The 144179-nt window shown below is 38.9% G+C and overlaps 1 protein-coding gene and 1 pseudogene across 1 annotated transcript; both read right to left on the bottom strand.

Annotated features, from left to right (window-relative positions):
• Positions 1–54983: 54983 nt before the first annotated feature.
• On the bottom strand, positions 54984–111710 carry TMEM161B (transmembrane protein 161B). The gene is made up of 12 exons (XM_075541261.1): positions 111629–111710; positions 89717–89820; positions 82002–82085; positions 79525–79622; positions 76994–77150; positions 67063–67214; positions 66483–66543; positions 65883–66023; positions 63111–63224; positions 59490–59664; positions 57286–57382; positions 54984–56169 (listed from the first exon to the last, which is right to left on the bottom strand). Exons 1-12 carry the CDS (start codon positions 111629–111631, stop codon positions 55892–55894), a joined length of 1464 nt encoding a protein of 487 aa, XP_075397376.1. The 5' UTR covers positions 111632–111710; the 3' UTR covers positions 54984–55891.
• Positions 90007–90666, bottom strand: LOC142440889 (jupiter microtubule associated homolog 1 pseudogene; annotated as a pseudogene).
• Positions 111711–144179: the final 32469 nt, after the last annotated feature.

A 144179-nucleotide genomic window follows, 5' to 3' on the forward strand; every position in this document is an offset into this window, starting at 1 on the left:
ATTAAGATAGAATCTATTCTGTGCACTGTCATTGTCAATAAAGAATAAAGAAACTGCTAATCTCCACCCTAGGCACACACATTATCCACATTCCTGTGCACATATAACCAACACACGTGCAGCTATCATGCACTTCCAAAATTCAGCTCAGAGCAATGTATGAAGAAAAATGCAATTGAAAAAAAGAATGTGATAAGAAAAGTAGGTCAAATAAAATTCTTAACATTCTAAAAACATGCAATCGAAATATGTCTTGACACTGATCAGCAAGGGGTTAATCTCATAATTTAGTATAATTAAATCTAAATACCAGAGAACCCTAAATAACAATACTTAGAATGAAGACAGCAAAAATTTAAAAGACAACATACAAAATTAAATAATGATGGGATTTGTAATAATGTAGTTTACTTTTCTGTAATTTTAAATACTTCTGATAGTTTTGCAATTTTATGCTCTAATTTTATAATTTGGTAAAATAACTCAAACAATTACTTGACACAAAGCTTATCTATAGTTTTAAAAGACATTCTTTGAAGGAATAACCTCTGATTAAAGTCAGTACCAACAGTTCTTAACAAGATACACATGGTAGGCACTCAATAAGTGCTTATATGATAGATGATTTGAGAATATTCTCAGTTAACTAGGTGACATTAGTGGAAGTATTTAAACACTAAAAAATGCTGCCAAACACATTCTCATCTTTATTTTCAAAATCCATTATTAGGAGACAACGCTCCCTGGCTCTATTACACTCTAAAATGATGTTTCACAGCTGTGTTTTTGTAGCTGTGAAATTTAGTTCTCTACTTACATCTTATCTGTTTATATTTTAGCTGTGAAATAGGATTTTGATTTTAGCTAGCTAGCAAGAAAATTTTTGTTACATTTGTTCCAAAAATTGACAAATCAGAAACAGTAGTTTCAAATACATCAATAAATACCAAGCTTTTTCTCATGTGATACTATCACCCTTCTGTCCATTTGCCATGGTCTATCTCTTGCTAATCGTGCTAGAAGCTGTGCCGCCAGAGTTTCAGATACCAAGAGTGCCACCAATGCTGGACCGGTTTCACTGGCCCTTCCAGATTAAGGCAAACTGGGAAGAAGAAATAGGTGGTCTATTTCTGAGGGATTAACCACTAAAAGCCTATGAACAGCAGTAGAACCCTACCAGATACAACAATTGAAGATGAACAGCTCAAGTCAAAGGTACTAAGAATGTGACTGGGGAACACTGTCTGCTCAAACTAGAGTCGACCTTAACGACGTGGACACAGCAAAGCCTTTAGAAGCTTCACTTGCCGACAGGGCAAGACTGAAAATTCGAAGAACAGCTCTAAGCACCCTATAGTAATGTATAAAACATGAATATCCAAAGCATAAATCTAGGAAAATAAGAAGACAGCAGAATCAAAGTGGAACACATAAAGATCAAAATCCTGGGCATTCGTGATCTGAAGTAGACAGTTTTAAGCCAGTTATATGGGTAATTATGCCAGGAATGAAAAATCCTAGAAGAATGGTGTCACATTCATTATCAATCAGAGCATTGTAAAACGTATCTTGAATTGCAATGCTTCCTTTAATAGGATAATGTCTATGGTCCTACAAGGAAGACCAGTGATGGTAGCTATTCAAATTTATACACCAATCACTAAAGCCAATAGTAAAGAAAGTGAAGAATTCACCGACTTGTTCTATCGGAAATTGTTCAAACAAGCAATCAAAATGCATTGACAGGTTACTGGAATGTGACCATCGGAAACAAATAGGAAGGAATAGCAGTTGGAAAATGTAGATTGGATACAAACAAAATGGGATCAGGTGATAAAATTTTAAGTGATCTACAACTTCTTCACTGAAAACATCCTTTTTAAAACATAAATGATAGTGCCTACATACATGGATTTTGGCAGTTTGAATACACAGAAATCAAGCAGACCCATATGTAGAAAAATGGTAAAGAAGTTCAATATCATCCATCAAAACAAGGCCAGAGGCAGCCTCTAGAGCAAACCATCAATTGCTCATGTGCAAGTTTAGGCTGTAGCTGAAGAAAAACAAAACAAGTCCATGACAACGCAAATACAACTTTGAGTATATCCCACCTGTATTTAGAGACCAGGTCAAAGCAGATTTGATGCATTGAACATTAAGGACGAAAAATAAGATGAGTTGTGTGGTTATATAAAATGCATTATACATGAATGAAGCAAAAGATCGTTAAAAAGAGTTGAAAGAAAGAAAGAAATGGCCAAAGTAGATACCAAAAGAGATTCTGAAACTTGCTTTAAACAGAGAATAATGAAGGCAAATGGAATAAATGCTGGATAAAGGAGCTAGACTGAAAATTACAAAGTGCAGTTTGAAAAGTATTATAATTAAATGTGCAAAGACTTGGAGTTAGAAAATTAAGAAAAAGAACACACTCAGGATATTTCAAACTGAAATAACAGAAGAAAAGTCAATCCCAAGTTGTAGTAGTGAAAGAGTTTATGAGCAAAATACTAAATAATGAAGGAAGCATTAAAAGAAAATAAAAGGAATGTACAGTCATTATACCAAAAAGAAATAGGCATTGTTCACCCACGTCAAGAAATACTGTATGATCAAGAACTTATGGACCTGAAGGAACAAATTCAAGCTTGATAGAACACAAATGGAAATGCTTCAAAAAGTGATGCGGCACTTTTTAGTCGATGCCAAGAGATTTGGAACACAGATATGTAACCAACAAGCTGGAAGAGATATGTGCCTACTCAAGAGCAAAGTCACCCAACAGAATGTGGCAATTCTCAAAAAATAGCATTAATTCAAAATACAAATGAAATTTTATCGAAGATCTTTCAATAGCAGTTGCGGTTGTGCGCCGACAGGACACTGCCAGAAATTCAAGCCACATTCAGAAGAGGGCAAGGATGGGGGAGAAGTCATTGCTAACATCAAATGGATCTTGGCTGAAAGCAGAGAACACCAGAAAGATCTTCGCTTGTATTTTATTGACTCTACATAAGGTGCCTTCTGGGTAGTTCCCTTTCAGGACTCTGTAAACAGGATTCTTACACAATCTAGAAAAATTAAGAGACATTCCAAGAGTATAATATTGATTATGTGTATCAAGCAGCCAGGATCTGAGCCCATCCTGATGGAACTCAGAAATAAAACACAAAAATAAGAGAGTGTATAGGGCATGTATCACAGAGGCGATCTATGACATGATCTAGAAAGCTGAGTGACGTTAGTCAGGAGGCTTGCTGGTGAACTTGCATGCCTCCTGGCACTGTCTGGGGAACTAGAGAGCTAAACCTGAGCACCTTCAGGGTGAGACTTATTGGCAGAGTGTGGGGCCTCTGCACACAAGTTGGCAGAGCGAAAGGAGCTTGGAAATGTTTTTCATAAGCAGAGCAGAGGCCTATGGGTCATTTGGCTAAGAGTCTGAGAGCCAGAGAGAGAGGTATGCCCGTGGTCATTGATGGGTAGAGCTGTTCTGACTGAAGACCTGTGTCCTGGGTTATTGCCGAGTCTGAGTTGTAACTCGTAATTTCCCTAAGGAATCTCATCATCGTATGATCTGATTTCTGTGGAACCATTCCAATAGTTCATCAAGCCCAGCGAGAAGTAGAAACCACTGTGGGAGTGGCAGTTGGCGCGAACTTCAGACCTTAAGGTTAGCAGTGCAATGCTTACCCACTAGGGCATCTGCACATCCTCAAACCCGTGGATTATGGGTTGATCCTTTCACCCGTGTGCCTCAATCTCCGCCGTCATAAAATGGAGGTACTAATAAGATGTTGTAAGGCTTGGATGGTTTAATTCATGACAAGTGCCTGGCATATAATAAGAGTCATATAAAAGGAGGAGGTGGTGGTGGTGGTGGTAGTGGTGGTGTGGAGACTTTTTGTGATCTCTCTCTCCTGGCATTTCAATCCTTTCTCTTTTGCAGTTCGATCACTCTCATGGTACACTCAGTCATCACCAACATCTCTGTGAGCCTTAAAATGTTAAGGAATTCCACAACTTTGCTTCAATGAGCTTGCACCTCTTACAATAGAAAAAAACCTGCAGTGAAAGGGGCAATACACATGTTATACAGGGAATCATTTTTCTTCTTTCGCTAAGGAAGCTTGGGTTCCATTACTAAGAACATGAGAAGTAGCCAGTGTAGTAAGATTTTTTTTAAAAAAAACTAAATATTAGAATCACAATATTAGAAGAGAATTCCAAATACACAATACTCTGGAAGCAAGAAGCCCATGTTCTAATTTAGGATCTAACATTTAGTGGTCACTTTTGCTGGGGCAGGTTGCTGACCCTGGACAGGCAGAGAGGTGTGATGGTTAAGTTGTTGGGTCTGCAACTTTACTGTTTTATTTACCTGTAGCTTTGAAGAAGTTACTTGATCTCCCCGTGGCCCAGTGATGTATCCAATCTGTAAAGTGAAGGTGACAGTGACAGGATACTCCTCACATGGCTCGTGTGTTGGCGAAAGGAATTAAATACACCAAGTGTTACTTAGGACTCGGGACTCTGCCACACACAAAGTAAGCACTCATTAAAATGTTAGCTACTTGAATATTTCTGAACCTCAGCAGTCTTCAGTATAGATTGACAGGGCCAATCTCTCTGATAAAGTTGAGGGGTACTTTCATGAACTGTTTTGTAAATCGCTGAGTAGAATATAGAGCTGTATATTGTCATTATTGGCAGGCGAATCCACCACGATTCCTTTTGACTTTCAAGGTCACAGTTTGTCAAGTCCCTTTTAAAAGCCAATCAATCACTAGACCTGTCTTCCAGGGTGTATCAGGAGGGATTAGAACCACTAAACTTTGGGCTAGTAATGAGGCCGTACTTGTGCCACATAGGAATTTTTACAAATGTATGTTACTTATTTACATGAAAAAATTAGTCCCGACAGATCACAGATTCTTCTCAGCAGTTCCTTTGTCCTTCTCAAGTCTATGTAATCCAATGTCATTTTGAGCATTTCCTAAAATTTCAGAAGTCAATGGAAACCATTAGGAATGCAATTCTAATCAATAATAATTTGGGGAAAGTTGGGTTTTTAAAAATAATCATTTGAATGGGCTCTCTTAGCTGATGAACCTATAGACACCGATGACCACATTTTTGAGATGATCTTAGAGTAAATACAGGAAATTCAATCTTTTTTAAATGCTTTCCACTTGGGATGTCTGTTGACATTTTGAAAAGCCAACCTTAAATGTACTTAGCCCGATGAGTAAAACATGAAAATTAAAAATCAGCCTCTGTTTTCTCCAAGTACCTTTTCCAAATGGCACTGAGAACTTTACACAAGTTTCAGGGGCCTCTACATGTAATTCCGAGGGGCAATGTCAGATTACTCAATAAACAAAGTAAGCATGGCCTTGCTTGTGCTTACTTACTCTTCTGCAGTGAATAATTTCGCATCTTCTTCCCCGCATGTGCTTCCAGATAGGGCTGGCATTTCTCTCTCTCCCAACTGTATGATGTCTTCCTCCAGAAACAAAGCCTCTTTTCAAATGCACATTTCCTGCAAGGGACAAAGAGGTGGTCCAACCCATTGCAAGATGTGTGCTGCAGATGAGTAAGGAAGTGCCAGGAAGCCCCTGCTTCCCTGCCTCACTGGGCAATCCACCCCTTGGGAGGGGCAATGCTATTCATCAGAGCATTGAGAAGCCCGGTCAGGTACTGCTGAATCAGCCTCGGGCTGGGACTTTGCTTGCTTGTGAATGCAGCAGGCAATCCTTGAGATGTCAGTATTCCAACGTTATGATAAGGCACTGGCTTGTGCTGCTTTACAGGAGAGAGAACCAAAGTTGAAAGTCAGTGCCTCTGATTTAGGTTATTCTTCCTAACACTCTTGAGCAGACTCTCTTTTGAAAAGCCTGTGCCTGCAGGAGAAAAGGTTTTACTGGCCTAATCCATGATCCCGGAACTGGTGGTCATTGAAAGGGGTGTCTTTTCTTTCATTTTCCTTACCGTCGGTCGTTCCATTTTCCGTGGAAGTCACAGAGTCAGTCCTGAAGCAGCACCAATGCGTTCGTGCTATAAGACAAGCTGCTGATCTTCTCTCACTGGGAGCAGTACTGCGCTGATCGTGTTCACAGGTCAGCACCTCTTAGTTCCGATGAATGTATTAGATACAATTGTAGTCGTAAGAATAAAAGTTCAAGTTATCGCATTCAAATAGAGATAAGTTTCTTGGGAAGAAATGTCCACTTTCCCAAAATCTTTAAAGTACACCAAAAACAAATAACCACAAAGCTTAGACGTGGGATAATTTACTAAAAGAAAAACGCAGAGGTCACCATGCTGTCGTCAATGGGAGAAACCCATAGTCGCAAAACCTGATGCTCATGAGGCGCTTCTTCCTCAGAGAATGTTAAAATCATAAAGAAAACACATTTATTCCTTTGCTCTTACATAAGTGAGACAATTGTGGTCCAAAAAAGGGTAGATTTTATTCCCAAGGTCTCACAAAAACCTTAACAAAGCTAAAAGGCTTCACAAAGCTAGGGCCCTTCATTTACAACCCCCAAAACGTTATTTAATAATATAAGCAAAGGAAATTCCTAGTACATCTTTATTTAACAGGAGCCCTGATGTGGAAGCGGTGACGTGCTCAATGGCTTATCAGAGGGTCGGCAGTTTGAACCCATCAGCTGCTTCACATTAGAAACACGTGGCAGACCGCTCTCACAAAGATGGAGACACCCGGAAAACTCTCGCGGACAGCCCTGTTGTCTAGGGTCACGACAAAGCAGATCAACTCAACAGCAATGGGTTTGAATTTAAGTAGGTATTTCACTAACGATTCTTTCCGTTTTCTGCCACTCATCGGTCAGTTTGCCGTCCTCTGGTGCCTTGTGTGTTGCTCTGATTCTGGAAGTTGTTCCACCAGTATTTCAAGGACCAACAGTGTTACCCTTAGTGAACAAGTATTTGAAGAGTGTCCGGACGAAGACACACTAGGAAGCATGACCTGGGGGTCTATTTCTTTAAAGCCTCTCAGGTGGAAACATTACGAATAGCTGAGGAACGTTGTCTGATGCAGGCCAGAGAAGTACTTCAGGTTGGAAGGCGCTCAGTATATGACTAGGAAGGAGGTGCAGGCCTCCTGAATGGTGGGGATGAAATCAAGCTGATGGAGCTTTCATATGCTGACTCAAAATGCCAAAAGGGGGGGGGGGGAAGAGTTTAAAAACATCCACCAAAAAATGGAAAATGGAACAGAGTATGAGTCGAAGAATATTGGAAATCACCGAAAATGAAATGAAACACAAAAACATCAATATCAAAAATATATATTAAAAATCCACATCAATATCCTAGACCTGAATGAGCTGAAGTGGACTAGTATTGGCCATTTTGAATAAAAAAATCATGTGGTCTGCTATGTGAAGAATAACTAACTGCAGGGGAGAGGCATCGATCTCGTTTGTTAAAAAGAACGTTTGCCGTCTATATGGAAATACAATGTGGTGGGTAGTAGGATAATGTCTATACACATACAAGGAAGATTAGTTACTATGATTTTTATTCAAATATATGTATCATCCACTAATGCCAAACATGAGGAAACTGAAGATTTTACCAAGTAATGCCATCTAAAATTGATCAAATATGCAACTGAGATGCACGGATTATTACTGTTGTTTGGAAGGTGAAAGTTGGAAATACCAAAGATCAGTAGTTGGAAAAAGATGGCCTTGCTAATACAAACCATGTAGGATATCTTATTGTAGAATTAAGACCAACAACTTCAGTGAAAATACTTTTTTTCAATAACATAAGTGGAAAGTATACACTTAGGGACTTCACTAGATGGAATACCCCAAAAGTAAAATTATTAAATAGACTCTGTGGTAAAAGAAGATGGAGAAGCTCAAGATCATCCGTCAGAACAAGGTCAGAGGCAACTGCAAACATAACAAAAATTGCTTTTCTTGAATGTTCAACAATCAAAAATTTTAAGCTTAACACTCAAACAGTGACTGGTTTGTCTTGTTTGTTTGTATTCAACTCTGAACCACAACCAGAAAGACTGTGAATATTTGAGCATCTGTTGACTTTTTCTCCTTACCCTCTTGCACATTATTAGTTGCATAGCTGCTCTTGACAAACGACCCTGAACTAGTCATTAGAGAGCTACAGATTTTCAAAATAAATGTATAAGCCTCCACATTATAGATGATTCATAAGCAATTGATATTTGCCTTTGGAACTTTAAGACATCTATTTATAGAGTGCTAATGTACCCACAGACTTACTGTATGGGTACAATCACTCGGTACAACTTATCTGTTGGCTTCTTGGGGTCCCGCTGAGGAAAAGAAAATCAGAGGAAACCAATTCCTCACAGGCTCCCATTGAGAGACAAACAAGTGGAAAACACGTCTGAGGGCTGACAGGATAGAAGGTATGGGATTACTTTAAATCCTTACACATAGTTAGAATTCCTTTTCTGTGGTGTTAAGTTGTCATCATATTTCAAGTATGTGGGAAGTGAGACCTTACAGAGCAGGAACTCAGTCTGCCAGTATATCTCAACCGGAATCTCACAGAGCGAAGGTTAACCTTTGAACAAGCAATTGGGAAATATTTAGAAACAAGGCAGAATTCTACATTAGGGCATGCATGCATGTTCCAAAACCACACCCATGGCCATGGAGTAGGTCTTGATTCATAGCAACCTGAGAGAACAGGGTAGAACTGGCCCCTGGTGCTTCTAAGACAGGGCCTCTTCGGGAGTTCCTCTTTCTCCCAAGGAGCAGCTGGTGGTTTTGAACTGCTGGCCTTGGGGTTTGCAGCCCATCATGTAACCACTATGCCACCAGGGTTCCTACATGAATGCTTACAGGACTAGAAATTTAGATCATCGGTCACACACTTGTAAGTTAGTTAGTTGGACAATGTTCTCCATTTGAACTCACTACAATTAAATTGGCTGAAGGGCAACATCCAAAAGATTATGAACATGTGTGCATTGTATACTTTGACTGAAGATTTTTACCTGGCTATTCTCTGTATAGTATTTAACACCGGATTACAGACTGACTGTGGAAGGATATTCCTGAGCACATTTGTGTTAGGCTGGTTTGGCTAGAGAAACAAATCTGCTGACACTCATATATGTGTAAAGGAGAGCTTTATATCAAGAAGTAATTATGTATCAAGCAAACTTCCAAGGCCAGTCCGGATCAAGTCCATAAATCCCTCTTCAGACTCACACAGCTGCATGCCATGATGCATGAGATCACAGGCCAGTGCAGGAGCTCGCGGGCCAATGGGTGGAAAGTCTTGTGGATCCAGTGATGCTGGAAGAAACACAGGTCTCAGAGTCGCCCACCAGCAGGAAGGTGAAGGCAGAGGGGGGCAGAGAGGTTCTCAGGGCTCTCCTTTTGAGAAGGCCACACCCACAAGGAGTCACCATCAGACTGTGACCTGAGTCATATGCTAAACTCTACCCCTATACTCTAATATAATTTAAGTTGACATGAAATTATATATTATATAATATATATTATATATTAGTCACAGATAAAACAGTTGCCATCTACAGAAGAGTTTAAACTAAAAGTTAAATAAACAAATAAATGTTAAACCTTTACATGATCTATATTTCTTTTTTCTTTATTCAAAGAGAGGTCATTGTTTTTTAAATATATCGATTAAACTCTACCTTATAGAAGTTAGCTTCAATGTCACTTCTTCTAAAAAGCATTCCCATATGTTGCCAGGATTCCTGATATCTCTTAATACGTTTGAAACAAAATAAATATTAATCTTATAACTGAAATCCACAATGCTTTGTTCAACTTGAAATTCCCTACACTCAGTTTGTCATAGTGTGGTAGCTTCATGTTGTGGTGATGCTAGGAGATATGCCACCGGTCTCTGAAATACATGCAGGGTTACCCGTGGTAGACAAGTGTCAGCAGAGCTTTCAGACTAAGACAGATTAGAAAGAAAAGGACTGGCAGTTTACTCCCAAAAATTAGGCAATAAAGACCTATGGATAACATCCTGTCTTTGGACAAGTGATCATGAGGGATCAATCACTGGAGGGATTCATCATTTTGGGTCAAGTAAAGAGCCAACAGGGTTAGGGTGATATTTGGTCAAATGGATTGCCACAACAGCTGGACTCGCAGTGAGTGTGTACATATTGGTAGCCATCCACCTAGTCCAGACAGTCTGACACATAGCAACTCTATGTCAAACAAAAGGAAACACTGCCTGGTCCTGCACCATCCTCATCGTCATGGCTCTGCTGGAGCCCACTGTTGCCACCACAATGTCATCCCATCTCATGAAGGTCTTCCTCTTTTTCACTGACCCTGAACTTTACAGAGAACACTTGATGTGCTCCACCAGCTAATGATTTCTGCAGATAGTGCATCCAAAGTTCAGGAGATGAAGTCTCACGGCCTTGATTCTAAGGTGCTGTTATTAGGCTGGGTACATTACAGAAACAAATCCACAGAAACTCTTATGTATAAGAGAGAGTTTTATATAAAGGGTAAGTGCGCATCAAGAAAACATCCCAACCCAGTGCTGCCCAAGCCCACAAGGCCAACATTATGTCTGACACTAATCCACAAAGTCCTTCTCCATCTCACAAAACACAATGATGCTGACTGCAGGAGGAAAGTCAAATCAGTGAGCGTGTAAGCATCTCAGCGCTGGCAGGGGTCTCTACACAGCTGCTCCAGCACCCAAGGCTGCATCAGGGTAGGCCCATGTGCTTCTCCTCAAGGATGTCTTACAGGAAGTGAGCCTTGACAGCTGAAGCAGGGAACTGGCTAAGACAGCTACATCCTAGCGGTACTATCAGAGAGAAAGAGACTTGAGAATTAGAAAAACGAGGCTCACCGAGCCATTTATCTCTCCACCCTTCAATTAACTTCACATGTTTATCGGTCAGGTTGACACAATAAACTTTAACTATCTCAGGTGCATTCTAGTTATACTTCTAATCATCCTTGTTATATGTAATACTCTTTACCAACAACATAGTTCAAAGGCATCAATTCTTCTATGGCCTTCCCTACTTTTTTTTCCAATTTTCTGATGGTACAAATGACTGAAAGCATCATAAATTAGACGAGGCACACCTGTGTTCAGAGTGACATCTTTGGATTTTAGCACTCAAGAGGTCTTTCGCAGCAAATTTGTCCAGTGCATGATGTTGTTTCAGTCTTTGACTGCTAGCCTCCAGAGGGGTGGTAGTGGACCTTGGTTTTGCAGCTGTTTCCATCTTCATGTTACTGTGTCACGTGTGTCTGCTTCCATCTCTTCTTTCTGCAAAGTGATGAGCAACTCCAGAACAAAAGTTGTCCAGAATGCCTGCTCCTCTCTCTAATTTCAAGTCCCTCTGTGAATCCCGGATGCATAATGTGCCTGGAAGGGATGCTGTACCTAATACACAATGGGCACACTATAGCAATTGATTGCGTAAAATATTATTTCTTTCAAATTTTGTGCGTTGCCATCATTTTTCTATAATGTAACTCTGGAAGGGAACGGATTTCTTTCTTACAACAAACTCTCCTAAATATTGCTCCGAGAAGCAGACATCTGGGAAACAATGACATGTGTTAATTTTCTGGCTTTCTCATTAGACATTAAAGCACTACACAAACTGATCTCCCATGACTTTGGTGCCTCAGGGTCAGAGTTGTATACATTCATAGCTGGAGCACTAACTGTAAAATTTACAGCCCAGGAAACCAGATCCCTCAAATAAAGAACAATATCATCTATTGCTAGATCTTGTTTGTCATTGAAGAATTGGGTATTTTGTTTTCATGGGTTCTCATATCTGCCCTCGGTCTGCTCACCTGTCTGGTCCAAACACTCCGGCATCGTGCAGCAGGCCTTTAATACTTGCTGCTCCACTTCCCACATTCCCCTGCACTGCTGCTCCCCCAAACCCAAACAAAACCGCCCACTGCCATCGTCTGAGCTAATTCCCACTCACGGTGCCCTATAAGAGAGTAAAACCATCTCCACAAGATTTCCAAGGTTGTAACTTTGATCGTTGTAAGGAACGCTGATGTCTCTGTCAGGTAAGTGTCTGACTGTTAGTTGCAAGGTTGGTGGTTCAAACCTACCATCCATGGTTGAAACATGGGATTATCTGCTCCTAGAAAGATTAACATCCTGGGAAATCTTATGGAGGGTCATTTTTGAGTTGGAACTATAGTAAGGGGTGATCATTACAATTCCAGGCTTGAATTTTTTTTTCTCCTTTAAGCTTGAAAAATGCGGAGTGTGTTTTCTCTATTTTGGTTTCTAACATTAAACTTCACAAATTTCCCTATAATAATTTACTTGGTCTCCTCAAGACACCTTTTGAAATGGTATATTCAGCTCATTTATTTCATTATTTTTAAAATTTTATTATTAGTTGGGATTTAATACATATCTCATATCATTTCATAGTTCAATCATGTCAGGTGGAATTGTACAATGACTACCACAATCAGTTTCCAAACATTCTTTTCCTACACGGACTCCTTGACATTGTCTCCCTTTTACTCCACCTCCACAACTGAACTCCTCCCTACCCACCCCCCAGCCCCTTATTCCATTTGCTGTCCCTGTAAGTTCATCAACCCTGAGGTTCATATACCAAAAAGGGGAAAAACATATAACACAACTTCTAGAGGGTGCCTTCCAATGACATAACACTTCTGTGGTACACCCTAATATGAACAAACACAAACCAAACAAAGCAATAAAGCCAAAATTAGAAAATGTAGGAAACCAGATCAGGTCCGCCATGCTTTCGTTCTTTCTTCCCTTTGCTTTAGTTGCTCTGTGTTCAAAAACAAGTTTCAGAGTTCTTCTGACATCTGTTTTTATCTTTTCTTTCTTTCCTGTCTTTTCAATGACTTTTTGCTTTCTTCATATTTGATGTCATCCTACAACATGCTTGGTGTTTAGTACTTAGTGTTCAATGCACGTAGTCTATGCTTAAGATTCTTGTGAAATATATTCAAGAGGATGTCATAATGTGGGCTTGTTTTAATTTTCTTCAGGTTCAACATGAACTTACATATGAGCAATTAATGATAAGGTCCCCAAGTAGGTGCCTGGTCTTGTGCTGACTGATAGTATTGTGCTTCTCCATCATCATCTCTTTCCACAGATGTAGTTGATTTTATTCCTATGTATTCCATCTACAAGGTGAACATGTTCATATAGCTGCTGATTATGTTTTGAAGAAAGGCAATTCCATTGAATAGTCACTGGTCTTTGAAACTCTATCATATGATGTCAGTGTCATTTCTATCACCGTGGTCATATTTTTAAGCTAATCGTCTTTCCTCTTTGTTCCAAGCTTCCACATTCCACTGGCCAGTAATTATCAATGCATTTTGGTTACATGCTTGATTGACTTAATACTGCAGAAGTTAGTAAACATCTTTAATTTCTTCATCTTTCATGTTAGCTGTTGCTATGTACATATAAATCATTGTTGCATTAACTGCTCTTTTGTGCGTGTTCATTGTTGCTGTTAGGTCCCATTCAACCCACGGTGACCATACATACAACGGAACAAAACACTGCCTGTTCCTGCGCCTTTCTCCCAATATCTTTGAGCCCCTCGTTGCAGCCATGTAGCCATCCATCTCATCAGAGTCCTTCCCCTTTCACTGACCCTCTAGTTTATCAAGCATGATGTCCCCCCCAAGAACTCGTCCAACCTGATGACATGTCCAAAAAGCATGATATGACATCTCACCATTCTGGCTATACTTCTTCCAACAAGATCTGTTCATTCTTCATGAAGCCCATACTATATTTGTAGCAAAGCTGTTGTAAAAGACCTCATCAAAATGTCTTAAAAGCAAACCTGTCACTATGAAGACAAGCATACGTGGCTCCCGCATGATCTTCCTTGTTGTTGCTCTTGTTGTTAGATGCCACTGGATCGGTGCTGATTCATAGTGACCCATTTGTTCAACAGAACGAAACACTGTTTGATCCTGGGCCATCGTCACAGGGTGGTTTTGTTGGTACCCATGGTTGCAGCCACTGTGTCAATCCACCTCATTGAGGGTCTTCCTCCTTTTTCGCTGTCTACTTTTCCTTGTATGAGTTTTGTACATGCACAGGTTTATTCTAAGCAAAGCATGTTGAAACATTGTGCTAGTTAAGGTTTATTGTGCCAGCCTGGCCGATAAACACATGTGGGATTCATTGAAGGGGAGTGTAATTGAAGAGCAGAGAGATAAATGGTTTGGTGAGTCTCACCCTTCTGTTTCTCTGGTCTCTTGCTCTCTGATGGTTGGACCAGTGTGCAACTTCCTTAGCCAGTTCCCTGCTTCAGCTGGCAAGGCTCACTTCCTGCGAGACATCCCTGAGGAGAAGCCACATGGACCTACCCTGATGCAGCCCTGGGTGCTGGAGCAGCCACAGAGAGCCCCCTGCCAGCACTGAAATGCTTATATCCACTGGATTCAAAGATTTTTCTACCCACTGGCCTGTGATCATCCTACATTCGGCATTATTGTGTGTGGTTTGTGAATTTGAGGAGGACTTTATAGATCGGCATCGGACCTATGGGTTAATGTCCGTCTTACGGGCTTGGAATGGACTGGGTTGAGATGCTTTCTTAATGTACACTTACCATTTATATAAAACTCCCTCTTACACACATAGGAGTTTCTGTGGATTTGCTTCTCTAGTCTACCCAGACTAACACAAACATGTTCATTGATCAGGGGATATTGTTGGACAAGTTCTCTCAGTAATATACCTGTCTTAATATACTTGTCTTTGAAGGCATCCTTTGGGTGCCTTCAAAATAAAGTCCAATTTTTAAACAGTGGCTAGTTAAATTCAAAGTGGAGGCGTAAGCTCAGAAGGTTACGGTGAGTGTTTGGGAGGATCCCAAAGGGTCAATCATGATGGATTTTTTAAAGGACACAGTACAATTGCTGGGTTTTATTTAGAAGTTTAAAAGAAAGCGGAAAACTGTGTTAGTGAGGAAACAAAAAAACAAAAAAAGTTGTGCTGGTATATGTTTTTTTTTCCATCATGACAGTGCACCTGCTAATTCTTCTAAAGTAGCCTGGCCTGTGCTAGGAGAATTGTGTTGTGAAATCCTACCATGCTCATTCGATAGCACTAATCTTGCCCTTTCAGAAACGTTTTGTTCTCAGAACTCAAAGAATATTTAAAAGGAGCATGATGTGTGTCCCTCAAAGAAGCCAAAATAGATGCTTTGATATGATGTAAATCACTGAGCACTGAATTCCTGAAGGAGGGGTTAGAAAGGCAGAAACGGCCTCTTCAGACGTGTATGAACCTAGATGGGGGATATGTGGAGAATGAGCGGCTTCACATTTCGGTATTTTTGTCTGATAATGTGTCTAGACTTTTGTAGCAATACTTTTTGACTGTCATTTAAGGATTGTCTGATTTAAAGTAGTCGGCCTTATAAGCTCACTGATACATAGGATATCAATCTTCAAGTATTACATTTCATTTTTTATTTACAAGATTCCTTGTATATTCCATGTTCTCGTTACTAATGGGTGTTTGTGGCTGTTTCTTCCAATTTTGAGTCATACTGCGTCAGCAAATGAAGGTCGCAAAAGCTTTATTCCAGCGGTTCTCAGCCTGTGGGTCGTGACTCCTTTGGGGTCACCCAATTTATAACAGTAGCAAAATTACAGTTATGAAGTAGCAATGAAAATAATTTTATGGTTGGGGGGGTAGCCACAACATGAGGAACTGTAATAAAGTTTCACGACATTAGGAAGGTTGAGAACCACCGATTTACTCCATCTGTATCATTAAGGTGGACTCTGCTTTAGGAAGAAGGACTCAAACAAAAATGGAAGGAATCCAGAGTCACTGAACCCCCCCAAAAATATTTGACATTCAACCATTTCAGGTGATAATATATGATCAAGAACCACAATAAAGGAAGAAGTCTAAACTGCAATGAAGAGATTTGAGAAAAATGAAGACCCAGAAATTGATGGACCACCGATCGAGATATTTGAACAACTGAATTCAATGCAGGAAGTGTTCCCTTCTCTACCAAGAAATTAGGAAGAGAGCTACTTGGCTAAGATGCCCATATCTGCCCTCCTTCCAAAGGAAGATGATGCGGCAAAAAGCAGAAGTTTTCCAACAGTACGATTCATATCACACCCAACTGAAATTCCGATGAAGACAATACAAAACTAGATGCAGCAGTACAATGAGGAACTGCCAGAAATTCAAACTGATTCAGACAAGAAGATGAAGCCAGGATGTCACTGCTGAAATCATCGCATGCCTCTTGGCTGAAAGCAGATGATACCAGAAAGCTGTTTACTTGTGTTTTCATGACTATGTGAAAGCATTTGACAGTGTGGGTCATAAACAATTATGAATTACATTGCAAAGAATGGAACTACAGCTCGTGTCCTTGTGGTCATGTAGAGTCTGCACATGGACCAAAAAGAGAACCGGGACAGAATATGTGGCTGAAATTCCAGGAAAGTGTGCATTTCCTTTCACTGCATCTGTTCCATCTATGCTGAGCAAGCTAGTCCAACAAGCGGAACTACAGGCAGCAGAGCACAGCAGTAAGATTGGAGGAATAATCATTAACAACCTGTGATGGGTGAATAAAGCCACCCTGCTTGCTTAAAGTGCAGATGACTGCAAACACTGAGGAGGGTCAGAGACTACAGTCATCAGCATGGATTGCACCTCAACCTAAAGAAAATCCAATTCCCCACTACTGGATGAATAAGCAACAATACGATCAACACAGAACATCTTGACGCTATCAAGGATTTCATTTTACTGAAATACACAGTCGGCATCTATGGAAGCCACCATCAAGAAATTCAGCAGGGTATTTCATTGAGCAAATCTGCTGCCAAAAATCTCTTGAAAGTGTTAGAGTGAAGGTGACCTTCTAAGGACGACCGTGCACCTGACCCAATCAGTATTTTCACCTCACCTGAACGTGAGAGCGGGACAGTGAATAAGAAACACGCGATGCCCTTGATTCTACCATGGATTGCCATTAGAATGAGCAAGTCTGTCTCGGGAGAACGACACCGAAGTTGTTCATGAGATACAAGGGTGCTGAAATGTTGCCTCATGTACTTTGCACCTTGGACAGTTAGCAGAAGAGGCTCGTCCCTGGGAAAGGATATCATGCTTGACACCCTCAGGGAGATGCACCCGTGCAGTGGCTGCAACAAGGAGCTCAAATGTGGTAACCACTGTGAGAATGGTGCACGATTGGGCAGCAGGTTTCCGAGTTAATACAGCGACGGGCCACAAGGAGTCAGAAGGTACTCATTGGCACCTGGTCGCAAAAGCCACAGGGAAGCAGATGGCAGGCACATCTTTGGACTGCCACACAATCCCTCCTCAACCTGCCCTATAACTGGGGATGCCAACTGTCAGGTAGCAGGCAAATTCTTTAGCCACTGCTCTACCAGGGCGCATTCCTCTTGCTTCAGACTACTAAGTGGGCCTAACGCAGTCTGATCGCATCTCCAATTCTTTGCGGTTTAAGTAACTGTGTAGCCTAGATAACAAGACAAATACACACTGTAGTCCTGGGTTTACAAAGCGATCTATCATCATCTTGCCTTTGGACATGACCAGAACACTGTGTTTGGGAGAGAAATTAATCTGGTACTTAGTGGGAGAAAGGCATTTCAGAACCGGTCTGTGTGCAAAACCTTCCTTCAAATCCTGCTGTGCGTCCTTTTCCATGTGGCTTACCCCTGTTCCGCAAGCGTCAAACTTGACCTTCCAAAGGATTTCAAGGGGAGCCGCTTTCTCCTTTCCCTCTGCCTGCCCCGCTTCGCGCGCAGACCTCCTTCTGGGGAACGGTGCCTGGGATCGGGTCGGGCTGGGAGAATAGCAAGCGCAGAAGCGGACCGGACTGGGAAAAGGGGGGCAGCCACCAGGGGGTTTAGAGGAGGGGGTGTATGAGAGGGGAGGGGGTGGAAAACCTGGAGCGAGGGAATAGAATATCTGCATATGTATGAGGCACCCAGCACTGCCCTCTTCTCTGGCAGCTGTTGGGGGGCGGGGGTGGAGGCGAGAGGGGGTGGGGAGAGGAGGAAATGAGGGTAGGCGGGGCGGCCGGAGCCGCCCGGAAGGCCCAGACGCGTTTGGAGCAGGGAAGAGGTGATTTGCATGGCGCCTGGTGATTGGATGTAGGCCGGGGGCTGGGCCTGAGAAGCGGCTCCTGAGTGGTGGAGCCGAGGAAATTACAGGATTCATTCGGGTAATGAGAGCCGGGGGACGGGGTCGGTGCCGTATGCAGAGGGGCCGCGAGGGGGCGCGATGCCCCAGCTTTGTTCTAGTTCAAGGCTCCCTTCTCTCCTCTCCCCACCCCCTCCGCCCACCCACCCCCGCCCCCACACACAGACAGACACGCAGAAAGTGCGGAGAAGCCCTGTGATCCAGTCAACTGGCTCTGCCCCGTCTATTAAGAAAGATGAACACTCCTTTCTCGTCCATCTCCTTCATGGGAGACCACTTTCATTTCAGATGATCACATCAATAAATATTCTTGGAGGGGAAAAGAGGCACTTCGCCCAAAGATAAGATGATGCCTATGAAGTATGTGGGTTACGGGGAAAGACAATGCGGGCAGGCAGGAGAACAGGCACACATATGTAAATACGCATGCACATAATCACCCGGAGAACAAGCGCCCTGGCGGGGCGCAGACAGAGCCCACTCCCGGGGAGAGGACACAGCACTCCGAGGGCCCGCGCGGCTGTCACCCTGCACACGCCTCCCTGGCCCGGACCCCCGACCCCCGACAGCCACACTCCCACGGAGGGCCGCGACTACCCCGAGAATCCACTCGCAATGGCAACACGATCAGGAAATAGGAGAAAGGACTTCAACCCGAGCATGCGCGCCCCTTCAAAACGAGCTCGAGCAGAATGATTCTATTTGCATAATACTAATATACGCAGGACGCTGACACGGGCAAAAAAATGGCTCCACTTGAGGCTCACACCAAAGAGCGCGTGTACACACCACACACACGCGTGCGTGCCCGCGAGCCAGACACACCCACAGCCTATGTCCTCTGCCCACCCCACGGACGCAGCAGGGGACCCCGCGGTGTTCCCGAAAACATCCATGGGTGGCAGCGGAAAGAAAACGACCCCCTCCACCCCTCTCTCCCCCAGTCCAGCCTGGGGACCGCTACGCGTGAGCCCAGGTTATCTAAACACACGCACGTACGCGCGCACACCCCCTGTCAGACCTTAGGGTTGAGGTTCAAAGAAATCATAGTTGCACAATAAGAAACTGAGGACTGGGGGGGGTACCAGCGGCCACTAGACTTTGAAACTACTTCAGCCTGCAGCTGGCTGTCCAGGGGGTTCCTGAAGCGTCACCCTAAGGAAAAGAAAGCACTTTCTGGTATCCTGTTTCCCCTTCTTTTCTCCCCCCCCTTTTCTTCTCCCCCCAACCCCCACCACCACCCCTTTTCCTTCCTATTTTAAGACCCAACAGAGGGTGAAGGGAGAATTCTTACCCCTGCCCCACTCCACCCCCCAAAAAAGAGGAGCTCTTGTTTTTGTTTTTTGAGTGCCAGTTTACTGTAAATTTCCCAGGGAGGAAGGTGCTAGGGAGCTGTCCCCTGCACAGCCTCCCTGCCAGAAGGCACCACAAAAGGCATTATTACACATTCCAAATAGCAAGGGCTGTCTATATATTTACAAATCTGTTCAAATATTTAACCTCTTAACTTACTAAATATTCTCTCTCTCTCTCTCTCTCTCTCTCTCTCTCTCTCTCTCTCTCTCTCTCTCTCTCTCTCTCTCTCTCTCTCTCCCTCCCTCCCTCCCTCCCTCCCTCCCAGACCCTCCTCTCCCTCCCTCCTTTCTTTTCCCTCTCTTCTTTACCTCTCTCCTCTTTTACCTCTTTCTAAAGGGAACAGGAGGCGCCCTTCCAGAAACCAAAAGTAGCCCAGAGTGCTGGAATTCCCTGGTTCTATTGGAACACCGATTTTATTTCTAAGTATTTCATTCCTTGCTAGCCAGAAGATCGGGCTTTAAAAAAAAATTGAGGAACTTTGAAGTTGTTCCTCAGTTTCTATACTATGTCTGAAAGGCATCCCCTAAGTCAGAGGGATTTCCCGAAGTGCTCTACACACATTGCCTACCCACACGCCCTCCACCCCCCCACCCACCCCCCCAAAGTATAGAGCATGAAGTGAGGGCCTTCACAGGAAAGCAGAGAGTTGGGGTAGTATTTCACGGCCCCAACAAGGCTAAGGGGAAGGCACACGCCTAGTGCACTGACCAATTTGGAATGCCGGCACAGAGAACTTCTTATTGCCCAAGTCTTTCTTTGTAGGGACAATGAAGTCATTTTAAGTACCACTGTCAAATGGGAAGCTATAAGGTACTGGGCCGTTCTCGCCCGCTGAAAGTTCGATGGCTCTGCCCCTGAAGCTTCCAGAAACCAGGGAAGTTGTCCTGGGGCACCCCAGGGAGAGAGATGCTAGTGGCCCTCTGCAGCCACTGCCACTGCCCAAACCCTGCAAGACACAGGGACACCCTTCAGGCACCTTTGCCTGAGCTCCACCCCGCCCCCCCTCCCAGTGGTCCTTGACCCCAGGCAGGACTTAGTTCAAAGCGACTTGGAGGGGGCTTCTCCCGCCGGTCTGGAGTCAGTACTGTTCGCTGAAAGAAAAGCCCGAAGCCTGTGGAAGCGGTCAGGAAAATAATTTCCCTTTTGATACTTTCTTCTGGCTTCAAGTAATTTTATTTGTGTGTTTATTTCCTTATGTCATCCGATGTGATTAAACAAAAAGTTTCCCTTCTGCTTGACAAAGCAGTGGTGCGTGCGTGTGCCTCTGTTCCGTGTCCATCCCCTTCCAGCACCCAGCAGCTCCCTGGGGCGTCCTACCTGAAGCAGCCAGAAAACATCTTGGAAGAACAGCCCTCATCCAGGGCGCTGGCCCTTAGCCTAGTTGGGGTTACACAGTTTTTAGGGGTTCGCAGCTGCCAGGCCCGCCTCTCCCGAGGAGCCGAAACTCGCCCGCCCGCCCGCGGGGAAGCACTGACCTGTGGTCGCTGCTCGCAATGGGTGGGGCTCAGGGCAGGGGCCCCGGGGCGCCCAGGGCCACCCACGCCTGGGGAGAAGGCGGCCAGGCACAACCGGGAGAGGGTCTAGGCTTAGGTCTTGTAAATGCCTGAAGGAGGTTTTCTGAAAACTCTCAAGAGCGCCAAATACGAAAAGGAAGTCCGGGTAACAGAGTTTGGACAGCGAGGCCCCGGGGGGGGGGGGGGGGGGGGGACCCCGGCAGGGTAGCTGACAGAGCGATCTGTAAAATGCCGTCTGGGGGTCAGGCCTGTCTTTCCGTTTCTACGGTCCGAACCCCTTAGGAAACTGCGGTCCGTTTTAGAGTTTTCTAGTTTTTCCTGATGGGCAAAGATTCTCATCGTGCGACATTATCTAAGTCTGCCAAAGAAGGAAGACTGCTTGTCATGCGTCGTTCGTCTCCTGTAATGTGTGCCACCCAATTAGAAGCAATTTAGGCAATCAAGGCCGTTATGAGCGTAGGGGGGTTAAAAATAGGTTTCCTATCGCCTCAGAACCCTAATTTGGAAGAAAATCTAAAGTGACATAGGTGTCCTTTCTTTCTGTAAAATAACGATGTAATCCGAATGCCTTCTCTCCACTCTCCGGTTTTTGCCCCGCGGTTCCTGATGGGAATCCATCCCGCAGAGATGTCTGCATCCGAAAACTCTACTTCAGAGGGACTAGTGTCCGAAAATGTCGGCCATCAGATGGGAGGCTAAGGGTGGGGCTAGCTCTGGCTTGGCCTGGCTTCTCTCCGTGGTAGCATCCCCACCCCACCCCTTAGAGTGGCTGTCCACGGAATTCCTTGGGAGAAAGGAGGGGGGGAAGAACTGGGGGGGGAGTGGGAGAGCTCAAGAGTAATGTCTAGATTTGAAGGGATCTCAGGGTTCATGGGTGTAGTGCTGGAACTGCGAGTGGCCTGTGGACCCTAAAGACATGTCATGACAGCTGCTGCTGGCACGGGTTCATTTGGGAGATGAAGGATTCAGGGATGGAGAAAAGAAGGGGAAAGGACAAATAGAAGCAGGAGCATACATCCGAATGGAATGGAAAACAAACAAAAAACTGCACAACAGAACAAAAAAGTAAACGCGCAGAAATGGCCTCTAGAGAAGGCAGAAGTTAAGTGGCCTTAGGGTGTGGGGGGCTGGAGAGGAGGCTGGCAGAGCTCTGGAGCAAGGGCGGTGGAGCCGGAGGGGCGGACACTGGCCTGAAAACCCTCTTCCCACCCAGGCTGACCCCTCTCGGCCACGCTATCCGGGAGATGTGGCTCTCGGAAGGGAACTGACAAAACCTACTCGGAAATGGACCAAAGCAAACTTCCCAAGACAGAGGAGAAAGCTCCCGCGCTTCCGGCGGAGGGATCCTTTTAATCCCCATGACCACGTGCCTTCAAATTCACTGCAAGTGAGTTGTGCTGAAGACAAACTCCTAGCACCTCTGTGCTGAAAACTCCTGGGTGAGCAGTGGGTAAAGGGGGGGAGGGGGACGGGGCGGGGGAGGGGTCTACTCGGAGCCAGGCTCTGGGCCTAGGGGGGTAGAGCAGCCCCTGGCCTGCCCTCCATCTCCTTCCAAAACCTTCTGGGACGCCAGAACAAGACTAGGAGAACAATTCTCATCAAAGAACAGCAGCTCCAGGGCACAAGCTGGGGACCGCAGTCCGGGTTTCTCTTCCAGCCAAATGCCAGCTGCCAACGAAGCAAAGGCTTCTACCCGCCAAGTAATACGTAGCAGAAGGTCTTCCTACAGAATTGTAGCAATAGTGCAGTATTTAAATTCTTCATAATAGTCCCTAATTTAGCCCCTGCCTGTTTGTATCAGATCCATGCACTAAAACCGTATTATCCTACAACAAGTGTATAGGTTTGAAATTCAAAAAGCATTTCTATTTTAAAATCATTTTCCTTTAGAAATTTCTTCTTGAATTTCAATCTTCATAAAAACTATCTGATTTTCATTTGGGGGAAAAAGAAATATACTGTGTAATTAGACACGAGTTGGACATAGTGACATTTTAAAAATATCTAGACATCATGAATATTTTTGCTAATGAGGTTGTCTGAGTGAATACATACAGATATAAAAGTTACTGAGTTTAACTCCTCCCTTGACTACATATTGCCCTAGATGTTGGGAGTAGAAATCAAGCTATGTATTGTTGACAAGTAATATAGACTTTTAAAACTTCGATTTATGTTTAAATCTGCTCATTCCATAAGGCAGTTCTAAAGTTTAGTACGTATTTGCATATGTATATACACACCTTTATGATGACTTAGCTGGTGAATGTAAGTCTTTGATGCTCAGTGGGTCTCAGCTTCCTTAATTTGAGATATTGAACTAAATAAAAGTTTAGGATATTATGAAATATTGAATTTAGTGAATTTTTCAGTTACAAAATAATATCAAAATGTATCAAGTCTGGCATAATATATATGATTATCATTAATAACATTATTGCTTTTAATTATCTACCTAGACTTGCTTGACCCATCACCCCTAAAATTCTAAAGGCTCATATACAAAGAGATTATAAAGAATTGGGTATCTTTATATGGAGACTTGGTAGGTTACAAATTGGGCTGCTAATCACCAGGTTAGAAGAAAAATGAGTCTTTCTGCTCCCATAAAGATGTATAGTCTTAGAAATCTACAGGGTAGTTCTACTCTGCCTCACAGGGCTCCTGGGAGTCAGCATTTACAAGAGGGCAGCGAATTTGAGTTCTGAGTCTTCCTCTAAATAGCTAGTGAGTGTATGTGGTGGAACATACAGTACTTACAAAACACAAGCAAACAAAAAACTGCCTTTGAGTTCATGCAAGCTTATAGGGATGCCCTGTGGGTTCCCCAGAAGATAATTTACATGAGTAGAAATCCCAGTCTTTCTCCTGCTGGTGGTTTCAAACTGCTGACCAAGCAGGTCACAGCCCTCTACACTACCAAGGCCCATACAATGAGCTTCAAAAGTGCATTTAGTCCTGAGGGAACATCAAGTTTGGGATTCTGCAAAGAGCTGGTGGGTGTTTCAATGTTCCTCAAATCAAACACCATAAGACTTTAATTTAGGCAGAAATCTGTTCCACAGGGTTCATTTCTTTCTTATCCTTTTGCACAATATAAGCCCTTCCTTCTGCACTGGTTGAAATGGTTGGTTCTCAAAGCAATTTAAGGGTACAAATTGTTAGGTGAACTTCCCCAATAGTTGTAGGAAAAAAGACTCCAGGAAATGGTGTTATCTGTAAGAATTTTAAGTCCCGAAAAAGAGCTATTGAACTTCCTGTTATTGAAGTTGATGAATTAATAATCTTTGATGATTTTATAACATTTTTGGAAATCACCTGGCTTGTCCAGCAGTTCTAAGTTCGCTAGGAAGTCATATAGGCATGCATATGCACAGGTGTCCTAAGCTCGAAAACTGCTTTCCGAATCCCAAAGAGGGTCACTATGAGTCAGTCTTGACTGGATTGGAGTGAGTTGGCTGTTGTGGTTTTTCTTTTTCAATGAGTAAATTAGGTCCCACAAAATATACTCACTAGCTATTCAGAGGAAACTCAGAATTCAAACTCACTGCCATAGAGTCACTTCTGTCTCCTAGTGATCCTGTTGGGCAGAATAGAACTACCCTCCGGGTTTCCAAGACTGTAAATCATTATAGGAGTAGAAGGCCTCATCTTTCTCCTAAGGAGCAGCTAGTGGCTTCGATAAGAATCTAGAACTATACAGAGAATATGTTCTCTGACCACTTGTGTCCCTGGGTTTTACCCCGCAGTAACAGACTTTCTTTCCTTAATGCAGCTCCTTACACCCATATTCCATCCACATTCCCTGTTCCTAAAACCCACCTGGGCCTATTATTTTTGGCTGACATTAAGCTTATTTGGTCTGAGCAATATTTTCAGTAATCATTACAATGGCTTACAACAATCAGCTCTTATTTAGTTTTTTTGGTGTTTTTTTTTCCAGTTCAGCTGCAACATGAAAATCACAAGACTTTCATTGGACATATCAGTGACTGCTCAAAGCACAAGCAGATCAACTGTTGATGCACCATCATCGGAATGAGTTTGGGTTATGTTTGCAATTGGAACATGGAATTAAGTGATTAAACTGTGCTAGCAGACATAGCACTTTTATCAAGCCCTTTTCTATCTAAGCCGGCACATGGATAGTTAAGCCTTGGCCCAGAAAGTCTCCAAGGAAAAGATGGAATTATTTAGGAAATCTTATTTGCAATTAAAGCACTGGAATTTTTTCCCATCACAGAATAAAGGCTAAATAACTGTTTTTGAAATTTCACCTTTATTCCTCTCTCTTTTTAAATTTCAATAAGCTGCTTAAGATCCTCTTGCATTCATTGACTGGATTTTTGGCTCCATTCTGCTACACTAGTCCACACCATTTAATTGTTAAATGTTAGGAGATTATAGGAGATTTAAAAGAGGCACATTCAGAATTCCAGACACCATTATTTTAATTCCTAGCACATCTAGCATTCGTACAGTACAGAAGGTCCAACACAAACGTGAGTGCCATATTTTGACAGCCTTTTTATACACGTAGTTAGAACAGTGATATGTGCCTTCACCTTATTCCTGCCAGCATACTTGGTACAGGGCCGAGAGGGTCTAATTGGTTGGGCCAATGTCCCTATATGAACTCATGGGAGATGTGGAAGCCTTTCTGGTCACCAGCATGGTTCCTATGTTGTAAGTGTGCTTACAGGAAAAATACTGAATGAGCACAATAAAAGACTAAATACATACCAAAAATCTGGAATAAGATTGCAGAATAGTCCATTATCCCAAAATTATTTTTAAAGTCTTCCAGCATAGAATGGGGCAGGGGCAAGGGTAAGAGGTAGGAGTGGGGCAGGCAACCAAACTAAATGGGGAAAATCAGTAGATTACCGTGGCAGGGACTGATCTTGATGCTCTATATGGATGCTCACATCTAATCCCCAAAAAAGTCCTCTGAGCCATGACTGTTCCACAGGTGAGCAGACCGGGAAGTAGAGAGGTGAATTTACTGTTCAGTGTCATGTGCTTGGCACGTGGTGGAGCCAAGATTGAGAGAGGCAGTTGGATTCCAAAGACAGAGCTCTGAGCCCTTAGATGGTAGCTGACATGAAACAGCTGTTAAATACTTGCCTATATAATTTATTGAAACAAGTTTAAAAACAATGGCATTCATTAAGTATTTTTAAAATTTGCAGATGCTTCAAAAAAAATCCAATGACAGAGAATGTTCTAAAATTCATTGTGGAGGTAATTTCATACCTTTAAAAAATACATTTAAAACCATTCAATATGATATGTCTATTATGCCAGTTTTGACTCACAGTCACCCTATCTATGTACAACAGAACAAAACACTTCCCATCTTTCCTCTGTCTTCACAATAGAATTTATGTTCGAGGCCATCATTGCAGCCACTGTGTCAATCTTCTTTTGATATGCCTCTGTTTCACCAAGCATAGTGTCCTTCTCTAGGGGATTCATCTCTCCAGACCACATGTCCAAAGCACTTGAGACAAACTCTGCCACCCTCATCCCTAAGCAGCATTTTTCCAAGATAGATTTTTTTGTCCATGGTACTTTCATATACATTCTTCGCCACTTTCATATACATTCTTCAGTCCATCTGTCAAGGGTCTTCCTATTTTCACTGCTTCCAATTTTACCAAGCATTCATCTCTCTTGATAATAGGTCCAAAGTATTTGTGGCAGTTACATAATCTCCTATCAACTTGAGTGAAGGGGTGGGAATCTAGCCTGTCAATCAAGCCATAGCCAACGATGCCTCTGTGTGGGTGTGGCTTTCTCCTGAGGATTCTGGGAACTCCTGTCTTCCTCCCTGGAGGAAGGACACACTCTCTCACTGCTTCACATTCTGTTGACAAGCCACGTGAAACTATGCTGATGGCAGCCAGAGCCCTGGAGAGCTGGGCCAGTACTGAGATGCTTCCACAAGACTTCTCACCCACTGTCTTCTGATCTTCCTGATTTCTACATCATTCCATGAGCTGCATGAGTCTGTAGAAGAATTTATGTATTAGTGTCAGACATATGGGAAAATATTGGACTTATGAACTTTTATTGAACTTACAGACTTGGTCTGGACTGGGCAGGGATATTTTCTCAATATACAATTACTCTTGGTTGTAAAACTCTTTCTTACACACATATGAGAGTCCCTGATTTGTTTCTCTAGTCAACCCAGACTAACACAGTCTTTAAGATAAACTCTTGCCATCCTTATTTCTAAGACGCATCTAGCAGTGCTTCTTCAAAGAGAGTTTTGTTCGTTCTTTATAGTATTTTCAATACTCTTCACTGGCACCATAATTCAAATGCATCAATTATTCATAGACATCTTTATTCATTGCCCATCTTCTAAATGCATACAAGGTGATTGAAAACACCATGGGTTGTGTCAGGTGCACGTTGGTCCTCGAAGTGACACCCTTGTTCATCGACACTCATGCTTCATATGACTTTTTTTTACAAGGTTTAGTGGCCTATACTTAACATCCTGTACAATTTTTTAATAGTTTTATTGGGACTCATACAACTCTTATCACAATCCATTTATACATCAATTGAGTAAAGCACCCTTATATATTCATTGCTTTCATCATTCTCAAAATTCATCTTCCACTTTGGATCCTGGAATCAGTTCGTTTTCCTTTTTGTCCCTTCCCCCCCCTCCCCGCTCTCCCCACCCCCTGAACTCTTAATAGTTTATAAATTATTATTTTATCTTATCTTACACTCCTCGGCGTCTCCCCTCACCCACCTTCCCATTGCCCATCCCCCCAGAGAGGAGGTTACACATAGATCCCCGAGATCCAAGATCGGTTCTCCCTTTCTACACCCCCTTCCCTCCCGGTGTTGCCACTCTCACCTCTGGTCCTGAGGAGTTCATCCATCCTAGATTCCCTATGTTTCCAGATCCATACTGCACTGCTGTGTATCCTCTGGTCTAACCAGGTCCGCAAGGTAGAATTGGGATCATGATATTGGGAGGGGAGGAAACATTCAAGAACTAGAGGAAGGTTTTGAGTTTCATTGTTGTTACACTGAACCCTGAGTGACTCATCTCCTCCCCACTACCCCTCTGCGAGGGATGCCCAGCAGTCTACAGATGGGCATTGGGTCCCCATCACACACTCCCCTCATTCATGGTGATGTGATATTCCCCCCTGCCTTTGTTGTTTGAAACCTGGTCCCCTTGGCCCTTTATGATCACACACATGTTGGTGTGCTGCTTCCATGTGGGCTTTGTTGCTTCTGGGCTATATGGCCGCTTATTTATTTTCAAGCCTTTAAGTACCCAGACTCTATATCTCTCAATAGCCAGGCACCATCAGCCTTCTTCACCACACTTGCTTATGCACACATTCGTCTTCAGCGTTTATGTGAGGAAGGCGATCACACAATGATGGTTTTTGTTCTTTGGTGTCTGCTACCTGGTCCGTTCAACACCTTGTATTCACTTAGACTGTGTGCTTCTTCTCTGTGGGTTTTGTTGCTTCTGAGCTAGATGCCTGCTTGTTTGCCTTCAAGCCTTTAAAACCCCAGATGCTATATCTTTTTGATAGCCGACATGTACAATTTAATAATTCAATCATATTAAGAAAATTTGTATAATCATCACTACAATCAATTTCAGAACATTTTCTTCTCATCCTCATTGTTGTGAGCATCCCCTCCCCCTCCAGCCTCCCCTGCCATGCTTCTATCCAGTAACTGTCTCTCGAGAGCTATCTCTTCTAGATTTCCTAAGCAAAAAAATCATACAAAACACAATCATATGAGGCAAACAAACACACACAAAAAAATTTTAATTGAAGCTTCCACGAGCATTAGCTGAGGATCCAAGCAAGATGAAATGCTTGATCTTTTCTACGTTTATCATGATGAAATCTGTTGGTTTGGGGATTTTGGTTTTCTTTGCATTGAGTCACAAACTATACTGATATCCTCAATCTCCCTCAGCATGTGCTTCAAGTCCTCCTCACTTGCAGCCAGCAAGGCTAATCATCTGTATCCAAAAGGTTGTTAATAAGCATTCCTCAAATTGACTTAGCATGGGGAGATGAGACAACCCTGCTACACACCCTTCCTGATTTTAAACCACATAGGAATCCAATGTTTAGTCCTAGTGAATGCTTGTAGGTTCACGTGGACGTTCTGCATGAGCATACTAAAGTGTTTTGCTATTTTCGATCTTTTCTATGCTCTCCATAGTTTGCTACGATCTACACAATCAAAAGCCTTTGATTGTATAGACAGCATAAAATAAACACCACATTATATTATATTGAACATAGATAACAGAATTCAATTGTATCCCAATTGATACCTTAGCCAGTATTGACTATATTTTTAGTATTGCAATGTTGTTATTCCATTAGGTTACTCTTCTCTAGCTGCTCTGACAACAACAAAAATGTTATGATGTAAGACCTAGAGTTAAAAAACCAAAAGATAAGAACACACTCAGCATTTCTTAAACTGAAAGCACTCAAGAAAGAAATTCAAGACTTGAGATGCAATGTTGAAAGATTCTATGGGGAAAATATTGAATGATGTGGGAAGCATCAAAAGAAAGAATACACAGACACTGTACCAATAAGAACAAAAAAGCATATCATTGTGAATGAGGGGGAGTGCGGAGTGGGGACCCAAAGCCCATCTGTAGGCAACTGGACATCCCCTTACAGAAGGGTCGCAGGGAGGAGATGAGCCAGTCAGGGTGCAGTGTAGCAACGATGAAATATACAACTTTCCTCTAGTGTCTAAATGTTTCCTCCCTTCACCCCACTATCATGATCCCAATTCTACCTTACAAATCTGGCTAGACCAGAAAATGTACACTGGTACAGATAGGAACTGGAAACAGGGAATCCAGGACAGATGAGCCCTTCAGGGCCAGTGCTGAGAGTGGTGAAACCAGGAGGGTCAAGGGAGGGTGGAATGGAAAGGGAGAACCAATTACAAGGATCACATAAAACCCCCTCCCAGGTGGACAAACAACAGAAAAGTGGATAAAGGGAGGCATCGGACAGTGTAAGATATGACAAAGTAATAATTTATAAATTATGAAGGGTTCATGAGGGAGGGGGGATCGGCGATGGGGGAGGGAAACATGAGGAGCTGATGCCAAGGGCTTAAGTGGAGAGCAAATGTTTTGAGAATGATGAGGGAAATGAATGTACAAATGTGATTTATGTATGGATTGTGATAAGAGTTGTATGAACCCCCAATAAAATGATTTTAAAAAAGAATGGTGACTCAACGTAATACACAAATTATAGAACAATATCATTAGTAACACTTGCAAGGAAAATTTTGTTGAAGATCATCCAACAGTTGCAGCATTACAATGAGGGAGCTGTCAGAGGTTCAGGCTGGATTCAGAAAAAGATGTGAACCACAGGATATCATTGCTGATGTCACATGGATCTTGGCTGGAAGTAGCGAATATCGGACAGATACTTGTATCTTACTGACTATGCAAAGACATTCGAACGTGTGGATTGTAACAACCTATGGATAGTCTTGAGAAGAAAGAGAATTCCAGAATACTTCATTGCACTCATGCAGAACTTGTACATAGATCAAGCAGCACTTGTGCAAACAGCACAAAGGAACAGTGCATAATTTAAAATCAGAAAAGAAGTGTCAGGGTTGTATCTTCTCACCATACTTATTCAGTCTGTCTACTGAGCAAATACTTAGAGAATCTGGCTTATATGAAGAAGAATGTGGCATCAGTGTTGAAGAAAGGCTTATTAACAACCTGTGATATGCAGGTGACACAACCTTGCTTCCCAAAAGGGAGAAAGACTTGGAACACTTACTGATGAAGATCAGGATTACAACCTTTAGTGTGGTTTGCAATACAGTGTAAGGAAAGCCCAAATCCTCACAGACAGATCGATAGGTAACTTCACTCTAATGGAGAGAAGATCGAAGCTTTCAAGGATATCACCCTCCTCTTGGATCCACAATCAATGTTCAAGGAAGCAGCAGTCGAAAGAAAGTGTTTAGAAAATAATGATGGCAACATATGTACAAATATACTTGCTATAGTTGATGTATGGATTGTTATAAGAGCCCCCAATAAAAATGATTTTTTTAAAAAAAGATCAAATGATTCATTGTATTGGGTAAATCTGCTGCACAAGACCTCTTTAAAGTCTTGAAAAGCAAGGCAGTTGACTACTAAGGTGGCCTGGCCAAGCCATTGTATTTTCAATTGCCGTCTGAGCATGTGAAAGTTGGACATTGAATAAGAAAAGACAAAGGAAACTGGTTGCATTTGAACTGTGGGGCTGGTGAAAATATTGAACGTACCACAGACTGCCAAAAGAACAAACAAATCTGCCTTGTAAAAGTACAGCCAGAATGCTCCTTAAAGGCAAGGATGACAAGACTTTGTTTAGAGTACCCGGAAAAGACCAGTCCCTGGAGAAGGCTATCGTGTTTGGGAAACTAGAGAGGCAGCAAAAGAGAGGAAGGCCTTTGGTGGATTGAACTGGTTGCAACAATGGGCGCGGATGGCACAGAACACAGAGGAGTTTTGTCCTGCTGGTCATATAGGGTTGACATGACTTGGAACCAGCTCGGTGGCACCTAACAACAAGCTGCTTTAACTAGGTACTTTGTCTATCACTCTTAATATGAAACCACACAGCTATGTTCTTTTATAGATAAGCTTGTAAGCCATTCTCCTCCACCTCAAAGTATACTCTTGGGGGTGTTAAGAACCTTTCATGTGAAATCCCAAACCAAACTCACTGCCATTGAGTCAATTCAGACTCATAGCAACCCTACCGGACAGGAGCTGCCCATGTGGGTTTCTGAGACGAACATTTTACAGGAGTAGAAAGCCTCCTCTTTCTCCCGAGGAGCTGCTGGTAGTTTCCAACTGCTGACCTTGTGGTTAGCAGCCAAAGCACACCCTGCTAGACCGCCAACGCTCCTTCTCATCTGTAAAAGGACTAGACTATGAAGAAGACTGGCAGCGAGAGTGTGGGAGCTTCCAGAAGAGAACAGACCGCCTTTAAATGTTAGTCTTCAATTTTCCTGCAAGTACCTCCAAAGCTTTCATTATTTCATAGTTTACTTTTGTATCGAAGGAAAAGCACATGGTTTTAAAACAGTGTAGAATGACTTGCATTGAAAAGCAGGAGTCTCCAAACTTTCTCCACCTCCATTGTATTCTCTCATAAAGAATGTCTTTAAATATATTTAACTGTTCCTGATTTTATTTTTTTCTGATTATTACCACTTTACTATTGGCTTTATTTTTATACACCTAGTTTTTGTTTACTAATTTTGGGACAATATCATATAATCCATATTATGGCAAAAAGACATAGTTTATTTATACCACTTTCCATAGCTTTTATATAACTACCTGTGATAGGTTTGTTGTGCCCCCATGGCCAATGAACACATTAGTTACATTAGTTGAAGGGCAGAGAGATAAATGGCTCGGTGAGACTCGCCTCTTCTCTTACTCTTTGATCATTGGACCAGTGTGCGGCTGCCTTGCTTGTTCTGTGCCTCCATTCGTAAGCTACCTGTGCTACGCCTAACCATGGACTGTGTCACTGTAATTTGAAGTTCCTTCAAAACTTGCTTCACCAAGCTACTCGAATGTACGTACATCTCTTGAGCTGAGGACTATCGGACCCTGTCATCTGGCTGAATGATGGTGACCTGCCTTGCTGTTTGCTGCCTGTGCCCGGATAGCCTGAATTGCTCTACAGAGGACAACCCGGCGGCCCTCAAGACTCAAAGGACTGATAGTGTATATTAGCTGTTTCATGGAAGTGAGTTGCACTGAGCCATTTGTACTGCTTCATAGATTAATTATTTCTTATGTTATCTATCTATCTAAATATATATATATATATATATATATAAAATTATTAGTGTGCTGGTTTTGTTTCTCTAGGGAACCCTAACACACTACTTTCCGTTTACTCATTGTTTTCCCTTTTAACTTTTAAATAATGTATTTTCACATCTATTTTTCAATTCTCCAGCTACAGAAAAATCTCTCTCGATTCGACACTTTAAACTCTCCTTCTATTTGACACCACCCAAATATTTATCCTTGTATTTTGTGTTTATCTTATCGAAATTTATGTTATTACTTTGCTTTTTGTAGCTGTTGATTGGTATAAAGTAAAAAATAACACATTTGCCAAGTCAACACTTTTAATATGTACAATTCAGTGTAATCAGTTATATAAATCATGTATAAGTATAGAATTTATCTATAAAATCATCTCACTTTTAAAATAATATGAACATTTATTTCACAGCCATAGTTCATTTCATTACATACAGCTTTTTGTCTTGCCTGGATTTTCCTTTGACTTTTCTTTTTTTAATTTTCTCTTGACTTGTGTTTGTTAACTTGATAGGTTTTGAAGATTCTCAAGAATATCAAATCTTTGAAATCTATTCTGTCTTCTGTAAATATCTCGCTCCATGAACCCATTCTTAATTGTCTAATCTCAGGAGATTGCCCTCTCGGCGGCCTGTGTAACAGGCATCCTCTCATTTCTTCCCTGGGTGGTAGTAGTGTTTCCTATATGGCTCCCGTGTTTTCATTCTTGGGTTATATCCTCCAACCTCCCTCACTTCACAAAGGTAGTCTCCTGAGGGTGAGCACATAGCAGACAGGTTCTTTTAGCTCTTTCAAGTGTAAATGTGCCCGTTTTTGTCTAAATCTGCCAATAAACTTTCAAACTTTGTTGATAATTTGGCTCCACGTAGAAGTCCAGGTTCAATGCATTTTCCTTTCAGAAATTAAAGATATTGATCTACTATATGCTGTGATTACTAATGAGAAAATTGATACAGTCTGATCCTTATTCCTATAGAAGACCAGATTTTCCTATCCTCTGGAAAATTTTAAGGTCTTTTGTTTATCTTTAGTGTTCCTCAGCTTTAAATAATGTGTCTGATAGAGTCTGTATGTGTTCATTATTTTGAGCATTCATTGGCTACTTCATACACTTCAGCTAATTCATGCTCTTCAGCTCTAAGAAAAGCCCTTGTATTATGTCTTCTTTCTATCTCGCTGAAATTCCTATTTGTTAGAATTTGGCCCCCAACATGAATTATCTTTCTTGTATTTCCTCTATAGATTTCATATTTCCATTTATTTTTAGATTTTTTATCTATATTGTCCAGCCAGCCAATTAATTATTTTAGTTTCATAATCACATTTCTTATTGCCAAAACCACTTCATTGATCTACAAGCATCCCCTTTGCATGGCATCCTGTGCTGAAATGGCATCCTGTTTTGGTTTAATGGATGCATTCTGCTGTCTGATCTCACTGGGATGTGAATTAAAACTTGTCTTTTGTTCCTGGATTCTTTCACTTTTCTGTCACTGTTTCCCCATCTGGCAGTTTCTTTGGTTATCACTGGTTTTCTTGGCCTTTCTTCTCCATTTTGTTGGCTTTCCTCAAATACGAGCCCTTCTTGGCTTCTGTTTCCAGCTACAAGAGAATGAAATGGCTAACGGTTAGCTACCTGGACATGATTGGGGTTTTGTTTAATGGCAAGCTTCAATGAATCTAATGAGATGGGAGACCTGACCAGTTTACTGAAGGGCAAGTAGATGCCTCGATTCAGAGGGATTTTCTCTGGGGCGTCATTATGCACACAAGCTTCCCCAATCACATGTGGGTCGCTTCTCTAAAGAAATACCCTCATTATAGTAACCTGGGAAGTGGGTGCCATAGCCTTGCTCTACATAGTGGGGTGAGGCCTTAGTGACTGCTTTCAGCTCTCCATATCACTATCCTTATTCAATCTGTACACTGAGCAAATAACCTGGGATGTGGATGGTACGAAGAAGAAAGAAGCATTAGTATTGGAAGAAGGACCCTTAACAACCCAGATCTGCAGAAGACACCACCTCGCTTATGGAAAGTGAAGAAGACTTAAAGCACTTACTGATTAAGATCAAATAATAAAGTCCTCAATACGGATTACAATTCATTGTAAAGAAAGCAAAAATCCTCACTGCTGAACCAATTGGTAACATCCTGATAAACAGAGAAAAAACATTGAAATTGTCAAGGATTTTATTTTGCTTGGATCCATAATCAATGTTCATGGATGGCAACAACAGTCAAGAAATCAAACAAACATAGGTGTGACTACCTATGTAAATATATTAATTCATTAAAATAGAGATGTTGGCTTATGCACATATATTTATATAGCAATACATTAAGGAAGTGGATGGGCTTTGGGCCTGTGCTCAAGCCCTGCTTCAACACAATACCACTTTGTTATAACAGCCTGGCATTCCATGATGCTCACCCTCCTGACAAAATAGCTGAAGACAAAAAGGTGCATAAGCAAACGTGGTGATAAAAGTGGATGGTGCCTGGTTATCAAAAGATATAGCATGTGGGATCTTAAAGACTTGAAGTTAAACAAGTAGGCATTTGACAGAGAAGCAACAAGCCCACAAAGAAGAAGCAGAGCACCCTGTGTGATCATGAGGTTTCAATAGGATCAGGTAAGAGGCACCAGAAGACCCAAAACAACAACAACAACAACAAAACATTATTGTTGAGAATGAGGGTGTTCAGAACAGAGACACAAAAACCATCTGTAGACAATAGGACATTCCCTCAGAGAAGGGTCACAATGAAGGGATGAATCAACGAGGGCGCAGATTACACCAATAAAACACAATATTCATTGGTTCTTTGAGGCTTTCTCACCTGCCACTATCATGATCCCAGTCCTGCCTTTCAGTTCTTGCTAGCCCAAAGCATGTACACTGGTACAGATGAGAGCTCACAGCACATGGAACCCAGGCAAGATAATGGAACTCAGAAACAGAAATGGGAGTAGCAATACCAGGAGGGTAGGGGGAGGCTGGTGGAGGAAAGGAGGAAGGGGAAACCGATTGCAATGATCTATGTATTACCCCCACCACTGCAGGGATGAACAACAGAAACGGGGGTGAAGGGGGATAGCACTCGGTGTAAGATATAAAAATAATAATTCATAATTTATCAAGGAGTCATGGGGGGTGTTGATACCAAGGGCACAAATGGAAAGTGTTTAGAAAATAATGATGGCAACATATGTACAAATATGCATAATACAATTGATGTACGGATTGTTATAAGAGCTCTAAGAGCCCCCAATAAAATGATCTTAGAAAAAAAGAAATCAAAGACATTGCATTGGGCAAAATGGCTGCTCATTGTTGGGTATCATCCCATCAGTTCCGACTCATAGAGACTGTGCGTGCAACAGAACAAAACACTGCCTGCTCTTGTGCGGTCCCCACATTGCTAGGTCAAACCCACTGTTGTAGCCCCAAGGTCGATCCATCTCATTGTGGGTCTTCCTCCTTCTTTGCTGCCCCTCCACTTTACCGAGCACGAGGTCCTTCACCAAACTGCTGCACAAGACCTCTTTCAAGTGGTAGAGAACAAAAATGTTGCTTTGAAATCCACAACATGCATGACTCAAGCTTTGGTATTTTCGCTCGCCTCTTCTGCGGGACCGTGGATGACTTAGGAAGACCAGGACAGAACGGGTGCGTTTGCATTGGTTTTTCCAAGAACTTCAACAGTACCGGACTGCCAGAAGAGTAAACACATCTCTCTCAGAGGAAGCCCAGCTAGAATGCGCCTTCGAAACAAGGATGAGAGGACTTCACCTCACACACTTTTGATGTTATCAGGAGGGACTAGTCCTTGGAAGAAGGACATCATGCTTGGAAAAGCAGAGGCCGGTACTATCACAGAAGCCCCTTGGCGCGAGGATGTGGCACGGAGGCTACAGCGATGGACTCCAGTGTAACTACTGGGAAGAGCGCGCAGGTTAGCATGTGGTTCAATTGCACATAGCCCCAGCGGGAGTCAGACCGAGTCTGCAGCGTCTAACAGCAACAACAATTAGTGGAACCCCACTTGGCAAACTACTAAAATAATAAATGTCAAAGACTGTGTCTTACTGAAGGAACCCTCGTAGTGCCTTCCAAGTTGGGCTACTGGGTGGTCATTAAGAGACAGAATTGACTCAATGGCAGTGACGGGAAGTTGTGTGTGTGTTTACGTCTTGTTTTCCAGTTTTACACTGGGAGGGGTTACTGCTATTCTAAAACATGAAAATCAATGGGCCAGTGAAATCATGCCAACGCATGGCAAAGCAGAAAGCAACAATTAAAGCTTTTACAAAGTTACAGACTCTTTCAAAAGCACCAGTGTTTAAAATTTTAGTGGTTTATTCACCTCCAAGAGCTGTACTCAGTTTGCAATGGCTAAGCCACCCGATTCGCTCATATCCCACCTTCCCCGCCCTCCTCCATGCCCATCTTAGCCCAAGCACCAAATTAGCTGTCCAGTGGTCCCATTATCGTTTAGATCAACAGATTTTTTCCTTTGGGCATGGTCCCATGAAAATAGAAGGCTGTTTGAGAGTTTGCAGACTTGCCAAAATTATAGCCACGTGTGAGGAATGGTTTGCGGCATGCTGTGCTTCAGACCACGCCTCGCCGCCTGGTAGCGATGGAGGGTACTTGGGACGGAGCGTGTACAGCAGCCACGTGTAGGCGAGCGACACCTGGGAAGATTATGAGAGCATTTGCAGACTGCGCATAGTCTAAAAGCTCTGCCAAACCATGCCACTGCTTCTCTAGTCAGTAACAAATTGAAGCACTTTATAAAATTTGTAGCTCTTCAATAATTTTGAATCACTTTAAAGTGCTCATGCTCCAAACCATAAAGTCTTTCTTAACCGCTGCAAACGTATAAAAGGCACATCATCAAAATGACAGTAATCAAGTCCTTCAATTTTAGGTGTGAAATTGTTCTGTGTTTTTTCCTTCTTGTTGTTTGTGTTCACCAAGTGGGGGAAAATGGTCATAAGGACACCTTGTTCAATCTCCATTTTTTATAGAACCAAGTAATCAGAATGCTAAAAAGTTTTCAGATAAAGAAATATTTGCTCAGTTATTTCAGACAAGCAGTCCTAAGTTGTGTGTGTGTGTGTGTGTGTGTGTGCGTGTGTGTGTGCGTGCGTGTGTGAGCTATAAGGATCATAAAAAACAACTGAAAAAGAACTCATCAAGGTGCAAAGAAGAACATTTATTGATGAAAGCCTTCGGGAATGTCCTTGAATGTCCCTGCCCCATGTTGTCATGAGAAGTAACCAGGGGCATGCATTAGACATTATAACAAATGATGAGTTTCTTTTTTGGTTAAAATATATTTCAGATGTCTTAAACCAATAGGGAGCACTGGTCATTGTCAGAATGACACTTTGCTAGTTTGCTCAGATTACGGAATCTGTTTCATCTAATGTCTTTCTAACACAGATCATATCAACCCCGTTTAAAACCTATTCATAACCAAACCAAATAACATCAAACACAAGTTTTTCATGAAAGTGCCACACCAGCCTAGCGTAAAAGGAAAACGAGCTGATTCCAAGAACCCAAGTGGAAGGCGAATTTTGAAAATGACGAGGGCAACGAATGTATAAGGGGGCTTTACTCAATTGATGTATGTATGGATTGTGATAAGAGTTGTATGAGCCCCAATAAAAAGATTAATTTTTTTGATTTATTAAATTTAAAAAAATCATCAACGACATTACATGGCATCACCAGGCTTTTTTTGTGGTATAAACTAGTCATAGACTGTGAACATATTCTTTTGTAATTTAAGATATTTTCATGGTGATGTTTACTTAATTACTTTAGTCTAAATTGTACACTGAATAATAATATATCCAAAAACAATATAGGTAGAAACGTTCACTTTCCCACTTCTGACTTCCCATTATTCCTTTTGTACACACATCTACCCCTTGACACAATTGCACGGCACTGTGGAGGGGAGGGCGGCGCTGGTATTTATTTTGTGCACAGTTCAACATCAACGGAAATGTTCCAACAAATGGATGCAGCATTCTGGCCACAAATGGCAGACAGGTACATGGCCAACCGGCTGGAAGTGATCCATATTTGAGCCTATTTTGGAAAAAGGCAATCCAATAGAATGCAGAAACTATTGAACAATTTTATTAATGTCACTTGCAAGTCAAATATTAGTGATGATACTTCAATAATGAGTAAGTGTACATATATAGAAAATGGCAAGAAATTCAAGCTAGCTTCAGAAGAGGGCACAGAATGAGGGCATTAATGTCAGATGAACGTGGCTGAAAGCAGAGGATAGCAGAAAGACATCTGCTTGTGTCTTATTAACTACACAGACACATTCAACGGTGTGGATCCCAACCAACTATGGATCACATTGTGAAGAATGGGGACTTTAGAACCATTGTGCTCACATGGAACCATTACACAGGCCTCAAGACAGTGGTTTGATAGAACTGCGGGAGGTGGGGCACGGGTCATTCTTTAAAATCAGAAAAGGAATGTGCCACAGTTGTATACTTTCATATTGTATTCAATTTGTGTGCTAAGCAAATAAACTAAGATGGGCTATATGAAAAAGAATGTGACATCAAATTGGAGGAAGATTTATTAGCAATCTGTGATGCAGATAACAAAACCTTACTTGCTAAAAGTAAAGAGGGCTTGAAGTACTTTACTAATGAAGATCGAAGAGTCCAGGCTTCTATATGGCTTACACTTCAACATAAAGAAGCCCCAAGTCCTCACAACTGGACCGATAAGCAACATAATGATAAATTAAGAAAATACATGAGTTGTCAAGGATGTTACTTGACTTACTTCCACAATCACGACTCATCGAAGCAGCAGCCAAGAAATCAACTGATGTATTACATTGCACAAGCCTGCTGCAAAACACTTCATTGACGTGTTAAAAAGTAAATATGTCACGTTGAAGACGAAGATGCAATGATTCAAATCATGGTATTTTCTTCAATCACACATACATCACATATGCATGCAAAACTTGATATTAAGTAAGGAAGACTGAAAAAGAAACATGCCTTTTAATTATGGTGTTGGTGAAGAATATTTAAAATTTTATGAACTGTCTGAAAGGGAAAAATAATCTGTCTTGGAAGAAGGTCATCCAGAATGCTCCTTAGAAGCAAGGATGGTGAGGCGTCGTACCAAGTCCTCTGGCCCTGTTGTCAGGAGAGAGACATCATGCTCGGGAAAAGTCGAGGGTCTGTGAAACAGAAGACCCTCCTGGAAAAGCACTGACACAGTCACTGCAACAATGAGCTCAGACACAGCAACAATGGTGAGGACGACACAGGCAGGCAGTGCTTCATTCTGTTATATCGAGGGTCATGAGAGGGAACTGACTCAGCGTTAACTAATGACAGCACAGAATCCTTTGTGCTGATTCAGAACGATGCCAGTAACATGCCATATTCCAGCAGGCTTACCCATGGTAGACAGATATCAGCGATAGAACAAGACAGACTGCAAAGGACCTGGCGATCTTCTTCTAAAAGCATTGACCAGTATAAGGCTCCTCTTGAAAACAAAACACTTTGGTTGTGAATTGTGTGAAGGTTTAAGGATTTCTGGTGGTGCTGTGGTTTTAGGTGGTGTGTTGCTAATCACAAAATCACCCGCCTCCTCATGGGAGAAAGATGAAGCTGTTAGCTCCCAGAAATATTTCGTCTTGAATATTGTATTAGGGGTTGCAATGGGTTGGAATTAACCACTTGTCTGTCAGTTTCTCATTCTGTGGTAGCTTGTGTGTTGCTGTGATGCTGGTATCTGTGGTGGCTTGTGTGTTGCTGTGATGCTTGAAATGTCACTGGTATTTCAAATACCAGTAGGGTCACTCAAGGCGAACACATTTCATCAGAGCTTCTAAAATACAAAGAAGGAATAAAATGTTCACCTCTGAGGCATTATCCACTGAGAACCTCATGGACAGCAGCAGAAGATTGTCAAGGGCAATGCCAAGAGATGAGCCACCCACGGTGGAATCGTCCAAAATATGACAGAACTGCCTTCTCAAGTAAAGTTGGCTACGATCGCGTGGATGGAGCATGCTTTCAGGACTGCTATTTGCTGGTAGGGCATGGCTCAAAATGAGAAGAAACAGCTGGAAATATCTATTAATAATTGGAACTTGGAATATATGAAAATATAAATCTAGGTAAATTGGAGGCCGTCAAAAGTTAAATGGAATGCATAAAGAGCTATAGCATAAGCATTAGAGAGCTGAAACGGACTGAAATTGCCCATTTCGATTCATAAAATCAGGTGGCTTACTATGCTAGAAATGACGAATTCAAAAGGGCATCTCAACATCTATCTTTAAGTGCAGTGCGAGATAAGTTAAGATGACGATGACTCACATTTGCACACCAACCAGTAAAGGCAGTGAGGAAATTGGTCAAACATGCAATCGAGATTGATTGGACGGCAAAAGTTGGAAATAAAGAGGAAGAAAGAGTAGCTGGAAAACATGGCCTTGGTTATAGAAGCCAAGCCGAAGATCACATGACAGAACTTTGCAGGTGCACGGACTTCTTCATCACAAATACACTGTTCACACAGACGAAAACAAAATTGACTACTTCTGTGTAGAGGGACACAGGAGTACTGGTGGTACAGTGGTTAGTGTTGGGCTGTAACCTGCAAGGTCTAGTTTGAAACACCAGCTGTTCAATGGGAGACAGAGCTTTCTGCTCCCAGAATCAGTTGCAGTCTCAAAACCCACAAAGGAAGTGCCACCCCATCCTACAGGGTCTCTCTGGGTCCAAACTGACTCCATGGCAATGAGTTTTGCTTTTGTGTGTGTGTGGGGGGGGTGCACCTGAGGGGGAGTTGAGAAGCTCAATATTAGCAGCCAAAACAAGGCCAGAGACGGACTATGGAACAGACCATTAATTGTTCGTATTAAGTTGAAGATGAAGAAAATTAAGACAAGTCCATAAGAACCAAAATACAACCCTGAGTCTATCCCACCTGAATGTCCAGACCATCTCACTGATAGACTTGACTCATTGAACACGAATGACAGAAGACCTGGTAAGCTGTGGGAGGACATCCTGAACATCATACTTGGAGAAAGCAAAAAGTCATTATAAAGATATAAAGACAAGGAATAAAAGATCAAAGAAGATATCCAAATAAAGAAATGATAAAGTAAAAGAGTTGAATTGAAAATTTCAAAGATATCTTGGGAAGAAAATATAAAGTATTCAAATGAGATGTGTAAAGGCCTGGAGTTAGAATGTCCAAAAGGAAGAACGTTCTGCATAGCCTCTGCCGAAAGAGCTGAAGGAACAAGTCAAGCCTTCGGTTGCAATAATAAAAGATTATATTGGCAAAATAATGAGTGATTCAGGCAGCATCAAACGAAGATCAAAGGTATACACAGAGTGTCTGTACCAAAAAGACCTAGTTGATATACAACCACTTAAAGAGGTAGCATATGGTCAAGAACTCATGGGACTAAAGGAAGAAGTCCAAGCGGCACTGAAAGCATTCGCAAAACTCAAAGCCCCAGAAATTGATGGAACACCAATGGAGATACCTCAACCAGCAAAGGAAACACTAGAACCCTCAGTCACCTCTGCCAGGAAATTTGGAAGACAGCTAACAGGCCCATCAACGGAAAGAAATCCATATCTTTAACCATTTCACAGAAAGGTGACCCAACAGAATGTGGAGATTAACCAACGATATCATTACTATCACATCCAAGTAAAATGTTGCAGAAGATCATTCAAATGTTTGTAGCAGCACATCAACAGGATTGGCAAAAATTCAAACCAGATTCAGAAGAGGACTCAGAACAAAGTTTATCATTGCTGATGTCAGATGGACGTTGGCTGAAAGCAGAGAATACCATAAAGATGTTTACTTGTGCTTTGTCGACTAGGCAAAGGTATTCGACTATGTAGAAGATAACAAACTATCGACAGCTTTGAGAAGATGGGAATTCCAGAACACTTCATTGCATTCATTAGGAATATGGATCAAGAAGCAGTCGTTCCAATAGTCAAACAAGGGAATACTGCATGTTTTAAAGTTAGGCAAGGTGTGTGTCAGGGTCACATCCTCTCACCATATTTATTCAAACTGAATGTTGCACGAATGATCAGAGAAGCTGGATTATATAAAGAAGCATTTGGCAGCAGGATTAGAGGAAGGCTTATTAACAACCTGTGATATACGGATAAATCTAACAGCAATAAGGTCTTGAAGCATTTGACAGTGAAGATCAAGGACTGCAACCTATGATATGAATTACGACTAAAAGTAATGAAAACCAAAATCCACACAAAGGGAACAATAGGTAACATTATAATAAACAGAGAAAAGATTGATGTTATCCTTCATTATGATTGGACCCCCAATCAAGGCTCATGAAAACAATAGCCAATAAATCAAAGAACACAATGCATTTGGGCAAAACTGCATGAGATAGCTTTAAAGTAAGAGCCAAGGATATTACTCTGCAGATTGAGGTGTGCCTGACTCAAGCTACAGAATTTTAATAACATTATATGTATGTGAAAATTGGACATTGAAAAAGGAAGACTGAAGCAGAACCAATATATTGGAATTATAGTGCTGGCGATTATGTTGCAAGTACCATTAGTGGCCCAAAGAACAGATAAATCTGTCTTTGAAGAAGTACAGCTGAAAGGTTCCTTAGATTCCTGGGTAGTAAGACATTAGCCTACTTTGTGTGTTATCAGGAGACATGGGTCTGCAGCAGCAGCAGCAGTAGCAGCAGATGCAGAAGCCAGAGTTGAGACAGAGCAGTGGACTTCACAGCCCACAGAGCAGGGAAAGCTGAGTGCTTTGGGGCAGAAGCGTGGCTTGTGGAGTGGGGTGTCTGTAGGTACTTAATTCAGGGTAGGAGGCTGGGATTGCTGACCTACCGAACTGGAACTGAATTCCTTTGGGGAGAGGTCACTAGGGGAGTAGTATGCCCTCTGGGCATTTATTATGGGCCTTGAAAGAACTGTGTAACACTTCCTGACTCTACAGCTCCCACCTGAAATGCAAACTGCTATTTTCCGCAATCAACATCATCATCATGCACATTGTCTGTGAGTTTCGTGTGGCCATTGCAATGAATTATAGGCTCTAGATGAAAACTAGAGTGCTGGGGCAGGCAGAACAAGAAGCCTTCTGTGAGACAGAACAGAATAGAATTTTGCAAAACCAATAACCTACTCATTGAAAATACCTTTATTTAACAACAAAAAAGGCACCTATATGCATGGACTTGCTGGAGGAAATATACAGGAACCAAATCAACTAGGTATATGGAAAGAGACAATGGAGAAGCTCCATAGGATCAGGCAGAGCAAGGCCAGGGGCAACTGTGGACCACACCAACACTAGCTCCAGTGAAAGCTCAACTCAAAACCGAACCAAATTAATATAAGTCCCGGGAGCCAAAATGTGTCCTGGAGTATATCCCGCCTCGATTTAGAGACCATCTCCAGAATAGATTTGACACACTAGCGACTTGAGACCAGACAAAGTTTGGGGTACCACCAATGACACCATACATGAAGAAAACCACAGGAAATGACAGGAAACAAAGTCACGCCCCAAATGAAGTTAAACGGAACGCTGCAACTTGCTGTTTAATGCAAAGTAGCTAAAGTAATAGAAAGAGCGACAAAGTAAAAGAGGTGCACAAAAGATATAAAATATAAAGATTAAAAAGGGTGGCTAGAGAAGACTGAGTATTATAATGAAATGTGTAAAGACTGGGAGTAGAAAATCAAAATGGAAAACACATTTAGCTTTTCTCAATTTGAAGCCACTGAAGAAAAATGTTCAAATCTTAGGTTGTGAATTATTGAAGATCTTTATGAGTAAAACATTGAAAAGCACCGGAAGCCTCGAAAGACCCTACTATACCAAAAAGAATTAGGTGATGTTCGACTATTTCAAAGATGTCCCTAATTGCTGAAATACTCATTGAGATGTTTCAGCAAATGGATGCACTGCTGGGAGCGCTCATTCATCTATGCCAAAGACATTTGGAAGAAAACTAACTGGCTTAAAAACTGGAAGAGATATATCTTTGTGCCCATTCCAAAGAAAGGTGACAGCAAAACGTGGAAGTTACAGAACATTAGCATCACCTTTGGAAGAATAACGTGTGGTTTGGGGGGCATGGTTCTTTTTGATCGCTTCATATTATGTGTCAAAACGGAATAAGAAAGATGGAAGAAAACTCAGTGCCTTTGAATGACGCTGTTGGTGAAGAGCGGCAGATGTGTCGGGCTGTTGGACATGATGTCACTAAGAGTTGGAACTGACTTGGCATCTAACAACAGATACAAATAGAATCTTAATTTTCTAGCGCTGTTATAATAGACTAAAAGTGGGTGTCTATAAAGAATAGAGATTTATTCTTTGAGAAGCTAAATTCCAAGGCAGGGCCTTGACCCGATGGACGTGTAGTTGATCCCTTCTGGGGTCTTTGGTTGGCAGGCAGCCCTTACACTGGGTCTGTCTGTGTGAAACGAGGTGCTTGATACAACTCCGATGGTTTAGTTCTTGTAAAGTGCGGTAGAGTTAGTTCCAACTCAGAGTCAGCAGTCGTCTGACAGAACAAAACATGACCCAGTCCCGTGCCCTCCTCACGTTGAGCCAATCGTTGTAGCCTGTCGTCGTTAGGTTTCCTATCAACTTGGCGGGGCCACGATTCCCAGTAGTTTGGCAGTGGAGGCCTTCTCCGTTATGCGCTCTACAAATGTAACCCACTGCGTGGTGAGCTCTGCAGTGAGCAGTCGTGAAGCTGTGGGAAGATGATGGCGGGGTGCGACCTACCACCTCATTCAGGTGACAGCCCATATGCAATTGGGAGTAAGTTTCCTCAGGGGCAGGGGTTGGGCGTCTACTTAAGTTGACGCTGAGAAAGCCTCCACTCCTGCTGGGTCTCGATCCTGCATGATTCACCGGCATCCAGTTCTTTGCACTGTTTGGCTTCTCTAGAGCACGCAGCCTGGCACACATTCACTATGTCACTTCCTGTCCAAGAACTCCCCCCACCCTTTTTTTTAACAGAACTTATTAGGGTTTAGTTTATACCCTGTGCTGGTCTGACTACCACTGATTGATCTCCTTATGTCAGATTACATTATGGGCTCCCTTACATTATTTTACTTTTCTCTTTACACATTCATCTGAATCTTGATTTTTAAAAAAAGCAGATTTCTCATGATAGTGGCATTCTACTGGATGAAGAGGATCCTGTATGCTATCACTCCTATTTTTGGAAAATTTGGCTCAGCTAGTTAATTTGTTGCTATAAATAATGCGATGGATGTGTATAAGTATTCTTTGGTACAAATCCCTGACCCTTTAGTAATTTTATTTTTTTATATATGTGAATAATAGCAAAAGTAATTGGAATGTAAATAAGGAAAGGAAGCTATAGCAACTTAAATAAAAGATTGAGAAGCACAGTGTGTAATCAAGAACACTTATCCATTTAAAAATAGTGCACTTGTGGCAATTATACAGATGGCCCCCAAGCCTCCAGTTTACTGAACTCTCCCTCTCCCTCCATGCCCCTCCCTCTTGAAGTGATCACGTAAGCTTAGAATTATTCTTAGATTGTTCTTTGGAAACATACTACTCTTTGTCCCAGTTTTCAATCTGCAGCGGCAGGAAGAACAGATTAGGCATGCGATAAAAATTAATAGGAGAGTGTGCAAGGCTAAGAACCAGTGAGGAGGTCTAGCTATCATTTTCTCATGGTTGAGAAGTTCAAGGAAAGAAGATGAAGTATTTTGTAATTCAATCTTTGGATTGATGAATTATGCTTCTTTGGCATTACTTTTAGGAAGGTGAGTGACAGCTTTAAAGACACGACAAAAGGAACAACGAATTAGAAAACTTCATACTTGGGGTGAAAATAAAGCCTTCGCGGGCTCTCGCTTGCAGGAGTCTGAGAGATCTTGAGCAATATGTTCATAGGTTTTCATCAAATAGCAAAGTAAAAGCTTAATCAGTAAGGGTGGCTGTTTCTCTTTACTCCATCTCCCCTTCTGTCAAATTTCTTCTTGGAATGGACAGGGTTGGAAGAATAAGGAAAGATGTGTGACTTTAATTTTTTCTTCTTCAAGAGTACCCTCATCATCCAAGGGTCACTGTCTTACCACAGTTCCAAAGTTTTATTTAGAAGAGAAAAAGTTAGGAAAAATGTAAGCTTCATCAATGCCCTAGTCTTTCATCATAAATAGCCTCACAGCTTAAATAGAGCTGGCAAATCAAGCTAGATGTTTTCCCCTTTCCAAGTTACTAACATTACAAGTCTAGTAGTAAAAACGGTGCACCATGGTCCAGCCTATGTAGCGCAACTGTACAGGATGTGAGCCAGTCAAGAAAATGCCTTTAGAGATAGAACTCAATTCCTCACTACCCCTACCCCAACCCACTCCCAGTGTATATACATTTTAAAATATCCCTTTGCCAGGTCTGAGCACCAAACTATAGATAAACACTGTACTAGTCCGAGTATTGCAGGTGAGTGCTAATCTGGCCCTTCTAGCCACAATCCTTTATATGAGGTATTATAACTTATGCTCTCTATGCCTGTGCCTATAATCCTATTTTGGAGAGAGTTCTCTGATATGCTAATGGTTGTTACGCTTTCAGGTGAGCTTACGTGTTTACCTTACTAGAAGGTGTGAACCAAGCCACCTCACTTTGGTTCCTTGGAGATGAGGTCCACTGAAAGACAAAAAGCATACTTCTAACAAAGCCATTTCTTTTGGATAAGAGCCATCTCAGAAGCAGGATCACACAGAGAGAAATTCCGGGACCATTGGAAGAGCCACTAATAGAGCCGTGCAAGATCTCAGTCTGGAGTGGCAGAAGCTGAGACTAGAGTCATCCGACGCCGTGGCACAAAGATCATGAGGAAAACAAGGGAGGCTGGCCAAGACACGAGCTAGAGGAAAGGAGCTCAGGAGACCAAACTGAGAGGCAGTGTTGGGACTATGTGCCTTTAAGGCAGAGCGACAGGTGGGCTTCCTTGCCCACGGAGGACAAGGCCAAGTGTCAATGTTGTAGAGAGGCTGAGAACTGGAGAGTGACGTGGCTACTGCCTGAGAAGGGCTGCTGTGGACCAGTGAGTGTCTCCTTATTGCTTCCACTTGCTGGTCACAGGTAAGTTAGTTACCTGGTAACTTCCCTATAATATCCCCTGAATTGCCTTCCCTGTGACTTTATGTGGCCACTGCAAAGGGTGAATCCATCTTTGAAGTCGAGTGCTGTGGGAGGAAGTGAGTTGGTGTCAGAATAGGTAAAGACAGAGGGTAGACACATGTCTGATCTCTGCCTGTGGCAACAGGGAAGCCAGAGGTGAGCTATGCCCCCCACATACACACACACACACACACACACACACACAATGTTTTTAGGAGCGTCATTAACAAACTGAAGTATTAATGTTTTACTTTTGTTTAAAATCAGGATTTTGCTTTTTCAAATTCTAGTATTTCTGTAACTCTTCGGATTCCTTTCTTTCATGCTGTGACTCAGAGATCTAGACTACTTACGTTTTGTGACACTACACCTCAACATATGGCTTCCAGGTATCTGAAAGCTCACACACGGCTCTTCACTCCGTAGCCCATAATTGACACACATCACATTAGCTCACCCTCGTTGAGAGAACTAATCACATGGTCCTGCCTCACCTGACGAGGGCTGGGAAGTACAGGTGAGAACTTCTGTGATTAGCAAGCAGTAAAGACCTCTGGCACAGGTTCTGCCCCAAACAGAGCATAGGTATGTCACTCATCTTTTTTTTCCTCGTACCGTGTGCACAGCACCAGCATGACAGGCCCATCCCTGATCCAACCTGAGATCATCTGAGCAGTAAAAGAATGATAGTAAAAGATGACACGTCCAGAGTTCATGGCATCATACACAATGCATGGATTGTAAATTTGGTGAGGACTTAGGTATTTACAGTAACTCTCCCCAAAATACATATTATAAATACATACTCTATGGAATCAAGAACATTCTCACAGTGGAAATGTCTAACAGACACTATTTCACTTAAGAAAGGAAACAGTCAGTACCTGTGTACCAGTAGCTAGAATGCAAGGAGAAACATGGTCTCCCTTTGGTGATGATCCTGCCATTGAACCTTAATTTAATGATAAAGAAATATCAGGAGGGCATCCTATAAAAACCAACTCACTGTAACCTTCAAAATGATTAAGGCTGCGAAATCAAAGAAAAGATTAAGAAACTATTCCTGACTAAAAAACTACCCATTGGCCTGCTAACTGTGAAGTTAACAGTTTGAGACCACCAGCCCCTTCATGGGAGAGAGATGAGGCTCTCTGCTTTCGTCAAGGTACAGCCTCAGGAACCCACCCAGGCAGGTCTATCCTCCCCTCTAGGGTCGCCATGAGTCAGCGAGCTTGGGATTTGGGGCTTTCATTGTGGTTCTCTAGGACAATGTGCGTTTGTGGCAAAACAAAAGGAAACACTAAAATATTAGCAGGTGAAGGAGCATTTAGTGAATAATTCACTATCAGATGACAGTAACATTTAATAAATGTCCTTTATGTACTTCAGTAAATATTAAGTTGTTTCAAAATAACCAATCAAAAGAACTTTGTCATTGTTATTGCTTGCTATAAATCATGCACTTTGCTGTCAGAGGGTAGTACAGTGGCTTATGAGTTGGGCTGCTAACTGAAGCATCAGCAGTTCAAAACCACCATCTACTGCACGGGAGCTGGATGCGTTTCTACTTCTTTAGGACTGACAGTTTCAAAAACCACACACTCAGTCGACCCTGTCTGATAAGGACACCACCCTCCGTGGCAGAGACTTTGAGAGAAGGAGAGATCAGCAGGAAAAAAACAATTACAACTCAGTTCTGGTACCTGCAACTCAGTCTGACAAAGATAATAGGAGTTAAGCAATAAGGACGTGGACAAGGGAGAGAGCTATTGAAATGCAGAAATTTAAGGAAGGCTTTCTTGAGAGGGTGGCTTTTAAGCTTTTTTAATTTCTACATGATTTAATGATGTGCAGAATTGTTTGACTGCTAATTGTCCTGAGCCTCTTCCAATTTATAGCGTTGTGTATGGAGCTGCACTCTGCTCCATAGGTTTCAAGGTTGCGGCCTCCACTATGCACACAGAGAAACGCGTTAGTTATGACGCCCCACATAGATCCCGAGGGACTTTAAAATACAGGTACCCGACAATAGTTTGCTCGTCTCAGGAAGTGATTAAGCAATCTCTTGCAGTAATACCAAGTAAGGTAAAGAGTTAAAAAGTCACTATTTACACCCCATAGTTAATGCTTCCCCTCATTGAAAACAGAATATCTATATAAATTATTTGGAATTCTTCTGCTAGAAAGACCTGTCTTTTCTTCAACATTTATTTTTTTACTCATTTAACACTACGAATTCATGAGTATTGATTTTATACTTCAGGTACAATCCAGTACCACCTTATTTTTTATGCTGATTTCTTTGAACATTAAATGCTCTCATGTTTGTCGTGTGTCTAACCCTCACTGCTTTCTTAAACAGTGGTCAGTTACATATGTGTTTACCATTGCAGTGAACATCCACTGTGTGTGATTTCCCTTTGTGAACTGTTAACCATGTCCCAGAAATCAGGGATTTTAGACTACCAATGAAACAGCAATATAAGGAACTAAACAATCCACAATGCGGTCTTCATTGCCGTCAAGTCTTGATTCTGGAATAGCCTCAATCAGGCTTTCTCTGCACTTCTAAAATTTTTAACCTTACTTCCAGCTTTCCAACTCCATTTTTCCCTGATTCTGCTTGTCATTGGCTGTATTCACTACCGCATCCTCGATTCGACTCATAGTCATCTTGCTCATTGTCCGAATCCCTCCAGGAAACTCACTTCTGGAGAGCAAAAACTCTGCTGTTTTATCCACTATTATGTTTTGGGCACATAAAACTGTTACTCAATAAATGTTTACTGAATAATTAAAGGAGTATAAACCGAAATTTCCTGGGTAAAATTCCCTTTGTGAACTCGTTTTCACTTAATAAGTGGTTATCCTCTTACTAAAATACCTATAACCAGGCCTGAAGTGAAAAATATCTGTATTATCTTTTCCATATTAACAAAGAGAAGTATCAAATTTAGAAATAAACAGCCACACACTTATTCTAAACTCCTTTGCTTTATAGATGATAAAACTAGTTATCAGTGATGGTGACAATTCAGTATTCTTTAATTTGCGTGGGCTGAAAGCTCTAAAGTAGGAGGAAATAGATAATGACAGGCAGAAATGGGTTGTGATTCTTAAATAAGCATGCTTTCCATAAAATCATGCTGCTACTTCATTGAAGAAAATGAACTGTCTTTTGCCAAATGAGAGAAAGAGTACGTATACACAGTTAAAGGGGAAAATTGGAGGGGTGGAACAGGCATGGGAATGGAAACACACAGGGGTACCACCCCCTAAAAAAACCTCAAACATTATTTTCCTAAAGCTATGTATTTAAATTTTTTTATAAAACAATCACCTTCAAAGTACTCTCCATTACACAATACTTTTGTCAAATCTATGATTCTACTCTTAGAAGCATTTTTCAAACTCATCTGTTTGAATGGCTGACAGCTCCTCCCACTTTTTTAATTCACTTCTTCGGTGTCATCAAATCACTGTCCTTTCACGTCCCTCTTCATTCTCAGAAGCAAAATGAAACCGCATGGAGCGAAGTCAGGTGAGCAAAGTACATGGAGCAAGAGGATGCTGATTTGTGGCCTCAAACTGGTACACTGAGATGGCTGTGTGGGCAGGTGCACTGTCATGGTGGTAAAACCAGTCCCCCGCCTGCCACCTAATCAGGCTTTGTCGCTCACTGTTAACACTATCTTTTCAGAACTCCGAAATAAAAAGTTTGATTGACTGACCAAAAAAATAATCTGACATGGTAGACCAAACTCCAAATGCACTAAGTCAACAGTTCCATCCATTTGGGACGTTGACGGATGTCCAGAATGAGGTTTGTCATCAATTGACATTTCACCTTTTTTGAAATGAGAAAATCACTCGTAGACTTGAGTTTTCCCTGTAGTGCCATCTTTGTAAGCTGTGTTCAACATCACAACAGTTTCTGTGTCATTTTTTTCCCCACGCAGGAAAAAAAAATCTACAGCCTCAAAGTAGTCTCTGAAATCGACCATCACAAAAAATCGAGGTCCAAGTGAAACGTCAGTGACCAGAGAGAACAGTGGAGCTTTGCCCCAAGTGGCTTTTTTTGTGGGGGTGGGGGGGAGATTAAAGATGGGCCCATCCAATTTAAAATTTAGTTGTGGCTAAAATTTACAGTAGTAAAATTTAAACATAAAAATACTTGCCTTTTCTCTTAGGCAATCAATACCGAGCGAAAATGTTCACCATTTTCAAGAAGAGAAGTATTGTCCATCTTTAGTGTCCATGTCAGTTTTCACGGCACATTATCAGCTCAGTTATTAAGCCAGGCTATCTAGACTAATAAGAAGAGTAGGAGTTAAAGATGAAATAATGTTTAACAATTTGAAACACTGGGTTCAAATCTGAAGACAGTGTGTTAAAATTTGATTTTTTAAGCCACCTAAATCTCTGTGAAGAAATAAGATTATCCCCATTCAAATATCACTTAGTTTTATTTTGCTGAATAGAGCCATACTCAAGGATAGACCATTTTCAATTATGAGATTGCTTGGAAAGTCTGTACAAATTCAGAGAATGTTGTGACCCTATGCTTCACAGTACTGAGAATTTAATCTTTCATTTGAAAGAATAAAATCTATCAAGTGAAGTTCCAATTACAGATTTCATAATGATTTCTTCTTATTGCTTCCTGGACACATCAATTCTATTCATGGATGAAACATCTCTTCTGAATCACAACTCAAGAAGTAATGTCACACTTTACCAATGATATTTATATCAGAAACAATAAGACAATGAGCCCATTCAGCTTGCAGCATTGGCCGTACTTTGAATAACAATGAAAATTTTGGGTGAAAAACCAAAGATAACCAAAATGAACATGGATATTAAGATAAAATTATAGACTTTTTACTTTAGAAAAATCAACAGGAGTAGGAGTGTGTGTACAGCTTTGCTTTTTAATTGTGTAATGGGGGGGGGTGAGGGTGGGCAGCATAGCATATCAAATAAAATGTCATAAATCATACAAAGCAAGATTATGTGGTATTCTCATTAAGGTGGGAAACAACATAATGACTGATCTCCGGTGCATTTTGACTAGAGTTTAATATAAAAGAAAACTGCTGTTCTAATTTTGGGAAATTAAATATGATTTGATTTAAACTGAAGTACAATCCTTTGGGACCAAAAGAACATAATTCTTAGGATAAAGACATCTAAATAAATTAGCTAATATTCATATTCACTCTTAAAATTTACTTTGAAAGGCTGATGAAATCTAAATTTAAATGCATTACTTAAAATAATATGGTTTCGGCAAAGCTAAAAAGAATCAATGAAATTTTAGAAATGCATTCTCATATCCATCCAATAATGAATTTTATCCCTATTCCCCTCATATCATCCCACTGGTATAATGGAGTATGTGTTGGGCTGCAAACGACAAGGTCAGTTGTTCAAATTCACAGCTGCGCCGGAGGAGAACATTGAGGTCTCCTGCCCCTCTAGTCGCAGCCTTGGGAACTGGAAAGGGGCAGCTCTCTTCTGACTTACATGTCACCACGCGGCACCATCAACCTGATGCACAGTGAACGTTTTGGAGTACCTGTTTTATACTCAAAACAATACCTCTAATTATAAACTTAAGGAAGATTTTAAGATAAAAATGGTTAAAATACCGTGATTATCTAAACGAAACATGGATTCTCATATGCAAAATTTCTCCTTCAATGTCATATGTAAGATACATAAAGGCACACTTCATTTTACTGTGTTTCACTTTATTGCAATTCATAGACACTAAGCTTTTATAAATTAAATGTTTGAAGCACCCTTGCAATATGCAAATCATTTCCCAACAGTTTGTATTCACTTTGTGTCTCTATTTCACACTCTTACAATATTTCACACTTTTCTATGATGCATTGCACACTTAACAGACTGCCGCATATTGCACACATTACTGTTATATGCACCGGGAACAAAGAAATGTGTATGATCTGCTCTATTGCGAACACCTGGAACTGAACCCTCCCCAGCCCTGCCCCAAGGTATGCCTGTCCTTATCACAGCACCGGATCTACTTCATTAGGCAAAGGCACCCTGTGTCTGAGTGGGGTCCTCATTACGCTGTTAACCACAAGGCCAGCCAGCCAGCGATTTAAGCCTACCAGCCACTCTGGGGGAAGGGATCATCTCTAATTCCCCAAATTATAGATGGAAAGCAACTCTGATCTCCATGCATGTCCCTAACTCCCCACCCCCAGCCCCAATCCAAACTCACTGCCATAGACTAGATTCAAACTCATGGAACTGTCCTACAGGTTTCTGAGATTGTAACTCTTGGAGCAAGCTTCACCTTTCTCCTTGCTAGTGATTTCACACGGCTGACCTGTGGTTAGCAGCCCACCTTGTAACCACTAAATCACCACCAGGGCTCTCTGAATTTATAACCAGTCCTATTAAATAAAGCCTTAAATGATGCCTGCAGTTCTTTAGAATGGGAAAAGCCCTGATTTTTAAAAATAGCAAAAAAGAAATTTTAATTTGGGTGATGTTACCTAAACATTCATAAAAGCGAAAGTAATCTCAGACACAGGCAACATAAATTGCTTATTCTGAACTTTCAAAATGTATTTTAATCTCATTCCAACAAAAGAAAAAAATTTCTAGATACAAATACATCTCATTCAATCACATTTTTAAAACATTCATTCAGCAACTTAAATTATAAGGATCCAATATTTTTCATCTTTTATAATCTCAATATATTATATATTTAATATATAATATATATATACAATACATACAAGTAGTCAGCAGGATTACAAAGTAATTAAAAATTCTGATCACTATTGATAAATATTTTAGACTATTAAAAAGAACTTAGGTTTATAGAATAAAATAAAATATGGAAGGCCCAAACCTAAAATCACGACAGCAAATGTTCCTATGACTAATCATTATAAAAGAACTCTTTAAAGTTATGTAGAATACATTTTAAAACAATACTCTGGCTACTCTCAAGTAGCAAACCTGTTATTGAGCATGTACATCTCCATTACATTTAAAGTAACTGTGCAGCTTTCTTTACTGTAATATACAGTAGCAATTTCTGCCTTTCTGCTGGAGTTTTAGCTGTTGTTTGAGGAAAAAACACTACCAACAGAAGAGACTTTTGCCCCCTCACGCCCCCCCTAAAGCATGGCTCAGTTTGAAGACTGTTCTTCTACAGGTAGCTACTACTGAGTGTTAACAGTACCTTAATGCCATTAAGAGCAGTCAATCACTAACTGGAGTCCTGTGAAATGTTTCCAAGACTGCTAGGGGGTTCTGTAAACCAAGGTAATCAGATGTGTTACCCTTGTAAATAGCCCTCTCACACCCGTTAATACAAAGAGTTAAAATTCCAATGCCACAGTACAACAGTTAACAATAGACTCTGTGATTTTAAATATTATAACATTAATTCACCCTGAGAATACAGAGGAAAACTTTAAAACAAGAAGATATTTCTGATATGCATTTTTTTCCCTTTGTGTTTGCTTTCTTCTGGTTTTCTTCAACTCTTCAATGACACAGATAGTTGAATTTAAAGTGTGACCTGTGTGTTCTTTGTGGCCAACTGAAGTTCATGCCACAGTCAGGTACTGGTGATAGAAAAGTCCAAAAAGGCTTGTAGTAAAGAGGCAAGCAGCAACCCACCATGTCAAAAAGGACAGAAGGCCTCGGAAAAGCAGAGGAGTGAAAATGGTTTTCAAGCTGCTCAGTGCCACTGTTATGTGTGCGACAGTTGCCTTCGTCTCCCCGCCAGCAGCTGGCAATTCAGAGTAAGCAGAAGGGGAGGGTGGACCGCTAGCAACTGGCAAAGAAGAGATGGTTTCTGGACAAATCCCCCAGGAATGATTACCTAGAAAATGGAAGACATAAATGACACCTGGAGAATCACTAATGCACGTCTCTAGTCAGAACAGAAAGTTTAGTGGCACAACACTTCATGTTCTAGTGTAAAACAAAGTAAACAAACTAAACTAAAAACCATTCTACAAATCTGGTAAATACTTGCACTTGACCAGATTATAACCTGGTGTGACTACTAAAGGTACATGTAATACCAAAAAGCCTACAGCACTGCACTAACAACTGGTAAAATCATAACAAGTTTTCCTTGTGTAACACAATTATCAACCACCTACACTGAGTAACAAGGACTGACTCAATAGCTTCTTAGAAACCCTTTCTACCCCAGGAATATCAAAATGAATTTCTTTCTCAGAAGATATCGGTGATTTCAATAACAGAGTATTAATAGCTCCCAGAAACAGCTGCATCCTCTACTTTCTTATGATGGGTAGGATGAGTCACGCAATTTACAACCGAGCTGCCCTTGAAGGCTAGTTACTGCTCTATAGTATCTACTGATGAACCCCAGCCCCTTGAGAGAATGCCTAATCTAAGGCAAGGGAAATAATTAACATAGTAACAGATAGTTCTTAAATAACACCACAGTAGTATCTGATAGCTCAATAAAAATATTCGTAGGAAACTCCATCATTGCACAAAGAAATTTTTAATTTTTCACCAAAAGCTATCTAAGGTAGAACTCTTCAAAGGAGAGTTTAAAAAGAGACACTGTAATTCAAGTAAGTTTAAAGGTACCTTTTAATAATGTCAATGTTAGACACTAACTAAAACTTTTAAGACTATAATATGTAAAACAGAAAAATACACAAAAGGAACTAATAAGATCAACAACTCTCTTTAGTTACTTACTAGTTCTTCGATATATCTAACTTTAGGAATTAACCTTTAATAAGCAATTTTTAGAAAACCGTCTATTACAAAATATGTAGGCCCGAAAAAAATCAAGACGTGGTTTTACCTTGCAGATAAAAAAACCCTTTAAATTTAATTATAGGATATGTTTCTTTGTGTATAGCAAAAAAAAAAACCTTGTTAACTTAGGGAGAAAGAAAAAAAAAACAAACCCAAAAATCCTGTTTCTCTAATGTCCAGGCATGCTTACCTAGTGTTTTCAAAAGCAGAGTGGTGTGAAGCAGCATGACCAGGGGAGCCACATACTGCAGTGCAATGACACACAGGTAGCAGAAGACTCGAGCCACCTGCAAGCAACAACACAACAGATGACACGTTACAAGCGAATTCAACTTGAATAGCATTTGTCAAACTGAATTAAGAAATGTAATCCTTCCTTGGGAAGGAAGTTAATTGTTAATAAGTTTGCACCTTATAAATGGCCCTATTCTGATTTCAGAAAATTTCTTTTTTTTAAGTTTGAAGACGGTAAAGTTATTTTATTTCAAAATGTAATTAAAACAAATCTTTAACAACTAAAAGTGGCTAGCATAAATTGAGGAAAGTAACTTCTAAAATTCAAATGGCATATACTCACTTACAATTCTAAGATACAATAAAATGACTAGAATCTCTGAGGGTAACACCACCAAAAGTAAGCATCAAGGCCCACATACATAAGAGCCTTAAATCCCTAAGAAGGCATTGAAGTTTTTTGGAAAAAGTTTATTAAAGGATAGTGGAAATTTCCCACACACTTTTTCAAGCCCACTATTTCATTGGATACAGGTCAAATTACAAGGAATACGGAAATATCAGAGTAAGAAAGTACTGCTACTAAGGCTCCACTTCATACAAGCACCATTTACTACAAACAAAATGTGTTCACCTTAGGGTACCTTAAAAAAAAGGCAGAGAAAAAACAAAGACACTTTCTATACAATAGGAAAAAATGTTAATGTCAGGGCTTGTAAGAAATCTTCAGGAAAACTCAAGTAGTTATCGTCTCAAATGATAGATGATTTGCAACAAGTTTAGGGGAATGCTACCCTATAATGAAACAGTACTTTTTAGATGGAACAAGTGTTTTAAGGAAAGTTGAAAAGACCTCAAAGATAAGCCAGCAAGAAGATTGCCAACCTCGACAAAGGAAGACACTGTGGCTGAAGATATGAAACGAGTGGAAGATGATCGTCACAGTACCATCAATGTGACAGTTCCTGAAGTCGAGTACTGTCTATTTGACATGGTCTTGGCATCAGAGAATGTTCGGCTCAGTGAGTGCCAAAGCACTGCACGAAGATCAGCGAGCTCGAGCAGCGGCTTTCCATTAGCATTCCATTCGTTTGCGTACGATGGAAATAAATGAACAAGATTTTATGGAACAGTTGTTAACCGGGGTTGAGGCTTGGATTTACCAATTTGATCCACAGAGCAGGTCCAATCAACACAGTGGCTTCGAAGGCAGCAGTTCTCAACCTGTGGGTTGCAACCCCTTTGGAGGGAATCACACGACCCTTTCACAGGGGCCGTCTAAAACCACCGGAAAACACATAAATATTTCACAATATATAAAAATACATATTGTTTTGTGATTAATCGCTAAGATTTAATTGTGTTTAATTATGTTCAATCCGTAACAAAGAAAATACAGCCTGCATATCAGATAATTACATTACGATTCATAATAGTAGCAAAATTACAGTTATGACGTAGCAACAAAAATAATTTTATGGTTGGGGGTCACCACAACATGAGGAACTGTATTCAAAGGTTGCGGCATTAGGAAAGTTATAAGAGGATATGCTGGGTCAGGTTCAAGGCAGAGAAAACTCTGAAGGTTATAGCAACTGATTTTGGAATTCTAAAAGGGCAGAGGGGACTAGGCTATAGACAAAAAAGGAAAAGCTAGGCTATACAGAAGGTCAGCCAAGAAAAGAAAAAAAAGGAGGCAGACCTTCAGTGAGACAGACTGACAACGGTAAACTCACATATTTTAGGTATGGTGCCAAACAGGCAGGTACGTTTACTCATAGTACTTAACAACAAAAACGGATCATCCTGACAGACCTTTCCAAAAAGACAGTGTGATCATCGGGCCTTAATAGGAAGAAAACATGATACATGGAAAACTATTAGGAGAAAAAGGGTCCTATTAAGGAATAGTAATCATACTATAGCTTTCTCAATCCTTAAAATGCTTAAAACAGGAAGAGGAAGGAGAATTAAAGTTCTTTTTTATTTACCACCCAAATCAGACCAAGGTTTCTGATAGTTACCAGGTTAACACAGTCCATTTATTACAAAAAGGGTAGTATGGGATTACATTATTAAATATTAAAGGAGATGCAATTTTGTTCTTTCTTAAAGCACAACAAAGGCTGTACTTCATTTCAACTACAGTATAAAACTTACCTTTTTCTGTAGCTCAACAGTACTTATTCGTCCTGCTTCTTTCTTCAGCTGATCCACACATTTCTGGGCTAAGTTTAAGTAAGCTTGCATGTGATTACGCATCATGGCCAATCGCAAACCACACAGTAGGACTATTATCCACAGTCGCAGAGTATCAAATGTAGCTTCTGTCATTCTACAGATCAAAAAGTTAATAACAGGGTCCTCAAAGATCACAATATGCTTCTTTGGAAATTTATTTAAGTGATACCAAAAAGCTTGTTGCTATGGACTTGATTCCTAATCACAGCCTCATCTTTTTCCTAAAGAGAGGCTGGTGGATTTGAACCACCACACTAAGGGTCACAGTCCAATGTTCACCAGACAGGGCTACCAGTGCTTCTATTAAAAAGACATGCATATAATACTTTCACTTACAAAATAGAATTGGATCAATAAATGTATCATAGGAGACTGGGAGGAATACACATCTGGCAAAATAAGAAAGTAGAGCAATATTTAGGATTCAGTACCTACTCTCCTGCGAGGAAGAAAATTTAGCTGTGAATTTAAAAAGGATGTGTGTAACTGTCAGACTGCAGATCAGGGGACAGAAAGGAGGAAAGCAGGAGTGGGGACCATAAGAGTGTGCCCATGGAACTAATCATGCCAACAGCCAGCTTTCATTGACTCTCGTTTTGTCTGATTATATCAATATCTAGGCCCTCTCACTCTGCTGAGATCCCAACTGTTGGGACCATGGAGAATCAAGAATTCTGGCACCGTATTAAGAAATCAGATGTCTCAAATGCTTCACCAACAAGTCATCATTTAGCCTGATACACGATCGAAGATGGTTTAGTTCTGGGAAACTTCTGAAAGCTAAAGTGAGAATCCTAGGTAAGAAGATATACCGTTCAGACATCTTTTTAGAAACTAAACCCCTAGGCAGCAGAGAAAAAAAATTCTTAATATCACGAAGTCAAAATGGATGAGTATAAAAAGGAATAAATGACGAAAGATAAAAAATCTGACACCATTTCTTCCCAAATAGTCCATTATCACCACCCCAGTTAAAGAACTACAACTGCAAACTCAGCAAAGCTTTCCTGGGGAAATAAAGTCCTAAAACTGAAACAGGAAACAGAAAAGGCAGAGAAGGCCTTAGGATGCACTTTTGTGTTTATAATATGGAGGTCACAAATGAGGATGGAACACACTTTACTGTTATGTTTCCTTTTTAAACAAAAAAATTCCATGTTCATGAATTCACATGTACATTAAAGTATAATGAGGAAGGATTTTGTGCAGGGAAGGGTCCAGGCATATGTGATTAACATGTTTCTACACTAATGAATCATTTAGATGGATACTAAGAGGCCGGGGTCATAGATTGGCAGCACAGTAAAGGCAAGACTTATTCACACTTCTGTGCTCTCTCGAGTTGTTCCGAGAGACGGGACTGGAAGCATTCTGAAGATCATTGTTACAGACTTTTGGGGTACTTACAGAGAGACTGGACTGAGGCATTGAAACAGAAAATTATGTGGTTCAGTCAAGAGGAGTTCAGGATTTAGATTAAGTAAGTAGGTTCCCCCTTCTAGTTCACATTACTTGAGTAACTGAAGTCTACATAGAAGACATATAAGATAACATATAAAATGTAGACCTGATGGGTATCTCAAGAAAAAAAAATTAGTTTGCAAAAAATCTGGGGAGAGAGTAGGCAGAAGATATTTGCCCACATTCTGAGACCATTTCTTGCGACACGGTACGTGGTAGCTTTGGTTTTCTTCCTAAAGGATCACGAGTACTCATGGACTCTGTAACTCCCAGTTTATCTGTTCAACACCAAATCAGAACAGATGGATAGTTTAAATACATTTTCGGGCCGAAATTTGCATTTTAACCAGCTTTTCCTCTAATTACAAATAAAGACTTTTCTACAAATTATTTTATCTATGCAACAAGGGAAAAACCTGTCATTTGTTTTCTCATTCATCCTGCACTGTTTGACAGATAACTAAGCTTTTTCAATCTACCACCTGGGTTTCAAATTTTAAATGAAAATTAAAAGCCAGCCCTGTCTACTGTAATGGTCTGAGTAATAAAGAATTACAGGATGAAGCCACGCGAGGACTGTATAAATGCCTCCCACCCCTGTCACCCAAAGCGAGAAACTCCCCATTCTTGTTTCATCAAAACACTCACTCTAACTCTGTACCAAGCTTTGTTAGAATGAAAGACGGAATTCAATAACCACTAAATGTCATATATATTATCTGCGTTATCAAACGTGACGATGTCAATTTCATCCTAATGAGAAACATCATGGACTTTGCACACATGAAACTTGGTTGAACAGCCTTAGACAAGTTATTTAACTTTTGAATTTGTTACTTAATCTGTAAATTGGGAATGTAAACAACAACAACAGAATACTGACAAGTATTAATCTAGGTGAAAAGGAAGAAAGTAATCCATAGAGGCATAAGAGGGTAAGATATTGGGGGGAGGGGGTCTGATTAGTATTGTAAACTATTGAATAAAAAACTGATTACTCATGTGGAAATTAATTTAAAATAAACCCAGCCCAATGAATATGTTTCTAATTCAATAATAGTAACTCTTAAAAAATGAAGTAAAAAACTCCATGGTCATCATGGATTACATGCTCTAAGTCATAAATTTGTACCAGGATCATAAATGTATACGATGGACTCAAAGACTTGTCAAATTTTCTTTTTCAATTCTGATGAAGCAAAATAGTACAGGAAACATTTACTAAAGACTTACTTCCAACTGGTTGTATTACATGTGCTCTTTCATTTAATCATGATAACCTTGTGAAGTAGATACTATTATTTTCATTTTCCAGATGGGGAAACAGAGGCTCCAGAAGTTAAATAACCTACCTCAAGTGATAGTTTTAGTGAAGAACAAAGCTCTTTGAATCTTTCTACTAATATTTCAATCTTTCTTCTAACATTGTGTCACAGTTAAAATATTAAGTATACTTATAATGTCTTTTAAAAACGGTTTCTATGCTCCTTAATACCATGTATTAAATGAAGCATTCTAACTGGGGAAAAATGAATTAGTATTACATATCAAAGGTAGAACACTGTTTCTAATTTTGTTAGTTGTGATATTGTTGGTCAAAAGGAAAATGTTCTAATTTACTGGAAAACATTTCACCCAAAACAAAAACTAACAAAGTGAACAAAAATGAAGTAAATACGGAAACTTACTAAATTATTGAGCATACCAATTGAGTATAGAGTTTTCACTTATACTATTCTTCTTTTCTCTGTAATTTTTGTAAGTATGAAAGAGATAAAAAGAACTACAAAAGTTATCTAACAGGCACAATGACAAGATGTAAAAAATGACAGATGACAACTGGCCATTTATTGATGAAAAACTCTTTTGAGTGCGCACTATTATTGCAGGGTGGTAACAATTAAAATCTATTAAAGAGGATCAAAACACCGGTACTTCCAATTTAATGATACATATTTACATTTCTATTAATGTTCAAAATATAGTGTCCTAGTTTTATCATCAATAAACAAGCTACAGTGACACTTAAAGAGCCAATTATAATTATACAAAAATTAGTCCTCCAATATCCATACTTACAAAGGAATACTTTCTTTTCCCAAAGGTGGGTTCATAATGTAGTCTTTGGTGATTGGTTTTACCCAGAGAAGAACCATAAATAAAGGTGCCAAGAAGTTGATATGAAGTAGTATTCTGAAAACATAGAAGAAATAACGATAAATAAGAAGACATATCTCATAAACTATAAATCTTAAGAGCTGTATAATACAAAATTAGGAATGCGTTTTAGTATTCTAAAGTACTACTATCACCAATATCTTATCATTCGCACTTAAAACTGACTTGAGCCTTTGTGAAACCATGAATTGTTCGTGACGTACAGCAGTCAGTTTTTCAGATGACAACATTTAAATATGGAAGTTAAATGATTTGCTGTACGGCAAGATCTAGGAGTAAAATCTACATTTGCTCAATTCTTTCCAACAAGGTAATACTGTGACCGTGACTACTTGCCCTACCTCCAGAGCAACCCTATGGGAGAGAGGTTTGGCCCCACAGAGTGTTTAAGATTGTAATCTTTACAGAAGGAGGGTATGTTCTAACTTTACAGAGGAGACCCAATAGAGTCATCTTCTAATACTGTTCAGCACACTTGAAATGGCATGCTTTCTATTCATTAGTAGTGCTTAGCAAGAACCATAATACTAGAGAACACACACACCCACACCCACACACACACACACCAGATACAATCTACCACAACATCTAACTACGGAGACTTTCAATAGATAACAACTGTATAGTATTTAATGTATATTACCAAGATCATAAATTCACATTTTCATTTATTTGTAGATAATTATGAATATACCTGAAATTAATTTCCTTATCTTGCACACAAATCAAGGACATTTATATTACTCCTAGCAATGCAATATGGTCAATACAAAAGGGATTTCAAGTCTGAGCTATAACTTCACTGTTAACTGTTATCCAAGTTTTTACCCTCCAGGGAAAGACTGCTCTGAACGATTTAAAACAAATGGAAATTCCTCACACTAGTTGTTTCCCTACACTTGAAATGATTGCATTATCACGCTATGGAAGGGTTTAACATACAGCCTTAAGTATCACTACATAGGCACATGACAGGAACCTGTGTACGGATATGAAGAAACAGATCTAGATGAGGAAAAGCACCTGACAGGGACACGTTGAACTCTGGGTTCCAGCCTCTTGTCCTTAAAACAAGAACTAGTGCCTGGCCATGTGGGTGAGAATAATATTGCTCTTTGTGCCAGTTAGGGTACTTGCACGACAGAACTAGCTTGCCCACACCCTTGTATCAAGGCAGAGTGTTACATCACAATGGGAGGAGGGAGCTCACTGTCACAACTGAAAGCAAAATCCCAGATCACCAAAGCAAGAATTCTTAAAAAGAAGCCACATTTTACTGAAAAAGACAGTAAAATGTGCTCCCACCCCCCCCCCCCCCCCGCGGCCTCCCATTAAATGCTTTAAATGTTTGCATAAAGTGACTCTTTCATCCCCCAGCCTGGGTAACGTGGAGTGCAGGGAAGAAGAACGCAGTATTAGGTATGCAGTGTTGCTAGGGAACACTAGTATGGAGGAGCAGCCCACAGCGGTTTCAGTAGCTTGTGAAGGGCTCCCCTCCACCCACCCTTTTCAGCTTATTTAAATCATAACACTGGGGTTAGTGGACTGAAGTGTGTGTGTAGAGAGGAGGGGGGAGAAGCAGGTTTTGTCTTAAAAGAAGCGATTAGAGAGACGGGTGGTGGAAGAAAGGCAGGATGTAGCCAAGAGCATGCTGAGTAAAAGGAGGGAAAGAGGGGGGCTGGGTGGGGGATGAAGGAGTGTATAGTAGGAGGTGGGAGTAAGTAAACATGCACACAAAGCCTGTGTAGAAAAATGGAGGTAAGGGGAAAAACAGAAAGACTGTCAAAATTAAAGGAAAATGACAGTGGTAAGGTAGATATGAAGTCTTATAGAAAGGCTTCTATGGAAAAATAGAAATCAACACCATTAGAAATAGGGCTTCAAAGAACAGAAATGTTAAGAAATATAATTAGGCAGAGGACCTTAATGGCTTTTTTATACACTTATCATAATAGAATATTTTGAATTATCACTGAAAAACCAAAAGATGATATAGGAACTTGGAGCAAGTTGAGTTTAAGTAGACACAAGCCTGCATTTCTGCCAAGGTGTCTAGATTAACTTTGTGACAACCAAAAGTATAGTAAATGGCCTTTGATTTCTTCATTAGAGAACTAAATAAAATTTGGCATCTAAGAGCAATCTATGATACATAGGACATAGAACACTACAATATTAGCAATCTTAATATGAAACAACTATTAACATGAGTTTTAACAACAGATCCATGACTTACAAAAGACAAACACACCTCTTTGACATTGATTTGGAAAAATTAATGAAATGTCTTGAGTAAAAAATAATTTCAAGAAGTTCATATAAAATATTCTTAAGCAAAATTTTGAGGGAACTTTTCATAGCTTCTGAGATCAGCTGTAGAAACTGCAATATTATAAGCAATGACATTTGAAATAAAAAGAACATGTTGATATTTTTACTCCAGAAGTTAAAGCCAAAATTTAATAATTGATAGTATATAACATAGAAACTTAAAACTTAGAAATGAGAAAATAACTTGGATTATTAAGAAAAAGAGAAGTAGTGTGATAGCAAATGGTTACTTGATCATTCATTTAAAAAATAATAATGTATGATTTCATTACAATAATATACCTTCATTAAGATGGAAAACATATATTTATCTGCATGTGCTTATGTACATTTTCCGCTTACTGTGTAATTTTTTCTGTTGCCAAATTCAAGGCATCCAGATGCATTTGAGCCAGCCGTAATCCAGGAAATGTCAAAAATGCCCCAATGAGTGAACAGAAAATGGCCAGAAAAAATTTGAAAGTAAGTTTAGAAACAGGACGCCTAAAAGTAAAATTAAAAAGAAAAAAAAGCTGATAAAATGTTTTAAGTTAATATCTAAAGATATTCCTTTTATTATAATCACTTTACAAATCACCATAATAATAAAACAGAAATTTCTACAAAAATACAGCTTTAACAGCCCACAGAGGATTCTGGTGAACTACAAGCTATCACATTTAATAAGCCAGGTTTGTATGTCTTTAGTCACAATTACAACAAAACAACATATATATACAACATACAACTGATTATATTTAGTTTACTCTTTGGGGCAGAAGGAGTTAAATGAAAGCAAGTCTAAATAATTAAATAAGAATTATGAGTAAAAATGTTTCTAGAAGCGACAGTCTAGCTAAGCAAATTATTCTCACTGATTAAAAATAAAGAGCTCTTTATAGTAAATATTAACTTACTAAATAAAACCCTTCACCTGTTTAAATAATTTTTTAAAAAACTTACTGAGATTCTAAACCTTGCTTTTCAAGGAACTGCATCGCACTGTCTGAAAAATTTGTAAACCCTGATGGAGAAGAGAAAAAACAACAACAACAAAAAGATTACTCTTATCACACAGGGGTAAATAAAGTGCCTGTCTTTAGAAATAAAATGCTAGAAAACAGCACCTTACATTTGAAGTGACTAGCTTAGCTCTTTCATGTGCTAATTAGTATGCCAATAATGCAATAAAATTTGGTTATTAGCAGATACAGTCTTTGAAAATATCCCTTTGATATTTGTACACTCTATGAGTGTGAATAAAATTTGCATTAATTTTTTATTACAGTAAACTTTAGCATTACAGAATCTTAACCGGTAGGGAAAATATGCAAGTGTGGGAAAGACCTTTTTTGGAAAGGTAAACAAAACTTAGCTGACATAATCTAGAAGGAAAACCATATATAATAGTGAAAATTATTTAGAACAACACAGTATACTACAAACATGACATTTTAAAATTGCCAAATATTACTTTATTTATATATTGAATACAATAAAATAAAAATCAAGACTGATTTGTAAAATTGCATGAAGTTATTACCTGTTTCGAGTCCAAATTCCAGATAGTTGTCAGTTACAATCAACACTGCCATTGCTTTGACAAAGAAAAAAAATCCAAAGGTAACACAGACTGATCTTTCACCACCATCTTTTACTTTAAAATAGTGTGTAGTTAATGAAAATAGAATTTTGCTGGAGAAGGAAAAGTTCAGGAAAAAACACAAGTAACTTTGTGGGAGTTAAACACAACCACAAGCAGTTTTTATAGGATCGAGCCCCAATATATTTAATTACAACTTTTGCTTTGATTCTGTAATATGATTATTGATAAAAGGGCACCCTCAAGTGCCCTTTGTGAGGACTTGAAATACCAACGAAAAATGACTTTAGGAAATTATTTTTATTAGGTCTGTCAAATAGTTTACATTCAGAATACACAAATACACACCACCAGAATCAGCTGTAAATCATTCAACAATGGAAAATTTGAGAATTACTAAAGTCCACTAGTAAAAAATTAACGTAGGAGGTCTACAATATGTGTAAACAAAAAGTCTAGAGGAAGAAGGTTCCAGATGAGTATTCCAAAATAGTGAAGGTTTCCACATGGGTAAGTAATGTATTTAAAAACAAATCATCTTAGCGCTGAACCTTTATGGATTCAATTAAGAGTCAATGAGGAGACTTAGCCCTGGTGGCATAATGGTTATACATTGGGCAGTGAACTGCATGGTCCGCAGTTCAAAACTGCCAGCACCTCTGTGGGAGAAAAACTGGGCTTTCTAAACCTGTAAACAGTCACAATCTCAGAAACCCACAGGGGTGTCATTATGAGTCAGCATTGACTCCATGGCAGTGAGGGTTTTTCATTTCTAAAGTTAAAAAAAAAAAAAAAAAAGTCAATGAGTAGATGACCCAAATCTAGAAGCCTGATCTCCACTACATCAATTTTTCCCTTTAACGTAAGAAACAAAATACGTGACAACAAAGGTTTAGAAAAGCTAAAAGCTATTTTTATATAAACTTTATGCCTAGCAAAGTATAGCAGCATCACTTAATACTAGCTGTGTGACAAGCATTATCTACTAACTCATTTCTTTATCGTATTAACCACAGTCAGATTCAGTAACTTCCCAAAGTGCACAATTAGATGCGATGGAATTTAAATCTGGATCTAGGGTCTGACCGCGTAACATTGATACTGCCTTTACAAAACTTTATACTATATCTAAATGCTTCAGGTCCTTTTTACTTTCAGTAAGCATTTAAATAAAAAGGAGTACTACAGCTTTTCCCATGCAAATAGTTCTTTTTTCCTCTAAGAAGCATACAATCTACCTTTGCTACACAAATTTACAACCAACAGCAAATTAAAAACAATTTCTTAAGACTTAGGAGAAACTTCAACATTTAAGAAAGAATTTATGAGATGTAAGTTTTTCTCCTGTGATTATACTTGAGTTTCAGTTTTTATTGCCTAGTTTACACATCTGAAGCAATTGTAGAAATGGGCTTGTCAGGCACACTTGAGTTTTCAAGGTAACACCTTGGCTCTTCAACATGTTAAGTAGGTTATTTTTGCAATCCATTTGCCCATCATTTTTTTAAAAATCATTTTATGGGGGCTCCTAAAATTCTTATCATAATCCATACATACCTCCATTGTTCAAACACATATGTACATCTGTTGCTACCATCATTCTCAAAACATTTGCCTTCTACTTGAGCCCTTAGTATCGGCTGCTCATTTTCTGACTCCCTCCCCCTCCCCGATGAACCCTTCATCATTCATAAATTATTATTTTGTCATATGTTACACTGTCCAATGTCTCCCCCTCACTGCCCCCCCCCCAGCCACCCAGCCCTCTTCTCTGCTGTCCATCCCCCAGGGAAGAGGCTACACATAGATTCTTGTAATTGGTTCTCCCTTTCTACCTCACATTCCCGCCACCATCCAGGCATCACCACTCTCACCACTGGTCCTGGAGGAGTCATCTGTCCTGGATTCCCTGTGTTTCCAGTTGCTATCTGTACCAATGTACACCTTCTGGTCTAGCCAGATTTGTAAGGTAGAATTGGGATCATGATAGTAGGGGGGGGGGGGAATACAAAATATCTTAAGAGTTGCAATGAGATTCTAGGATACATAGGCTGAACATTTTCTTCTAGGATGTTCCAGATCTCATGTTTCTTATTTATTGATCCCTTCTCCAATTTACATGTTAGAAAACAAAAATGGGATGAAGAAAACAATGTATAAAAACTCCATTCTTACAACTGAACTGATTTTATTTTATTAGAACAACTTCTCGATGCCTGAGGATCTAGACTGAGATTTGGAAGGCACTGTCTTGTTTTATGAAACTTAGAAGATAACACTTAATTCCTTCACTTACACTAAAAGTAAAATAGTATCTTACACTGAAAGTGGAATTTCCCAAGTTACGCCTATTGCCAAACTTTTGTCACCCCTCAATGATAAATTACCAACTTGAAAAATGAAGTATTAAGTAATTTTCATGGCATAAAAAAGCTTTTCCCTCTACCATGTAATGGCACAATTCATGAAAGATATAGAACTTGAAGTCCTTGACTAGAAGTAGCACAGGAAGAAGGGAGCTCTTGCTTTAATATAATACTTTTGGTACATTTTGTATATTAATTGATAAAAACTAGTGCTATAGAAAAATCAAGAATTTAAAAAAGGTTTGTTCTATACCTCACCCCAAAAACAAATACATGGAATACTGGAATTTAACAGACAGCAAAGCTTGGAATTAGAGGAGCTCTAGTGGTAGAGTGGTCAAGCATTTAGCTGCTAGTCTAAAGGTTGGGTGTTCAAACACACAAGCCTTGAGCCTCTTTGCGGAAGAGAGATGATGTGACAGTTCTATAGAGTTGATAGGAGGTGGAATTGACTAGAGCAGTGGTTCTCAACCTTCCTAATGCCGCCAGTGCCTCATGTGTAGTGACCCCCAACCATAAAATTATTTTCGTGGCTATTTCATAACAGTATTTTGCTACTGTTATGAATCATAATGTAAATCGTAATGTGTTTTCCGATGGAGTTTGGTGACCCCTGTGAAAGGGTCGTTTGAACCCCCAATGCCATCGCAACCCACAGGTGGAGAACCCTGAACTAAATGGAAATGAGTCTGACGCTTCACATAAATTCACACACAGGCACATCACGTGTTTTACTAACATTCTGAATCCTATGCGGAGATGAGATACAAGTCCTAATTCCATCTCCTAATAGAAGTGTGTTTCCTATACTTTGGCGGCACCATCATAAAATCTTTAAAATGTCAATTCATCACATCTTCCTACACTGGCAAAGTGCTGATATAAACACTCTTTGTATAGCACTAGTTCTTTAATGCTTCCTCCTTCCCACAACCATGACCCCAATTCTACCTTAGAAATCTGGCTAGACCAGAGCATGCACACAGGTGCAGATCAGAGCTGGAAACACAGGGAGCCCAGGACCAATAAACCTCTCAAGACCACTAATGAGAGTAGCGATACCAGGAGGGGAAGGGGCTGGTGGAGGTTAGAAAGTGGAAACCAATCACAATGATCTACATGTAACCCTCTCCCAGGAGTATGCACAACAGAAAAGTGGGTGTAGGGGGACAGTGGTCGTTCTAAGACATGGGAGAAAAAAAGTATAAATTATCAAGTGACCATGAGAGAAGGAGGCTGTAGGAAAAATGAGGAGTTGATACCAAGGGTTCAAACAGAAATAAAATGTTTTTAAAATGATGATGGGAACATATATACAAATGTGCTTGATACAATGGATGGATATATGGATTGTAATGAGAGCTGTAAGAGCCCCCAATAATTTTTTTAAAATACTGTTGTTAGTCAGTACCTTTACTTTGAGCACTAACTCCTCACCCTACCTTCATCCCCGTCATTTTCAAATAATCCTGTACATTACACTATGATAAAGAATATTATATTTGTGTATAATCAAAACTGCATATGGAAAACCACTGTATTTTCTTTCAATGATTTTTTTCTTTTTAACTGCTTAGTATTACCTATTTTAAGTGTCAATTTATTTTGCTATTACAAAATCTCAACCCTTGAAAGGAGAAATACTGAAGCATGTTTACCTTTACACTGACATTTTCTCAAATGGTGAGTGAGCTTAATTTCTAGTTCCAAACTTAGGAGAGAGAACAGTGAGGCTGTCTGCACCCACCAATACTTCAAAGCCCCAGAAATCGTACCTACGGTTGCTATGAGTCTAGCTCGGCCGGATGACGGCAGGGGGTTATATCGACTTTGGCTCATCATAAAATCATTCAGATATATCACTACTCTTTGGGAAATAGGAAAAAATAGCACATATTGTAAAATAAAAAATAAACAAATTTGGTAATACCTTCAATAATAAGCACATAGATTTTTCTAGAGGTTCACACATTTTTCATAATATTTAAAATTATTTTTCTAAAGTAAATCCCTCTTCCACTCAATTCTCTGGAAGCCTTTCCACTCTCTGAAAGTACATTAATCTTTATGATTCATCAATAAAGTCACACCAAGCAACTATTATGCACACTCAAGTGTTGCATTATGCAAGTTTATACAACCTCAAAATCAAGCCCATTGCTGTTGAGTCTATTTCAATTCACACCAATCCTATAAGCAAAACAGAACTGTCCCACAGGGTTTCCAATGGTGGAGATTTTTACATAATCTGACTGTCACTGAGTGACAGGTGGGTTTGAACCCCCAAATGATCAGGGCACCTAGGACAATTGTTATCTTAGGAGCTTATAAAAAGAAAATGTAAGCCAAAGATTTTGAAAGCAGAGAACACACACATGTAAAACAAACCCAAAAATATTAACTAAGTTTCTGGATTAAATAAAACAAAACAAGTCGCCCTTAAAACTAGAAACTCCAAATATAAAGTCAGACTCAATTACAAATGAATAGAAATGAGGTTCTAATATCCAAGTTCCCTGTGAAAGCTTTCTGACATTATCTCCAAAAGTTTCTAAGAAATGAGCTTGCATATAATATGCTCTATATGCTCACCTTCCTGAAATGATCGCTGAAAACAAAATAGGTGGATTGTTGAACCAAAGCCCATCTGCAGACAATTGGACATCTACTTACAGAAGGGTCACAAGGAAGGGTACAGTATAGTACCGATGAAACATACAACTTTCCCCTAGTTCATTAATGCTTCCTTCCCCCCACTATTATGATCCCAATTCTAACTTAAAAATCTGACTAGACCAGAGCATATACATGGGTAGGTAAGAGATGGAAACACAAGGAATCCAGGACAGATATCCCCCTCAGGACCCATGAGTAGCGATACCAGGAAAGAAAGGGGAAGGTGGGGGGTGAAAAGGGGACCCGATCACAACCTACCAATAACCCCCTCCCTAGGGGACGGACAATAGAAAAGTGGGTGAAGAGAGATATCAGTCAGTGTAAGACATTAAAAAATAATAGCTTATAAATTATCACGGGTCTGTGAGGGAGGGAGGGTGGAGGAAGGATCAAGTAGAGAAAATGTTTTGAGAATGATGATGGCAACAGATGTGCACATGTGCTTGACACAATGGATGCATGTGTGTATTGTGATAGGAGCGGTATGGGCCCCCAATGATTTTAAAAATATGTTCTATAAAAGTTTAAGACAAAACAGATATCTAAGCAAAGATTCAACAGTTGTAACAATAATTTTCTTGTGGAGAGATCTGATATCTCTTGCAGCCTACTTCCGGTTAGTGCTTCATTATCTTACTAAACTACATTACTATAAAACCAGAATATAGCAATTTAGAATTTTTAATGCAATTTAGAAATGATGACGTTAAGTTACACCAACTCGCTCAGCTATTATCTGTTTCCCACAGCAAAAAAAGCGCATTTAGAGATTTTTAGTTTACAAATACATATATAGAACTGGATATTAAACCCAGAAAAATCTTAGAATTTCAATTTTAAATCTTGCCCTGCAAAAACAAATTTTGTTTTATATAAAATTTGTATGTCTGGCAACCAAGCAAAGAAAATTTTAAATCACAGCTATAAATATATAATAGGATTTTATACCGTAAACCACCCTAATTGTAAAACACAACCACAGTAGAAATGTGACTAACGATCCAGTCCTCTAACCAAATATAACAGAACGATTAAGCTTTATCATTTTTTGTAGACTAGCTTTCTTCTCAAACTCATGTAACTGACTTAATACCACAGCTGTGGCTCTATACCATAGCTTACTCATAAGCACCTCTTAAAAAAATATATATATAGATCTACACACGTACGATAAAGTATTTTAATCCTTGAAAGTTAGACCTATACTAAAGGAACTCTGGATTATTTTTACAAGCATCATTTTTCTTTTAAGTGAAAGCAATATGCTTGAAATTAGTAGCCAATTCTCCAGTGACTCTAAGACTTCAAGGGCCATCATATAGGACAGACAATTAATTACCAAACCTGTTCCATTCTCATCACTAAGCTTTACCTTTATCTTGCTTATGCCATGTAACGTGGCACAAATGAAAACAGGAACACATAGGTTTGGTCAAACAAGTTGGTTAGAAGTGAAAACAGGAAAGGATTAAAACTGAGTACTTTGGATTTAGAAGTGAGATTGGAAGCAGATATAGCAACTGAGATAAATATGCAATTCAGCAGAATAAAACAAAATTGACGATTTGGCTCAAAGTTTGATTTCACATTTTTAAATTCTATTAAAATTTATTTTTAAAGATCATTTTATACAGCTCTTATAACAATCCACACATCAATTGTATCAAGCATATTTGTACACATGTTGCCATCATTATTTTCTAAACATTTACTTTCTATTTGAGCTTTGGTTATCAGCTCCTCCCAACGGCACTTGCCGTGACCCCTTGAAAATTATAAATTATTCTTATTTTCATATCTTACACCGACTGCTATCTCTCCCCCCCAGTTTCTGTTCACCCCCCTGGGTGGGGTGTATATGGTGTGGCTATGTGTCCATCATTGCATTCTGTTCCCTCTTCCCTCCCACACCTTCTCCCTACACTCCTGGTACAGTCACTCCCATTTCTGTTCTAAGGGGTTTATCTGACCTGGATTCCCTGTGTTGTGAGCTTTTATCTGTACTTATGTACGTGATCCAGTCTAGCCCACAGAGAAAGGCAGGACTGGGTCATGATCGTGGCGGGTGAGGCTACCTCAAGGAACCAGAGGAATATTGTGTGTTTCATCGGTGCTACACTGCGCAATGGTTGATTGATCCCTAAGACCATGAACTTATTTTCATTGCTACTTCATAACTGCAATTTTGCTATTGTTATGAATGGGGTGAACCCTATGTAAAGGTCGTTCAACCCCAAGGGGTCACGGACCCACAGTTTGAGAACCACTGCCTTAGACATTAAAAAAAAAAAACAAAAAAACAGACACAATTGTTAAAAGCAACTTGAATTCTCAATGGTAAGAATGAGACCTTAAACAATAAAATACCTTTAAAATTAACCACCAAACTCAAATTCTACTTTCAGTCAGAACATGAATTAAATCTAAGGGCAGATTAGACATACTTTCAGATGTACAATGATGCAAAAATACACTTTCTGAGGAGAAATGGAAAAAATACCACAAAGAACTGGGATGAATGTTGTTACACTGTGGGGTTGTAACCAATGAAGCAAATGAATTGTTGAATGAAAAACTGGTATGTGTTGTATACCTTCACACAATTCACAAAGCAATTATTTTTTTTAAGTACTTTCTTTGTAGTTTCTGAAGATAATACTGAAGGATATGCTCCCCCAAAAAGGTATAAAAACCTATGAAAATGGAGCTCCCATTAGAAGGCTATGCAAAGAGTCTGCAAAAATGGCTCATTTCAGGAGTAAAGCTGTTATGTAGATCAAGCAATGAATCTGAACATATTGAGAAATTGTAATTACAAAAGTTTAAAATGGAATGATATATATGTGTGCGTAGGTGTACATATATATGTAATACAAATGAAAATCAATATATATTATCTCTGAATAGTGCTGATGGTATTATAATTTCAACACTTAATGCATTAAAAAGGCATGGCTTCACTGTATACTGATGTGATGAATGGAAATGATCAGTGATATATGGTAGCCCAGGGAGATGTCTTAAGTCCTTATTTCCATATAAAATGGTAATAATCAATAGCTAAACTTAAAATCAAACTATGTAGGTAAAGCTCATACAGATGACTAAAAGAGTTGGAAAATGTTGCTTCTGGAGAGGTAGGAATGATAGAAAGAGTTAAGAGTCAAGTTTAAATTAAGAATCATAATAATAAATACTAATGAAGTACACAGCTTTCCAGATTAAAAAATTCAACACATAATTCATCACAATTAGTGGTAAAAAAAATTATCCATGACCCAAGGGCTCAAATAAAAAGTAAATGGTTTGAAAATAACTATGGCAACATATGTACAAATATGTATGATAAAACTGATGTATGAATTGTTATAAGAGTTTTAAGATCACCCAAGAAAATGATCTTTAAGAAGAAAAAAAAAGTCATGCTATTGTGATGTTTCAGAATACCAAAAAGATAAAGAAAAAAACTCTGGGAAGAATGAGTGAAGAATAAAAGGGAGGCATATACCAAAAGAAAACCGACAGCCAAGTTCTGACAGCCTTCAGTTTTGAAGAAAAACTATTTTCTTCTTAGAATTTTCTACTGATACAAACTATCAATCAAGTTAAGTTATGCAAAATATCAAGTCATTTACCAACCTTCTCTTTCTAAGGAGACTAGGAGAATACATCATGAAATGCATCACAAGATCCAAAAATAGCTGCAGGGAATTCCTAGGGAGACTATTAAAGAAAGTTCCAGGACAAAAGCTCTGAAGGAAGTTTAGAGAACCCAGGGCTTCAGGAGGGAATGTACGAGGGAAAACAAAATAGAAATGTTTTATGTATACCTACCCCTCACTTATTGACACATGTATCCGAAGACTAGGTTATCAAAATCCAATGTTAAGATGAAATTGGAGAATAATCACATCATCAGATCACAAAATGGAAACCTATATTATCACACAGTTGTCAAATTATACCATAACTGCCAAACTTCTGAGCATCGTGACCCAGACAAACTGGTATATAACCCAACGACAGTGAATATGGTTTGTTCTTTTAGCGCTTGAAACAGAAGTACATCCTGGTTTTATTTACATTAGTGTGTGTTACACTAAGTATTTAGGTCAAGTTATACTTCCCATGGTGTCCTTGGATCCAAAGATTATTTGAACAGTACATATTACATGAACTTGGAATTGTCACTTCACCTTGATTAGGCCCTGAATTGCAAGCAATTCCAAATTGTTCTCTTAAACAAAAATTCAGTCACTGTGTCAATTCCAGAAATAAGAGTTACTGTACAATAAACAAGGAGTCCTGATGGCATAGTGGGCTACATGTTTGCCTGCTAGCCAAAAAGCTCAACATTTTGAGCCCACCAGACACTGAAAAATAAGATGAGACTTTCTATCCCATATAGATTTTCAGCCTTAGAAACCTATAGAAGTGCTACTGGTTCTACAGCATTATTTTGAGTCATAATCAATTGAGTGGTAATGAGTTTGGTATAATGAACAGATTAAAATGCTATGAGATTTAAATATTCAAACAGAGATTCAAACCCCAAAGGGGTCTGTCTGTCAGAGTTTAAACTCCTTTATTAAAATACTACAGTTGTTATGAGATGGTACAACTTCTCTTCCCAAGCACAGAAACACTTACGACCTATGAAAGTTGCTATGAAGTCTTACATTTTTGACACATTACTTCCCTAGGTTCCATTTCAATTCTCTTTTAAGAGGATTTCAAGAAATAACTGTAATGTTTAAATCAGAGATGAGTTCTAACCACATCAGTAGCAAAAGGACAATTCATAATATTAACGATGTTTTGAAGGATACATTGCAAAAGACAAAACAAGCAGGCACCAAACGACGCTGATATTCATTTCCTGAGTTGGTTTCATGTAACTGTAGTAGACTTCAGTTACTAAATATACGACTGTAGCAGCCACTGTGAAATCTACCAGCCACTGGTATTCTGGAAAGTAATGCAGTGCTGAAAATTAAACAAATGAAAAGAGACATATTTTACTCCAAGTCTTACAGTTTCAGGATTAGCCATAATTAACTTCAAATAAGCCATACTATCATTAGAATACTATTTGCTTTTGTTTTTTTTAAAGTGCTATTTGTTCATATGCAATGTAAGGCTTGCAAATAGAACATTTAAAAAATGCAAGAAGTTGACTGAGAATTCTAGCATCCAAATGAAACTTTCCTATTTCATAATTTAGTTAGCATAAAAGTCAAAAATGTATTTAAATTTACATAAAAATAATTATAATCCAATTTCTATTTATATTTTAAGTGAGTAACAGTTTTTAAAGGCAACTGTTCGAGTTTTGTTTTTTAACTACAAGAGTTTAAGCTGTGACCCTTTAACTTCGGAATAGATTTATAATACAACGGGACTTACTTTTACCTCTAAGATAAAATAGTACTCTGTTATTTGGCCAAGTGAAATGCTTATGTTAAAACTAGTTCTCAAACCTATACTAGGAAAACCAAATATTGACTGTCGCAGACTATTAAGGTTGCAACTATTATCTCTTACCCTAGTTTTAAGTTTCCAAATTCATCAGCAGAGTTGATTAGCTTTACCACATTCGGTGTGTAACACTGGCAAAGTTAAGTGTCTCTCAACCTCAGATTGCTAATTTTTTTACAGTAATAATCAATGAACATTTACTATTTGTGTAAAAATTTTAAAAATGTACTGGAACTCAGGAAGGATATGCAATGTATTATTTCTATAATTGTGGAGGAGCCCCGGTGGCATAGTGGTTACACTTTGGGCTGCTAAAGACAAGGTCAACAATTGAAAACCACTAGCTGCTTCAAGGAAGAGTTGTTTTTTTATTCCCATAAAGCTATACTCTCGGACACACACAGGGGCCGTTCTACTCTGTCCTAGTTTCCCTAGCAGTCAGAAGGGACTAGACAGCAGTGAGCAGTAGTGAGTATGAATATGGATATTTTATAAAGGTAAGCTCGTAACATATAGTAAAACATATATAACTACTAATCCAAGTCACAGCTTTCTGAAATATTGTTTTGTGTGTACACATGCACACACACAACATTTTAAAAAATGACTATATAACCAGTCTTTAAAACTCTAAATACTACACTAGTGGATCATATTGTACTCCACTGGTATGTGTAGGTTCTATGACCCCCTTTACACATTGATACTTCAAATACACTAGTTACTGCATTTCACAAAATTATTCCATGAGATGCTAGCTATCTCTTAAAGTTGTTTTTTGAGGGAGTTCTGACTTGCTCTAGAAAGGCCTAATTATATGATTAGCTTGTATTATTAAGAACAAGATTCCTGAAGTTATCCTTTTAAGTGTTACTTTACTTCCCACTTCTCATGTAAGTTAGCGGTTCTCAAGCCTGACCACATTGCAGAGCAACAGAGCACCTTTAAAAATGCACACTCCTAGAGAGCACTCTATACTTACTACATCTCACTGGGTAGGGTTGTGCAATCTTTACTTTTAAAGAGCCACTGACATGATTCTGATGCACAGCCAGGTGTGAAAGCCAGCTGTAAATCATCATCATCTTAGATTCTTTTATCTCATAAGATTACAACAATTTCATGTAAACTCCCATGTTAAATATAGTCATTAAATAATTATAAAAGTTAATATGGGAAGGGGGCAGGCCAAGAGGGCAAAAATCTAGATAACTTATTCAGAGATAATCCAATAGGTCATCTTGAATAAAGATTTTGATTCTTGATCCTCGTAATTCTGAAATCACTTTCCTTTCTACCAAATATAAGCATAAAATATAAGTCACTCTTGGTAAACAAATGCATTTTTCAAACTACACTATGAGATTACCATAACAAAAAGTCTAGAATTCAAGATAATAAAAACTGTATCGTCTCACTTTGGTAAGAGAAAAGTTCTGTCTAATAAACCTGTGCATATTAGTGTCTTCTAAAAAGCATTGGGAAAAAATGTTTATCAACAGTTCATCTTTTTTTTAAATGATTTTATTGGGGGCTCGTACACTCTTATCACCATCCATCCATCCATCCATTGTGTGTCAAACAGATTTGTATATATGTTGCCCTCATCATTGTCAAAACATTTGCTTTCTACTTGAGTCCTTGGTATCAGCTCCTCATTTTTCCTCTCCCTCTCCGTCCCCTCCCTTATGAAACCTTGATAATTTATTATCAATAGTTTCTATAGGCGAAAAGGAATGGAATAAATTGAAGTATTTTGAGCTCTTAAATTCTTAGATTCCATATTCTGTATAATGAACTTGCTTAGGAAAAAAAAAGCCATAACAGATAACAATCTGTTGCTTTCACTAAGATAGAACTGAAATTTGTGGTTACCCCTTACCGAAAGTATCCACCTCTGTAACTGACTTTGTTTCTAGATGAAGATCAATATCCTTTGGAATGGTTAATGGCTTACTTTCAATGTGGCCGTTATATTTCCTATAAAAATCAGACAGGTGACACAAAAAACAAGTTACCTTTACTGTTGTCCAAGTGAATGTTTAATAACAAATGTGATTTTAAATTTCAAAGTGAAAGAAAGGTACAGAATTCTTAGTGTTTCACTAAAGAAGATAATGTACTCCTGGGAATGGCAAAATGTACATATAAATAATCACACGAATATGCAGATTCCTGAGGAGAGTCACCTAAATTAGTAACAGGGAGTAAAATCTTCACAGGTAGCAAAGAGAAAGAAATGTTACACCCATCTCTTTCTCTTCTGTGAATTTAAAGAGAGCCTAACATCTTTATGGAAACTTTCCTCAGGTAGAGCAGTAAAAGCAAATGAAGACGAAGTCCACCTGTCTTTGAAATTATATATACACACTCCCATTCAAGTATAAACAGACATGTAACTTACATACAAGTCCAAGTTAAAAATAGATATAAAGATTTATGCAAGGGATAAATTAAAAAACATGAAAGGCAAGTCAAAGTGGCTTTTACTTCAAATGACAAATGAACAATGTAGCAAATCTTCAGATGTTTGTCACTCCAAAACTCATTTTTTAAAGGAAAATAAGTTGCACAGTGAACGTAATAAATTTAAGCTTTGAGAACATTAATTGCAACACTAGAGAATAGCCGTGTGATCATTTTCCAATAAATATAAGCAGAAAAAAGCTCAGTAAGCAAATTATTTATGTCACCAGATCAGACAGTACTTATTGCCACTATGAAGACAATGACATTAGTATCTCTTTTTTGTAAAAGTTGAGATTGGTCAATATATAAAAACTTATCATTGAAAAATAACAAAATCCTCCCGTTCTTCCCATGCCGATGTGCCTCATACGTTCAGCGAAGTAAGTCAGGCACAAAAGGACAAGTACAACATGAGCCCGCTGAGGTAAGTATTAAAAAAATTTTTTTAATTAAAAAAATTTGTTTTTTTTTTAAAAAGAAAAATAACAAAATCGAGTACAAGGCTATGGTAAGCATCCACATACTTGTCAAGTGAAGACTACAGCAAATCTATTCAAACCAAACTCACTGGCATCGAGCCAGTTCCAATTCAGAGGCCCTGTAAGACAGAGCACAACTGCTCTTTTGGGTTTTGAGGCTGTAAATCTTTATAAGAACCTACTATTTATCTCTCCAAGAGCTGGTAGGTCTAAATCATTCGACCTTGTGGACAGAGCCCATTTTGCAACTACCACCCACCAGAGATCCCTGAATATTGTTATAGTACGTAACTAAATTTTTGAAGTGATAAGCATTATAGCTCTGGATAGCTAGAACTGGACTATTAAAAACAAATGTAAAAATTGAATACTTAACATTCAGGTTTAGGTTATGTAAAATAGTATGCAACAGTGTGTCATGAATATCTATTAAAGAACATAACCACTGGGAAAAAAAGCAGGAGGAAATACAATAAATGTTATAATAAGCTTCAAGGTGTATCTGTAATGGTATAAAAAAGGATGTCAGTAAAATCAGAAAAGACTGTCTTTTCAAATTTCCAATCTCAAGCCAAATAATCGTTCATATTTAGAGAATTTTTTAATACTTAGAAATACTCTAGGCCATGATTGTGACGTATCTGAAAAACTTAGGACAATTTGTTGTCATTGATATTTTGTAATACAGTTTCTGAATCACCATTTCAGAGTCAAAGAGTGCTCTTGGATTCCCAGCTGAGGAACTCAAGGCCTTTTCAAGGCTAGAGGCTCATTCAACATGTAATTGTCCTGGGAATTAAATTTTGAGAGATATAAAATTTCAGAGTTGAAGAGTCTTTCAAAATGACTTAGGTCAGTCCCTCCATTTTAAAAGGTCAGGTTGCTGTTGTCCACTCAGTGAGGTTTCTTACTGGGCAAATTTTCCTCATAAACTTTAAACATGATATAAATCGTTAAGAGTTGAATGAGACCTATAGTATTATGCAGTGAAACCTGTGAAAGCTGCAATTCAAAAGATCAGCTTTGTTTTTCTGGGCCTTCTAAGTTTTCCATCTTTGACAGGTGCAGTCTTACCCCTTTCCCTTAAAACAGTGGAAAATATTTAAGCCTTCATTTTCTGATACAGCTCCACCCTACCAGGGTTCTGGTATTGACAGGTCTTATTAAACAATCTACCCTTTTAATTTTAAAAGCGAGAAAACTAACATCAAAAGCAAGTCAATCTGTCCAACATCACAATATTAAATAATGAGTGACAAACCTGATAAGGCACTTACACTAAAACTTTCCTTACAATGATGGCTACCCACCACTGCTTAAAGCACAATTAGTAAATGTGCCTTAAAGAAACCATAAAACATGGGTACATTAATTGCACTAACACTTTACATATTCAAAATTATTAATTTACCTTTCTTTTTTGCTTTTCCCTTTTTGCTGCTTCCCTGCAAGAATTCGTAATTCTTCTTCCGTAGGATGCTGACACCACCTCAAACTACAAAAAAAAACCAAAGTAAGAGAGTCCTCTTAAATAAAGCAATCAGACTCACTGGAATCATTCCTGTCCCCACAACTATTTCCTGAGCTTCCACTTTGGGAAGACACTGCTGCCAGATGGCAAATGAGAGCGAGCAGCCCTGGAGTAAGTCTTAGAAGGCTACAGAATAAAATCTCATACATATTTGCCAGGCTGCAATGGAGAATCACACACTTATGTTATACAGGCTCATCATCAAACTAAAACGAAATGAACTCTGCAGGCACGATGTCAGGAAAACATTAAAATTCTCTAACCACCTTTTATTTACTCAGAACAAATTGCTAATTGTTTTTTAAAAATTGCTTGAATGCCCTGACAGCTCCAGACAAGCTTCCTTTATTTTCATCCTTTACTTTAGTTGGGAAACTCAAACTTTATGTGCATAAGAATTAGTACGAACACTTTACTTGTCTACTATGCCAGCTACAGTTTTAACAATTAAAGGCATTCTTTTCTACTAGAGCAAAACAAGTAATTTCTCACTTTCAAGCATTGTCTGAACTTACTGTCCCATCTAGTGGTCATTAAATCAAAACAAGCAAATATAAACAAAAACATAAACCCCACTGCTGTCAAGTAGAGTCCAACCCCTATCAACCTTATGGGGAAAAAAATGATGTTTTTTTTGGTTTGTTTTTTGTTTTTCAGGAGAGGCTGAGCCCAACATAGAAAATCCTCTGGAACCCAGTTCTACTGACAAATGAGAGTTGGAGTCAACTGGATAGATACTAGTACCAGTTACCTAGTGGTACTGCTTGCTACCTACTAGCCTCCTAAATTTGATATTCTTACCTTCACCGCCTTCTCTCCACATTACCCCTAATAAACCAAAATGAATTTAGCCCTCTTGTTTTATTTGCTTTATAATAATGGACATATTCCAACCAAACTACAATTACCATAGGTCGGGAACAATTTTTGATATTTTGATTTACCAAGAATTTTAACTCAGAACTTAGAACACTTAAGTAATAAGTGACTTATATAGACTAAAATTAATTATTTGGTTTTGAGAACTAGTAAGTAAGCAATAAAAGAAGTCTTTGGAACAAGAAAACAAGCTCTATTTAGAACCTATAATAATTACATAAATAATTTCTGGTTAAAATATATTTAAACTTGTTTATCTTTTGTGGTGTCATTTTTTTAAAAAAGAGGACTACATTTATTCTATCTCACTGGGTAGCTCAGGGCCATCTTAAATATTTGTGCAAAATAGAAATCTAAACATGTTCCTAGGCCAGGGACAAATGAACCATAAAGACAAGCAACAGCTTACTTATGCTTACTTACTAATCTGTAGTTACGAAGTGAATGACATTACTCAGTATCCAGTCTTTTTAACTCCCATCAAATGACTGGGTAGGCTCATGCAAGTAAGGCACTGAAGACTAATTTGGAGATTAGTCAGTTTAATCCTTCTGCTGGGTATAAGGGTGAGCCTTGCTTCTGAAAGCAAGAGAATCCCACAACCACCATGAAGGAAAAGCAAGAAGTAAAGCAAGCCTCAGATCACTGCTTGGAAAGGGGGCAAAAGGGCAGCCGAAACCATGAGACAAAGCAGAGAAGCAGCACTAACTCTGAGACATAGCAAAGGATTGGGCTTCTCAGCCCACAGACATAAAACTGAGTGCCTTTGGGCATTTATCAACACTTTCATATTCACAGCAACCATATAGGGCAGAGTATAATTTTCCCTTTGGGTTTCCAAAGCTATAAATGTTTAGAGGAGCAGAAGGTCTCACCATCTCTCAAGAGCGGTTGACAGATTTGAACTGCAGACCTTGTGGTTAGGAGTCTGTGATAGTTACATAATCTGTTGTCAATTTGAGACTTAAGAGTGAAGGGGTGGAGCAGCTTGATGACCTTATTTGGAGCCGCTAAGGAGATAAAAACAGCTCACTGGAGGCTGGACACTACCTGCGAGACATTACTGACAGTGAGCCGGATGGAGCTATTCTGATGCAGCCAGAGCTCTGTAACCACAGGGGCCATGTGGAGACCTCTGCCAGCCACTGGATCCACAAGACTTTCCACCCATCTTCCTGCATTTGGCATCACTGCATGTGTTGTGTGAGTCTGAAGAGGAATTTATAGATTGATATGGAACATATGGGCTAATATTGGACTTGTGGACTTGATCTGGACTGGACTGGGACGTTTTCTCAATATTCATTTACTCTTGTATATAAAGCTCTTTCTTATACACATGAGTGTCCTTGGATTTGTTTCTTTGGTCCACCTGGACTAACACAGAGTCCAATGTATAACCTGCTATGCACTATGAAGGCAGTAAGGTTTTGTTTTGGAGAGAAGCTTTGTCATACTTGCCTGGGCACGGCAGAAAGCAAGGGTCAACGGGGCTAAGAACCAGAGAGAGATGTCTGTTGGCATGACTGAGAAGAGACTTCTTTGGACATAAGGCTTGCATCCTTAATGTTTTCTGACTTTGGATTGTGACCTATTAATTTCACTAATAACACATCATAATCATGAATATTGTCATGAGTTATGTACGGCCACTGCAATGCATTATTGATCCCAGAAGAGAACTAGGTTCCATGGGAGGGATGGTAAATGTCAGACGGATAAAGAAGGATGGGAAGTGAAGGCATGGTTGACTCTTGCCTCAAAGAAATCATCCTTGGGTGAGTGAATAAGGAGTCCTCCTTCCCCCTTGTGGCGATGGAGGTCAGACACAGGCCTCCACATCATTTCCTAAGTAGTGAGCAATTTCACTTTTCCTTCAGAATCAAAGTCTGTTTTCAAGTTTACCAATTCCTAACATAAAGTACCGAGTGAGCAAGGTAAGCACAAACCTATTTGTGCTTACTTATTAATCTGAAAAGTTTTGTTTTTCACCATATCTTACCCACGTGAAATTGTTCATTTCAGATTAGTAAGTAAGCACAGTAAGCTTGTGCTTACATTGCTTATTAGGTAATCTGCTCCTGTTTAAGGCCCATTCACTTCTAGTCTGTTCCTCAGTCATCCAGTCCTTCCTCATCTATCCATGACACATTCAATGAGCAAACGTTTATGAAGAGCGCATTATGTTCCAGGTACTCTAAAGATAGAATCACATGCAGAATTCCCAAGACCTTGCCTTCTTGATGTTTATATAACACCCACCCCACTGAAATATATACGTATGCATTTGTACATACATAATTTATATCCGTAAGAAATGAATGAAAAGTCTTCAATATTAAGTGAGGAGAACTTTTCTGAGATGCCACTGAACCAGCAACTGACAGGACACGAACAACCGAGGGAAAGCATTCCTGGTAGACAAGAGCATATTCAAAAGCAAAGAGGCAAAAGTATTCCAGCATTTTTAAAAAAGCCAACAAAACAACGAGGAAATACAACCACATGCAAAAAAAAATTGAGAATGACAGCCAGAGATAAACAATGGAATGATCCATTTCAACTACCATATATACTCAATTAAAAGCCCACCCAAATACCCGCTGAGGCACTTAATTTTATCACAAAAACAGCATTAAAAATGTGGTGAAACCCCCAGCTTATCCTTGAGTTTTGTGAAAAGAATGTTCTTAAAGCAGGAGAGAGAAACAATTCTCTACACATGCTAAGATGCCTTTGTTGTTCTGAATTGGAAGAAAGCATGCATAACAAGGATATATATTTCAGACACTCAACCAACAGGTATTGTTGCTGGGCCAAATGTGGACAGGGAGAAAAACCAAGGCCTTAAGGATTATGTCCACATTTTTTATTTCAAGGAATGATGTACATTTTCTGAGATGAAGGAGAACATAGAAAAATCACGAATTCAAATATTCCAAATTTTAAGTCTTTTAAAGACATCAAGTAAAAATTTCAACAAGACAACTATTAACTAGAGCTTAGAGATGATTTGGGGTCATTACATGTTGCATTCACATGAAAAATTTGACAACAAAGGGAAACAGAAACAGGATGACATCTAAGGAATGGATATAAAAGGGAGTTTGCTTTGAAAGCAGGGGCAGGGTTGTGTATTCTTGTTGCTTTTAGTGGCAAATATTAAAGATATGTGCGTGATAACAGAAATGTGCCAACAGAAATGGAGTAATTAATAAATCAGAGGGTCGGGACTAAAAAGCAAAGTCTGGATAAGAAGGCGAGGAAATGGGGTGGAGAGCACAAAAGTCAACATTAGGTATGGCACTAAGGCAGAAACTAAACAAATAAACAAATAGAGTTGTACATATAATATGGGTTCTGGATTTGTTTGTATGCAGATGACTGTGATGGGCTCTGGTTTCAGCTGGGTAAGGGTTGGGGTACTAATCACAAAGTCAGCAGTTTGAAACAATCTACATCTTTAAGGGAGAAAGATAGGGTTCCTTCTTCCATAAAGATTAAGAAACCCACAAGGATGGGCAGTTCTACTGTGTCCTATAGGGTTACTCAATGGCAAAATTACTCAATCAGAAAGAATCGACTCAGTAGGAGATTTTTGAGTTTAGAGTGATGCTGAGACAAATATGCGAGAGGTTTGCGGAAAAAGCAGGTTGAAAAAGCTCTCTGAGAAAGGGAACACACAAAAATTGCCAGACATTTTGGAGTAAACCATCTAAGGCAGTATTTCCCAAAGTAGGCAATATATTTTAGGGTGCTGGGGGTAGTCCAGGGAGACTGCAGACACTTACATTTTATCCCACATTATGGACTATGCAGTACAAACGTATTTAATTGCCAGGGAACATAGAACAACCTTCCTCCCTGCCCCACGAAGAGGGTAATAGGTCAAAAAAGTTTGGAAGCCTATGGTCTCAGGTATGAGATCACTGAATTCAAAGGGAAAAAATTTAGACGTACAGTTACACAATATATCAGTGCTTCATACAGTTTGACTCAATACCAACTGGTTCCTATCTGCTATAATTTTCCTCACTCTTTGGTTATTAGCTGGTATATCTATCTCAATAAAATGACTGCTTGCTTACAACAATATACTATGTATACTTTCTAATATAGGCAAAGAAATCTATTAGATTTAGAATTTACATAGTAACAACAAGGGTTACAAAAATTATGTTCCCATGTTAAGCAAAAAGGAACATGCTGTAGATTTGTACATGCAATAAAATCAGAACCCTGTGGAGAAAATCTGAATAGAAAAGATTAAAAGGTAACACAAAATCTAGTGATTTTGTATGAGGGTTGGGTACACATCCCATCGCTTTATTTTTCCTTCTAATCAACTTAAATCATCTGTTTCTAAAAGATAGGTACATATGGTTTCAGTGAAAAAATAAACTTTAAAACAAAATACTAACATGATAAAAACAGTAAAGCACTTGCATTTACGTTAAATGTATTGAGTGGATTTTATAACATTTACCTTGACTACTCAGCAGTGTTGACTGCCGATCTACTTGCTGTAGGCCTCTAAATTATTAAAAATAACTTTTTAGTAATTTTCTTGCACAGGGTTTACATTAAGTAATTCTAATTATCATTCTTACTCAAGTAATTTAACAGCACTGGAAATAAATAAATCAAAAAACATAAAATGTATTAACTTATATTTTAGTTTTTTAATTTAAGCAGGAAGGTCATTTAAGGCATATACATTTAAAATATTTTCAGAAATTTAAAATGGAAATCTGAACATGAACAAGTACAGAGAGGTTTAGCACTGACAGAGTAAGCAAAGATAAGATACTGGTCTAAGACAGTAAACTCTGTTGGTCTCCACTCTAAATCTTCCAAATTCTGACAACTCAAGAAATATAATAAAGGAAAAAGAATACACTACTTTAAATCCTAGAAAGCCTCTTCAGCTCACGCAGCTAACCAATCATTTGTTGTAATACATACACACATTCTCTTGTAATACTTGTAATACTCTTTTAAAAGTATCATAAACATTCTGGAATTCAAGGTAACGAAGGCAAGGAGAGCATGCACTAGGGGATTCAAAGGGATCACAACTGAAGATTTTCCTTCTAAGTGGAAGGTCTGAGCTACTCTGTATATGAATAGTAGGTTACTCTCAACCAGGGAAACCTGCAGAATCTTGAATAAAGGCAACATGCCAAAACAAATTAGGATAATTGAATAAGAAAGTTATGTGTTCGAAATTTTAAGAGTATTAAAAGTCACCCACTTTGCCCAATATGGGTTAAGATGAAACAGAATAATGTGACCGTAAATGGTTTTCACTGAGACATCGGAAGGAAAGCAGCAGGGCAAAGTAAGGAATTTAGGGAGAAAAATGCAAGGGGCTTGAGCTGAACAATCAGGAAATGAACGGCAGGTTCAGCAAGGAAGCTCCTCAGAGAAAAAGCAACATCCTACTCCTCATGCGACCCACCATTCAAAAGCAGAAAGAATGCCACCTATCACTGACCTCTCCAAGAAAAGAGGGCCAAGCAGACTTCAAAACAAAGTGGAACTTTAATGACAACAGAAAGCAGGGACTACTTGGCTACAATCAATGGTTTACTGGACTTAATAAAGAACTAATATTTTCAGGTGACCCAAAGCAAGGTTAGAACAAGAATTCATATGTTAGAGAAAGCAATTCACAAGAAAGGTACAGATAAAACACCGTTTCAGGGGTTTCCGTTGTAAAGCAGAAGAAATGGAGCAGTTTGAGAGCATTGAGGGTCTTCATACGTGAATTTTCCTAGTTTAATAATACATGTTCATGGATTACGAGAGGGGAGAGGTGATTTCCTATCAAAGCAGGAATCCCTTAAACCAATTCTGAGTCATACAGAAATGTAAGAAAATAAATCTTCCTTGAAGTAAATGTTTTCTATAAAAGAAAATCTGAAAAAAATGGAAATACAGAACATTATTAATTAGGTGAATTTGGAATGAATTTAATCTCGAATGGCATGAAGAAGTGTACTTTGAAAGACAGATATTGGATAGTATGGCTCCAATTTATTTCACAAGCCTCATTTTATTAACTTAAATTAGTAGCACATCAGCTCCATATGGCATACTCAAAACTGATGGTCAAAGAGTCAACTCTGACTCGCCACAGTCCTGTAGAGAAGGGTGAAACTGCCCTGTGAGCTTCCCAGACGAACTTTCTACAGGAGTAGATAGAGAGCTTCGTCCTCTTTCTCTTCAGGTGGTTGGTGATTTAAAACTCCTGGATAACCTTATGGGTAGCAGCCTAACTCACAGTCACTTCACAGTAAAACAAAGAACTTTCAGCTTAAATAATAATCTCTCAATGAGGCAATATAGAACATGTTTTGAGTCATTTTTCCAATAACAGCAAAAATATTTAGGCACCCTAATTTCTAATCCCTCACCACCACCTTACAGAACAATTTGCTTTAAAATATCTGAAAAAGATACAGTCTTTTTGGTGGCCATAGGAGGAACAAAGCTAGAAAAAATGGAAAATTGAATTCCTTACCATATTAGCTTCATGCTAAAAAGATATAAATGCAAGTACATTCTCATGGAAGCTAAATTTTTCTCATTAACACCGTTTGTTCTACTTGTAGAAACAGGAATTAGTACTTAACTGCTATGAAGTTATTAAAACTGGTAAACTAAGATAGAGATTTGAAAATTCTAATCACAACAGCCTATACCTGCCTTACCTGCCATTGCAGAGTAACCATCTAGCGAGAGAGTAGTGAGGTATAATCTTCTGCATGACACTGGCCATCACCATGGTAAGGACCAGCTGTATACCTATCACACCCTGTATAAAGACAAATAAACAAGTTAACAAGGTATATATTTGGATGTGGGGAAAATCATGGTAAACTTTTTATACCTTTTGAAAATTATATCTTAGGAAAAAATGAGTTTATTATTAAAATACATGAGGAGGTCTTAAGGAGTTTGTGGAAATTTTCCATTATCTTTTAAGTCCATTTTTCCACAATTTTTTTAAGTGCTTCTTTTTTTAATGAAACAAATCCAAAAGATGTACAGTCAGGCTCAAATTGTGCAGTTCACACGCATATGGAGAAACACACAGACAGCAGGATGGGGTGCAGGGATCGCGTGCGGGCGGTTAACCCAGGACCAGGCTGGACTTGCCGCCGGGCGGGTTTCTCCTGGACGGCACGGGCGCCGGCGCGACGGGGCTGGGCACAGGGGCAGCAGGCACGGGCTTCTCCTCGCTCGGGCCCAGGCTGGCGGACAGGTCTGGGTCCACATTTTCGTGAATGTCGCCTTCTCCCTTCAGGTTGAAACAGTCTCCGGAGTTTGGTTCCACAGTGCTCCTTGTCTGGGGCAGCGAGGGCTCAGAGTCTTCCCTGCCACCACTAGACTTGGCACCTGTGGACTTGGTCCAGGAAGGGGAGCTTTCTTCAGACGTCCCAAAGATGTTGGAGGCCATTTTGTTCCTCCGCACAGGTGGTTCTGCTGGCTCGTCAAAGCCTAGTGAGCCGCCACCTGGAGGCCGCAAAACCCGAGAGCTGCTTCTGCTGTTGGGATCGACACCCTTGAAAGTGGTGGTGGTGGTCATGGTGCCCAGGAACGAGGAGGGCCAGCGCGGGGAGCCGCGGTGCGAGGACCGAGCCGAAGGGCGCAGAACCACTCCACAGCTACCAGCAACCGCTGCACGAACCTCCGCTTCCACAAATTTTTTAAAGTTCCCTCCTATATTGACACGGAATGTATTGACCTTATACATTTACATTTAAAATCGTCTTTCTCCTAATTCTATACTGTTATGAGGGTCACACCGATGTCAATGCAAGTTAAGCATATTAGCATACATATTTAAAATATAGTTCCATTAAATATTTTGTATAAATTAAGGGTATCCAAAGAATTCAGCATCAGAATTGGAGGAAGTCTTATTAAAAATCTACATATACTTATATGTTAAGTGTTAAGGAAGGAGACAGACATTGGGCCTCCACTCAGGTACTCTCTCCACGCAAGAATACTTTGCTATAATAAAATAACATGGAATTCTGTGATGCTTAACCTTCCTAACACAATCTATTAAAGGGTCATGGTATTACGAAGGTTGAGAACCACTGTCTTAAAAGTGTGAAGTTAAACAAGCAGCCATCTAGCAGGGAAGCAGCAAAGCCCACATGGACGAAGCACACCCGCCTGTGTGATCATGAGGTGCTCACCGGATGAGACACCAGTCATCATCAGATATCAGCCATCAGAAGACCTGAAACAATCATACCGATGCAAACGAGGGGGGTCAGAGTGGAGACCCAAAGCCCATCTGTAGACAAGCAGATAATCCCCTCACATCACAAAGGGGCCAAAAACACAGTGATCTTAAAATTTTATAAACCAATGTGCCAATATATTTACTTGGCATTATACTGAAGGCAGTTCCTACAGTTTATTAAGCAAACATTTACTCATTTTAGAAAGAGAAGGAAAGAACTAAAAATGGCTCTTACCAAGCCTACCTCAAATAAAGTTTATCTAAGAATATTTTAATGCCCTAAACTATGCCAATTGAGTTAAATTCTACACTACAGATTCCCAAACCTATCTGGCCTGTTGTTAAGTGTCACCAAGTCAGTTCTGACCCACAGGGATCCTGCACCTAACAACAAAAAACACTGCCGTATCCTGCGCCATCCTCACAATTACTCCTGTGCTTGAGAGCTCATTGTTGCAGCCACTGTGTCCGTCCATCTCCCTGTTTGAACTACTGCCCTCTTTTCAGAAAAAAAACAATCTGTGTCCCCCTGGCAATTAAAAATGTTTGTACTATAGCCTGCAATCCAGGATAAAGTGTAGGCACCTGCTTTTGCAGCCCTGCTAAATCATTCCAGCATCCCTGTTCTGGTACCACCCACCTTGGAAAACACTGGTCTAGACTATCATAATATGAAGGTTACATTTTAACCTTTCTTCTTTCATATTTCCTATCACTTGAATGTACGATCCCATTTTCTGGGTGGTTTGTGACAGAAGCTCAGCAATCTCCGTACAATGAATGCCATTATAAAGAACGCTGAAGCAGAACAAGGGCAAGAATTATATTAACAACTGTGTAGGAAGGTTGGGCTACTTGAAATTATAGACTTAAAAGCAAAAGATCTTCCTTTAACAACAACAAAAAAATAAAGCCAGGGAAAGTTGTTTTGAGGAAAAAAGTGGACCTCAACCTGCCTTGAAATAAATAAATGGTATCATAAAATCTTTACGGTCATCTGTGGCCATTTCTCACAAATATCTATTATATAACAATTTATTAGAGTGTTATCTCTTTAAGAGCAAAAATCCTATCTTGGTCACACCTACTAAATGCCACAGCAATTAGATGGCAGTTCATAAAGACTGACCTGGAATAGACATGTACTAGAATGTGGTAAGTTGGAGAAGGGGACTAGCTAGACCAACTCTCTCCCTGCCCTCCCTCCAAATCATAGGCATAATGAGGTGTTGCTGGGAGTCCCACGTTGAGGACAAAAAACCTACGAAGGCAAAAACTAACAAAATCAGTAAACTGGATTGACCCAAATGAGAAATATCAATTAGGCTTCTGCAATAACCTGGATCAGAAATGAAGAAGTTGTAAAACACAGTAGCGTCTGTTGTCCTACGAGTTGTCGAGCTATTGTAGAGCTCACGGTTCAGTAACTATGGAGCCAGCACTATGGTACAGCTGACACACTCTCAGTGGTGTAGATAACTGTTTGGTTAAATATGTTCAATTCAGAAGTGTAATATCACTCCAGTCTTTTGTTATACCATGACCCTCTTTTTAAATGAAGCAGAAAATGCTTTCCAATACTGTGCTAAATAAATTACATAATAAAAGAATTCTTCTGATTTTTTTAACAACACTAAATAATCTTTTCTGGAATGCATTTGTTAGACAACTATACATGTATTGTGGAGAGGGACTAAAGTTACTTTTAGCTCAATGTAGGAATCTATGTAATCTTTTAGAAAAAGTAATTTTTAAAGTATGGCAAAATATTTCACCAGTTATTTCTTTTCATACACAGGGGGATTCAAATAGCTCGTAGAAAAAAAATCTATCATCTTTTAATTCCATCTTTCCATGAACTTTTTGAAGTCCTGCACATGTTTACAAAAAATCCTTGGAAATCATTTTCAAAATGGAAGTTATTTCCCAAAATTGTATTCGTTCTATTAAATCATTAACACTTAGCCTAAGTAAAAATTTAATAATTATTTCACAATTGGCAATTACAATATTAAAATATAGCACTATCAATTCCAATAACTAGGAGGTACAACAATTAAAACTAAACACCAGGTCATTCTAATATCCTGTCTCACTGCCCAACTAGCTACACACATTAAATTTAAAACAAATGCAAGTTTTGAAATGTTTACTTTAAAAATCAAATGTCCTAAATATTTTTCAATTATTCCAATTTAATTAAAGAATACTTAAATTTAACTATGAAGTAAAACATAAATTTCACAACAAGAGATTACTAAACTGGGCAGAGATGCAGTAAAGCTACTAAAGTCCATCAGGGCTGAAGTCTCAGACACAAACCATATGGGTCATTGACTCAAGTAGCCTTAATGGTTTTATTAAGGCTTCAAAACAATAACTTGACCAAAGAGATAGCTTCTGTCTGGATTTACTGCCCCTAGGCCCTGATTCTCTTGATGACTAGAACTAGGGAAAGTCATTTAGGAAATAGCTCATAAGCACCCAAAAAGGGTGAAGCTTTGGGCAACTTAGGTTTCAACCTTTCCACATCTATTAACCTGAGGCCATGAAGAGCAAGGCAAAGTTATTTGCCTTTAGTCTCTAGAAGAATGATCATTTCAATTTTTGTCAGTAATAGTTTCTGGATAGGTTTTAAAAAATTCTTAACAAGTTAAATAATTCTCCAAGAAATAAAAGATTAAATAGCAATATTATATCTTGCTTATCAATATTAAAAATAAAATCTCATAATTAAAAAAAACACAAACAGTTGCAATTTTAAATTTCAAACTTTGAATGTTTTTGTCAACCTTAGTGGAGCTGACATTTTGTTACGTCAAACTAACTCTCCTGCTGACAAACAGATTGAAACAACAAATGCAATGTATGCCATTAGAAAGCATATTCACATATATAATTGGGACAAAGACCAGCCCAAAGGGTTTCAATCATCACCTAGCTGAATAAGTAGAAGAGGAAAACAAAGAGGAAATTACCCAATGACCTTCTTTTCCTTTTGTTTCTTATTAAGATGTTTCCATGATAGCTCGTATGTTGAGACATTTCCATATTACCAAATAAATGATATTCCAAAAGAAAACATAAATGTTATTTGAACCCCATTTTTTATTGTTAGGTGCCATCAAGTCAGTTCCAACTCATAATGACCCATGTACAAGAGAATACCATATACACTTGAGTATAAGCTGACCCAACTATCCACCGAGGCACCTAATTTTACCATAAAAACTACATTAAAAATGTGCTGGAAAACTCAGCTTATACTCAAGTATATATGGTACAGCATTGCCCAATACTGTACCATCCTCCCAATCATTCTTACATTTGAGCCCATCATTGCAGCCACTGTGTCATCCATCCTGCAAAGAGCCTTCCTCATTTTCGATGCCTCTCTACTTTACCAAACATGATGTCCTTCCCTGGCCTTCCCTGACATGTCCAATGTATGTAAAACAAAGTCTTGCCATCCTTGCCTTTAAGAAGCAGTCTGGTTGTACTTCTTCCCAGGAGGATTTGCTTGTTCTTTTGCAGTACATGGTACTTTCGATATTCTTCATCAGCACCTTAGTTCAAGCCCACCCATTCTTCTTCAGTCTTCCTCATTCGGTTTCTAACTTTCGCATGCATATGAGGCAATTGAAAATACCGTGGCTTGGGGTCAGGTGCACCTGAGTCCTCAAAGTAACATCCTTGCTTTTCAACAATGTAAAGAGATCTTGTGGCAGATTTACTCAATGCAATGTGTCTCTTGACTGCTGCTGCCACAAGCAATGACTGTGGATCCAAGTAAAATACAATCCTTCACAAGGTCAATCTTTTTCCATTTATCATGATGTTCCCTACTGGTCCAGTTGTGAGGATTCTTGTCTTGACATGGAGTTGTAATTCATACAGAAGGCTGCAATCCTTTACCTTCATCAGCAAGTTCTGCAAGTTCTTTGTACCCTGACTTCTTTGTTTCCGTGAATGAAGAGGGATAAATGAATGAAAAGACAGCTATATGACAGAGGTGAAGAAAGAAATGAGATGAGTTTGAAAAATGTTTCTAAGATGGATTCACAGATTTGACAAATGTATGAAGTGTAATGCAGAGTACTATGAAGGTGATACCGTTGTTTTGTTAAAAAAATGTAAATACATAGCACAGGGGAAAAGTTTATGATACCCCCATGTATCATAAATAAGGAAAGCAAATGGAAATTCACGAACATAATATCTCCCTAATATACATCTAATATTCTGATGGCTTTATTTGAGCTTTGGCACAGAAATATTTTGTCTGTTTCACTGACTGCTCCTTCCCAAATAGAGCATTTAGAATCGCTCTCAGAACACAGGGGACACTAATCGTTGCTAAATGAATAAATGCCATCACTGCAAAAGAATCAAAGTTAATTTGCAGAGCAAAAAACCAAAACAGATCCTATTAGTATCTAGTCAATATCAACTCATCATGACCCTATAGGACAAGTACAGAACTATGCACAGGGCTTTCCAAAGCTGTAAACTTCAAAGAAAGTGGCACAGTACATTATGTGTTAGGCTATTCACCACAATGCCAGTGGTTTGAAGCTACCAGTCGCTCTGAGACGGAAAGGCGAGTCTTCTAATTCTCCTAAAGAGTTGCAGTCTCAGAAACTCACAGGGGCAGTTCTACCCTGTCCTATAGAGCATTATGAGTCAGTATCAACCTGATGGCAGTGAGTGGCTGAGACAGAATCACTATGTGCCAGGATTGATACAATGGTTATGAGTTTAAATTTTTATGGGCAAAAGAGCCTTGGTGGTTAATTGTTCAGCTGTTAGCTGAAAGGTCAGCCGTTTGTACCCACCAGCAGCTCTATGGGAGAATCCATGGCAGTCAACTTCTATAAAGGGGCCAGACTTAGAAATCTCATGGGGCAGCTCTATTCTGTCCTGTACAGTAGTTACGACTCCAAATCAACACAACTGCAAAAGACTAATGGTTTAATTTTTATAGATGCAAATAATCAATTTCTTTCTCCTATGGAGTTACAAAATTTCAAAAGATGGGATAGAAAATGTCATAGGGAAGATGACACTTAATAAAATAGATATGATTTAGATAGAAGAAAAGTCTTACGGCAGGGCACACGCAAGAGCAAAAAGCCCAATTAAACCAAAGCATATTTTAGCAAATGGTAAGGAACTGTGAGAAATTTGATGAACACAAAATTTTAGATTATTGGAAATTTTAGAAGTAAAAGAAGGTGTTTAGCTGAAGTGTTATTTTTTAAAATTCACCTTGGAAACTTCTCAGGAACACGGGTAGGAGGATAAAATTAGGTAAGTAACGTATCTGGAAAACGAAGACTGCTTAGCTCAAAAGAATAACTGAGGGAAAAGAGATTGAAACTAAAAAGGAAAGACAATAAAGGGCACTTTAGAAGAAAAATTACTCAAACTTTGAGTGTGACTGAACATGTGGGCACTGTGGAATAAAAATGAAGAGTGGGTCAATGGTTGCTTCAAAATGTTTTAGTTTGGAAGACTGGCAGAGCAGCACAGCTACTGACAGGAAACTTGTACACTGAAGGCACCTCAAGGAAGGCGGCTGATGAGCGTCAGTCTACCCAAGCATAGGTATCATGGTTGCCCTCTCAGCTTTTTAGAACACACACACACACACACACACACACACACACACACACACACTTTTGTATGCCAGAGAGGATATTCAATATGCATACAGCAAGCTAGTTATAACCATATTTGTAAATAAGAGTTTTATCAATTTATAGTGAACAAGTGGCTAACATGTTCCACTGTCTGAATGCTACATTAAATGCCAAACTACAGTACATGAGGAGGAGTGCTTAGGTCAAAAGGCAGGGAATACTTGTCTTACTGAGAGAGATTTCATTCGGGCAGTGCTGCAGTCAGATGATATATGAGGCTAAGTCAAACAGTATTGCCACTAGAGTTCCAGTTCATAAAAAACGTGGGTTCATCCCAAGCAAAACATGCTTAAACCTGTCTCTGTGATCAGTGAATAGCTGCAGGCAAGCTCTTTCAGTAATACGCTTGTCTTAGTCTCATTTGGATGCCTTTTAAAACAGGAACTTTTATGCTGTAGGGGGGAAAGTGATTTTAAAGTCGGAGTTAGTACCAACTTTTAACAAAATTTTACCAAAAGTAGGCATTTTCTCCATCACTGAAGCTTTGTAACAAGTTTACAAGAACGCTGTAAAATAGAAAGTAACAGTGTTACTTTCAGGAAACAACATTTTCAGGAAAGTCAAGAAGAAATTAAAGATAGTTAAGAAAGAGAAGACTGTCAATCTTAATGAATGAATTCACTGTGGCTTAAGTCCAGAAACCACCAAATTACCACCAGTGTGACACCTACCAAAGCTAGGATCTCACATGGTTTAGCATTAGAAATTTGAAAGCAACACGTTGGCCTCGGCAAACCTTCAAGCTGGTGAAAGCCAAATGTGCCACATGGAGATCAGCTAGCTCAAAGAGCTGATCTTTCCTCTACGATTTTTTTTTGACAAAACTGAAGTTAATGAAGATTTTATGGAATAAATTATAACTGAGAACATGTTTTGTTTTGTATTACCCATACAATCCAGAAAGCAAAGTTCAATTTGAATGGTGGCTTCTGAGATCAGTTAAATTCAAAACACAGACGTCAGCTGGGGTTATGGATTTTTTTGGGGTGTGGGGCTCAAGGGAATCCCAAAGAGGGTAAGAGTGATAGATTTTTTTTCAAAAGGCACAGGCTAGTCATGAGGTGTATTATGTTTAAGTTTTAAGAAACAGAAATCTCCACTGATGAGAAAAGGGTCAAAAGCTGCAATGAGGATCTTTTTCTCTTCCCATCACAACCTTGCACCTGTCCGTTCTTTGAGTGTAGTAGCAATGGCTGTCTCGTGAAAATTTTGTTGGGAAATGCTATCTCATCACCCTATAGCACTGGTATTGCCCTATCAGAATTTTCTTCCCCAAACTCAAAGAACATTTAAAAGGAACATGGTTTGAGTCCCTCGAGGATGCCAAAATTGCTGCTCTGACATAGTATAACTGAAGCACATATAGTCCGTCTGTTAAGGGTTGTTATTAAATGCCATCAAGTTCTGACTCATATTGATGGTACGTTCAATAGAACAAAACATGGTCCAACTCTGCCATCCTCACAACTGTAGCTATGTTTGAGCCCACATTAAAGTCAATGGGCCAGTCCATCCCAAGGGCATTCTTACTTGGGATATATCCAAAGTATGTGAGATGAAGTCTTGCTATCTGTGCTCCTAAGTAGTATACCTGTACTTCTTCCAAGACAGACTTGTTGGTTCTTCTGACAGTCCACAGTCCATGGCTCTTTCAATCTTCTTCAGTCTTCTTCCTTGTTCACTGCCAGACTTCCAGGTGCTTATGAGGTCAATGTAAACGCCATGGCTTGGGTCAAGGACACCTTAGTCAGCAAAGTGACATCCTTGCTCTTCAACACTTTAAAGCATAGATGTGCAAACTTATTTGGCTAACTGACACATTTTCAGGAGAAAAAAATTACTCAGTGCCCCTCTACAATTAAAAAACAATTTTAAAAAGTTTTGTACTATAGCCCATAATCAAGGATAAAATACAGGTTATCCAGGTTTGCAGCACCTCCCAAGGGAGCGATATTACCCACCTTAGCAAACACTGCTTTAACGGGCGAGAGATGGAAATACTGCCAACAGAAGTATATAGATTTACATGGCGGATATGTCCAGACATAGGTTCATTTTTTGATAGTTTTGTATATTAGAAGTTTCTATGATTTTCTTGCAACACTTTTTAACTTACCCTCATTAAGTGCTCAATTCATTTTACTCAAATGGATTTTCTAGACTTTCAATTGATAAAACTACGATTCTTTTCATACATTCTTTCTTTAGGCACAATGCATCTAAAACATTATTCTGACTTTCAATACCATTGATGTGGCTGAAATATAATTTGCTATAGATCTTAGAAATAATCCACAGTTAAGCACCAGGTCAAAGGATATACCTACGTAATTTCTTTCGTCATGTGTTGATTTTATCAATCTCTTGAAAGTTATCAGTCACCCTTCTCAGTCACCTACAAATAATATTTGCTGTGATATGTTTAGAGGTCAGTGCCCAATGTTATGGCACAATCCAAGCAAGGGTGTGATTAAATCTACAAGATTATTCTGATTAAGACTGACCCACAAAGTGATGTCAGAAATAGTTTCGCAAGATTAAAAAAACACACTGCACTTTAAGAACAGGAAAGGAGGAAGTTAAAGAGAACAAATTGCACAATCTAGAAAAACTACATTAAGTTTACATTGCTGTACTTTAGTGTTTCACAAAATGGACGTTGCTTCAGGTACAAAGAAAGAATGGTAGCCTCCTACACCAGGAAGAACACTGCCAAATATATGGGGCTTCAGAAAATATGTTTAGAAAAATCAAATTAAAAGAAAATGGAATTTTCCTATAAACTTTTTGAAGCCCCTGTATTTTTAAGAAAGGTAATTCTGCCATTATAATGTTAAAATACATTCTAAGGATAAAAATAATTGGAAACAAGGAGCTAAAATGGAAATCCAGACAGTACAAGCAACACCATAACATCATAATCTAAAACAGAGTAAAAAACAAGAGCAAAATAAAAAAGAATTACGAAGATATTTAGAGGAAGTAAAAGAATTAGGAATGAGATTAGTAATTATCACTTCAAGGAAAGTTTCAGTAGATAAAGAAAGGCATGGGCTTAATTAATCCTTAGAGAAACTAAGCACTCAGGGGAAAAGGTAGTGGATAATAGAAGTGTTCACACAAAGATGAGGAGGAAACGTACATGTTTAAGGCAAAATGGAAAAAGTGTTAGAGGTGGTGCTGAATATTCTAGAAAGGAATTAAATGTGGGCTTAGGATCAGAAACAGACAGGATCAAGAGCATAGGAAGCAAGCACAAATGTATGAGACAGTGACTACAAGCACAGACAGTAATGGACACGTTACACTAGCGAATTAAAGTCTTCAGAAGTAACACGAGTTAGGTCAAGGTTCTAGAAACACCAGGTCAGAATAGGGTGGGAACGTATAATTATAAAACAAAGCGATGGGATGGGATAGCTCCAAGGAATTTTGAGGATTCTGGCAAAAAGGAACATAGGAATTGGGCAAATAATTGTCAAACCACTGGAAGTCTGCATGGATGACCAACTTAGGAACATCATACAAACGACTGATCTAGAACAAGGGACAGCAAACTTTTGAAGGACAGCCAATCCTACTCCTCACAACAATTTTTAAATTATTTGCAAACCATAAATATATTTTTACAAATTAAGAAATATTTAAGAAATAAATATTTAAAGTAATATTATAAATGAAACTATGGTGGTTTTATTTCATTATCAATTTTACTTCAGAACCACATGTACATACTCAAAAAGCAGTATGATTCGAGAGCTGCAGTTGAGCGACCCCTGATCTAAAATGAGGACTTGGTAGAGGTTAAAGGAATAGCAAAATGCAGGATAATTAAGTGATTGATCAATACAAAGAAAGCATCTCAGTAAACAAAATTTAAGAGAAGACACTGAAGAGCAACCATACCAATCTAAGGTCAAGAAGGGGAAGCTTAAATGTCATGAGGTTAAAAACCAAGATTACTATTCTGGTAATTTAGGTGAGAGATCTGAAAACTTGAGAAGAGAGATTTTCTTCCATGTACAGGCCTTCCATATCCATGGACACAATGAATCACAGAATGAAAATATTCAAAAGAAAAAGATAAACGGCAATGAAATGGTCAAAGCAATCTCTCTCAAAAGCTAAGAGGTAGTACAAAGAGCTACATAACATTTACCTGTACTAGCTATTAAGTATTCTATAAATGATTTAATGGGAGTATATGAATATGCAGAGACTACATGCAAACAGTACTTCACTTTTATGTAAGGAGTTTGAGTATCCATGGAGTCTGTTATCTGATCCAAATCCCATTTAGAGAGGAGACTGTAATGCCAAAGCAGACAGGAAACCAGAGTTGATACCAACGCATAAAAACCCTACAAGATGGAGTAGAACTTAGAAACCCGTGCACTTCTAAAACTAACTCTTTAGAGCAGCTGTTCTCAACCTGGAGGTTGTGACCCCTTTGGGGGTCAAATGACCCATTTACAGGGGTCGCCTAAGACCATCAGAAAACACATATTTCCGGTCTTAAGAACAGAGACACCACTCCTCTATTCGTCCTCAGGCAGGTCCACCCACATGCAGATACGCCCGCCCACATATGAGTCCCCAGCTTGAAGACTGTTACCCATGGTACACCATGCTTCAAGACAAAATTTCATTTATTTGTCATTAGAAGAAAATATTTCACAATATATAATTACATATTGTTTTTGTGATTAATCACTATGCTTTAATTATGTTCAATCTATTACAATGAGAACACATCCCACATATCAGATATTTACACTATAATTCATAACTGTAGCAAATTACAGTTATGAAGTAGCAACAAAAATAATTTTATGGTTAGGGATCACCACAACATGAGGAACTGTATTAAAGGGTCATGGCATTAGGAAGGTTGAGAACCACTGCTTTAGAGGAATAAAGTCGACAGTGTGGATGGTGGCTTCAAACTGCTGACCTTGAACTTATCCGCCCAATACATAAGCACCACGCCACCAGTGTCTCCTCCAGCAGAGACAACCTGAGAAACTATGAAAAAACCAGAATTCCCTCCATTGACATGTCTATTCCTGGTTGATTACATGAACCATCCTGGCCTCTCAACTCGTAACATGGCCCCAGCCCTTACATATGCAATTTTTGCAGATATAAAAATCTGACCCATGAGATTTTTAATACAAGTCAAATAACTATCTACTTTTTAAAAAAGGATAAACATATTTGTCTACTATACTTCACTATATTCTGGTTGCTGTGTGTTAAGCACTGAACAACATCTGAAAAGAAAAGTATTCATCTTAAGATCCAAAGGCGACACACTACATGTTCCAGAAAAGATGTTAGCTATTTTACACAATAATTCTTACAATTTAGTGCTGTAAATATGTGTTAGAAATACCTTAAGTAAGCAAAGAATAGCACTTTCCTAAACATTAAGTACAGTTCAAAAAGCATGTGGAATAATTCCTATCTTTTCATTCCATTGTTCCACTTTTTGAAGTTTCCTTATACATACATAAAAGCTTCATTAAGTAAATTTTAAATGAAAATTTCGGTTTAATTCTGAATTTTAAAGCTATATTCAAAAACCAGAAAAACACCTGCTAGCTAACCAAAAGGTTAGAATCAACTCAAATAGACATCAGGAAGAAAGCTTGGAGAGCTACTTCCCAGAAAACCCTGCGGAGCACATGTCTACTTTGGTAAACACATGTAGCTACTCTAAGTAGGAAATGACGAGATGGCAGGCTTTTGGTGGGTTTTTTAAAAGGTAATATAAACTGTGTAGACAGATACATTTACTGTGGATATTTTAATAGGTAAAAATAATTCTACACATTAGGATCTAAGTACATCCATCACTAGCTACATAGCAGTTAGACAAATCCACTCTGGAACTCATAGGTTGGTAAAGGTCTCAAAAAGTTCCAAGTAGATCTTATCAATGACTATAATATTAAATACACAATCGTTTTTGGCATTCACAGGCTTACCATTTCTATACCACCATCGAAACCTGTGATGTATAGTTTTTGCTAATAGGGAATCAGAGCTCCAAGTTAATATAAAGCTATTGACCTAGCCCACTCACTGTTCACTCATCTCTATTAATGCTTTAAGGGAATGCCTCAGAAAAGTTTTGAATGCCATAGTTGTGTAGCTATAAAAAACAAAACAAACAACCCCTTTCCAAAAAAAAAACAAAACCAAAAACCACCCCTCAGACATTGTCAATTCCCGCTTCTTAAATGATTCATTTTCTTTATGATATAAAAACATTCTTTTAAGTGGCCATCCAGAAAAAGAACTAATGACCTTAAATGCCGCTGATATAAATGACTGATTGGGAAGTTCTCTGTAAAAAATTTTAAAGCACCCAATACAGATTAGTTGAAATCAAATTTAAAAATAGTTTTAATCATATGGACAGTAAATCTGAAAGATTAAATTTAATCTAAAAAATGTCTCGAGTTATTGTCTACACTGCAGTAAATGTTCCAATGCTTTCAGTCCCTACTAATTAGAAAACATAATTACCTCTAATTCCAGTCATCTAAATTATTTGCTTTCTTTTTTTGTTGTAAAGAAACATTGCACAGAAAATTGGTATATTAAACATAAAGCATCTGGCCTACTAGGACTAAATGTCTCGAAGTAAATGACAACAGTGAGGTGTCACTAGTTCTAAAGCTAATTAATCTAAATGGGGGGAAGAAAGAAACTTTAGTAAGCATTTTAAAAAAGTAAAATTCTATTAATAAATTTAATCTCTAATAGGACTTTTGAGAAAAATTGGTCATAACCTCTTTTGAGCAATACTGAACCCAGAAACAAATTATTCTAGTTAGGGAGTATATATGCAAGGGAGTACCTCAAAAAAAAACAAAAAACAGGAAGACTCGTAGTACACATTTTCCGCATTAGGCGAGCATCGAACAACTCACTGAGTTAGTCCACCCAGTGGTGCCTCCTGGAAAGGTTTTCTTTGGTCACAGTGAGTTGTAAAAATATTTAAATACATAGCTTTGGGAAAAAATTCCATTTTGGGGTGGGTACCCCCTCGTATACACCTATAAGCCATAAAAAATTGAAACCTTTTTGTAATCGGCCAAGTATGTGCATAAAAAATGGCCCAAATCTTCTGGAATTATAAATATACTTAATAAACATTCAAATTAATAAAGATTGACTTTGGTGGAACAGAGTTCTCCTGAATGACTTTCCTAAAAGAAAACAGGAAGTTATGACATTGCTTTTTCTAAGTGGATTGTTGCCTTGGGGCAAACAGTGGCAATCACCAGGTGAAAGATAACAAAAACCAGCAGAACAGTGAGTAAAGGACAAAGTTAAAAAATAAATAATGCATATTAGTACTTCAAAAGACCTCTAATTACTTATCACCAAGATAAAAGGATTAAACTGTTAGGTAAGAAAAAACAGCCATACCCTAACATTATAGAATATTTGGGAAGTCTACAATCTAACTGTGAGCAGTCTCCCAAAACAACTAGCTCACTGCCATTGAGTTCACAAGGGGCAGTTTTACCTGTCCTATAAGACAGGTTGGGCAGTCTACAATCACAAAGCAGGAAGCAGAATAGCTTGTTGAAGTTCCTTCTTCATAAGTATTTCTATTAGTAGAGAAAGGCTTCTCTTTTTCACTCCCATGCTCTTAGGATGTCAGTGAATCCATTCCTTACAAACCAAAGAAAGCTCTATGCTTCCAACAATATATTACCTGGGGGGGGGGCGCTCTACTAATCTACTATCAGTCAAGGACATTATTAATTTCCCAAAAAGATCCTTAAGGAAAGACTGGATATATGGAAGCAAGAAAGGCAGGCAGGCTGGCATCAGTGAGACCTTAAAACCCCAGAAAAAGCTCTGTAAGAGTACATGCTTTCTTTGAACTGGATGAAAACAAGTCACAGCTGCAAGCAACAGGCAAAGTATAAAAAGGAAAGGGTTCAAGTCAATTGTTAGGGTCCTCAGTGTATAAGAAATAAGACAACCACATAGGGAGGGGTGAAACTGCCCGATAGGGTTTCCCAGACTGTAAATCTTTATGGAAGCTGCCAAATGCTAATAAGGATTCAAAATTCCAATTTACCACGGCTCTTCACCCCAATTCTCTAACTGCTTCTTACATCAGTGTTACTAGTGTGCCACCCCAAGCCTTTGGGACAGCAATGATTTGTTGTGAAGGAGTATCTTAACTGGATGTAACTCATGTGGCAGATGTGTTTGGCACCATAACAATAATACTTAATTTCTCTAATACAACACGAGATATTATTAGACATAACATCTGGGAGGATTTTCTAGAATATAGTCTCCAATGTTTTAATTTTGAAATCTGCATCAACTTTTGAAGTACAATTTTTTCCTACATTGAAACTGATAAAAGATAAACAAGAGCCAAACTGGCAGTGCAGTGCAACAGCCCAACGACCTGGGTTAGAAGTCAAATTCTACCACTAGTGATTGTGTGACATTGGTAGGAGTTACTTTTGTTTTGCTGTACCTCCGTGTCTGCATCTGTAAAATGGAAGCTTTAAGAAATAGTGACAACTTTACAGGATTTAACTACTTCTTAAAGAATTAAATGAGTATAAAGTTGTCATCAAATAGGTATAATTATTAGCCACCAAGGAAAATTACAATTCAATCTCTTACTACCATACAAATTTCTACTTTACCCTTAAAGACCCCATCTAATCAAGATTTTGTGAGATCCTTCTTGAATCACATAAAAATCAAATACTCCTCCTCCTTTGAGTCCTGACATGCAAAGTATTAAATGTAATAAATTCCATTCATATAGCTATTTCTCCTCTTAGCCTGAGTTCCTTGAAGTCAAAGCAAACACTATTTTACAAGACATTTTATCCCCAGTACCGTATGTTTCTCACCAAAACTACAAAGTTAACAGTTAAAATATATAATACTCATGAATTCACATCAGAGCCGCAGACTCTTAAGAGTCAAACTACAAGGATCATCTAGTTCTAGTTTCAAGGACCTTTCAATGTTAGGTGTTTATTCATACTTGTCATCATAATCACATATTAAGATCCTGAGTATCAATATCAAAGTACTACAAAACTAAAATTATTCATAGACATTCTTCTAAAACATACAGGATGTGGCTAAAATACAAATGGTACTTTAACCTACATTATCTACACAATTATTATGTTTTATGTAAGTAAAAGATATGATCTAAAATGAGGATAATTTGAATAAGTGAATTGTATTCTCTCAAGAACTAACACAACTCAAACGACTAAAACTTTGTGGCATAAAAATGCCAGATAATAAATAATACTGTTAATATTGGTTTGTGGGCGTTTTAGAATTATTTTTTTCATTGTTTTTCTGTTCATTGGAGAAGTGAGTATATTAAAAGATTTACACAAATAATATGAACTTTGTATCTGTGTCTTAGGAAAACCACTAACTTAAGGGTGCAGTTCATAAATATATACTTAATGTATATACTTGAATATAAGTCGACCCAAATATCCACCAAGGCACCTAATTTTACCACAAAACTGCATTAAAAATGTGCTAAAAAACTGGGCTTATACTTAAGTATATATGGTATATGTATCAAGCAAAAAGTTAAAAGTATTTATAAATGAATTAAAAATTTGCCCCAATGTAACGTCCTTCTGATGCCTTCCTTGAATCTCAAACATTGACATCGAGTCAATGCCAATTCTTAGTGACCCCATAGGATAGGGCAGAATTGCCGAGTCTTTCTCCAGAGGAGCAAGCTTGTGGTTTCAAACTGCTGACCTTGCTGTTAGCGGCGCAATGTGTCACCACTATGTAATCAGGTCTCCTCCCTCTCCTGAATACACTATTTAAAACAGGCAAGCCATTTGTTTTATACCCACTTAGTCATCTTTCTCTATTTCACTTACCACTACTAACTTATTATATACCTCCATCATTTAACTATACTCAGATTTCCCTCCCTCAAAAAAAAAAAAAAAAAAAAACCCAGAAACTTCAGAAGGGCAGGAAATGCTCTTTTTAAAACAAGATATATTCCTGAGCATTATCTCAGGCATATAAAATACCAAACCCACTGCCATCAAGTCAATTCTGACTCACAGGGGCCCAAAGAGCAGAACTGAAGTACATCTTTGGGCTTCCAAAAATGCAAATCTTTATGGGAGCAGACAACTGCATGCTTTTCCTGTAGAGGAGCTGGTTGGTGGGTTTAAACTGCCAACCTTGTGGTTAGCAACCCAACACCAAACACTGGCCATATAGATGGTTCTTAAGAAACACTGAATGATTAAACAAATACCCAGAGCACAATTTTTCAACTTGTGCTACAATCATTTTAATCAAAACTGATCAATAAAATAATTCACATTTCACTGGTTTAAACGATTACATTTTCTACAACTCAAAGGTAGGTTATTTAGAAATCGGAAGGCAATTCACAATTTACCTCTGGGAAGTTCCTTTAGGGAAGCTGTGCTCATTCATGACTTAGTAACAGAGGTAAAACTCATGTCAAGGCAACATAATTAGTGCATTCCTAAAATCGAATATTTCAGAGTATTTTTGGATATTCTGTAATAATTTTTAATTTACTTCAAGCTTCAAAACACAGCCTTAAGCCAATCAAATGTTAGCCAAGAAAGCAGTCTACAATATTGTTTCAAGTACGGTATATATTCAAGTATAAGCCAGCCTATCAGCCAAGGCACCTATTTTACCACAAAAAGTACATTGAAAAACTTGACTTATACATGAGTATATATGGTAAGTCTCTTTGGAAAAGTAGTAAAGAGAGAACAGAAATTCACAGAATTGGAAAGAATTCAAATCTCTCCCACAAGGGTATTAGATTGATAAACTCATCCTTCATACTATATTTGTCTCATTGCCACTCAGCTAACACAAGAACCTTCAATTAATATTTCCATTTAAATCTCTAATACACGTATCCTCAAAGTGTCGCTTTGGCTGCCAACTCAGCTATAACTGCAGATTTACTAAAAACCAGATTCTGACTCTATACCCCAATGCCTGCCACTACTAGCCAGGCCTAGGTAAGGGTCATTCCTGTGTGAATTCAAGTATGAGAAACAGTGTCCCAGTTCACTTTTCAAATTCAGTTGGCCTGTCACTTGCTCCATTAAGCTCAGATATAACTGCAGAACTCTTAAAAAATTAGCTTTTCCAACTCCACCTTTCCCACAGAATAAGGGCCAGATAAGGGTGATTCCTGTGTGAACTCAAGTATGAGAAACAGTGTCCCAATTCACTTTTCAAACTCACGTGACATGTTAAATGAATTTCTCTCCTCTACACGCTTGTGCAACACACCATACTACCTTCTACCAACATTCTGTCCCACACCCAGCAATGTCCACCCCCAAAAAACTTTTTGCATTAAGTTTGATGCACCAAGGCAGACATTTGACACCTTTTCAATTTCTTACATTTTTAGCAGTAAGTTATTACAAGCTACACAGATGATAATTAAAATTCCAGGTGATAACTAATATATCTTTTTCTCACAAATCATTTTGAATGATGACATTTTATTAAAAACCATAATAGAATAAAAATTCATTCCTTTCAAATATTTTCTTCAGTACATACCTAACTCAAGCACAGAAAATCTACAGTGAGCACTCAATATTTAATTTGAATATTTATCTTGCATTCAAGTAAAGGCATACATTGTGTTTTGATCTACATGTCAGTAAATGAGAGCACAGAATGATAATATAATTGATAAAAATGAAAAGAAATCAAAATGTCCCAGGTGTTTCATTCCTTTATGTAGTATTTATGGCAAATATGAAACAACCAAATTTATGGGCAAAGGTTCCATGTATTAACCTACATAAGGCTATACATACAAAAAAACAAATAAAATAAATCACACTTAAATATAATTAGAAACATGGATCTATTCTGGTAAATCCTGACTGAAGTCACAGAATCATAAATATAAAAGCTGAAAGGTGCTTTAATTTCCATCAAGTCCCACTTCTACCTAGGAGAAACTAAGTGAATATACCAAATGTAATTAATATGCACTATTCAATCAGGCATTATCAATTTCACAAGTGATAAAGCTAAAGCTGAGTTTAAAATCTGTTTTTACTACTTTCAAATCCTGTGCTCCTTTCATTACGTCATGAGGCCAATGCGATGCAAAGACATTCTCAATTCAATTAAACTGATCCCTACACTCATTTCCATGTTCATGCACGCATTACATGTTGGGCTGCTAACTGCAAGATCAACAGTTTCAAATCACCAGCCATGGGAGAAAGAGCGGGCTTTCTACTCTATTAGAGTTACAGTCTCAGAAACTCACAGGGGTGATTCTACCGTGTCCTATAGGGTCACTATGAAGTAGCACTGATTAAATAGCAGTGAGTTTGGTTTGTTCACTCACTTCACTGATTGGTAAACCTTTTTTTTTTTTTTTTGAAGGATTCAACACATTGACCGCACTATACAATCAGGCAGTATCAATTTTCAAAATGGGTAAAGCTAGAATTGAGTTTAAAATAAAAACCAAAATGAAACTCACTACCACTGAGTCAAAGTTAACTCACAGGGCAGGGTAGAACTATCCATGTGAGTTACTGAGACTACAACTGGAAATGGGAGTAGGATGCCAAGTCTTTCTCCCTAGGTGCGGTGGGTCATTTCGAACTACTGACCTTGGGGACTGTAGCCCAACTAAAGGCACCAAGGTTCCTTTGAGTTTAAGCAGCTGACTCAAAGACTAAACAATGTCACAATGGAATAAATAGAGCTGTCTGTCCCTGAAACAGTATGAGTTTATATTAGCTTAAAATCTCTTTTGAGCTGGCAGGGACAAAGGGGCTCTACTTCAGTATTAAGAAATATTGGTAGGAAGTTCACTTTCAGCCTCTGTGGCTACTATGAGTTTAGGATTTTAATTGTTTTAATTTTTCAGACAAAGAAGCTAAAAAAAAAAAAACCAGAACGTCAGGTAAACAAGTTGTGTCTAGCATAGGCTATGACCAAACTATAAGGAGTCCTGGTGGCACAGTGGTTATGAACCTAAGGTCAGTAGTTCGAACTCATCAAACCCTCCATGGGAAAAACACTAGGCTTTCTACTCCAGTAAAGAGTTATAGTCTTAGAAATCCACACGGGCAGTTCGATTCTGTCCTAGAGGGTTGCTATGAGTTAGAATGAACTCACTGGCATGAGTTTGGTGCTAAACTATGTTACCTTAGATAAATCAGTGCTATTTTCCTTCTGCAAAATGGGTGAGTGACATGGAAGTATCTTTGTTTCTCTCCAGTTCCACTGGTCTATGACTAATTTCATTGATACAAAGGGTCCACCAACACCACCAAAAAAAAAAAACCCATAATGAATACAAAAGGCAAAGAAACTGAAGTTAAAAAAAAAGTACCCAGGTTTCTGGTAGAATTCATAACATTACCTTGAATTTGTGTTTCACTCGGTTAAGTTTGCAAAAGTCAATCAACACCCACACAATAGCTGAACATTGGCCTCATTTAGTCAGAAAACAACACATACAAAAACTGAGGCTAAATTCCAAGGTGGAAGATTGAACAGGCGGGTTTCAAACATTTTATAAGAGGCTCCAAAAAAGATCATGGAAAAACGGAATTAAAAGACAATGGAAACAGCTCCTCATGTTGAACTTGAGCCCTGTGATCCCGATAAATCAGCAAAAGGAATCTCCCCACTCTTTAGTGTTTGGGGGAGCCACCCTTCTTTATAAGACTTACTTTAAACTGAAGAGACGACCCCTTGTTTACCAGAAATGCATCCTCTAAATTCCTATTCCACCTCACAACGTTCAGTTGAGTTTCTTGAGCCCATAACCCAACAAAATGTTTATAAATCAAACTTTAAGATTTTCCGTCTCTGAAGTCTTTGGTCCATCAGTCGAAGCCAATATGTAGCCCCTCTTTAGAACAGGCTGGCCTCAAGGTTAAGACAATTTCTGATCTACCGTCTTGCCATATATCCGTTCATCGTACTTTCCCATACTTGGTTCTTTCTTACATTTATTCCTCCTTACTAAAGAAAAATCTGTTTGTATAAATTCTTGCGATATTTCCCTAATTCCCTCAGCCCCCCCCCCTCCTTGCCCTCCCTGAAATAATCAGTTTCTCCTTACAAAGTCCAGATTTGTTTACGTAACCTTTATAAGTTCCAAAGATGCAGGGTTTAAAAGGAGACCTGACTCTGCCATTTCCATAGGTGACAGGTGTTGATCCTCAAGATAGTAGAGCCTCTCCCCAGTGAGAGGCTAAAGACGTTTTTAAGAGCTAGAGTTCTTGGTCCCTAACCTAGTACTGAGAAAGATAGTGGGCTGGAGAAGGTGACCTGCCAGGAAAGGTCAACTCTAGGACCAGTTGGCGAAAAGAGCCAAATACAGTGAATGGGACATGAACACGAGGGCTACTTAATCAATACTCTTCGACGGATCTGCCAGCCCCCTTTCCCCGCGCGCTTGAGTCTGGCAACCGAGGGGAATGATGTTCCTTCCTCAGGAGCTCGGGGGAAGCTGGTGAGTACGGTCCTGCTCTGACCGGCTCACAGGAATGAGTCCCTAAAACCTTCCTCCTGGCTACTGTTATGCCAACCTTCGGCAGTGGACTCACCATGGCGCCAAGGACAGATCTTGCAGCTGGTGCCCAGAAGTCCTCGGAACCTACCCGGGGCTCCCTACCGGGTCCAGCAGTCTCGGGAAACCGTGAGGGAGAGGGTCTTCCGGCTCTGCCGGAAGTTCTATCCGCGCGGGACAGGAAGTCCCTCCCCCTCCTGAGCGGCGACGACCCCACGCCACGCAGAGGTGAGGAGACGCAAGACGTCCTCTAGAGCGACTTCCGTGGGCGCTAGGTCAGGGGATGGGGGCGGTGCTGACCTTGAGAACGCTCAGGGGGGAGGCGCAGGCGCAGCGCAGGTAAGTGGGCGGGCGGCGCCCTGGCAACTCCTGCGGGAAGCCGGAGGTAGGTTGGGTAGTTTCGGCACAGCGCAGCCTCCCTCGTCACCTTTGAGAGTGAAGGTGACGAGGGAGGGAGCAGACCCACCCTCAGTGGATTTAGGGAGGGAGCAGACCCACCCTCAGTGGATTTAGTACGGGCGAAGACCGGCGGCGGTACTAGTGCTGCGGCGCCGTGATGACACCTCCGCTCAGCCGCGCCCGCACTCTTCTACCCTCTTGTTTGCCAGCTCCAGGCACTTCTTAGAGACCGTCCCCATCTCCTCACACTTGCGCTGCAGTCTCAGCAACCTGCCTTAATTGGTCCTTCTGTTCCACCCTTTCCAGGCAGTGGATTTTGATCCTGAGAAGTTTCTCCACTATTCAGTTACCAGCTGGAGCCAGAGACATCTACCGAGAGCAGAGAAAGCAGAAAACTATCTCATCATTTGAGACGCTCCAATACGGACGAGTTTTTTTTTCTTTTCATTCAAAAAAAGGGGGGGGAAATAGCGTCGGTTGGAAAGCTCTGAAGCATCACTATGCCTCTTAATTTGTGTTTTGCTTTTTTCCAAAATCTCTGTCCCGTCAATTGCGCCTTTTTATTTGGCTGTGTGACACACAGTCCTGGAGGCTGGCTTGGAATATAATAGAGCGCTTTCAACCCAGAAATTAATCTTAGAATGTGGGCATCCTTATTGAAGTCGTGGCTATATCTACAATTACATCCTTGGATTTCTTTTAGCCCTGTATCAGTTATGTCATAAAGTTGGAATTGAGGAGGTAGGTGGGAAGCTTCGGAAGAAGTTAAGAGCTACTGGGAAGGCAAGGGTGTTCTGTCGCACCTTACACATCAAAGTATCCTTAGAGCACTGTAAATGGCTCCCAAAACAGTAGGGAATCAGAATTCTGAGACACGCAAAAAAATGACACGTAGGGCTATTGCTTTATGTTAGAGGGCTAGAGAATGGGTGTGTGAAATACACTGCTGTCACTCTGAATTTTGTTTTGTGGAGGGATGCATTGGTGGAAATGAGAGAAGAATGGGAACCTAAGAATTGACATTGGAAAAAGCTGGAGGTAGGTTGGATGAGGGTGGGTGGGGAGAAGTAGTCCTAAACGGTGCCAAAGATTAATCCAGAATTTCCCTAAGGGTTCTGATTCTGCTATGTTGGGAGAGGAATGTAAATAGGCAAGCCACAGGCATAGGCAGATGGTCAGTGTAGTGGAGAGGGATTGCGGTTGTCTGCTGGTGTATCTATGGCAAGTAGCTGCTGCCCTTGAGGACAAACCTATGGAGAAGGATGGAAAGTGGCTATCAGCCTGTCCGTGACAAGGCAGTGAAGTCATACTCTTTTTATTTATGACACTCCTTCTGAAACAAACCTTGCAGTGTCATTGAGGTTCACAAAGCATCTCCTCCTAGGTGACAGTAACATTGGAATTTATCATGGTGGAATCCTTCCTTGCCAGAATCAAACCACAAAAGGAAATCAGATACATATCTATCATTTTTAATAGATCATGGAGTTCTGTTTTTTTATTTACTATATGAAAAGTTTATAGCCCTTCATTAATATCCGTTACTGTTTCTGTTTCAGCGGTATCTCTTGTATGAGAAATTTGTTAAACAATAGTAATTTTACAACATTGAAATCATACAGCATATTCTTTAAGGCAATGCCCTTGGATCTTCTTTATCTCATGGTTTAATGTTAAGCTCTGGTACTGGTTACATTCCTTGAAGTAGACAGTGTACCTGGTCTTACTGTTTACAATAGATGGAGTCTTTGGCAAAGATGCATTTGGCAGTCAAGAGAACATAGCAAATTATGGAAGAGAAAAAAATTGTGGATAATGGAGATTAAAATGAAATTGAGTAGTTTGGGCTAAGGAGTTAAGAGCACAGTCTTTGAGAAATGTTTTGCTTATCATTAGAACTTCAAGGTTTTGAGGGGAAGTGATCTTGTTTAATATCAGGCCGACCTGAAAGTCTTTCAGCCATTAAAACCTATCACTTTTTCCAAAATATTTTTCTGATTAGCTTCTGTTTTAAGAAATTTTTTGCTTTTCCTTTAACATTTAATGACTATGATTGCTATATGCATTTGTATGCAGCACCTTGTAATTGTAGGTTCCCCCCCCTAAATTATATTGTCTTCCTGTTTAGTCTGTAAACACTTTGAGCTAAGACCTTGTTTTGGCATTGCCCACTTCCAACACTACCCCCGCCCAATGCCCCCCACATATCCATACACACTGACTCAATACTTTTTAAATTTAGCCCAGATCACTTTAGTTAAATTGCCCTTAAATGTTTTATAGACAAAGGTGCTAGTTATAGCAATAATCACAATTGTGAAAAATTAGCAACCTCCTTACAACAGAGAATGGTCCGATTCTCTCATGGGCATTTAGTCAAATATCTCACAAAACAAACAAGTTGCCATAGTCAATTCTGACTAATAGAGACCCTGTAGGATAGTGTATAGCTGTCCTTGTGAGTTTCTGAGATTTTAACTCCTTACAAGAGTAGAAAGTCTCATCTTTATCCCATAGATCACCTGGTGGTTTTGAAATGCTGACCCTGCCCTTAGCAGCCAAACGCATAACTGCTAAACCAGGACACTTTAAAAATATCATGTAGCTATTTTTAAATACTATTAGATTAGTGTTTATAAGGGAAAAAATGTGCCAGCTATAAATGCTTTGACACAAAAGAAGCATGTTAAATACAAAAAGGTAAACAGAAAGAAACCAAATATTAAATGTGGTTTTAAATGATAATACCAAAGGTGATGGTATATAAGAGAGCTTACAAAAGTTAGTGGAAAATGGAACTGAAAGATAATGGAGTTTTTTCCACTAACTTCTTAAGTCCTCTTATGTAATAATCACGTTGCTTTCCCGGGACCTATTCCTTTACGCGTTGCCGAGTATTCTTGTATCTTGTACCATACCACCCATCTGATTAATTGGTGGAAAAGCAGCTGCAAATTTTATACAAATTATACAGAGCATATTTTCAAGGATCACTAACATACATAATACAATCTTGTTATAACATCTAATGTTAGTAAATTTATAAAATCAGCATCAATAGCAAACCAGTAAAACCCTTATAAAACTAATTTGTTTAAAACCTAAATTAATTTTACATATTCATTCAGTACTTGTTTTCTTGCAATCAGGAATAAATACTGTATTGGAGATTCTAGGTGATATATTAGGCAATAAAAGGAATAAAAGTAAGATTGAAAATGGGAAAACAAAGAATCTACAAGTAAATTACTAAGTAAGAAAATTTGCAAGGATTCTGTATATCAATATACAAAAGAATTGCATTTCTTCTCAGAAGACGTGAACTGTTAAAAGATTACTTTAAAGGTACCATTTATTATATCATCGATCACTTAGTAGATTAACAAAAGATATAAAAGGCTTTATGGACAAAATAAAGAACTTTATTGAAAGACATTAAATAATATCTAATAAAAAGAAATATACCATGTTCAAGAATTAAGACCCTTAGAATTCAGAAGATGGCTATCTCCTGGTCAATTAAAGTAATTGCAAATAAAAATCTAAAAGAACTTTTCAGGGAACTTGACCAGCTGAAACTTATAGCCACATGAAAGAGCCTTATGCCAAAACAATTTGAGATACTCCAGGTGCAGATTTCAGATGGGGAGAATTGACTTGTACGGTATCAAGAATGATTACAAAGCTATTATAATTATGTATTCATAATAAAAATGGAAATAATCCAAATTTGAGTAAATAAAATTAAATGCCTTTATAGGAAACTATAATGAACAGAACATAGATTATGATTTAGAGGAAATGCAAAATGAGGGAGAGGTGTGTGCTATAGCCAAAGAATTATGGATTTCATTGAAAGCAAATAAAAATGTGCAGTTGCTGATAGTTGCACATATATGTGAAAATGCTAAGAACCATTGATTTGTACACATTAAGGGGATGAATTGTATGTTAATAATTAATAAAGCTGTTTTAAAAAGAAACATAATGAGGATAGTCTTATATTGGCTTAAGGATAGAAATTTTGATATTTTCTGAAGTATTGAACTCATTTTTTTAATGAGATCTTGGTTTTAAGGCATAAAAGAGGTTGCAAGCCAATGGGGAAAGTGCAAGTATTTCAGTCATAGGTGTTAAGTGCCCATATGGAAATCATAAAATCAAACTTCTAGAACACCATGAAGAAAAGTCAGTTTCAGGGTTGAATTAAATATATAAGTACAGAAGGAAAATAAGTCACATTTTTAAAAGACAACATAGCAAATTATATATACATACATAAACACATATATCATGTTTAGTAAACAAATGCAAACTCCATTAAAATACATTGAAGTTTAAAACCTTAGTTAATCAAAAGACATTTACTAGAATTGATCAGTCACTATGCAAATTCAGAGGTTGGGTCACAGTGATCCCAGTGGGTGGTTAATGTCTTGAAATTGAGAAGGGGTTTCCTTACCACTGAGAAGAAAAGCTTGGACCAGAGCTCTTCTCCTTTGGACCCAGGGATTCTATTTTGAGAATCTCCTGGTAATGTCCAGGAATCTTTAAATCAAGCAGAGAATGCCATGAGTTGGGAAAGAGACAAAGAGGGAAAGATGGCTACTGTCAGTAGGGTGAAGAATTTGGAGAATAGAAGTAAACCTTAATTCTACCTCTTATAAATCAGCTATGTGCTGATCTTGATTTTCATCACTCCTTATTGTAGACAAGCTTGGATACTACTAAGTTAGAGGTATTTAAGTATCCTGTCCTCCTCATATTAACAGCATCATGAGTAACCAAACAGTATATGAAGGGACAATTTCTCATGATATGCATAGCCCAGTGAATACATGAAAAAAAATGATAGAATTAGGAAATTGCCATTTGAAAATTACTAGTGAATAAATGGATTTGATTACTGTACATTAACAGTTGCTAACATGTCAGATATGTAAGTACTATTCCTTTTAATAAAACAACCACTACCATTAGTACAAAACTATAAGCCTTTTATTAAATAAAAATACAGAGAAGAGAGGTGGGAAAAGCCACCAATACTTGTTAAGAAGTCTTACCAGAAACAATGACAGCTGATTCTGATTCATAGTTTGGAACTATTTGCCACTTTCTGGAAAACATTTTAAACACCAAACTATGCAATCAGCCAAACCCAATATTTAGCAAATCATTGCACAAATTAACTTCAGATATCTAAGGACCAAGAAAATGTAGGAGTAAATGGTTAAAAGTAACTTTCTTTAAAGATCAAAATCAATAGAAATGTGTATTAATTATTGATTGCTATGTAACAAATCACCCCAAAATTTAGCAACTTAAAACTGAAAATATCTCAGATGGTTTCAGAGATCTAAATTGGCTTAACTAGGTAGTTCTGACTTAGAATCAAATTTCAGATAAGCTGTGTGTGCTAGGCTGCAGTTCTATGAAATCTTGATTGGTATTTGAGATTCACCTCTAAGATAATTCACCTGCCTAGCAGAAGTCCTTTATTTCTCCCCATAATGTTCTCACTACATGACTGAAAGTTCTCACAGCATGGCAACTGGTGTTCCGCAGACCAACTGATCCAAAAGAGAGGTAGAAGCCATAATGTCTCAAAGCTATCCCTTTTCTTGAACTCTAGTAGTTACACGGGCCATCTCTGATATATGTATCGGAGATTTCCGACTGATTTTATATGTTGATCTTGTTCAACTCCTAACAGGTCAAAAGTCCTGGACCAGATGACTTCACTGACAAGGTCTACCAAACATTCAAAGAAGAGCTGACACCAATTCTAGGCCAATGACTCTGGAACATAAAAGAATACTGCTGAGCATATTCTATGAAGCAAGCATAACCCTGATACCACAATCAGGCGAACTACTGAAAAAGCTATTAAAAATATGTGGATTAAATGCATCTGTGAAGCAATAATAGCAGATTGATTAAGAAAACAGCACTCATTATACTGAGTCTATAAAAAACACACCTTAGATACAAAGTAAAAGATGAGCTAAAAGTCAAATGCATGGAGGAACATCAAGCAAATGGCAACCAAAATAAAGCAAGAGTGTCAATATTAATCTCTGGTAGAATAGACTTCATAAATCGTCTCATGAAAAATACACTCACCACTCCCCAAAAAGCACCAAGAAAATTGTGGAAGATTTATTGGAAGATAAGTTCCCTAATATGAAAGGAAAGGAAATAGTCAAGAATCAAAGTAAACCCCTACAGGATATTACCCCAAAGAAAATCACCAAAAGATGATAACCAAAATTTCCAAAGACGGAAGAGTCTGACAGCAAGTTGGGAAAAATGAAGTTACCTACACAAGAGAAACAATAAGATTAAGCTCTTATTTCTCAGCTGAAACCATGCAGGCAAGAAGTCACTGGCAGGTATAAAATCCTAAAACAAAACAAAACCAAAAAAATGACCATGAATTACTGTATCTAGAAAAATTGTCCCTCGAGCATAGTGAAAAACAGAAATTAGAGGAATTTTTAAAAATTAGACCAACTTGACCCAGAAATATTAAACAGAGTCCCTTGGACAGAGAACTAACAATATCAGACAATAACCAAAGATGAATACATACAACAGTATTATGTGGAAATCAGCCCAGATATAGAAGTATCAAAAGTAAAATAAGCCTATGAAAATGGGAACCAAAGATAACAATTTATAAATGATGATGACTACACAGCAAAAAGACGGAATAAAGATTCACAGAACTTCCAAATAACGGAGGTCAAAATGATATCAAGATAGAATGAGATGGTTTAAACTTGTAGATGATAATAAATTACAAGGACTCTCACAGAAAATCAGTAAACCTCACCAATATAAAAGGAAGAAAATCATAAGGTCTTAGTAAACAAACAACACCAATGAGGGAAATACTAAGACAATACATTTTTTAAAAGCTCTGCACAGGAAAATATATTGGAAAAAAGTCATCAACACCGCACACATACACCCACACCCACACTCAGAAAGACATAACCCCACATCTAGCTAAACGACAGCAGTAAATTCACACCTATCAATTACTGGATATAAATGAATAAAATGCCCCTGTAAAGAGACAGAGTAGTAGGATGGATAAGAACATGACTCATCAATATGTTGCTTTCAGGAAACATATTTTAGACACAAAGTCAAATGTTAGCTAAAAATCAAAGTATAGAAAAACATATCAAATGGTAACCAAAATAGAGCAAGAATGTCAACTCTAATTTCTGATGGTATAGACTTTGAGGCAAACAGTATAAGGGCATTATATAATGATTGAAAGGTCAATCCAGCAAGAAAACATAACTAGTGAATATAGACACAATGAGTGACCCCAAAGAATACATAACTCAAACTTTAATACAATTGAAAAGAGAAATAACTTTATAATAGATTTTAATACAGTATTAATGATGGACAGAACAACTAGAAAGAAACAGAAGCTTTAAACAACTAAATACACTATATAGCCATGTTTATTTTAAATCCAGAATTTCAAATGCACATGCACTGTTCTTCAGAATGGTCTATATGTTAGATCACAAAGGAAGCAATAAATTTTACACCAAAATACTATAAAGCATTTTGTCACTATGTATAAAATTAGAAAACACCAACAGGAAGATCAAGGAATAAAATCAAATTCATGGGAACTGAATCATACCCAGCTTAAAAGCTACTGGATAATAGAAGTATAAAAAAAGCAAAAGAAAAATCCTTAAAAAGGAAAAACCATATACAAACGTTTGAGGCACAGCAAAATAGTGGTCAGAGGATAATTCATAAAAATAAAGCCGCAGCAAAAAGGAAGGATCCAATCCAACACTTTAACCCAACATCTCCAATGTGAAGCAAAAGAAGAATGACAGAAATACCCACAGTCCCCGAGGAGAGGAAATATAAAAGGTTTGAGCAGAAATAAACGGGCAGCATAGGGCTGGCGTGGGAGGGGAAAAATAGAAACAAGCATCAACACTAGAAATTGATTATTTAAAAGGACTAATAAAACTAACAAAGGAAAAGGAGAAGATAGAAATAAAATGGTAATGTCACAATATGAACTACTAAAAGCACAATAACATTACTATAAAGACCTGCTTTAACAAATTTTAAAGCCCAGAAGAAATGGATACATTTTTAGAAACACATTACCTACACAAACCAACCCAATCCAAGTAAGAAAATTTGAACACACTCATTACAAAGGAAAAAACAGCTAATTAAAAAAATTGAATAGAAAAAAAGAGCCCTAGCCTAGACAACTTCTCTGGTGAATTCCGCCAGACAGAGAAGCACTGACACCAACTTTGTGTAAATAATTCTGGAACATAGGAAAATATAGAATATTCCTAAACTTAGTCTATGAAGCAAGCATAATCCTAATACCACAATCAGGCAAACTGCTAAGAAACAACTTAAAATACAGCCATTTTATATATACCAATACTCGAACACTGACACAAAAATTCTCACCAAAATCACCAGAATGCAGCAACATAACAAAATATATTACATCATACCCAAGTGGAATTTATACCAATTATAAGAGAATAGTTCAACATTAGAAAAAGAGTAAACAAAGAGAAAGAAGCACATGATCATACCAATCGGTGCAGTAAGGGATCTAGACAAAATCCATTAACCATTTCTTGATTAAAAAGCAAAATACACTTAATCAAGTGCAAAGTAGCCAAGAGGACTTACTGAGAGCCAAATGAAAGTGGAACAAGAGAAAAGTAAAAGGAAATAGAGGAAAGAACTAGGAGGCAAAAGACATGTATATAGGTATACATATAGACATGTAAATATATTAATTCATAATGATGGGAATAAAGCACTATGTACATATATTTGTATGTTAAATATTAAGGTAGCAGATAGACATTGGACCTCAACTCAAGTCCTCCTTCAATGCAAAAACACTTTATTCTAATAACCTGGCATTCTGTGATTCTCACCTTCCCGACAAGATCACTGAACACAATATGGGTGCATAAACAAATGTAGTGAAGAAAGCTGATGGTGCCCAGCTACTACGGAATATAGTGTCTAGGGTCTTAATGGCCTGAAGTTAAACAAGCGACCATCTAACAGGGAAGTAAAAACACCCACATGGAAGAAGTATACCACCCTCTGTGGTCATGAGGTGTTGACAGGATCAGGTATCAGGCATCAAAAAACCCAAAATAATCATATCATTGTCAACAAGAGGGTCAGATTGGACATCCAAAACCCATCTGGAGACAATTGGACATCCCCTCACAGACTGGTCACTAGAAAGGAAAGAGTCAGCCAGTGTACAGGATAGCACCAACAAAGCACACAACATTCCTCTAGTTCAGTGGTTCTCACCGTTCCTAATGCCGGGACCCTTTAATACAGTTCCTCTTATTGTGGTGACCCTTTCAAAACTGTATTTTTGCTACTGTTAATGAATCAGGTGACCCCTGTGAGAAGGTCATTTGACACCCCTCTCCCCAAAGGGGTTGCGACCTACAGATTGAGAACCACTGCTCTAGTTCTTTAATGCTTCCTCCACCCCACAGTCATGATCCCAGTTCTACCTTATAAACTGGATACACTGGAGCATGTACACTGGTATAGACAGGAGCTCTTGACACACAGAATCAAACACAGATAAACCCCTGAGGAACAGTAATGAGAGTAACTATACCATGAGGGTAGGGGGAAGGTGAGGGGGTGGGAGAAGAACGGGGAGAAAGGGGGAGCCAATCAGACAGACATATAACCCCTCCCCCACAGGTGAACAAACAACAGAAACATAGGTGAAGGGAGACAGTGGACAATGTAAGATATGAAATATTTATAATTTCTCAGGCATTTATGAGAGTGGGAGGGAGGGTAAAAGAGAGGAGCTGATACCAAGGGCTCAAGTAGAAAGAAAATGTTTTGAAAATGATAAAGGCAACATATGTACAAATGTGCTTAATATAACTGATGTATGGTTTGTTATAAGAGGTGTAAGAGCCCTCAATAAAATTATACAGAAAATAAAATGGCAATAAACTAGATAAAAATGTTTTAAACCCACTGAGTAAATTACGAATAAAAGGAAAATTCCTGAACATAATTAAAGACATATACACAAACCTGAGTGCCAATATGGTTCTCAGTGGAGCAAAAAGCATTCACCTTGTAAAACAAACCAGGCAAGGATGCCCTTTATCACTGCTCCTATTCAACACTGTAATGAAAGAATTAGACAACCCCCGCTATTACAGAAAAAGCACCCAAATTGTCAAATAAGTAGTAAAACTCTATTTGAAGATAATACTCTATACATAGAAAATTCTGAGACTCAACAAGAAAACTATTGAAAGTTGTAGAAGGATTCAGCAAAGGGGAAGGTACATTATTAACATGCAAAATCAATCAGATACCTCTACACTAACAAAGAAAATTCTGAAAATGAATCCAGGAAAATAATACCATTTACCATAACTAACCAGAGGCACAACATGTGAACAAAACTATGAACAGCACTACACGAAATCAAGAGACCTACATAAATGGGAACTACACCATGCTTAAGGACAAGAAGACTTAAAATTGTGAAAATGTCAATACTACCCAAAGTACGGTAATATTAAAATGTAATATAATTTTCATCCAGAGTTCAGCATCATTATTTTAATATGTGGAAAAACCAACCACTAACTTCATATGGAAAAGAAGAATACCTAAGATATGCAAAGCACTAATAAGGAAAAAGTTGGAGGCCTCACAATTCCTCATCTCAAAACCTACCTTTCAGCCATACTAGTCAATGTATTGGTACAATACCAGTGGAATAGAACTGAGATCACAGAAGCAATTGCATCCACATATGGACAGCCGATCTTTGACAAAGGGTCTAAACCCATTAAATGAAGAGATTGTCTCTTTAATAAATGAAACAAGGTCCTATTCTCTCATCACACAGAAAAATTAACTCAAGTTGAATACAAAACCTAAATATAGGACCTAAGTCGATAAAGATCATAAAAAGAGACTAATCTCTAAAATTTACATAAAACTTAAATACCTCAAAAACAAAAAATGAAACAAAACAATCCAATTTAAAACTTGGCAGAGTACGTAGACACTTCACCAAAGACATTTAATCTAAGAAACACACAAAGAAATGCTAGTTATCATTAGACATTAGATGTAAATAAAAATGACAAAGACATATCATCTCACCCCAGCTTTAATAGAAACTTCCAAAACACAGAAAACCAAATGACACTTCCTTAAAGTGTTGGAAATAAAAACACCATTGATCCAGCAATACCACTGCAAGGCATATATACGATAGAAATAGCAAATGTAGCATAAATAAGTACACATACTCCCATATTCATCACTGTTATACACAATAGCAAAAAAGATGCAAACAAAAGTATCCATCAACAGGTGAATGAATAAACTACAGTACATACATTGGAATATAACACAAAGTTGATGAATAATGATGAAACTTCAATGCATTGGAGGAACACAGAAATTAGTCAATTTCAAAAGAACAAATATTGTGGGTTAGGTTGGTTTAGCTATAGAAACAAAACCAGTGATGCTTGTATATAGACATAGATTTTTATCAGTAAATGGCTTATACCGTAATAGAAGTTCAGTCTGGTTGAAGTCAGTCTTCCACTGACTCATGGAAACTGATAAACAGGAAGCTGAATGATGAAGCAGAGGCATCAGGGGACACAGGCTGGGAGATACAGAAGTAAATGAATCTGAAATTGGCCAAATGAATCCACTATCTATAGTCCGATGGTGGCTTCTGGGATCTGCAGGTGACACAATAAGGCTGAGGGATCAGTTGGGAGGTCCAGCTGCAGCAGTAGGCAAAGGGCCAGAGAGTTTGGTTTTGGGTCCAGTTGTGAGGATTTCGATTTTTTTGCATTGAGTTGTAATTCACACTGAAGGCTGCAGTCCTTGGTCTTCATCAGCAAGGGCTTCAGTCCCTCTCACTTTCAGCAAACAAAATTGTGTCATCCGCATATCTCAGGTTGTTTAAAAGCCTTTCTCCAATCCTCATACCACATTAATTTTTCGTATAATCCAGCTTCTCTGTTTATTTGCTCAGCATACAGATTGAATAAATATATTCAATAGCTATCAATGCATCTTTATGGCATGTTTGATCAATTTTAGATTGAACATGGTGAAATTCTTCAACTTCTTCATCATTTGCTTTAGCAGTTGGTGCATAAATTTGCATAAAGCATTAACTGAATTTCTTGTTTGAGGGTAGATTTTATCCTATCACAGACAGCACTGTACTTCAAGATAGATCTTGAAATGTCCTTTTTGATGATGAATGCAATACCATTCTTCTTGAATTTGTAATTCCAGATGTAGTAAACTATAGTTCATATTTAATAATATAGTTTTGAATGAAACCAGTGATTAACATAAAATCTGCTTAAAAAAAATAGGGTTAATAGGGTCTGAATGAAGTCTTTATCATCTGGGTACAGGTAGAGATAAATATCATACCATTGTTCCTGGCGTTCCGCTAAGTTCTTTGTAGATATTATTTCAATTATTCATAGCAAGACTTTTATGTAAGTAGTATTATCTTCGTTTGTGAGCGTTTGAATCACAGATTTTCATCCAAAGCCACACTGAAAGTTGCATAGAAGAATTTGAACCCATGCCATGTGATACCATATTTCTCCCTTAGAGCCACTGCTGGATTCAAACTGCTAACTTTGCAGTTAGCAATTCAATACATAAGCCATGCATTAAATAACAAGATATAACAGAGATACTAACAATGTTTGTGATTTTTAAGTCAGGCCATCCAGGTATCCATAACCATAGTAATGTGATAGAAAAATATCCCTAATTTTTATTGATGAAACTATCAACACTGCTAAACACTGTGGTGAGCATTCATAATTTAAGGAAATGCTAAACTTCACTCACAAGTTAACAAAAATGAAAGTGTACTATGTTTCCATTTCAAATTCACAGGCCTTCTGCTCTATTACCTTAATTCATAGATGTTGTGTCTTGTTTTTTACTCCAGAGAAATCACACTGTCTTCCCTCCCCTGTGCCTTTTTGGTTTCGGATAATGCCAAAAATATATATAGAAATGAATTAGCAGAGAGTGGGAAAAAATGGAGACCTGATAGGACTCACCCGCCTGGAGCTCATGCTTCCAGATCAGAAAATTGGGAGGGAAAGAGGGATCAGATTTAAAGCCAGTGCCAGATGAATGCAGCATGTCGGCAAGGAGGGGGGAGCCAGTGGAGGGGCCTGAGGGCTTGGCCCCTACCAGCTATGTGGACAACTGCCCCTCCCCTCAGAAGAATTCACTTGAGAGGACAGCACTGAAGCTGCAGCTAGGGGACAGGGGCATGTACGATCAGAGCAAATAGGAGCAAATGAAGGGGGAGGAAGAGAGAGTGGAGCAGATCCTGGCCTACTAGGCTTGGAGGATGATATCCCTGCTATGAATGGCCAATGCACAGAGTGGACAATATGGCTGTTCCCATTATGAGACACGCCATCCCTTGATGGCCCAGGGCCCCAAGGGGGGCAACACTGGTGACTCAGTGTCAGGCCTGGCCCAGCTTGACCCTGTAACACCAAGGCAAACCACTAAAAGCGTGCGGCAGAGCAACTGTGGGAGCAGAGCAGGGAACCCCTGAGGGAGTACAAAGGACAGACTCTGGGGTCAGAGCATGGTATCCTATTGGACCTGACTGAAGGACACACCTAGAGATCAAAAATCAGACCTTGATCTATTTACAGATTTTTCTTTCTTTAAAAAATTTTTTTCTTTTAATTAATTTATTCTTCTATGGGTAATTGGTTTCCATTTTTGTTGTCATCGCGGTGTCCTCATTCATTGTCTATCTTGCTATGGCTTGATATTATTATTTCTACAGATCTATCTAGATAAGATAGACTGGATGAATAGTCTGTAGGAGAAAACAACGGGACCAATGGTTCAGAGGGGACATGGGAGAGGGCGAGGCAGGGGTAAGGAGGTGGTGCTGACCAAGCCAGACAGGGGATCAACAAGTGATCCAAAATCAGTGGCAAGGAGGGTGTGAGAGGTCTGGTAGGGATTCAGCAAGGGCAATGTAACCAAGAGAAATTACTGAAACCCAAATGAAGGCTGAGCATGATAATGGGATAAGCAGAAAGTAAAAGGAAATAGAGGAAAGAACTAGGCAACAAAGGGTATTTATAGAGGTCTAAAGACAGGAATGTACATATGTAAATATTTATATGAGTGTGGGGAAACAGATCTATGTGCATACATTTATAAGTTTAGTATTAAGGCAGCAGATGGACACTGGGCCTCCACTCAAGCACTTACTCAATGCAAGAACACGTTGTTCTATTAAATGGGCATTTAGGATGCGCACCTTCCCGACAAGATTACTGAAGAAAATGTGTGCATAAGCAAATGTAGTGAAGAAAGCTGATGGTGCCCGGCCATCAAAAGATATCTGGGGTCTTAAAGGCTTAAAGATAAACAAGCAGGCATCCAGCTGAGAAGTATCAAAGCCAATATGGAAGAAGCACACCAGCCTGCCTGACCACGAGGTGGGTGTAGAAGGGACCAGTTATCAGACATCAAAGAACTAAAAATCATATCAGTGGGTGCCCACCTTCCTGATACGATCACTGAAGACAAACGTGTGCATAAGCAAATGTGGTGGAGAAAGCTGATGGTGCCTGGCTATCAAAAGATATAGCAACTGGGGTCTTAAAGGCTTGAAGATAAAAAAAGTGGCCATCGAGCTCAGAAGCAAGAAAGCCCACATGGAAGAAGCACACCAGCCTGTGTGACCACAAGCTGTTGAAGGGATCAGGCATCAAGCATCAAAGAACAAAAAAAATCATATCATTTGTAAACATGGGTGAGTGCAGAGTGGAGACTCAATGCCCATTAGTAGGCAACTGGACACCCCCTTACTGAAGAGTTGTGGGGAGATGAGCCAGTCAGGGTGCAGGGTAGCAACGATGAAACATACAACTTTCTTCTAGTTTTTAAATGCATCCTACCCTCCACCCCCACCCCCACTATCATTACCCCAATTCTACCTTAGAAATCTGGCTAGACCAAAGGATGTACATTGGTACAGATAGTAACTGGAAACACAGGGAATCCAAGACAGATGACCCCTTCAGGACCAGTGGTGAGAGTGGCAATGCCTTGCCTGGAGGTTGGAGGGAATGTTGGGTAGAAAGGGGGAGCCGACTATAAGAATCTACATATAGCCTCCTCCCTGGGAGATGGACAGCAGAGAGGAGGGCAGGGAGAGACATCAGACAATGTAACATGTTACAAAATAATAATAATTTATGAATTATGAAGGGTTCGTGGGGGAGGAGGAGGGATGGGGAAAATGAGCAACCGATATTAAGGGCTCAAGAGGAAGGCAAATATTTGAGAATGATGATGGCAACAAATGTACATATGTGCTTTACAAAATGGATGTATGTAGGGATTGTGATAAGAATTGTATGAGCCCCCCCAAAAATGGTTAAAAAATAAAAAGAAATGAGTTAGCTTGGATTAGAATGACTAGCTATACATATAGACAATAGGAAACATGTAACTGCTTTAGGGTGTTGTATGTGAGAGATAAAACCTTGTTTTAAACATGTGCTGCCACATTCAATTATTAATAAAATAATTCAATATTGATACCAATATACCATTTGTCAATACTTGTAGCAAAACAGCAATCAAAAAAGAACATTCAAATAACCTGCATATCTTTAAAACTTACATTGAACTAAAAGCAAACATCTGACAAGTTTTTGACTCATGTTTCTCATGACTGAATGTCCCAATGGGTAGTAGGAGCAACTGGGGAACCTAATTCTGACCAACAAGGAGGAATTGCTTGGCTAATTAGAAGTGACAGAAACCTTGGGAGAAAATAACCACATACCAAGGATAATTATAAAAAGGTAACATGGGCTCTAAAGTATAGTGTCAAGAAACCTGAAGTCCCCAAATGAGGTCAGACTTGCAAAAAATGCTAAGAAAGTACAAAGAATGGGCTTTTTGAGATTCTATTTAGAGCTAAAAGATTATTAAGGAAAGGAAATGCAACCTATGTGCAGTTTTTGGTAAAAGATCAGAGCTGACAGAGAAAGCAGAATTCTAATATTTTGCTTCATCTTTTACAAAGGAAACTAGAAAAGTGGCCTGACATAATGTAAGAACATGGGTGTTTGCATGCCAAGTCCTTATTTCAACACTATGTTACACTGGTCTCACTTTTTCCAGTTGTAAAATGAAGATTGCCATATTTTGTTCTAATAATAGAACTAAACCTAAACACATAGCAGTGACCCGGACTAGTAACTCACTAAATGGCAGTTTAATATTACTGAAAAGAGTTACATAAATATTGACAGAAAGAAAAGCTATGCCTAAATAAACCACACCAAACTCACTGCAATTGAGTCAGTTCTGATTCATAGTGACCCTATGGAACAGGGCAGAATTGCCCCTGGATGTTTCTGTCACTGTAGCTCTTTATAGGAATAGAAACACCTCATCTTTCTCTCATGGAGAGGCTGGTGGTTCTGAACCATTGACCTTGTGGTTAGCAGTCCAATGTGTAACAATTACGCCACCAGAATTCCTAAGGAGAATGAAGAAATTCTAAGGGAGTATCCAATAGTTCCCATTAAGATTGTACTGATGATCAGAGCACACGGGAACAGATGAAGGAGGAGTAGGAGAGAGTGGCGCACATCCTGGCCCACCAGGCCTTGAGGACAATGACCCCAATTAGAGCAGCCAGTCCACAGAGAGGACCACATGGCCAGCCCCACTATGAGACATGATGCCCCCTCACTGACCCATGGCCCTGGGTGGGAACAGTACCAGAGACACAGTGTGGGAATTGCCCCCTACCTGATCCCACCACACTGAGGCAAAGCACTGGGGGAATGCCGTGGAACAGCAAGGGAATGGAGCAGCAAGGTCCCAGGGAATGCTGAAGGTGGACTTTGGGGCCAGGGTGTGGTGCCCCAACAGACTGGACTGGAAAACACTCCTAAAGGTCAACAAACAATCCTTGAACTAACTACAAGCTTTTCTTTCTTGTTGTGTTTTGTTTTGTTCTTTGTCAGTGGTTTGTTGGTGTTCTTGTTTTGCTGTATATTGTTGCTTAGTTTTGCTCTGTCCTGTTTTTGTGCATGTTATTATCTCCGCAGGTCTGTCTAAATAAGATAGGCTGGATGAACAATCTGGAGGAGAAAACAATGGGACTGACAGTTCCGGGGGGACACGGGATAGGGGGAGGTGGGGGGAAAGGAAGTGGTGTTAACAAACCCAGGGACAAGGGACCATCAAGTGATCCAAATTGGTGGTGAGGTGGGGGGTAGGAGGCCTGATAGGGCATGATCAAGGGTAATATAACCCAAGGTGAGGACTGAGCATGATAACGGGACAGGAGGAAAGTCAAGGGAAATAGAGGAAAGAGCTTAAAGCAAAGGGCATTTATAGAGGTCTAGGTAAAGACATGCCATATACAAATATATATGTGAGGATGGGGAAATAAATCTATGTGCCTATATTCATAGGTTAAGTATTAAGGTAGCAGAAAGACATTGGGCCTCCACTCAAGTACTCCCTTAACACAAGAATACTTTCTTCTATTAAATTGTCATTCTATGATGCTCACCTTCCCAACACAACCACTGAAGACAAAGTGGGTGAATAAGCAAATGTGGTGAAGGAAGCTGATAGTGCCCGGCTATCAAAAGATATAGCATCTGGGGTCTTAAAGACTTGAAGATAAACAAGCGGCCATCTAGCTAAGAAGCAACAAAGCCCACATGGAAGAAACACACCAGCCTGTGTGATCACGAGCGCTGAAGGGATCAGTTATCAGGCATCAAAGAACAAAAAAAATCATATCATTGGCTGCACACCTCCATGATACGATCACTGAAGACAAACAGGCGCATAAGCAAATGTGGCGAAGAAAGCTGATGGTGCCCAACTATCAAAAGATATAACGTCTGGGGTCTTAAAGGCTTGAAGGTAAACAAGCGGCCATCTAGCTCAGAAGCAGCAAAACTCACAGGGAAGAAGCACACCAGCCTGTGTGATCATGAGGTATTGAAGGGATCAGGTATAAGGCATCATCAGAACAAAAAAAAATTCTTACCATAGTGAATGAGTGGGGGGGGGTGCAGAGTGGAGACCCAAAGCCCATTCATCGGCCACTGGAGAGTCCCTTGCAGAGGGGTCTAGGGGAGAAGATGAGCTAGTCAAGGTGCGATATAGCACCGATGAAAAATACAACTTTCCTCTAGTTCCTAAATGCTTCCTCCCTCCTTCCCCAACTGTCCTGATATGAATTCTGCCTTGCAAGTCTGGCTAGACCAGAGGATGTACACTAGTACAGATAGGAACTGGAAACATAGGGAATCCAGGGCGGATAATACCTTCAGCACCAGGGGTGTGAGTGGCGATACTGGGAGGGTAAAGGGAGAGTAGTTTGGAAAAAGAGAACCGATTACAAGGATGTACATGTGACCTCCTCCCTGGAGGATAGACAACAGAAAAGTGGGTGACAGGAGACGTCGGACAGGACAAGATATGACAAAATAATAATTTATAAATTATCCAGGGCTCATGAGGGAGGGGGGAGTGGGGAGGAAGGGGGAAAAATGAAGACCTGATGCCAAGGGCTTAATGGAGAGCAAATATTTTGAGAATAATGAGGGCAATGAATGTACAAATGTGCTTTACACAAGTGATATATCTGTGGATTGTGATAAGAGTTGTATGAGCCCCTAATAAAATGATTTTTAAAAAGGATTGTACTGACAGATGTAAAAGTAACAAATAAAGTTTGAGATCAACTTTCCTGATCTTCCAAGAAATATTGGATTTAGAAAAGGTGTTAGAACACTAAGGGGGCAATTGTCTGCTGAATAGTGGAGATCTTAAATCCTGAGTTATTTTTGTCTTAGTGACTTTTTCTTATTGCTGTGGTATTCATTTACCTCAGGGAAAAAGAAAACTAAAAAGAACCAAACTCATTCCCATGAAGTCGATTCCGACTCATGATGATGCTAAAAGACAGGGTAAAACTGCCCTGTAGGGTTCTGAGACTGCAGCTCTTATGGGAAAAGAAAGCTCCATCTTTTTTCTTCCAAGAGGCTAGTGATTTCTAACTACTCATGTTGCGTTGGCAGCCCATTGCATAGCCACTACACCACTATTTACCTAAAAGAACAATTAGTACAAAGGAATAAATTGAGTTTTTCCAAGAAATCCTTAACAAGGAGATACAAGCCTAGAAAGTCAACATACTGAAGAACAAATTTCTTGTATTTCTTCTAAGCCTTAATAAGCAACCCTTGAAAGATGAAAATTTATGCGGGATGAATTGTGACTCCTAAAAAAGGTATTTTATGTCCATTTTAAAGGTGTTACCTCATTTGGACAGCGGGTCTTTGCAGATAAAGATTTCAAGGATGTTGCATTGGGGAACTTCCCCTGTATTATTTGCCACCCCCTAAGCCCACCGCCATTGAGTCAACTCCACATGATAGTGACTTTCTACTGCATTTTCAAAACTTTCAATCTTTACAGGTGCAGATATTCAGCGTCCAATACTTACAGACCAGCACCTCCAGGGATGTCTGAGTGGGTTCTCAAGCCAATACAAAGATCCTTATAAACCAAAAGATTCAGAGTGGCCTTGGATGACAGCTGGAATTGTTCCACGTGGTGTCATATTCATTTACCGACAGCATCCTGCCATAAGTCTCTAACGACCATATATTGGTTTGTCTAGATTTAAGGGAAGAAGCCCTCATGGTTAAGCAACTTGCTGCTAATGAAAAGGTTGGCAGTTGAACCCACCAGCAGCAGTAAAAGACAATGAAACTGGGTGATCTGCTTCCAAAGATTCGTGTTTTAAATAGCATGAGACAGCTTCTCACTATTCTATAGAAGTATGATCTCTAGGAGTCAGAATAAACTTAAAGACACTCAACAACACAACTAAATAGAAGAGAAGAGAACACTTAGCGGTAAAGGCAATGTGACCCCAAAGAAAACACTGTCGTTGGGTTGTTTCCAATTTACAGTGACTCTAGGGGACAGAGTAGAATGGCCCCCTGTGATTTTCTGAGACTATAAATTTTTAAAGAAGTAGAAAGTCTCATTGGTCTTAGAAAATGTAGAGTAATGCAGCCACATGTCAAGGAGAGCCAATAGGGAGCAGGTGCTGCAAACACAAAGGACAAATTCTCTTCTATAGTCTCTGGAAGTGTACTTTGGCTGACATGTTGAATTCAGACTTCTGGTCTCAGAACTATGTAAACATACATTTTCTTAGATGAATTTATTATGCAATTGTTAGGTAAAACTAGTACACTGGAGTTTAAAAGTGAAGTCTTCCTGTTGGAGGGAATAGGGGACAATGAAGTAAGTGATGGAGAGTGTAGGAGGCCTATTGATTCTTGGAAGGGACCACGTGAACTAGAGTGGAGTTTGTGGATTACAGACTCCACAGTCTGTGTTTTGGCAGGTGTTGCCAAGATTTGAAAGCTAACTGACAGTGTTGCCATGAATTGCCAGGGCCAGGAAGTCAGGGGATGACAATCAAGCTAATAGCCAAAGTTTTCCCTAAAGAGTATTCCATGTGATCAATGAAAGCATGTGATTGATTAACAAATGTTTCCAATACCTACCCCTTGACCTGCTGCCTGTACCCAGATACTTTATTATCCTACCTAAACCACTGGAGAGAACACATCTTAAATACGCTTTACTGTTTGTTAGGTGCTGTGTCAACTCATAGATACCCTGTGTACAACAAAATGAAACAATTGTGAGGATGGCACAATACAATGCCATCCTCACAATTGTTCTTAGGTTTGAGAACAATTTTTGCAGCCACTGTTTCAAGCTATCCTATCAAGAACCTTCCCCTTTTCAAACTGTTCCTTTACTTTACCAAGGAGCCTTGGTAGCCTAGTGGTTATGTGTTGGGCTGTGATCCACAAGGTCGGCAATTTGAAGCCACCAGCTGCTCCACTAGAGAAAGACAGGGCGTTGTACAGTTTAGGAAACTCACAGGGGCAATTCTTTGCATTCCTGTCGGAACAGTATGAATTGGTATCAACTCATCAACTGAATAAGCTGAGTTTTACTTTACCAAGAATGATGTCCCAGGGAATAGTCTCTCGTAACAACATGTATGACACACATGAGATGAACTTTCAACATCCTTGCCTCAGATGAGCATTCGAGGCTGTACTTCTTCCAAGAGAGATTTGTTTGTCCTTTTACCAGTCCATGTCGAAGAGGGATCAAATTGCCTCTGGGAAAATCTAACGATGTGGCTACATCTACTCCATTAGCAGAAGCTAAGGCAAGCTATTTCAGCTCTATATTAAAACACTTTTCAGTTTGTTACTTATCAGCCATTTCAACTAAATGTCAGGAAACACATAAAGAACTGTGTAAGAATGAGTACAACCCTAATCAGTTGAAAGATTCCAGTATAAAGTGTCATTTATTTATTGGAGCATTATAAAGGATATTCAACCACCAGAAGTGTGACTTTTCGTATGATTCCAGTTGTATGAAAAGTCATTCAACCATTCTGGGACTAAGTTCATTGCAAAATGAGGAAGTTTGACTAAATTATATCTATATTCCTTTTGGGTTTTAAACTTCTAAATAGTCTTCATTCATGGAAATCCGTTTGGTTATCTGTTTTCAGATTAACATGATCTATACTTTTTTATCACCTGAAATACATCACACTGCTTGTGAGAATTAACTGAGATATTTTTTAAATTACTTGGTTAAAATCCAAAACACTATGGAAGTGATGTCATTATAGTTTAAGATCATTGGGCACGCTGTAAATTAAATGTAAATTAACATCCTAATGAAATATAGCCAGAGACCCGTTAGAATGCCTGAAATGAAGAAAACTCATGACACCACGTGCTGGCAAAGATATGAAACAACTAGATCTCTCAGAAATGGCCAATGATGTTGTAAAATAGTGCACTCAGTCTAGAAAACAGGAAATTTCTTATAAAGTTTAATATACACCTACCATATGACATAGCAACCCAACTTCTGGTTATTTGCTCTAGAAAAGTAAAAATTTATGTTGCCACAAAAATCTACACATAAATGTTTATATCAGTCATATTTGTTATAGCCAAAATCTGAAAATAATCCAGATGTTCATCAATGGGTGAATGAAATTTTACATTTATACCATCAAATACTACTCAAAAGTAAAAAAGAACAAGCTTACTTGGCTCTCCATAATCATCCTGAGTATTAAAAGGAAAAATCAAAGGTTGCATATTGTATGATTCTTCTCTTAAATCATACTTGAAATGACAAAATTGTTAGCGATGGGGAACAAATACGTATACGTGTAAATGTAGTTTGTTTTCAAGATTATGGAAAAAAGGAAATTTGTATATTTGTTTATCTTCTTGTTTACTTTTCAAGCTTAACTGTGAACTGGCTTGTAATCAATAATATGGAACATTTAAAGTGCTATCTTATTGAAGAAATATCACAGAAATTAGAGTATACTACTCTTTAAAGGAGCAAGTGGTCAAATGTGAAAATACATTCAGACATAGCTCACTTATATTTTCATTTTATTCTTGTTTTTAAATTTTACAGTCATTCTTTTGACGAAGCCACTGGAAAGAGACTTTTACATAATTGTTCACAGCTCACTCAAGTGTGGTCTATATTTTACTATTTATCTTATTATTGAATAGATTGTACATGCCTTTTCAGATTCTACTTTAGCTGCAAAATCTCTGTTTACACTTAAGTAAATTTACTTTCATTCAAATTTTATAATAAACATAACAGCATAGAATGAATTCCTTTCCTAGGATAAAATATATGCACAATTTATCTAAAAGTAAAACTTTTTTGTTGATCCTTATAAATGCTAAAGTATTATCCTCTATCAGAGGGTGTAATACTATCCCTGAGTCTAACATCACCATTAGTCATAATTTCTCTTCCTTTTGTGGATATATAAAAAGCAAGCACCATAATCCAAATGCATTAATTCTCTCGCAGTCTTCCATATTTATTTCACATGTATTTTCACATTTGTATGTGATGATTGAACATACAATGCCTACGGTCAGGCTAAACTTAGTCCTCAAAATGACGTTTTTGCTCTTTAACACTTTAAGGAGATCTTGTGCAGAAGATTGACCCAAGGCAATATGGCCTTTGAGTTTTGACTCATGTCCTTGTGTGTTGGTTGTGCATTGAAGTAAATGAATTCCTTGACAACTTCTTTTTTCTGTTTATGATATTGTCTACTGATCCAATTATAAGAATGTTTGTTTTGTTTACATTGAATTATAGTCCATACTAAAAACTGTATTCTTTGATCTTCAGCAGCAAGTGTTTCAAGACCTCCTGGCTTATAGCAAGCATCACCTGCATATCAAAGGCTGTTATGAGCCTTCCTAAAATCCTGATGCTGTTTTTCATCATATTGTCTTGCTTCTCAGATTGGGTTATTTGTTCAGCATACAAATGGAATAAATATGGTAAACTTTGATTTTAAACTATTATTATGCCCAGGTCTGTTCAAATGACCGCCTTTTGCTCTATGTACAGGTTCTGGATGAGCACAATGAAGTGTTCTGGAATTCCAATTTTTAAAAATAGTTTGCTGTGATCCACCAGTTGTACCTTTCTGATATTCTACCCTTTCAGCCAAGCTCCACCTGGCACTGCTGATCCACATCCACATCATTTTCTGAGTCCAGCTTTAATTTATAGGAGCACCCTGTTGATATACTAGTCATCCATTTTTAATGTCAGCAGTATTTTACTTTTATGTCATATTAATGAAATTATTTGATAATTCTGCATCTACTGGTGTTATCTTTCTTTGGAGTGGACAAAAATATGAATCTCTTCCAGTCAGCTAGCTAGGTAGCTGTCTTCCAAACTAGTGAGTGCTTCCAGTAGCTGCATCAGTTTTTTGAAAGAGTTTTACTAGTTTTCTCTTGATACCTGGAGCCTTATGGATCGCTAAAGTCCAGTTCAGATTGACTTTTCCTTTGATATCATTGATACCATCCTCTTGAAAAGGTTGAACACTGACCAATTAATTTTGGTACAGTGACTCTGTATATTCTTTCCATTTTTATTTGATGCTTTTAGCACTATTCAATATTTTGCTGCCCATAGTATATTTAAATATTGAACTTGAGGTTTGAATTACTTTTTAGTTCTTCAAGCTAGCAATAACTATAGTTTTTTCACATTGCATTTAAATGCTTTACTTTGTCTTCTCAAGCCACCCTTTGAATTTTTCCATTCAGCTAATTTACTTCATCATGTCTTCCATTTGCTTTATCTACTTTACATTTAAGAGCACGTTTCAGAGTCTTCTCTGACAGTTATTTTGGTAATTTTTTTCTTTCTGTCTTCTTAATGACCTTTGATTGCTTTATGTATGGCATTCTTGATGTCATTCCACAACTCATCTGTCTTCTCTCAATAGTGCTTAGTGCATCAAATCTGTTTCTTAAGATGGTCTCTAAATTCAGGTGGTATATACTCAAGGGCATATTTTGATGCTTATGGACTTGTTTTAATTTCCTCCAACTTCAACCTCAAATTACTTAAGTGCAGTTAATAGTCTGTTCCACAGTCAGCCACTGGCCTTGTTTTGGTTAATAATATTGAGCCTCACAATCATCTTTTTCCATTGAAATATACAGTCCTTTTGATTTTTGTGTATTCTATTTGATGCCAATTTTAGGAAAAGTAACCAGAGTTTTATCCCTAAAATACATTGTATTCAGCTATTTATCCAGTGGATTCTATTTGCTCTCTTTATAGAGCAATATAGCTCTCAATACAGCTGCATGCACATTCAATCAAACTTTCATGTGTGTTTTAGTCATATGTAGTAGCTAGATTTCAATTTGAGACTCAGTCATCCTCAACACCAATGACCCTTAGTATTGATATCCATATGTAATCCCTTCACTCTTCAAATACAGCTGATTGGTGTAACCAGTAAGATATTGTGGAAATAAAGATACATGACATTATGGTTAAATCATAAAAGACATTAAAAATTCTGCCTTAATCTCCTTAGGATTATCTGTTCTGGAGAAAGCTAGCATGTTGTGAGACTACTCAAGCAACTTGATAGGGAAATCCACAGGGGGAAGAGCTGAGGTCTCCATCCAATAAACAATATCAATAAATTACCCCCCACGTGAGTGAGCCCCAGTAGAAGCCATTCCTCCGGCCTCGGTCAAGTCTTCCAGTAACGGTAACTCCAGCTGATACCTTGACGCTTTTTATTTCTTGATATATATTTAAATTTTATTAGGGACTCATACAACTCTTATTACAATCCATATATATACATACAAAAATTATATAAAGCACATTTGTACATTCTTTGCTCTAATCATTTTCAAAGCATTTGCTCTCCCCTTAAGCCCTTTATATCAAGTCCTCTTTTTCCCCTCCCTCCTTGCTCCCCCCTCCCTCAGGAGCCCTTGATAATTTATAAATTATTATTTTGTCATATCTTGCCTTATCTGGCATCTCCCTTCACCCCCTTTTCTGTTGTCCATCCCCAAGGGAGGAGGTCACATGTAGATCCTTGTAATCAGTTGCCCCTTTCCAAACCACTCACCCTCTACCTCCCAGTATCACCGCTCACACCCCTGGTCTGGAAGGTATCATCCACCCTGGATTACCTGTGCCTCCAGCTCCTATATGAAAAAGGGTACAACCTCTGCTCTATCCAGACCTGCAAGGTGGAATTCGGATCATGGTAGTGGGGGTGGGGGGGAGCATTTAGGAACTGGAGGAAAGCTCTATTCTTCATCGGTGCTACGTCACACACTGACTGACTCATCTCCTCCTCTAGACCCCTCTGTGAGGGGATCTCCATTGGCCAACAAATGGGCTTTGAGTCTCCACTCTGCACTTTGAGTCTCCACTCCCCTTCATTCACTATGGTAAGATTTTTATTTTTTTGATGATACCTGATCCCTTCGACATCTTGTGATCACACAGGCTGGTGTGCTTCTTCCATGTGGGCTTTGTTGCTTCTGAGTTAGATGGCTGCTTGTTCACCTCCAAGCCTTTAAGACCCCAGATAATATCTCTTTTGATAGCCGGGCACCATCAGCTTTCTTTGCCACATTTGCTTATGCACTCGTTTGTCCTCAGCGATCGTGTCATGGAGGTGTGCAGCCAATGATATGATTTTTTGTTCTTTGATGCCTGATAACTGATCCCTTCGGAATCACGTTATCACACAGACTGACGTGCTTCTTCCATGTGGGCTTTGTTGCTTCTGAGCTACATGGCTGCTTGTTCACCTTCAAGCCTTTAAGGCCCCAGACACTATCTCTTTTGATACCGGGCACCATCAGCTGATGCCTTGACTCTTAATAGACCCTAAACCAGAACTACACCATCAAGCTGCTCCCTAATTCCTTTCCCAGAGAAAGTGTGAAATAATAACTATTGATTGTGATTTTAAGCCATAAAACAATGTGTTGTTTTTGCATAATTTTTATCTGGCAATAGATAGCTAAAACATCATTGTTACATAAAAAGAGAGCTATAATTTAATTGAGCTTACAGAAGAGAATATATAAATGATTTATGCATTCTCTAACAACTGTTTACTTGTTATTTATTTTCATATATTTGTTTATATGACAGGAGTCCCTGGTTGTCCAGTGGTTGGTTAAGTGTGTTACTGCTAATTTAAAGTGTTTTACTGCTAATTTAAAGCTGCCACCCTTTAAGTGGGAGAAAGGTATGGCGATCTACTTTCATTAAAAAAAAAAAACGTATTCTTGGAAGACCTATGGGTCAGTTTTACTCTGTCTGATAGGGTCACTTTGAGTTGGGTTCCACCCAAAAGCCATGGATTTGTATTTTCTGTTTGTATGACAGGGTTTGTCTGAGACTTCCTTTCTTTGTAATTTACTATTAAGGCTGAAGCAAAGCATCTATCCCATCGTCTTATCTCTAATGACTGATGGCTGCTTTTATTTACCAAAAAGAACAACAGAGATATACATGATGAAATTGGCTTAAGTAAGTTTGAAAAAGAGTCCCATTGATTTTACTGCCTAGTATAGTTTGCTTCTGTTTACTCCTCATTATCATTTCAACCAAGTCCCTGCTTCCTTTACTCATTTGGACCATGACAATAACTTTCTACCTTATCTTTTCATACTCTTTGGTTTCTCTTCCATGTCATTGTCAACAAGAGTTCTCCTTTCTAATCTCAAAACCCCCACCCTTGCCCCTGACACATTAAAAGTTTTTTGCATGCTTGGAGAAGTTAAAAAAATGTAATTTGCTTATAAAATCACAGCCAGATTTGGGCCTATTGACCTGCCCAGCCTTGTCTTGCATTCTTTTCTCTCTCTCACTTTATATCCTTCTACTTCACCTGCCTTCCTTCAATTGTTAGGAGTCTTTCTGCTTCCATTCAACAGAGAGTACTGTTTACTTTCCGCTATCTTGAAACTTTTTTTCTTTTCATCTAGTTTCAGGCCACCTATCTGTAAAGAACAAAATCCTCATAACTGGATCAATAAGTAACATCATGATAAATGGAGAAAATGTTGAAGTTTTCAAGGATTTTGCCCTACTTAGATTCATGATAAATGCTAATGGAAATAGTAGTCAAAGACTAAAAGGCACATTCATGGGGTAAATCTGTTGCTTTAGAGAATTGAAAAACAAAGATGTTACTCTGAGCACTATGGTGCAGCTGACCCAAACTTTGGTATTTTTAATTTCCTTCTATGCATGTGAAAGTTAGACATTGTATAAGAAGACCAAAGAAGAATTGATTTATTTGAATTGTGCTGCAGGGGAAGAATATTGAAAGTACAATAGACCGTGTGTTAGTCTGGGTAGACTAGAGAAACAAATCCATGGACACACATATGTGTATAAGAAATAGATTTATATATAAGAGCAATTGAACATTGAGAAAACATCCCAGCCCAGTCCAGATCAAGTCCATAAATCCAATATTAGCCCACATGTCCAATACCAAGCTATAAGGTCCTCATCAGACTCACAAAACACATTCAATGAAGCCAAATGTAACATGATCACAAGCCAGTGGGTAGAAAGTCTTTGGATCCAGTGTCATTGGAAGCATCTCAGCACTGGCAGGGGTCTCTCTGTGACTTCTCCTGCTTCTGAGGGCTGGTTGCATCCATGTGGCTTATCTTCTGCAATATCTCCCAGGGAGTAGCACACACAGCGAGAGGTGTCTTCTGCCTCCAAGGAGCAAGTACCAGATTTCCCATAATTCTCAGGAGAAGGCCATGTCCACACAGAAGTCTCATTGGCTATCTCCAGATTGACAACCTAGACTCCACCCCTACATCTTAATCTTTAAATTGACACCAGGTTAGGTGACTACTACCAACTGCTAAAAGGACAAGCAAGTCTGTCTTGGAAGAAGTACAACCAGAGTGATTCATAGCGGCAAGGACAGTTAGACTTTGTCTCATATGCTTGGGCATGTTTTCTGGAGAAACCAGTCCCTGGGGAAAGAGATCATGCTTGGTAAGGTAGACAGGCAGCAAAAAAAGAGGAAGGCCCTCAAGGAGATGGATGGACACAGTGGCTACAACAATGGGCTCGAGCACAGGCAAAATTATAAGGATGAAGGAGGTCTGGGCAGTGGTTTCTTCTGTTGTGCACATGGTGGCTATGGGTTGAAACAACTTTAAACCACCTAACAACAATAACAATATCTGTGATGGCTAGATTATACGTCAACTTGATGGTCCCAGAGTTGCAGTAGGTGTTGAATGGACCATTCTGGGAACCTCTCTCTTTCTTGCCCCTCTTTGTCTTCCTGTTTGCTTGGATTTACATATGACTTTAGCAGACCATGAGGTTGGCAGACCATGAGGCATCCAGACTTTGAGAGCTGCCTGTGGTCTCCCAGCTTCCTGCTTTGTCTGCCTGCTCCATCCATCAGCAGCTGCATGAGTCTGAGAGGCTCTGTATAGCATGGGATCCAGAGATTTGAGTTACACTGAATTGGACTGCTTTCATGATGAAAAATCTTGATATAAACTCGTGCTCTTTAATATAGATAGATTAGTATCATTGATTTTGTTTTTCTAGAAAACCCAGCCTATCATACCACCATTCATATCTAGTGCATAGATAAATTCCTCATCAAAACTTTTCCTATCCTCCTGATTGGCTTCCATAGCATCCTATATCCCTAGCTTGTACCATTCTCACATTACAATTGTGCATTTGTGATTATTGGGTTAATGTTTCCTTTCATTGTTAGATATTACACTTGATGGAAGCAAGAACTGTATGTTTGGTCTAACACATTCATGAATACCTTGGAGCTACCATAATGTTGACATCATAGTACACATTTGATAGATACTTGATAAAAGAATGAATAGTTGGTTGACTAAGTGAATGATCTCAGGTTGCTATCGATGTTGATACAGAGTACCAGAATGTCTACGTTCAAATTCTGGCAGCTCCTAACTATAAAATGTTAGGAGTGGAATTGATCAATGAATCCAATAATTTCTTCATAAGAGCAAAATGTCACAAACCTCTATTAACTACAATCATGTAAAAATGAACAAAGCTAGAAATAACAATAATAACAATAATTAATAAACATTAAAATGATATTGTAAGGAAATAATTCTTATCTGGGGTTTTCAAGGATTATTGAATGGATTAATACACATTGAGAGCTTAAACCAATTTCTGACAGAAGAAGTACTATGTATGAGGACTTCCTGTAAAGAGGGTGAACTAGACAGACATACTGCACAAATCCTCTTCAACCAACCAAGAGCCCTGAATGTCTGAAGAAAATTAGTTAGCTGAGCTGAACCAAAGCAGCATGGGAGGAGGCTGTTGTAGTGGGGTCTGAGCCATTCCTGGTTTCCCACAGTTCCCTGGAACATGGCAGGGTCACAGGTCCGTATTGTCACACTTTGTGTGGTGGACATAAGACTCAACTTGGCATGAAGAGAGTTTGTGAAGGTCTTAAGTCTGAATGAGTCAGATTAGGGCTATTTTTAAATTTCAGAGCAACAGGGCTCACTCATTCATGTACTATGCATCCCTGAGACTGACTGTGCTAGCTTAGGGCTGTTTTTAAACTGTCCGTGCAGCAGGGAACAGCATATTTGTGAGCTCAGTGGCACTAGACCTGACCAAGCCAGCACATAGCTGCTTGCAAACCTACAGAGCAGCGCTCAAAGGTCAGGGCCCACGCATTTGTGGGATCCATTTTGGCAGCTGCCGCAAACCCTCATCTCAATGGCCAGGGGGGCTGTCAGTACTCTGGAACTACTGACGCTGGCTTGGAATTCCATATCCCATTCCTATCTCCCACTCTTTTTCTCTCGATTCTTTCGCCTTTCCCTTGGTTTTTGTTTGTTGGTTTGATAAATCACCAGAGGAGAAGCACAGGTCACAAGAGGGCTGAAATCACCCAAAATTTCTCCTAATTCCCTCGTGACCGGAAAAGTCACCACCCTGTACTCTCACATACCTGTGGCTTCACTCCTATGGTGCTCATCAGAGTGGAAAATTAATAATTAGATACTGGTGACTGAAATAAGGAGCCCTGGTAGCATAGTGGTTACACACTGGGCTAATCAGCAGTTCAAAACCACCAGCTACTTCAAAGGAGAAAGACGTAATTTTCTACTCTTTTTTTTTTTCAAACAGCATGGGCTTCTCTGGAGGATGCAGAGACCCTCAGCATATATAGAACCTCTAAGGTTAACTTGGTACCTTACATTCTTATTTTCAAAGGCCATGTGAAGGGAAGCAGCTTGAATCGAGGCAAGACATACCTGCAGGGAATGATAGAGACTTGGGAGCCACTGTCATATCCAGCTCAAGGCATCAATTAAGGGCAGTTCTAGAAGGGGCTGGGGAGGGTTTTCCTTTTAGCATATGAATTTCATTTTCCAAAAGATAATTTAAAACAGAATTAGAAAAGGGATGCTTGTGTCAGATGAAATACATATTTCTGCAGGGAACATTTCACTGCATCCATAAAAGAATGAGCACTACACTTGTTTTCCATGAACTGGACAAGAACAACCCAGTCTCTGGTAAGAAGCAAAAGGGGACAGAAAGGAGAAAAAGAACCTGCGCACGGACCGGCTCCCTGAGCAGGGACCAGCTCTCCGAGGAGAGAGTGGTCAAAATTTTCTACTCTTACAAAGAGTTATAGTCTTGGAAACCAACGGGCATTTCTAATCTGTCCTAGAGTGCCACTACGAGTCAGAATTGACTCAATGTCTGTGAAGTGATGGAAATAAAGAAAGCAGCTTCTAGATCAGACCTGGGTCTTCTTTTATATTTCAAATTATTACTTATTTACCTATTACAATTATTTGATTCCTTTTAATTTAATTTTTTACATTTTGTTTTTGGTTGTGTGTTTGTTGGCTCATTTTTATGCTTTCTTGTTGTTTTAGATTTGCATTTCAAAAATATACATTTTTTTAATTGCTCCACATGTTGGAGACAACTATCCCTATACGACCAAGGTACACCACACACATCTACAACAGCCAAACTTAGTGGACAAGAACCATGATGTGATCCAGAGTTACTTAATCAACAAATAAATATTTTTAAAAACAAACAAATGGCATCAACAACATAAAACTTAATCTACAACGATGTCTCAAAGATAATATGCAATTATAAGTTGTACAGGAAACAATACAGAATGGTACAAACAAAGGACCACTATATGCAGCAAAAAGACCTTTCTGAGAAAGATAAGACACTGGAACTACAGAAAAGGAATTCAGAAGAACGTTTCTTAGGTACTTACAATGGATGGAGAAAAAGACTGGGAGAGTTACAGGAAAAGCAATACAAAACAGAAAAAAAAATCATGGGAGACTTCAGGAGATTGTTTGAAGAGCAATTTTTCAAAATATATGGAAAAGTAGAAACCATAGAAAAACACAAATAGTAATGCAAAGCTTAATTCTAGACAATAAAGATAGAAATTACATTGGAAGAGCAAAGCAGCAGACCCGAAGCAATGGACGATTGAATTAGTGAGTTTCAAACCATTCTTCCAATACCAA

This window comes from Tenrec ecaudatus, chromosome 2 (assembly GCF_050624435.1).
Source record: "Tenrec ecaudatus isolate mTenEca1 chromosome 2, mTenEca1.hap1, whole genome shotgun sequence".
Lineage (NCBI taxonomy): Eukaryota > Metazoa > Chordata > Mammalia > Afrosoricida > Tenrecidae > Tenrec > Tenrec ecaudatus.

What these genes read in the sequence shown, in the direction of transcription:
- TMEM161B (XM_075541261.1), bottom strand. An exon ending in GGGAAAAGCAAAAAAGAAAG is followed by an intron (nt 79,623 to 82,001) that starts GTAAATTAATAA and finishes TGATTTTTATAG; the next exon opens with GAAATATAACGGCCACATTG. An exon ending in TACAGAGGTGGATACTTTCG is followed by an intron (nt 77,151 to 79,524) that starts GTAAGGGGTAAC and finishes TTTAATTTTCAG; the next exon opens with CACTGCATTACTTTCCAGAA.